Consider the following 144,179-nt stretch of genomic DNA (forward strand, 5'->3'; position numbering starts at 1 on the left):
GTATTTATGTTCTCTCTTGCCAATACCTTCCTGGTACTGACATTTTTGGTACTGACTTCAGACACAAGAACAATATTTCTGAATTGATAGTGCACTAGATTCACATAAAATGGTTCAAACTACTTCCATCTGGAGCTCCATCACGCATAAACCACATATTTCTTGTTCATAACCACCTGTATATCATCACAACACTTTCATACCTACTACTTGCTAATCAGGGTTGCTAACCTCCTCGACATGCATGCATCTGGAGAAATATTGTACACTTGGATGGGTGCTATAAATAAGATTGGTGCGGAGAAGTAGTTACAGAATTCGGCTTGCTCTCCTCCTTTACAGGACATGGAACATAGCGGCCTACTTCTGGTCAACTACAAATTAAATTGGCGACTATGCTAAGAATGCGAGAACGTACCATAACTCCCATTCGCGTAGGGAAAGATGGGCAATCATAGTCGTGAATTATAGTCTATTATCGAGGTGCTAGAAATATGTAGAATGGTCTCTGGTATACTTTGGTGTGTGTGTGTGTGTGTTTTCCAGAATTAACAATTAATGGGTGTACTGCACAATCATCTGTCTACATTAACAATCTAGTATATGGTACTCGCAAAGTAATGGAGGGGTGCTTTAGTGATGATACAGAAACTGGGAAGCATGCCACTGTCTCACTGGTTGGCATTGAAAAACTGGTAACATTGTTAAAATTGATCGCACTATCAACTGTGATGCTTATTACAGTACATTGACAGTGTCATTTCTATCCCACTGGTATGCTGTTGATTACCAGATAATTATTGACTGACATCACTTGTTTGAAATGGAGAAAGAGTCTTGGTGAAGGAGCAAAACCTTCCAGGGATGGCTAGCACTGAAACAGTGATTATGTACATGACTGCAGTTTGAGCAGTCAGTCGAAATAGAACACCCCACAGTGTGTGTTGTGGGAGCAGCAGAAACTTGATTTAGACCATGCAATGTATGGCTGTGTACAGAGCTGTACTAATACAGTGCTTGGATGTGTTACAGCAGAAAAAAAACAGTGTATCAGATAACAAAAACAGGGGTTCTCTCTTGTGACTGATAATCTGTGGGATATGGTCCTCCTGCAGTAAAGGCGATGAAACTTTACACTGGTCTCTGCAAGCGACTTCAACCACTTGCCACCTTCCCCAATGGATCAATACCTGTATATTTAGCAGGAGCACTATGTATGCATGACGACACCACACAGACCGTATTTGTTTTCGATACATAGATACATATATAGTGGAAGATAGGGATGAGGACAAATCTTATGGAGTTCTCTGTCGGATGACATTAGCGGAGCTTTTATAATATGTAGTTTCTCTTGGATGGTAAAAAATAATGATAGAATGTTTGGGTGACAGACATGAATGCACCCTCAGGGATGTAGATCTCCTTTGGATTGCAGTACCTGTACATAGTTTGGAGATGCACAGCAATGCAGCAGCAAAACCCTCATCATTCTTCCAGTTCCCATACTGTCTTTTGTACTACCTTGTGTTGCAGGAGAAAGCTTCATTTTGGCGCTGAGCTTACACATCGTACACCGTTGACAGAGCTATGGCAAAATGTCCCCATTTCCACTGAGTGGTCTGGAAAGGCGGTCCTGTCGCATTAACTCAACTCAATCTATTTCTCCATGGGATGCAGGAGGTGGCAGATAAAGTGTTCTCCGACTTCTGCTCAGTTCTGACTTAAATTGGGACGATCACATTGACTAAGCTGCAGGAAAGGAGGGTCGGAGACTAAGGAGCAGTTACAAGATACAGAGGGATTGTCTAAAGCCACATTGGAGTTTTGCTGTGGCAGATAGATTCGAAAGAGATGACTCATCTTGGGATATGACAGTGACATGAAAATGATTCACCAGTGCTTGTAATCATTAAAAGACATCTCCATAGGATCCAATGCAGCTGTGGTTGAATGGAGCAACTTGATTCCAGATTGCAGACAGCATTTCTACCAGCAAATGTAAAGCTACCAGCGACAATTGTGTATGCCTGTAGAACCAAGACTGCTTTTTATACAGGGTGAGGGTAACTAGTCATCGTGGTCGTGTTTTCAATGTCGTGGTCCTTACATGAAATGCCTGTTGCCAGCGGTAGAATTCTTCTGTGGTCAGTTTGAAATGTCTGTTTTCAATAGACTTTCTGAAAAACAATATCGTCTTCCCTCCAGGGAATCTCATTTCAACTTCCTGGTGAGTGTAATCCTACTACTGAGAAAGAAAAATTTCTCGTCCTGCAAAGTGAACCTCATGACCTACTTAACTAATTAGCCTATCAATTTGATATCGGTGAGATGCCGCCTGGCAGGTGGAGGCGATGGTTAGGGTACCAGAGATATGATTCTTGACTTGGCTTTTTTTTTGGGGGGGGGGGGGGGAGGGGGAGACAATATCTTTTAACGATATTTGAATCTCTTGCCTACACAGACAGACAACCATCATAATGAAATCAGATGTATTACCGAATTTATGAAGTGAAACATAGAATACACCTGGTATTTACAACATCTCTGGGCTGTTATCTTGAGAGAGTATCTGACAGTGAGGAGGCATCGTCTAAAGTGGTAGATCTTAGCACTCCAGCATGAGCCAAAAATGAGTATAATATTCTAGTCCTTTGATGCAGGACGTTACAGATAAGAAAATATATTTATCTACCTGATTAGAGAATACTTAGAGGGAATATAGCCTATGTCACAGTTCTGTACAGGATTTTCACAACAAGTAACGCCACTTTAGCAATGTGAAAATGCATCTGTGGTCCGATTTCTTCTATCTTCGAAAATAACTCGTATAAAAGTGAGAAATCTACATTTCGCATGAGAAATTCGAGTTGTATGGACAACAACATCGCTGCCCCTAATTGGGTAAAGTAGATTTTTTAAACTGGTGGTTGTATGACGGGGTCGAATTGTTTAGAACTACTTTATACATCCATGCTGCAGCTGCTTTTTTCGCAGTGCAGCACAGCTGGCTACAGTGGCGGACACAAGGAGTCAGGAGGCAGAAGTAACAGATTAACTCAGCGTAGTCCAGTTATAAAGAATGCGTCAACCTGTCTGATCTTCCCCATGGCAGTAAGGACTGATGAACTGATCAGTGTGCTGGGTGAGCGCGACAAAGGTGGATGTACGTGTGTTACATGAGAGAAGATTCAAAATGATGAATGTTTGTGCTGGATATATTGATAATAACCAAATTCCTTCCACTCCAATCATCCCCGGATGCCCTCCATGGCCAGGTGTGGTGCACTCTGGCATAAAAGCTCGTCCATGACTGCAGCTGCGGCCGCAGCTGTAGTTTTTCTTCGATCCCTGAACATAGGCGCTGGCAGCGTACAAGTGGGTGGTTGCACTGTGTGTGGATGTCTGGAAGGTGAATCCGTGGGATGTGCAAGTGTTTCTCCGATCTACAGTATCTCCCCATGGCAAAGACTGCTACAAACTGGGTCGTGGTTTAAGTGTATCGTTTTTAGTGCTTCTTAATACATTGGAGTGGACTCTGTATTGCAGTGGTATTTGCTGTTGTCCCTATTCCACCATGCAGTAGAACCTCCCTCCCTCCTTCCAAAAATAGCAGAGAGAACCAATTTTGGAAGTCTATAATACTTTTAAAGACCCAATCGCGATGTCCGGTTCCCGAATGATCAATTTATTGTTTCTAAGAGTTATACTGCATGCATGCATGAGTTCAGTACGGGCGGGCATGGCCGGTGCAGGTGTGGGCCTCTCTCTCTCTCCCCCAGCCAGCGTGGATGGAGCTACCCTGCAGTTGGCGGGTGCAGCGCTTCACGATAGTGACTTTGTGATCATCAAGATTTTTTTTTATCAGCAGATATGTTAAGGGTAACGTCGTGGTGGAGGAGGGTGTTTATGCTCTCAAACGTCAGTGCATCCAAGACCTCAGATATATACAGAGTTGTCCATTGATCGTGACCGGGCCAAATATCTCACGAAATAAGCGTCAAACGAAAAAACTACAAAGAACAAAAACTTGTCTAGCTTGAAGGGGAAAACCAGATGGCGCTATGGTTGGACCGCTAGATGGCGCTGCCATAGGTCAAACGGATGTCAACTGCGTTTCTTTAAATAGGAACCCCCATTTTTTATTACATATTTGTGTAGTACGTAAAGAAATATGAATGTTTTAGTTGGACCACTTTTTTCGCTTTGTGATAGTTGCAGTTATTTTGTTTGATGCTTATTTCATGAGATATTTGGCCCTGTCACTATCAATGGACCACCCTGTATAGCACTACCATCTATTTGTGACCCAAATTTCGCTACTTTATTTCCTTAATGTTTGCATGTGACAGTCAAATGTTGAAAATATGTTTATTATGAAGAAGAATCATCGTAAAATGGAAGTGAGTGTTTTAAGCGACCTATCTGACTCCTGTAAACTGTTAAATAATGAAATTGACAGGGTAGTGCAAAAGATTATTTCACTCTATTTTTGATACCGTAATTGCGTCAGCTTTCGCTTTGTCAGAATTAGCCAATAGGAATACAGTAGTCTAAGGAAAGACAGGGACAGGAAGGAAGTCTGGAATTTTCCGACCAGCAGAATGGCTTTGTCTGGAGGTCATGAGATCAAAGGAGGCCGTTATCTGGTCCATGGTCATTGATCTTTAGTAATGTGTTCTGTAATTAGAACATTGGGTTGTTTTGACCTTCATTATGGTGCCTTTACGATGGACACACATACGGGAGACCCCAAACAGTGACTACTATGCCGCACTCCATTCCATAACCTGGTGATTACAGTTATTATGTCACTAGGAGCAAGGATGGGAGGTGCAGTCTGATGTCCACCCAAGTGGGGGAACCCTGTCTCCCACAAACTGAGTGAATAAAGAATATGAATAAATAGATTATTGACTTTGATTTGAATTTCGTGTCATGGAGTCCTTCCTCTCCAGTACAGAGTGAGTCTTTTCCTACTACCGTTTTCTGGGATGGCTAGGAGGGTGGGACATCCCGTGGTGGTGGCACTGTGTACGAGCTCAGTCAGTCCCTGCATGTCAAGGTGAGTGCACACATAGTATATTCAAATAAGATGACACCTCTAATCTGCAACAGTTAGTTACATAATTAGGACATGTAGTTGTGGATAAATAATGACTCAAAAGTGAGATCCAACCCTAGTGAATTGGATTTTATAAATAAACAGTATATCCTATGCTACAAAGCTGAATTTCCTGTCGTGAGATCCTTCCTCTCCAGCACAGATGGCAGCTTAGCGTCTATGATGGAATCCATTCTCAGCCAGGTATTTACATTGTGAGGAGTTCTCACATCAGTTGGTGCTCTGCAGGGGTTTATCAGGTAAATGCTGCCTTGTTTGCAGCTCAGTCTAATGTGAACGATGGCGCCTCTAGGCCTGGCAGTGGCATGCTACAAGAGCGTAGGGGGAGGGGGGGGGGGCGAGAGAGAGAGAGAGAGAGAGAGAGAGAGAGAGAGAGAGAGAGAGAGAGAGCGAGCGGCATGCGTTCTGAAGGGGAATTTCTGAGGTGGCAAGTATCAAAGGGTTACCACCAAATGAGGCTTTTGTTTGGGGATTAGCGGATTAGTGTGACATTCCATCTGTCAGTCTCAGAGCCCAAGTGGACACACTTGGAACCGGTACAAAGTGAGATATTCCTGGCTGTGGCCGCCAGTATTTTATTTTGTTAGAAGCTCGCCTTGATGCAGCTTGATATGCGTGAAGTAGCATATGGTAGAAAAGTGGCGTGAGGTACAAGGGACAGATGGTACAGTATGTACCAGTCCCTTGGGAGAGTCTACCAATTGTACTGAACTTGCTTCTGATTGGTTGACACATGCGGGTGCTAGGTGCCAAAATGCCTAAGTTCTCTTATTTATTGTTTATATACTGGTCATTGTATTTAATACAGTTCCATTATGACAATCTATCATGGATACCCTACAAGTCTACTGTTGTTGTTTATTAAATTTCACTAGTTTTGAGATACATGAGAGTAACTATATTGCAACCGAAGTGCTTCAGACACCACTGGGTCACTTTGGTGCACCTGGGAGATAAGTACTTCGACTGCACTAGTCAGACTGTTTCGGGCGTTCTGAAGGTCCGGTCATCCAACTCTGTTTCACTCGTTCGGAGGGCCGGACGTGTAAGACTGTTCCGACCATTCTTCAGAGCTGGACATGTATCAGGGTTTCAGGGCGGACATGTCATACTCTACATCGGAACCTGAATGGGAAACTTACCATACAACTAAGAAAGCTACGTCAAGTGTTCTAAAAGACAGTGTAAAAAGTGTGATTATTTAAGTATAACAAAACAGAATATGTAATGAGAAGTGTCGCCTACGATCATTGTCAGTATTACAGATCTTGCCCTCTGTAGATACAGAGTCTAACCCAGGCAAGTGCATTCCATAAAAAAGCACAATCACAGGTTCGAGATGACGGCATAGCAGCCACCACTAAAGAAGATCCCACGACTGACGAGCTGTCTTCTCTGCTGGGGACACAGCTTTATAAGACGACAGGTTGGTGGAAAGAACGGTTAGTGACTCTTATTCAGTCTCCTCAGCTTCCAGATAGGACTTCCAAACAATACGCATAATTTATAATGGTGTGGCCACTGATGTAGACTTTCACTTTGCGAGTCCCTGAGCAATCCTGCAAGTGTAGTATCACGAGCTGGCACTGAATGCGGGATGATGGACAGTTCGTGCTTAGCGATTTTTAAGGGTGTGATGCATGTTTCATGAGGGTATTCCTTGTGCAATAAGAATGAAAAAGCATCGCAATTCTTTAAATATTCCATATATCACCTTCTATCCCCATAAATTGTTTAAATAACCAATATTCCACACATTGTCTAAATTGTTTAAAGAATATTCCATACAGTGCAATAGATTTCCCACCAAATTCTTTAAGAGAATAAATAAAATTTATTGTCTAAATAGTTTAAATAATATTCTATATGCTTCAATCAATTTCCCTGCAAATGAACAATCAACTGAGTCTTTTTCCCGCCAATTTCCAGGTGGAGGAGGGAAGTGTGAGGGCTGGTAGCATTCCCAGAGCAGGAGTGGTTAATTAATTGTTTGATTTAGTTAATTAGTCAATCAAATTGATATCAGTGCTTGTATTGGTGAGGAAAGTTCCAGAGGGATGCGGGAAGTGGGGGAGGGAGAGGAGGAGAGGGATGGGGTGGAACAATAGGTTAAGGACCTGTCAATTGAAAGGAAGGATTATCACTAGTGGATCATAATCTTAGCAGAACAATAGGTTAAGGATCTACCAACCAAAAGAAGACAATAGTTTTGCCCTTGAATGTCTGCTTCCCTCTTGCAATGTGGGGTGATGGAAGATAATGTCAAAAATTTTGCAAAATGAAGGAGCCCATAAGGAGGCAGTATTCCCTATGAATCTTATTAAATCTTCTGGTCAGTTGTTGAAAAGGAATTCATGGAAGTAGCGAGATAGAAACAAGAATACAGACACCTATATACCAAAAAAGAATAAAAATTCTCATACTCATTCCTAAGTAACAGATCCCTCAAAGAATAATGGATTTCAGGCCAATAATGTTGTTGTGCACAGACTCGAAGACAGTTTCTCGTGCTATAGCGGCAAGATTAAAGCAAACCCTTCCAGACAGTACTGGACGAAAACAAACATATAGCATACCTAATGAACGTATTGTAGATAGAATCTACTCCTGAAAAGATATGACCTTCTACTCATGGGAGCATCAGGAACTAACACTATGGCTATTGAACATGGATTTAGAGAAAGCCTTTGATAAAGTCAGTCATCAGAAATGTTTAGCAAGGTGCAAATCAATGGATATTTCATGAAGGCATTCCCAGTCCAATATTCTGTCTGGCACGTTTGTCCCGTATCAGTGACACTGTTTGTCACCATTAACCCATACAATCACCATTTCAATAAAAGGTGCACAGTGATTCACTGTAAATGCCTGCGCTGATGATGTTACCATTATAATTATAGAACCCCAAGACACCACAAAAGTGGGCCAATGATGAATATAGCCGTGAAGCCACACCACACAGTGACACTTTCACCATACAGAGGAACACCGTGCACAGTGACTGGACATAAAGAAGCCCACACTCGGCAATTCTGTGTGCTCACCTCACCCGTCAGAGACAAATGAGCTTTGTCTGTCCATAGGATGGTCCAGGGCCAGCCCTCGTCAACTTCAATCCCTGCGAGAAAGTGGAGAGTGAAATCAACACGTCATTGTGCATATTGTGGTGCAAGCTGCTGTACAATTACGGATCTTGTATAGATACCATTTGAGAATAGTTTTAGACATCTTCCATACAGTGGACCACAGGATGTTCAAATGTCGTAACACAGCATACGCACTGCTTGATGATCGGAAATTGCACGGAGCGTTGTCTGCCATAGCAACAACAATTTAATCAACTGCTTGTGGTGCAACCAGTCGTCGCTTCTTCCCAGAGCAATGCCCTGTTCTCCAGTTGATTCGGACTTCCATAATCCTTTCAGCTGGCGATATTCTCGAAGTGCAGATGCAGCATTACTGTTGTTTTGATAACAGAGCTTCACTGATAATGTCCTGCTCCTTCTGTCCAAGCTCTTGCTGACACATCAACAAGTGCACTGCGACTGTTCAGGTGTATGAGACTACGAATCAACAATAACTGATCACTGCACGTGGTGGCCATAGTTGGAACTGGATGGTGGCACTGTGACACATGGAAATCATTCACCCTGTACTCTGAATATTAATGCTACCACGTTTGGTTCTTGTACAGTAATTATTTTCGATGTTACGACATGTTATAACGTGTTAAATGGGGAAAGTTAAATTATAACCACCCAGTACTATGAAGCCTTCTATAGAGCTCAGAATGGAATTTTATATTCTGGTGAAAAAGTTGCTATAACTTCAGACAGGGAACTGAAAATCTCGACTCAGACACAAACTGAACTATATAGCTCACTGGCCATGTATATAACTTCTAAGAATATACTATGCCTCAAACACATTTAAAACTGTAAAAATATGGCCTGTAACTTGTCAGAATCGAGGCACAGTATTTTAATTGCCTTCATGAAATCATCCTTCAGGACAGCTTAAATAGCTCATGCGTGTTGGTTATGATTTCACTCAATACTTGTTTCGAAACTGCAATAACAAATTCTAGATTCTTGTAGCTCCAGTTGACAGGAATCTTAAGTTAGTTAGTTACGTGTTCCATTGATCAGTCTCATGGAAACCGTTATGATGTGGAACGTGTCAAGTGCATAAGAAATGCACACTTGACTCAAGGGCTTTTTTTTTTTAACTTAATTTTTTTAGTTATGCCATCCTCTTAAATGACACAAAATGCATGTATTATACCTATAGATTTATTTATTCCTATTCAAGAATTCATCTATGGTATAGAAGGACTTGTCAAGGAGACATGATTTCAATTTATTTTTGAAACTATTACTGCTGTCTGTCAGACATTTTATTTCATCTGGTAATTTATCGAAAATCTTTACAGCAGCCCATTTTACCCTATTCTCTGCCAAAGATAGTTAAGCAGAGGATAGTGCAAGTCTTTCTTTCTTCTGGCATTATAATCACGAATGTCATTGTTGTTTTTAAACTGGTCCATGCCTTGTTGAGAACAAATTTCATTAATGAGTGAAGGTACTGTGAGGCTTCTGTAAGAATTCCTAGCCTTTTAAACAGATGCCTACAAGATGTGCAACTATGAGCTCCACACATTATTTTAACCACTTTCTTTTAAGCAGTGAATACTTTTTTCCTAAGTGTTGAGCTACCCCAACATATTATTCCATATGACATCAGAGAATCAAAGTATACAAAGTATGATAGCTTGCTAATTTCTATATCCTCAGAATTAGCAGTTATTCTGATTGCAAAAGTTGTGAACCTAGTCACTTTAGGAGATCTAAAATATGAATTTTCCAATTAAGATTGTCATCTATATGTACACCCAGAAACTTAGTATGCTCAAACACGGCTACTGACTTCTGTTGATGTGTTATATGTAATGAAGGAACTGTACTCCTTGCAGCAGAAAATTGGGTGTACTGTGTTTTTCAAAGTTCAGAGCAAGCCCATTTCCAGAAAACCAATCAATAACTTTCCAAAGACATTTTTTGTATCATTTTCTATTGGAGTGTCTTTTACTGGATTAATAATGAAGCTTGTGTCATGAGCAAACAGTGTCAATTTAGTTTCTTGTTTCCAATAAGAAAGGAGGTGAGAAAGTAGGTCATTCACATATATCAAGATCAGAAGGGGACCCATGATCGAGCTGTGTGGAACACATAATGTAATTTCACCCCAGTTGGATGAAGTAGGAAACTTCCTTAAATCACTTAATCCATATAAAGAAACTTTTTGCTTCCTGTTCTGTAGATATGACTTAAACCACTCATATACTGTTCCATCTATACTCTAGAATTGTAATTTCTGTAACAATGTCTTGGTTCAAACAAATGCTTTGGATAAGTCACAGAAAAATCCTATTGGTGACATTTTACTATTTAAAGACTATTACATGGGCAGTGAAATTGTTTCAGTACAACTGCATTTTTGAAATCCAAACTGTGATTTACTAAGTATCCCATTACTTGAGATTTTTGAAAATGCTGTAAGCAAAGATACTGGCTGGTAATTATTGACACATGGGGTGTCCCCCTTTCTGTAGAGAGGCTTGACAATGATATATTTGAACCTATCCCAGAAAATACCTTGAGTTAGGGCAATGCATTACAGACGTGATTCAGAACATTGGTTGTAACTGCTCCACATTGCTTTAATATCTAAATATCAGAGGTATTAGGAATGCTTTTTTTAGAGTAAATAGTAGCATATACCAACAGCCAAGCACCCCTGAACAAGAAAAAACTGGCTTAACAGCTATGGTCTTATGCAAATTAATTTATGTAATGTAGCTGATACTTCTAGTAGCTTAAGCAATGCATTAGTGTCTAGCACTTATCGGTAGCTGTGAAGAAAAAAAAAAAAAAATATATATATATATATATATATATATATATATATATATATATAAAAAATAACAATACACACACAATTAAATGTCTTACAGTGTTCAACCAAAACATTCAGTGTATCAAAAACAAAGTGCAGCAGCTTGAAATAAAGCTGCAAACCCTAAATAGCTCTGTTATATGCATAACTGAGCACTGGTGCAAGGAAAGTGAAATTACCTATGTAACTTTACCCTCATATACAGGGTGTCGCATTTATTTTGACCACCCTAAATAACTGTTTGTCCAGATGCAAATTACAAAATATCTCAAGCAAATGTTTTTTAGCCGTCAGGTGGACATCCATCAGCATGATTGCCTTTGTTGTAGCTTTGTTTTTTACAAAGATATGAATAGCGGTATGACTTTTTTAAATGGCACCCTGTATTTTTTATTTGGTAGTTCATTTCCTCTCCTAAAGACCTATTCGAAAATGTATCACAGTATACCATTCACTGAAACACAACATTATTAATTACATAACACAACATTGATGTTGACGCTCCCAGCACTTATTGCGGGTACTCGGGGTAATGGAATACATCCACATGCTGACATTGACATAGGACAAATGTAAACATAAGTAGAATGCACACCTGTCATTCCATCAACCATCGTCAGTTGAAGAATTGTGTAAGTAGAATGTACACCAATGAAGAGAAGGTAGAAATGCTGCTCATCTGTGGTGAATGTAAGTTAGTAGAACAGTAATTGCAACACTGTTTTCTTATGTATGGGTACATTTAGCACAGTAGCTTAGTCGTTATTAATATTTTTGTGTAGAGTAGGCATACAGTAAAGGCTGTCCTTCCTACAAACTGCATCGACATAACATTTCTTTTATTGTTGTTGTTGAAGGTAGGCGAAATGCTACACAGGTAGCGGAACTGTACAGAGACCGATATCCTGACAAGAACCACCTTCCTGACAGATGTTTCTTGTCTTGTTGTGATGCTTCAGGAAATGGGAAGTTTCAACCCACAACAATGCAATCGTAATAGCACTCGCACAGATGAAGCTGCCGAAGTTACTGTACTCGCTTCCATTGCTATGAATCCTCATATGAGCACATGACAAAAGCTTGAACACAAGATTGGCATTTCTAAAACCAGTGTACATCATATTCTTACATGTCACCGGTTCCACCCTTACCATGCACACCTACATCAAGAATTGTATGGAAATGATTTCCAGAATCGTGTACAGTTCTGTCAGTGGGCACAGCAGCAAATCCTCGCCAACCCGAATTTCTTCTCCAATGTTCAATTTACCAATGAGTGTTCCTTCTCAAACAAAGGACAGATAGATAACAAGGAACAAGCATTATTGGTCCAGCAACAACCCACGATGGCTTAGACAGGTGGAACATCAACGTCAATGGAGAGTTAACGTCTGGTGTGGGATGCTTGGTACTACAATTATTAGCCCTTATTTCATCAGTGGTAGTCTAAATGGTACAGTGTATACCAACTTCCTGAGATGAATTCTTCCTTCTCTTCTGGATGAAGTGCCGCTAAGAACCAGAATGCTTATGTGGTTTCAACACAATGGATGTCCAGCACATAATGCCTTGTGTGCTCATCGTGTTCTGAACTGAAGGTATCCTGCCAGATGGATTGGTCAAGGAGTTGCAGTTACTTGCCCTGCTAGGTCTCCTGATTTAGATCCTCTGGATTTTTTTATTTGGTGATGCATTAAAGATGTTGTCTATCACAATATTCCAACAACTCCAGAGGACATGCAGGAATGTATCGTGCTTGCTTGTAATTCTCTTCAGCAGGCAACACTGGAAGCAGTAAATAATTTTTTCATTCAACGAGTGCACCAGTGAATCGGTGTCCAGGGTCACCACTTTGCATATATCTACATCTACATCCATACTCCGCAAGCCACCTGACGGTGTGTGGCGGGAGTTGTTCTACTCCTGGGAAATGGTACACGAGAGTCAAAGTCAATTTTTTGTTATGTTTTTACTTGGTTTTCATTTGTTTTCTGACAACTTCAGCAAGTGGATGAGTTTGTGATCCCAGGCCCAAAGTCAATGTTGTGTTATGTAATGTAATTAATAACGTGGTGTTTCAGTGAATGGTACACTGTGATACATGAAATGAATAACCAAACAAAAAATACAGGGTGCTATTTAAAAGAGTCATACTGCTGCTCCTATCTTTGTAAAAACCAAAGCCACAATGAAGGCAATCATACTGATTGATGTCCCCCTGACAGTTAAAAAACATTTGCTTGAAACAATTTGTAATTTGCATCTGGACAAACAGATATTTAGGGTGGTCAAGATAAATGGGAGGCACTGTATACTAGCATCTTCTTACTGTAGAGTTTCAATTAAAGGAGGAGGGTCATGTATTTATATTAAGAATGAACTCCAATATAAGGTAAGAAGTGACGTTGTCCCTCTTGGTAAAGAAAAACACTTTCAAGTGTCATCAATAGAGCTAACATCTCAAAAGGTTTGTCATATTATGTGTATATCATTCTCCTAGTGGTGATTTTGACATATTCTGTGCAAAACTAATACAGAGTCTAGAACAGGCTTCAAACACTGAAAGTAGCATACTGCTATGTGGAGATCTTAACATTAACACAGCAAAAATAGACAGTGTTACTAATGCTTTTCTTAACATTGACAGCCAACTAAAATGGAATGAACATGTCGTGATTATCGCTAAGAGGGTCTCCACAGCATGCTGAGCACTTAGAGTTCTTGCATCAGTAATCAGTGAAATCTGTGTAAGATCAGCTTACTTTGGACATGTGCATACCATCCTTAGCTATGGAGTAATCTTTTGGGGAAATAGTACCCAGAATCTACAAACAGTTTTCAGATTCCAAAGGAGAGATGTAAGAATAATGACAAAATGTAATAAATGGGCTCACTGCAAAAAATTATTTTAAAACCTGGGCATTTTGACAGTTCCTTGTGAGTTTATTTTTCAGACCATTATGTAGATCAGAAAAAATCTGGACAATTATAGCTTGAATAACATTATCCATGATGATAACACAAGGCTGAGTCATTGCCTCCAAATGAAAACCAAAGAATTGTTGGTAACACCTAGCTTAAGTTGCACCTGACATCATTTTTTTTCATTCATGTGTTATGTATTTATGCCTATGTATTTATGTCTGCTAGTTCCATATCAACACACCTAGTATATTTATTTAAACAATATAAATTATGTTTTTTTCATTTATGTAATATGTATGCAGGGCTTTGTATGTATGTATTTTAGTTCTACATCAATATACCTATGCTTATTAAACAATGTAAATGGCATTTGTTAAGAAAATATTTAGACTTCATACCATAATTTGTACATTCACTGATGACATACATACAATGTATATTGTTTAAGGATGGATGAATAAATAAATACATTTATTTTAAAAATAAATCTTGTTAGAGATGTCATCTACTCCAACAGAAAATTTATATTTCAAAGATTTAATGATTTCCCATATTTCATAAGAGGTTGTTAGATGAAAATTAATCTGACAAAGATTTCTCAAAACTGACTCTTTCATGTACTGCTTGGCTTTTTCTTTTGAACTGTTCTCACCAGTTTTTTCACCTACGCTTAAGAAATGGCTGTTAAATACATTAGCTACTTGTATACCGTTTGTTAATATAGTCTCATTCTCTTTAATAGTAACACTACCTACCCCAGTGGTTGCTTTTCCTATTTCTCTTCTAACAACATTCCATATTGATTTGATTTTATTGCCAAGTTGTTAATTTCATCTCTAATATACATAAGCATCATCAGCAACCCTTATGGAGAAATTGCTCTTCTCATACAAGGTTTTTTTTTTCACATTGTGCTAGGAGTTAAGAGTGTCAAAAGATAAATACATGTTTCTAAGTCCAACCTCAAGTAATTACACCCATCATCGAGTTCGCACTACAACTCACAAAGTAAATTTTTGTGCAAAAACTACCTTGGCTTAAGAAGGCAGCACGTAAACCATTTTTATTTGTCTTTCTGTTGCTGATGCTTTGTTTGCTTAGCATTTTTTCCATTTCTGAATAAATAACAAAAGCTTTGAGATTACTGTATGAGAGTGTAGTCACTTGCCACTGAAATTCCTTTTCTGCACTGACAGGGCCAAATGGAATTCCTGTCAGACACTGTACTGAATTTGCAGCTGACTTAGCCCCCCTTCTAACTATAATCTAGCATAGATCCCTTGAACGAAAAACTGTGCCCAATTCTTGGGAAAAAGCCCAAGTCACATCTGACTACAAGAAGCATAGAATAAGTTATCCACAAAACTACCATCCTATAACATTGATTTGTTATATAGAATGTATTCTGAGCTCAAACGTAGTGAGATATCCAGAATGAGTTGGGTTGGGTTGTTTAGGAAGAGACCAAACAGCAAGGTCATCGGTCTCTTCGGATTGGGGATGGATGGGGAAGGAAGTCGGCCATGCTCTTTCAAAGGAACCATCCCAGCATTTGCCTGGAGTGATTTAGGGAAATCACGGAAAACCTAAATCAGGATGGCCGGACATGGGATTGAACCGTCATACTCCTGAATGCGAGTCCAGTGTGCTAACCACTGCGCCACCTCACTCGGTCTATCCAGAATGAAACTTTCATTCTGCAGTGGAGTGTTCGCTGATCTGAAACTTTCCTGACAGATTAAAACTGTGTGCTGGACCAAGATTCGAACTTGGGACCTTTGCTCTACCAACTGAGCTACCCAAGTATGACTCGCGACCCATTCTCAGCTTTAATTCCGCCAATGGCTAACCCATGTCTCCCCAATATCCTTTCTTTCAGAAGTGCTAGTGCTCCAAGGTTCACAGGAGAGCTTCTGTGAAGTATGGAAGCTAGGAAGCAAGGTACTGGTGGAATTAAAGCTGTCAGGATGTGTCGCGAGTCATGTTTGGGTAGCTCAGTTAGTACAGCACTTGCCTGCAGAAGGCAAATGTCCCAAGTTCAAGTCTTGGTCCAGGACACAGTTTTACTCTGCCAGGAAAGTTTCATATCAGCGAACACTCCACATACACCAGTCTGACATCCTCAACTCAATGCCACCAGCACAGATTCCTAAAACATTGATCATGTGAATCCTGCCTCGCACTTTTCTCACATGACATACAGAAAGCTTTGAATCAAGGTAAGCATGTAGATGTAAGTAAGTATTGATTTCCAAAAAGGATTTGACTTAGTACCACACCTATGCTTACTGTCAGAAGTATGATCATATGGGGTATCAAGTGAAATTTCTGACCGAATTACTGTCTTTGTAGATGATATCATAATAACCAAAAAAACATGGGATGGCCATTTTGAATTATTGAGGGAAGTTTTTCTTATATTAAGGAAGAGGAGAATGACACTGAAATTGGTAAAATGCAAATTTGGAGTAAGTAAATTAAAATTTTGGACAAATTATTATGAAAACATAATTTTACCAGATAGAGACCAAATTGAAGCTACTGTAAAATTTCCAGTTCCAAATAATAACACCCAATTAAAATAATGTTTTAGATTAACAGGATTCTATACAAAATTCAACAGTAACCAAGCTTTATATGCCCCTTGTCTTTGTAACTTATAGAAGAAAAATATGTTTGGGATTGGAATCAAGAATGTCAGGATGCATTTGATCAAATAAAAAAGCAACTGCATCAAAGTCAAATCTTATCTATACCAGATATATGTCTTTCTTTTTGTATTATGACAGACAGCGGTGATACTGGGGTAGCTGCACATTTATTTAAGGAAAGCAAAATACAGGGATAAATAGAATATACGTCCATAGTGTCTATAAGCAGGGTATTGCAAAAACATGAAGAATCTTATACAGCAACTGAAAAGGATGTCCTGTCAATACATTGGGCATTTAATAATTTTAAAAAAATAGCTTTTTTGTTATAAAGTAATTGCTTATTCTGATTGCAAAGCATTATGTTACTTACAGAAATATGTTACCACAGTCTAATAGGCCTTATTTCTGCAAAAGTTGACTACGATATTTAATGCATTCAAGGGAAGAATAGTGTTAACGCTGATGCTCTTTCAGGATTACCTGAGAAAGGGGAAGGTGGATAGCAGGGAAGGTGAAAGGGAATTCAAAATTATGTATTTAAAAGAAGCAAAAGACGAAGAAATTTTGGGTATTTTCTATGGTATTAAGAGAAACCAAAATCATTATGAGAAATGGAAATTAGTTAACGAGTTATTTAGGGAAAAAGGGGAAAGAAAAGGTTGAGCAATATTACAAGGTACATAAAGGAATTTTGCTTAGAAGACCTAGATCAGATTTGGATGACTGGAAATTATGCTAGTCTGAATAATTTAATTAAATATGTACATTAAAAATTTGAATGTCATGGTACAACAAAGTGTATCCAAGACATACAAAAAAATATATTTTTATAACATCAGTAGAAGAGTAAAAAAGAAACTTCTTACTTCTGATAGATGCCAAAGAGTAAAATCTAGCAATCTGTCTTGCAGAGGGTTAAAGCAGAATATTTTGCCAAATAAAAAAAAATATATTTTTATAACATCAGTAGAAGAGTAAAAAAGAAACTTCTTACTTCTGATAGATGCCAAAGAGTAAAATCTAGCAATCTGTCTTGCAGAGGGTTAAAGCAGAATATTTTGCCAAATAAAAAAAAAAAAAAAAAAAAAAAAAAAAAAAAAATACATCTTTCAGCAGTCAGGGTTATTACCAAATACAAAGGGTTAATTTTGTCATATCTTTGCGATAGTTGACATATTTTAAGAATTTATAAAACTACTTCCACTTAAGCAAACAGATTGTTTATAAAATTACAGGTAATTATTTCACTAATATTGGTATTCCAGAAGTAATACTTCCTGACAATGGGTCTCAGTTTACATCTGAACTATGTAAAGACTTTATCACCCTTAAAGCAATCCAGCTCAAAAATGTATGGGGACCATGTTAACTGGATAGAGTAAGTTCATAGGGTTCCATAGCCATTATCATTTTGGATAAAATAATTTTGGATGTTGGATCTCATCATTGTAAGTAAGAAAACAGCTAAATTGCTGACATTTTCACAAACTTGCTGTGGTCCTCTTCAGGGCAGTTGACAGTAAACCACCCTGAAGAGGACCACAGCAAATCAGTTGAAATGTCACCTGTTTAGCTGTCTTAGTAGTTACAATGACATAAACATAATATGTCTACTATTTTGAAAATATAATGAACAGCTTACAACATACCTACCTCTACAGGATTTTCACCATTTGAAATTAAGTAAAAAATAGTTACAATTAAACTTTCATAACTTGAGCTGGTACTAGTACAGTGACATAGGTTTGAAACACAAGCAGCACAGTACATTACAGTTACAGACTGTCGGCATGTATCTGGACGAAGTGAACGTGCTTGACCCCTAAAGGTGTTTTATGAAAAGAAAAGTATCTATGCTGCTGTTCTTCATGAATACTGGTGCATAAAGAAATAGAGAAAGGTTCTCTTTCCACACAGGGGTCGAAGAAAATGATTCAGAATTTCAAATTAAATGGAAATTTGGGAACTGCTCCTCAGAGATGCTGGCTGCCAATTGTGCCACAAATTGTAGAAGAAATTACTGTTCCCATGGCTGAGAATGCTGGATGCAATCTGTGATCTTCAAGCACTGCATGAGCTGTGTAATGACAGCTGAACATTCTACCATTCAAAAAGTGTCGCAAATTGGTATCTCCAGTGGAGTTGCAGGCTGTCATGGATGCAGATGATCTTTACATTGAGCAACATTTGTAATCTGGAAAGTAGGCAATGGTATGCAGTTAATAATTATTACCCTCTCATGTGGAAATCAAAATGTGTTTCTTTTAATGACTCATTCATTATTTCTCTTCCACATGTTCTTACAAATGTTTCCACAGTTTCACTGTCCTAAGTTCATTTGTTTTTCATTGGTGCCTTCTCAAGCAGTGAAAGTTTTAAAGACCTGCCAATCTCATTTCTGAAAATACAGAATAGCCAGTTTGCACACAGGAATAAGAGGAAATTGTTAGAAATCATGAAAAACAAGTTGAATAAAGAAAAAAAAGAGTTTGTGAAAAACATAGAATAACACAGTTTAATGTGGGAAATTTAGTCTTAGTTAAGACTCACAAAAAATCTAAATTAATGACTTCTGAAATAAATTTTGTGATATTTACATGGATTCCTTTTAAGTAAAGAAAAATCCGCACCAAAGTGCATACAGGCTGATTTACCCCAAATCTAAAAACTATTTGGATTACATAAAGTTACTGAACTAGAGCTCTGTAAACACAACTCTTGAATTAAATCATTTGCCATTTGTCCAATCTGGATCCTCACCCCCCCACCAGCTTTTCTGAACTGTCCAGTTTTGAGTTATCCTTACAGCACCTTCTCCACTCCCGAAATTATTCCAGTCCCAGGGAATGACAACCTACTGTCCCACATCCTCCACCCAAAAGTTTCCACCCTCTCTGTCCTGTAATCTCCATCCATCACCCTCAATGTCGACCACTCCCTGCCAATGCACGGAACAGTCTTTTCCCCTCCCCCTCCCCCCCCCCCCCCAATTTTCCGCACCGACCCTTCCCCTCCCCACCATGTAGCATTGTCCTCCTACCACCTTCTAGTCCCTGTGCATGCTCCAACAGACAGCACTCTTCTCTTCTCCCACACATACTTTGCTAACCCTCCCCCTTTGCTGCCCCACTTGCAATTGCTGCTTTTGTTCAATGTAAAAGTTGCAGTCTGGTCAGAGATAGTGGTCGTTTGTGTGTGAGATGTATGAAGTAGGCACCGCCTGAAAGCTTAATGTGGACTAGTCCTTTTGTTGTGCTTGTCCGCAACTCAATGTGTTATCTTTACAGTGAGCAGCGATCTGTCCTTTTCATAATTACAAATTAACTTCAGATTGCCGAAGCAGTTTGGAAGACTTGCTCACTGTGAACAAATACTTTTTACTATGGGCAGGTGCTCTTCTCAGTAGTTTAGAATCACATACAAAAGTGCAAACCACTAACTGAGCGTTCAGAACTGTGAGTCTGTTCCTCAGGAGGGAAAGAGGTCTTGATTGGGGAAATTTAGAAAGGGAGAGTAGACTTTCACTCAAATCTAACGGTCCTCACTTCAGATCAGTTTCCCTTCCCCATATATAATCTCTGTTTCATCTCCGTACGTGGAACTAATAGCTCCAAAAGATAGAACAGCCATTCTAATTTCAATGAGTCTGTTGGCAGTACTAATAACTTCATTTCCTGAAGGTAAGTACTGATGAGTCATTCTGTCACATAATGTTATATTTTCCCAAAGTGAATTATCCTTTTTATGTGCCTCATGAATATAAGCTGCAAGGACTCACCTTCCTTCTTCCTTTTATATGAGGTTGTGACTTTTGAAAAGGAAGCCCGAAGACAAGAAAAGAAAGCTTCTCAATGTATAATTCTCTTTTAGGTGCCTCCAAGATGACCCCTTCTGCCTCAAAGCAGTAAACATCAGGACTCAACAGAACATCAAGTTTTCATATTCTGAGAAAGAGAACGGCAAATTAAGCATATCTCTAGATTATATTATATTTAAGAAGGAACATTACATGGCAAGTGGGTGGGTATTAGCATGGGAAAATATGGCATTCCTAAGAAACAACAAAATCTCATAAAGAATTTGATTGATGGTGTAAAGGACTGGAACTGGCCAATCTAAAGTAAGAACATACCTAGGATGGAATTTATCAAAACACAAGAAGAAATAAGACAAAGATGTCCGGTAGATGAATAAAGTACAAATAGTGAGTCACTGAACAGTTCAGTGAAATGATTATCCTCATCAACATCAACATAAAATTGGAACCAACAACAATATTTCATATATACAAGCTGACAACACATGCAGAACATGGAGACTGAGTATATGAAAGCTCTGGAGGGGTAACTCAGTATGTAAAAGGCTATAAATATCTAATAAACATAGGGGACTGGAATGCTATACTAGGAGCAGGAATAAAAGGCACAGTTACAGGAGAATACAGGCTCAGTACTAAGGATCAGAGAAGAGGAACACTCTTAGTTGTACAAGAATATCAGCTAGTCATAGCAAATACATTGTCAAGAATCAGAAGAGGAGGAAATGGCCTAGAACATAACAGCCGGCCGCGGTGGTCTAGCAGTTCTAGGCGTTCAGTCCGGAACCGCGTGACTGCTACGGTCGCAGGTTCGAATCCTGCCTCAGGCATGGATGTGTGTGATGTCCTTAGGTTAGTTAGGTTTAAGTAGTTCTAAGTTCTAGGGGACTGATGACCACAGATGTTAAGTCCCATAGTGTTCAGAGCCATTTGAACCATATTTTTAGAACATAACAATAAACCAGCAGGATTACAGGTGGTGAGAGAGATTCTGAAATCAAATATTGTACTGCAAAGCATAGCCAGGTGCACATTTAGACCAAGATCAAAATTAACAATGAAGAAGGATTGGCTGACGTTTAAGAGAATCATTAGGAAGAATCAATGAGTAAAAAAAGTATGATACTAAAGGGCTGAAAAATGATGATGTGCATTTGAAGTTCTTCAAAGCAGTAAATACTATGATATCTAATACCACAGTAAGCAGTTCGGGTGAAGAGGAATAGATATCCCCTAAAGTCCATTTGCAGTAGTTGGAAAACAAATATGAAGGTAACTGAAGAAACCTTGAATAACAGAAAAAAATAATTCAATTGACTAATGAAAGAAGAAAATACAGAAGTGTTAATGAAAAGAAAGGAAAACAGAAATTAAGCCATGCAGGAATCAAATTTCTAAGAATACAAATCTGGAGCACAGCAGTATATGGAAAAGACTTATGCACAGTACAAAAACCCAAAAAGAAGAGAATCAAAGTATTTCAGATGTGTCATACAAGATTGTGAAATTTAGGTCAACTGATAAGGTAACAGAACATATTATGTGCAGAATCAGTGAGTAATATGTGGAAAACAGTGAGTGGAAGAAGGGACACAATGATAGGACACATGTTAAGACATCAGAGAATCTACATCTATACTCTGCATGGCAGAGGATATGTCCCATTGTACCAGTTATTGTGGTTTCTTCCCATTCCATACACATATGGAGCTCTGGAAGAATGACTGTTTGAATGCCTTTTTGTGCACTGTAATTATTCTAATCTTATTCTCACAATCTTTATGTGAGTGATACGTAGGGGCATTGCAGTATATTCCTAGGCTCATCATTTAAAGCTGGTTCTTGAAGCTTCATTAATAGACTTTCTCAGGATAGTTTACATCTATGTTCAAGAGTCTGCCAGTTCAGTATCTCTGACACTTTCCTAAAGACACAAACCTGTGACCATTTGTGCTGCCCTTCTTTGTATATGTACAATATCCCCTGTAAGTCCTATTTGGTACAGGTCCCAAACACTTGAGCAATATTCTAGACCCAGCCACACAAGTGATTTGTAAGCAACCTCCTTCATAGACTGAGTGCACTTCCCCAGTATTCTACCAATAAAATAATGACAAGTCTCCTTTTTGATCTCAATGCCTCAATTATGAGAAAGAAATAAAGATTTACATACTTCAATGCGTAATTTACAGCCAATACATTGCTGTGACCTGAATTCACCATGTACAGAAGTCGACTGACATTACATACTCCCTCACAATACCCTGAAATGTCATTTTTCATGGCAGCAGAGGGAGCTTTAGAGGGTAAAAAATGAAGGAGAAATCTGTTACTAGAAAATGTCCAACAAATAATCAAGGCTTTTGATTAAGTGCTACTCTATTATGAAGAGGTTAACGCAGAAGACATTATCGTGGTATGCCACAACAAATCAAACACAAGAGGGAGTGGGGAGGTGGGGGGGGGGGGGGGATCACATTGTTGGGGTGAAAATGAGATACCATTGTTGTTGTTGTGGTCTTCAGTGCCGAGACTGGTTTGATGCAGCTCTCCATGCTACACTATCTGGTGCAAGTTTCTTCATCTCGCAGTACCTACTGCAACCTACACCCTTCTGAATCAGCTTAGTGTATTCTCTCCCTCTACGATTTTTACCCTCCATACTGCCCTCTAATACTAAATTGGTGATCCCTTGATGCCTCAGAACATGTCCTTCCAACCAATACCTTTTCTAGTCAAGTAGTGCCACAAATTTCTCTTCTCCCCAATTCTATTCAATACCTCGTCATTAGTTATGTGATCTAATCTTCAGCATTCTTTTGTAGTACCACATCATAAAAGCTTCTATTCTCTTCTTGTCCAAACTACTTATCACCCATGTTTCACTTTCATACATGGCTACAGTTCATACAAATACTTTCAGAAATGACTTCCTGACACTAAAATCTATACTCAATGTTAACAAATTTCTCTTCTTCAGAAACACGTTCCTTGCCATTGCCAGTATACATTTTGTATCCTCTCTACTTTGACCATCATCAGTTATTTTGTTCCCCAAATAGCAAACCTCATCTACTTTAAGTGTCTGATTTCCTAATCTAATTCCCTCAGCATCACTCGACTTAATTCCAACTACATTCCATTATACTCGTTTTGCTTTTGTTGTTGTTCATCTTATATCCTCCTTTCAAGACACTGTCCATTCTGTTCAACTGCTTTCCCAAGTCCTTTGCTGTCTCTGACAGAATTACAATGTCATTGGTGAACCTCAAAGTTTTTATTTCTTCTCCATGGGTTTTAATTCCTACTTCGAATTTTTCTTTTGTTTCCTTTACTGCTTGCCCAATATACAGATTGAATAACATTGGGGATAAGCTACAACCCTGTATCACTCCCTTCCCTTTCATGCCCCTCAACTCTTATAACTGCCATCAGGTTTCTGTACAATTTGTAAATAGCCTTTCGCTCCCTGTATTTTACTCCTGTCACCTTCAGAATTTTAAAGAGAGTGTTCCAGTCAACATTTTCAAAAGCTTCCTCTAAGTCTGCAAATGATAGAAACGTAGGTTCGCCTTTCCTTAATCTATCTTCTAAGAGTCATAGGGTCAGTATTACCTCACATGTTCCAACATTTCTACGGAATCCAAACTGATCTTCTGTGAGGTAGGCTTCTACCAGTTTTTCCATTCGTCTGTAAAGAATTTGCGTTAGTATTTTGCAGCCGTGATTTATTAAACTGATAGTTTTGTAATTTTCACATCTGTCAACACCTGCTTTCTTTGGATTTGAATTATTATACTCTTCTTGAAGTGTATCATATCTCCCATTTCATCCTCATCTGCATCCTCATCTGCATCCTCTTCCATTTCCATAATATTGTCCTCAAGTACATCGCCCTTATATTGCCCCTCTATATACTCCTTCCACCTTTCTGCTTTCCCTTCTTTGCTTAAAACTGGGTTTCCATCTGAGCTCTTGATATTCATACAAGTGGTTCTCTTTTCTCCAAAGGTCTCTTTAATTTTCCTGTAGGCAGTATCTATCTTACCCCTAGCGAGATCATCCTAATTGGAACACTACTTGCCATGCCTGATGTTAGATGCCCATGTCTTCTAGGAGTTCCACCAGTTCTCATCCAGCCAGGCAGCAGCCATGTGGACAACTGCCACCACCTCCCATCTCTCACACAATGTGGTAGCAACGAACTGAAGGACACCAACACTTTGGAGATGTAACACAAGGTAATAAAAATGTGATAAAGCACCTCAGTATTTTGTTCACCTCAAAATAACTAACATCCTGAAACACAACTCAGAGATTAACATTAATACAAGGGGCAGTCAAATGAAAGCAAGACAGATGAAAATGTAAGTAAACTGTTTATTATTTCAAGAGTATCTCCACAACTATCAATACAATTATCCCACTGTGAGACAAGGTGGTCATGCCTTCATGGAAAAATGTTTGCAGTTACCTTTGGAACCATGACAGTACCCACGCATTCACATCTTTATCTGAGCAAATCAGCACCTGCAGATGTCTTTCTTCAAGGCTCCAAAAATACGGAAATCACGTGAGGAGAAATCAGGACTGTATGGAAGGTGTCTAATGGCTTCCCAGCAAAACTTCTTCACCACATCTGAAACTATGCTGACAACATGTGGATGGACACTGCACAAGTTTTGCTCAAAAGTCATTACACATCCTGCATATAGACCCAGCCTCTCCCCAAGCTATTTCCATGTTTTTAGAGTCCTGAACTAAGTAATTCATGGCTGTCGATTTTCTGGGTACAATTGTAACTCCTTATGCGACCAAAAACATTTTTCCATGAAAGCATTGACTGTTTTGTCTCACAGTGCAATAAATGCATTCAGTTGGTTCGTAAATTCATAGCATTTTTGTTTTGTACATTGGTATTCCAATGGCTATGGGTTTATTTATTGATTGTCATTTTTTAAATTTGTAGTTCACTGTTGCCATTTGAGTATACATTCTGTTATTTGGAAATGGTGAATGGAGCTGTGGATGCTTGAAAATTGAATGCCAAGTGGAGAAACAGGAACATTTCTGACATATTCTTCTGTTTGAGTTCAATAGAGGGGTGATAGCAGCAGAGGTAGCCAGAAACATTTGCACCATGTATGGCAATAATACTGTTGAACAGAGCATGGCAATAAATTGGTTCTCTGATTTAAATGAAGCTCCTTTTTACATTAGCAATTCTCCATGTTCGTGAAGACATTCGGTGTTTGATGCAAGATTGTCTAAACACATTAAATCAGAAAGATCCACGTCAATGTAATTGCGAACTGACAAATGTGATGAACTGTGATCGTTCCTCCATTGTGTGACATTTGCATGCAATGGGGAGGGTTCAAAAGTGAGGTGTATGGGTGCCACACACTCTAAGCCAAAGTTACAAAAATCAGCAGGTGGTCATAGGTGCAACTTTGCTTGCTGATTATCAATTGGCTCATGAACAACACTGATGATTCCTATCCTGTATTATTACTGGTGACAGTACATAGTGTATTTATGGTGCCATAAGGAAGCAAGAGGAATGGTTGAGGCCAAACAAAGGAGCAACTCCACATACAAAGATCTGAGCAATGCCACAAAAGATAATGTTATCCACCTGTTGGAACAGCGATGGTGTGGTGTACTACAAATTGCTTCCCCGAGGTGTAACCATCACTGCTGACATTTGCTGTCAACAATTGAGATGTCTTGCAGATGCAAACCAAGAACACCGTCCAGGAAAACTGCTGAATTGATGCTACTCCATGATAATGCTTGCCAGCTTTCTGCTAGTGACAAAAAACTCTATACAAGAGTTGTGTTGGAAAGTCATCCCTCACCCACTTGATTCATCTGATCTTGCACCCCCAGATTTTGACCCTTGCCACTCTTTTCAAATAACCTTCAAGGAACTTCCTCTCTGGATAAAAATGTGCTCCAAGCATGGCTCAACAAGTTCTTCACACAATTTCTGTCATCATGAAATTGAAAAATTATCCCAGCTTTGGCAAACTGTTTTACATAGTGAAGAAGAATACATTATTGATGACTAAAGTCTCTGTTACGCATATCTTTTTGTGCTTATTAAACTTACCAAAAAACGCTACAAATTTATGTACCAACCCAATATTAACAGTTCTGGCAATTTCTTTTGAAATAATAAACAGTTCACTTATTTTTTTTCCCATCTCTCTTGTTTTGATTTGATTCGTCCTTATACAATGAGCACATTACTGATTCTAGAAGTTACTTTTTAGTGGAAAGATGTTACTTTCTTGCTTCATACAGTTCAAAAAGAAGTTTAAGTCATTTTGTAAAGACTAAATCGCTATCATTATACACTGATCAGCCAGAACATTATGACCACCTTCCTAATAGGCAGTGTGTCCACCTTTGGCACAGATAACAGCATCAACACATCATAACATGGAAGCATGGAGCCTTGATGGGTCACTGGAGGGAGATGGTACCACATCTTCACACACAAGTCACCTAATTCCCATAAATTCTGGGGAGGGGGAAGATGAGCTCTGATGCCATGTTTAATCACATCCTAGGTGTGTTCAGTCAGGTTCAGATCTGGCACGCTGGGGGAGAGGGGGGGGGCAGCACATGAATTGGAACTCACAACTGTGTTCCTCAAACCACTCCATCATACTCCTGGCCTTGTGTTATCTTGTTGAAAAATGCCACTGCTATTGGGAAACTTGATTGTCATGAAGGGGTATGTGGAATCTGCAACCAGTGCACAATACTCCTTGCCTTGCACAAGCTCCATTGGACCCATGGTTGCCCATGTGAACATTCCAAAAGCATAATGAAGCTGCCACCAGCTTGTCTCTGTCTTGCAGTACATGAGCCAAGGAGCTGTTCCCCTGGAAGATGACGGACACATCATGTCATTCCTCACCAGGTGACACTGCTATCACCTGGACACTCTTATACTGATAGTAGGTCAGTGGCCATAACATTCTGGCTGATCAGTGCAGTTATGCCCCAAAATGGATACTTTATGTGGCACAAAGCTAGTATGACGTACTTTCACAATGACTCCTTTGAAAAAGATACACGCTGTTTTCTTCCCAACCCAAGTTTGTGCTTCCTTTATACTGAGTACCTTGTTGAACAAGAAACTGAACTTTAATCTTCCTGTTTTATATTTTAATTTTACTGATTGCAAATCCTGCAATTGAAGACATTACTTTAATTAGTCAGTCTGGCTGTAATATGCCAAATTCATATGCACTAGTGTAAGCAACAAATGTAACTAATGCCTGTTAGCTCCCACACTAGATAACATAGTAAAATCTGCCATGTAAAACACATGCTTAATGTGCACTTGATAAAAGGACATTACACAAAACAGCTTGCCTCTGTGGAGCTAAAATACTGGTCACAGAACCTATTTTTTGTCATAAAATTCCTCTCGTGTCAACTTCCTCATCTCAGAGAAGCACTTGCATTCTACATTCTCAATTATTCATAAATGTATTCCAATCTCTATCTTCCCCTTCAGTTTTTACCATCTACAGTTCCATCTAATACCACGGAGGTTATCCTCTCATGCTGTAACCCTTAGTTCCTTCTTCTTGTCAGTGTTTTTCACTTATACCTTTCTTCGCTGATTCTGCAAGGAACATCCTTATTCCTTATCAGTCCAACAAATTTTAGTACCAAATTTCAAACACTTCAGTTCTCTTCTTTTCATTGTACCCACAGTCCATGATTCACTACCATATAATTCTGTGATCCAGATTTACATTCTCAGAAGTTTCTTCCTCCAATCGACCCCTATGTTCTGTATTAATACACTTTTTGGCCATGAATGCCATTGTAGGCTCCCTTATATAATTTTCCTTGTTTTGACTTCCAAGAATTATTTTGCTCTTACAGTAGCAGAATTCCTTATCTTTGCCTACTTCATGGTCATCAATTTTGGTTATTAAACTATTGTTAATCTCATTTCTGTTACTCCACATTACTTTCCTCTTTCTTCCATTTATTCTCAATCCATATTTGGTACTCACTAGAATGTCCATTCCATTCAACAGATCCTATAATAGGTCTTCCCCTTCACTGAAGACAGCAATGTCATGAGCAAATCCTATCAACAATATCCTTTCATCTCAAATTTTTATCCTACTCTTGAACTTTCTTTTTATTTCCTTCATTGCTTCTTTGACATATGGATTGAACAGTAGGGGTGAAAGACTGCATTTCTGTCTTACATCCTTTTCAATGCGGGCACTACATTTGTCTTCCTTCTAATTATTCTGTCTTGGTCCCTGCACACATTGTATTTTACCTGTTTTCCCATAGCTCACTCATGTTTTTCTGAAAATTTCCAACATTTTGCATCATTTAACATTGGCAAATGCTTTCTCTAGACATACAAATCCTATGAACATGTCACAAAATTTTTTTGAAAAAATTGCTAGGACATCCTCTACCAAATACAGAACTTCACAATGGCTGAACGCTGTAATTGTGTGAATCTTTTTGTTATGCCTATCATGACTCAGCATCTCCGCTAAATGGTGAGTAGCAAATTTCCTTCTCTAATATTGTTACATTCCATCCTGGAGTTTCCATTGTTTGAATTTTACAATATTATGAGCAGGAAAGTCACTACTCACCATATAGCGGAGATGATGAGTCTCAGATAGACACAACAAAGAGATTATCACAATTAAATCTTTCAGCCATTAAGACCTTCGTCAACACTAGACACACACACACACACACACACACACACACACACACACACACACACACACACACACACACACACAAAACTCATGGAAATGCAACTCACACACACCACACATGACCGCAGTCTCAGGCAACTGAATCCGCACTGCCTTGACGAAGGCCTTATTAGCAGAAAGCTTTACTTGTGAGAGTCTTTCTGTTGTACCTACCTGTGACTCAGCACCTCCACTATATGGTGAGTAGTAACTTTCCTTCTCATAGTATTGTTACATTCCATCCTGGAATTTCCATTGTCTGAAATACAGAATTCAAACTATTATCATGCTTCCACCCTTCCCACCTGTCGCCTGCCAGTCTTTTCTTGACAAGACATCACTGCTGATTAGCAAATTGTTTTGAAGAGTTTTTATTATTATTATTTTTCTTATTATTTCAATTTGTTATGTAATTATTCTACATATAAAGACCAATGGACTCAGAAATGTCGCAGCTGTCCATGAATAAATTTGTTGTTCATTCCTTCTTATAAGGGTCTCCCTTTCTTCTTCATTATCTTTATGCACCCACCCCCAATTTAATAAGTGCCCTATACCAGATTAAATGATATTTACTAAATACCTGTTATAAATTTTATACTGAAGGAAAAAGTATACAGGGTTTTTCTTTCAATTGACCCTGTGGCGAGAGTGTGGTAGCATACAATATCGCCAATTTAGTTTTCTTCCAATAATTAAATTACTGCGACACCAATGATGCTATATATGCTTTGATGGTTTAGTCAGGAGCCAAATTTCACTTGTCACACTATCACACCCTGGCTGTGATTGATCTGTGAAGTGGACAACTATGCAGATGGCATTGCATACCAAAGAAATGGTAGTATAAGTCAATGTTGCAAGAGGACACACAAATGTATTAGAGCTTTGGGCGTCAAATGGAGCAAGAATGTTTATTATAAGGGCAGCATTTAGCTACATGCTCTTTCTATTCTTGCTCACATTTTATAACAATTCAGCAAGAAAAGAATTACTTGCAATAATCAAACTTGATGTCATCTGCAACCACCACTCTGCATTTTTTAACAACTGCAGAAGTAACTACAGCCCAGAGCACTTTAGAATCACATACAAAAAGCTTGTTCCATTTTGCAGATGTTTTAGTTTCATGCGATACGTACCCAATAAGCCTGTCAAGTACGGCTTGAAGCTGTATGCACTGTCTGATAGTAAGACATTTTACACTTATAATTCTGAAGTGCACTCTGCAAGAGAGAAACCTGGAAAATATCTTGCATCGAACTAGGAAATTGTGAAGGTATTATCTGAATCCATCAAGGGCACTAACAGATATATAAGTACAGGTATCTGTTAAAGTAGTTATTCCTTTAACAAGGCATCTTCTGGGAAACAGGCTAATCTTCATTAGGACACTGGACATAAAAAGACACATGCACAAACAAGAACGAAATATTTGCCGAACAGGTCACAAGAAACTGGAAACTGTCTTTTTGGATTTCATTATGACTTCTGTCTTGTTTCATTCCAAACAAAAGGAAACAATGTTGTGTGTTTCTTACCATCAATGCATGAAACTGATGGAATAAACATGACTATATGTAAGTCTGTTAAAAATTTGGACTACAGTGCAATCAAAGGTGAAGTAGACACTGTTAATTACATGTGTACATCCTACTCCGCACAAAGGACAATAAGAAGATGGCTACTGCCCTTGTTTTTCCATTATCTGGGTATTGCTGGTATAAGTTCCCAAGCATTTTTCTTTGCAAACAATCCGGAAAAAAAACTCAGATGAAGAACATACCTTACAAGCATGGCCTCAGCTCCAATAGAGCGCCTTTTGAAAGAAAAGGCTCAACACACTATTCTACCAAGGGTTATATCAAAGGATTTCTGTCACCTTACAGATCCGCTCCCAAAAGTAATTAAGAGGTTGTTGAAAGGTGCGAGTGGTGCCATCTTTGTGGCGGTAAATAATAATAATAATAATAATAATAATAATAATAATGTAAGTACTACGACCTGCAATGGTTTCAAGAGATTAGTTTGCAAACAACATTGTTACATGTAATGATTTAAAAAAAAGGGGGGGGCTATCTTGTTCTTGATAATGACTATATTGTATTTCTGTTTCAATTGATTATGTATTTTTATAAAACTTGCTTTAATAAAGGCTGATGAGAGCACTATAATCTATGGTTAAAATTTATTTATTATTTGTCATTAGAGTAACATTGAGAAAACTTCCTGGAAATTTCACTGTCAGATCTATGGAAATAATTTTAATTTGTCACTGTACATTTTCATTTATTTCACCATGTGTATTTGTGTTCAGATCCTGTTCAATGCTGACATTACAAACAATCTTTCTTATTGCTTATAACCCTGTCTACTAATTTTACCAGAAAATTACAAAATTTTCTTGGTTCAAATGGCTCTGAGCACTATGCGACTTAACTTCTGAGGTCATGAGTCGCCTATAACTTAGAACTACTTAAACCTAACTAACCTAAGGACATCATACACATCCATGCCCGAGGCAGGATTTGAACCTGCGACCGTAGCAGTCACCCGGTTCCAGACTGTAGCGGCTAGAACCGCATGGCCACTTCGGCCGGCCAAAATTTTCTTGTTAAATGGTATTTAAAGTTAGCAGAACTGAGTGTTGCATGTGCCCACACTCTTAACTGTCTTCAGCAATGTTCAACAACCATTACTTACCTGTTAACTTACACTTTTCAATTCCTTGTGCATTCATACGACACATCTCAAGGATGAGCCAACTGGGATGGACTGGCAACTAGTGGCTACAGTAGCCACGCAGAAATGCTCTGTACATAGGTAGCAGCTGAATTGCGGTTGCAAGTTACAACTGTTTAATTGACAGGTGACAATGCTCAAGGGATATAGTATTCACACTTGACACAAAACATATTTTTTTAGGACATTAACACATGGAAAAATTTCTATTTCAAATTTTCTCTTTGCTTATTTGCTGTGGTCAACTTTTATCACTGGTTTCAACATAAAGATACTAGAAAGAACCATGGTAAACTTTGGAATTAAATCAGTAATGAGTGCTTGAAAATTTATGCATTTATTACATTACAATGTGTTTACACAAAAACTATTTTAATGAAGTTTCTCAGTCATCATAAAATATTTTGGCACAAATTGCCTGAAAAGAAAAATTCCAATATTTATTGCAGCTGTCCAACTTTTAGTAAAAATCAACAGCATCTATTAAAACTTTTTTTTATGTCACCTGAACTGCGACCAAATATTTGCCATTATATTGGAGTAACCCATGGACTCTAAAAAGTTACACATGCAACGCAAGTAATGTAAGTGGAAGAGATTATCACAGCAGTTCTACATACTGTCAAGAGTCTTGTTCATCCAGCATTGGGACCAATAATCATTTAGGAACATTCACAGAGACCATAACAAAACATGTCACATGTCTGCTTCTGATGTCATCTTTTCAAAGTCCCATTTTCTCCCTCAAGCATAGATCATCTCTTCATCCATCCAAATCCCACTGGCCAGCAATGTCTGCAATTCATACACACTAAACAAAAATATCACCCAATAATATAGCAACATTTAGGAACATGTTACCATCAAACAAAATATTTATAAAATTACTAAACTGGTAATGACAAATGTAAAGCTATGCTCACTTTGAAGGTCTTTTACTGCTGTATTATTATATCTTTGTTCTTCCACATTGAAATACGTGTACCATACACGAAAGTACTGGTACCTTCACCAACCGTAAACCAAGAATGCTTATTCATGCTCTGTCTATACATCAGTCACTTTAAATAAATCACAATCAGTTTTTGAACTGGCTTCCTGGATGAAATTTTACATAACCTACTATCAATGCCCCTTCCATTTGTAATACATATGAGCAATGGACATGTGGCACACCAATGAGACCTAACCTCTTCTTAGCTGTGACCAAGCTCTGTGCACTGAATTTTGAAAAGCAGTCAATAAGATGGGCTTTGCCAAGCCATATTATTGTCATACATAAAATTTTGATATATCTGCACAGCTATTGGGAGCCATGTCGCCATCATCACTTCTCAAAGCTGTTGATGTGGGTGTGGGAGAGGAAACTCACACTGGAAACAACCAACATGGCTGCACACACATTCAAGTACACTATGTGATCAATAGTATTCAGACACCCCCAAAAACATATGTTTTTCATATTAGGTGCACTGTGCTGCCATCTACGGCCAGGTACTCCATATCAGTGACCTCAGAAGTCATTATACATTGTGAGAGAGCAGAATGGGGTGCTTCGCCGAACTCACCGACTTCGAACATGGTCAGGTGATTGGGAGCCACTTGTGTCATATGCCTGTAAGCAAAATTTCCACACTCCTAAACATCTCTAGCTCCATTGTTTCTAACGTGATAGTGAAGTGGAAAAGTGAAGAGACACATACAGCACAAAAGCGTAAAGGCTGACCTTGTCTGTTGACTGACAGAGACCACCGACAGTTGTAGAGGGTCATAATGTGTAATAGGCAGACATCTATGCAGACCGGCACACAGGAATTCAAAACTGCATCAGGATCCACTACAAGTACTATGACAGTTAGGCGGGAGGTGAGAAAACTTGAATTTCATGGTCGAGCGGCTGCTCACAAGCCACACATCACACTGGTAAATGCTAAACAATGCCTCACTTGGTTACGGAGCGTAAACATTGGAAGACTGAACAGTGGAAAAATGTTGTGTGGAGTGATGAATCATGGTACACAATGCGGTGATCCGATGGCAGGGTGTGGGCGTGGCAAATGGCCAGTGAACGTCATCTGCCAGCGTGTGTAGTGCCAACAGTAAAATTCAGAGGTGGTGGTGTTACGGTGTGATCGTGTTATTCATGGAGGGGGCTTGCACCCCTTGTTGTTTTGTGTGGCACTATCACAGCACAAGCCTACTTTGATGTTTTAAGCACCTTCTTGCTTCCCATTGTTGAAGAGCAATTCGGGGATGGTGACTGTATTTTTCAACACGATCGAGCAACTGTTCATAATGCATGGCCTGTGGTGGAGTGGCTACATGACAATAACATCCCTGTAATGGACTGGTCTGAACAGAGTCCTAACCGGAATCCTATAGAACTTCTTTGAGATGGTTTGGAGTGCCGACTTCATGCCAGGCCTCACCAACCGACATTGATACCTCTCCTCAGCGCAGTACTCCATCAAGAATGGGCTGCCATTCCCCAAGAAATCTTCCAGCACCTGATTGAACGTATCCCTGCGAGAGTGGAAGCTGTCATCAAGGTTAAGACTCAGCCAACACAATAATGAATTCCAGAATTACCAACGTAGGGCGCCATGAACTTTTAAGTCATTTTCAGCTAGATGTCCTGGTACTTCTGATCACATAGTGTATAATACCTTCCAATACTTGTGTAGTCTCCTACGTAAATTGAAATTTTATGGGATTGATGGCATTGTCAACCAGTGGTACAAACAGAAACAGAAGAAATGATAAACACAGAATTGTTATAAGGGCAGCATTTAACTACTTGCACTTCCTCCTCTTGCTCCGGTCACTGATGTTTGATGATAAATCAATGAGGAAAGAATGACTTGCAATTATCAAACTTGCTACCAACTGTAACCTCCACTCTATATTTTTGAACAACTGAAGAAATAACTGCAGCCCAGGCCAATTTACAACCACAAACATAAAGCTTGTTCCATTTTGCAGATGTTGTAGTTTTGAGCAGTACATTCCCAACAAGTGTACCAAGTATGGTTTGAAGTTGTGTGCATTGTGCAATAGCAAGACATTTTACACTTGTAATTTTGAAGTATACTGTAGGAGAGAGAATCCTGTAATATATCTTGCATCTAACCAGCCAACAGATATTAGGAAGGTATCAGCTGAACCAATCAAGGGCACTCACAGTAATATAACTATTATAGTAGTTATCCTTTAGCAGTGTATCTTCTAGAAAATGGGCTAACCTTCATAGGGACACTGAAAAAGAACATAAAAGAAATTTTTGCTAAATGGATCGCAGGAAAATGGAAACTGTTTTTTCAAATTTCAAGATGACTTCTGTCTTCCCTCATGGCAGATGAAAAGAAACAAGGCTGTGCTTTTCCTGCCATCAGTGCAGGAAACTGATGGTACAGATACAACTAAAAACAAGTCTGTTGTAAATTTGGACTACAATGCACAACCATAGGTGGAATAAATAGATACCGGTGAAAACAGGCATAGTAATAGCACTTAATTTGTGGTTATAATTTATTTATAATTTGTTGCTCAAGTTGTGCTGAGGAAACTTTCTGGAAACTTATCTGTCAGATATTCTGTAACAGTTTAATCAGCTCATGTACATTTTCATTTATTTCATCTTGTATATTTGTATGCAGATTCTATAAAATAATTAAGAATAATCTTCCTTATAGTGCCATCTAATAATTCTACCATATTTCTGTTAAATGATATTTAAAGTTAGGCACCACTGAATGCTGGACAAACCCACTGATGTAACGTCTTCAACGCATTTTTGCAGGGTTAAATGTTCAACGACCATTACTCATCTGTAAAATAAGACTGACATTATATGGATGTGTGGTGTCTGTCCTTTTGGACATGGTCAAAAGAACACGCAGCATGCATTCATATAATTTGACAGATCCAGCTGGGCAGTGGATGCACCATCTTCAGTGCGGGTGCACAAATACATCTGACTTCCTGTGGGAATCTCAGATCGAACATGGAGGAAATAGGCAGGGATTGTGGATAGGAGGTGCTCGATGGGAGTGTGGATCGGGAGTGACATGTGCCGAGACAGTCTATGCAGTTGCGATAACACTGTGTCATGGATGGTGCAGTGGTTACCATACCTGAGTAGTAAGTATGAGATCCCACGTTCCAATCCCGGTCCAGTACACATTTTCACTCATCCCCACTGATTCTGCATAATGTCCCAATGCAGCTGACAGCAGTGATCCTCTCCATTTCCTTTCCTTTTTTCTCCTCTCCACCTTCAATTTACATATAAGATTGACAAACAAGGTGCATCTGAAAAGTTCAGTGAATGGTCTCAGAAAATGAAGCAAACAAGAGTTACAAACAAAATACATTTACTGGCACTTAAAACTACTCACTGCCAGACACAACACACTTCTAACATTGACTGTGAAGCTTTTGAAACTTTTAGCCAATGCTTCTAGTGCAATCACTCAACCCACTGTCATCATGTGCTGTTGGACATCCACATCATTATAGGAGATGAAACATGGTGCAACCAATAGAATCCACGGACCAAGCAATAGTCAGTGGCATCATTTTCATCCTCTTCCCTGCCTCCCTTGGGTTGAAATTAATGGTACAGCAAGTCCTTGCAGTTGAAAAAGTCGATCAACAATGGTTTAATCTTGGATTTTGTCAGCTGACTTTCCTTGGGAAGCAGGTACGATGATGAGCACCATGCCATTGACTGTCATTTGGTCTCTGCATAATATTGGTAGCACCAGGTCTCATCTCCTCTGATGATGATGTCCAACAATGCACAACCATGGTACTTCTAGTGCTACCCCAAAAAGGGTTTGCCGACAGTTTGCAATAGCTTTACAACCGATGTTACAAGTGTGTTGTAGCTGATTGTGATTAATTTGAAGGTGAGTAAAGATGTTTTGTTTGTATCTCTTGTTTCGTTTATTTTCTGAGATCATTCACCAAACTTTTCAGATGCACCTTGTATTTCAATTCCTTTTGCATTTCCACAATTTTTGTATGATGACACATCTCAATGATGAGTCAGCTGGGGTGGACAGACTACTGGTTAAGCCACAGTAGCCATGCAGAAATGTCCTGTTCATAAGTAGTAGCTGAATGGCAATCTACCATGATATGTTACCAATGTTTAGTTGACAGGTGACAATGCTCAATGCATGAAATACCCACAGTTTTGACAAAATGTATCTTTTAAAAGACATTGATAAGGAAAACATTTCTATTTTAAATTTTCTCTTTGCTGATTTCTTGTGGGCAAGCATTATCACTGGTTTCAACATGATGATGCTGTAAAAAACTGGGGAAAACTTTGGAATTAAATTTTATTCACAAGTCCTTGAAAATTAATGCATTTACTACACTAAAAAGTATTTATACAAAAACTGTTTAAATGAAGTTCTTCAGTCACTGTAATAATTTTGGCACAACTTAAGTGAAAAGAAAATTTTTCAGCTCCATGTAATCCTATATTTGTCTCAGTAATTTAACTTTTAATAAAGCTGAACAGCAACTAGTTGAACTTAATTTTTATGCCTCTTGAATTGCAATTAATTTTTTGTCTCTGTGTTCTAGTAAAACATGAAATCTTTACATTACACCGTAAGTGTTTAAGAACATGCAATGTTAGTGGAAAAGAGATTATTATGATACTTCTATATACCATCAAGATCCTTGTTTGTTCAATAGTGGGGCCAACAATTGTTTAGGCTACACTCACATAAACCATGACAAAACACATGTGCTTCTGTTGACATATTTACAAAGTCACATTTCCTCCTCTCAAGCAGAAATCTTCTCCTTGTCCACTTGAATCCCATAGCCCATCCACGTCCTCATTTCCTCCATAGAACTGAAAAAAAAAATAATCACATACCACCCGTTAGAAACATGTTACCATTAAACAACATATTTATAAAAATTACTAAACTGATACTGTGACAGATAAACAGCTACTATCATTTTGAAGGGTTCTCACATCTATATTTTTAACTACATTTTATATGTTCAGCATAATGTCCAGCATGCCTCAAAACTGCTTAGTCCCTGGGCAAGTGTGTATTTTAGTCAGGACACTTCCACTAATTAGTAACCCCTTTAAAGTTTGAAAAAATTGTATCAGAACTCAATTTATTGAATCATTCTTTTATTCTGAAATGTGTGTACCATACAAATAAAACTTTTGTGTGTGAGGCTGGGATCTTAAGCAACTGTGAATCAAGAATGTAGTTATGCTCTGTCTATATGTCAGTCACATTAAATAAATCATTATCAGTTTCTAAACTGGCTTCCTAGGTGCATTTTGACAAGCCTCACACAGATGAGAATATTAAGATCCTAGTGGTTAACTGCCAAATTATTCCAACAGAGTGGCAGAGTCTGAAACGCTCCTGAAAAGCAGTGAATCTTGCACAGTACTAGGTACAGAATGCTGGTTGAAACCATAAATTGATAGTAGTAAATTTTTTTGAAAAAATTTTGAATGTATGTCGAAATAATAGGTTAATGGGAAATGAAGGTGGTGTATTTGTCGCAGTAGACAAGAAACTCAAATCCACTGACACAGAAGTTGAAGCTGCAAGTGAGACTGCTTGGGCAAAACCCAGTATCAGGAGTTGGCATAAAATGATAATTTGATCCTTCTATCATCTGCCACATGCATCTCCTGATGTAACTGAAAACTTCCGTACATTTGTAGGTAAGTTCCCCAGTCATACTGAAATCAACAGCAGAGACTTTAATCATCAAATAGTTAATTGGGAAAATTACAGTTACATCAGTGGTCGGTGTGATAAGACATTCTGTGAAACTTTACTAAATGCCTTCTGTAAAAACTACCCAGAACAGATAGTTATGAACTCCACTGATGACACCGAGCGAGGTGGCGCAGTGGTTAGGACACTGGACTCGCATTCGGGAGGACGACGGTTCAATCCCATCTCCGGCCATCCTGATTTAGGTTTTCCGTGATTTCCCTAAATCGTTTCAGGCGAATGCCGAGATGGTTCCTTTGAAAGGGCACGGCCGATTTCCTTCCCATTCCTTCCCTAACCCGAGCTTGCACTCCGTCTCTAATGACCTCGTTGTCGACGGGACGTTAAACACTAACCACCATCCACTGATGACAAAACTATATTGGATCTAATGGCAACAAATAGACCTGACCTCTTTGACGATGTCCCATCAAACCGGTTTCAGTGACCATGACACAGTTGTTGTAACAATGATTACCAAAGTACAAAAGACAACTAAAGCGAACAGAAAGGTATCTGTGTTCAGTACACTGGATAAAAAAATCAGTAGTGTTGTACCTCAATGAGGAATTTGAAACTTTCTGCACAGGGCAGAACATTGTAGAGGAACTATGGCTCAAGTTTAAAAGAATAGCTGAGCATCCGCTGGATAGATATTTACCCATTATAAGAGTTCATAATGGGAAGGACCTTCCATGGAATACAGTCACTGTAAGGAAACTTCTAAAGAAACAGAGACTACATCATAATAGGTGGTCAAACAAAGCATAGGACTGAAGATAGAGAGAAGCTGAATGAAACATGTTTGGCTGTCAAGAGGGCAATGCGTGAAGCCTTCAGTGACCGTCACAGCATAAGATTGTCAAATGATCTTTCACAAAACCCAAAGAAATTCAGGTCATGTGTTAAGGCTGTTAGTGTCACTGAGGTCCTTACCCAATGGGACAGGAACTGAAATTGATGGTAGCAAAGAAAAAGCTGAAATCCTTAACTCATGTTTCAAATGTCCCTTTTTACAAAGGAAAATTTAGGAGAATTACCCCCATTTTAATCCTCGTACCACTGAAAGATGAATGAAATCAGCATTAGTGTCAGTAATGTTGAGAAACTGAAATTGTTAAAACTGAACAAAGCTTCAGGGCCTGATGGAATCCGTATCAGATTCTATATTGAATTTGTGGCTGAGTTAGCACCTCCTTGAACTATAATCTATTGTAGATCCATTGAAAAAAAAGGACATTCCCAGTAGTTGAAAGAAAGCACAGGCAACAAACATCTATAAGAAGGGTAGTATAAGTGATCCAGAAAACTACTGTCCAATATCATTGACATAGATTTGTTATAGAATCTTAGAACACATTCTGGGCTTATACTGAAAACTTTGGATCAAGGCAGTCAGGTAGACACAGTATTTCTTGATCTCCTAAAAGCATTTGACTCAGTACCAAACCTACTCTTACTGTCAAAATTTTGATCAAATGAGGTATCAAGTGAAATTTGTGACTAGATTGAGGACTTTTTGGTACGTAGGATGCAGCATGTTATCTTGGATGGAGAGTCATAAGAGGTAGAGGTAATTTCAGGTCTGCCCAGGGAAGTGTGTTGGGACACTTGTTGATCATGTTGTACATTAATAACCTTGCAGACAATATCAGTAGTTACCTCAAACTTTTTGCAGATGATGCAGTTATCTATAATCATGTACTGTGTGAAAGAAGCTAAATACTCAGCCATAACCTGATAAGATTTCAAAGTGATACAAAGACTGGCAACTAGTATTACATGTTCATAAACGTAAAATTGTGCACTCAGCAAAACAAAAAAAATATAGTAACCTATGACTTTAACATCAGTGTGTCACAGTTTGATTCAGCCAACTCATACAAACACCTCAGTTTAACAACTGAAAATCAAGGATGGAATGTAACAATATTATGAAAAGGAAAGTTGCTACTCACTATATAGCAGAGATGCTGAGTCGCAGATAGCCACAACAAGACAACTATCACAAATAAGCTTTCACCCAGCAAGGCCTTCATCAAAAATATGGCAAACACACACACACACACACACACACAAGCATCTCACACACACAAGACTGCAATCTCTGCTAACTGAAGCCACACTGCGAGCAGCAGCAGTGCATGATGGGTGATGGGTGATTGGGGTAATGAGGCTCGTGCAAAGAAGGAGAGGGATAGTAGGGCAGGGATGGGGGACAGTGAAGTACTGCTGTGGAGCGTACAAGAACGAGGTGGAGAGAGGCTAGGGCAGCTAGGCTAAGTGCAGTTGGGAGGTTAGACTGAGGGGGGGGGGGGGGGGGGGGCGTAGTGTGGAACAGGAGAAAAGTAAAAGGGTGCCACTTGATTTTGTATCTCATCCTACAAATCCTCCCCACCCGCCACTCTGTCTTCATTATATCCCAGTTCTCACCCACTAATTCCACCTCATCCAGTCACATCTGCCGTCCCCCTTCTTCACACTTATCCACCCTCAGACCTGCTATCCACAGCAATATATTTTTTTTATTATTGATATCTTTTCCTTGAGCTCATTGTGACTTCACACCAATTTTAGTGAGTTTTTGTCTTTCACTATTGTCGACACCCTCAGATTTCTTCTTGTTTCCACCTTTTAAATCCTTTGCATCTGTCTCATGATTTTTTCCATGTATTTGGCTATATTTTTGTGAAGTTTCCCGGATGTAATACTACGTTATTTACATAATTTTTCAAATATGTTCCACCACCATAGATCCTTGCTCCTTCCATCTGCATCAATAGAGAAAAGTTTCCTTATCCCCAGCCAAAACCCAGTCCCACATACTGTTCCTGCATTGTTGCCTGGCTCATGGAATTCCCCCCCCCCAAATGCCCTTGCCATCAAATTACCCATCTCTGGATGCCACCCCTCCTTCCAAAACAACCTCCATCTATTCAGATTCCACCACTACTCAGCCCTCACCAACGTAGTCCCACAAAACCACATCAACCAAGCCCAAAACTCCTTGCAGTAGCTTCTCTCTTATTCGCAAAATTCTCCTGCTATTGTTGTTGTTGTTGTTGTGGCCTTCAGTCCAGGGATTGGTTTGATGCAGCTCCCCGTGCCACTCTATCCTGTGCAAGCTTCATCATCTCCCAGTACATACTGCAACCTACATCTTTCTGAATCTGCTTAGTGTATTCATCTCTTGGTCTCCCTCTACGATTTTTACCCTCCACACTGCATTCCAATACTAAATTGGTGATCACTTGATACCTCAGAACATGTCCTAGCAACCGATCCCTTCTTTTAGTCAAGTTGTTCCACAAATTTTGTCTTCCCCTCAATTCTATTCAATAACTCCTCGTTAGTTAACAACCCATCTAATCTTCAGCATTCTTCTGTAGCACAACATTTTGAAAGCTTCAATTTGCTTCTTGTCTAAACTATTTATCGTCCATGTTTCACTTCCATACATGTCTACACTCCACACAAATACTTTCAGATATGACTTCCTGACATTTAAATCTATACTCAATGTTAACAAATTTCTCTTCTTCAGAAACGCTTTCCTTGCCATTGTCAGTCTACATTTTGTATCCCCTCTACTTCGACCATCATCAGTTATTTTGCTCGCCACATAGCAAAACTCCTTTACTACTTTAAGTGTCTCATTTCCTAATCTAATTCCCTCAGCATCACCCAATTTAATTCAACTACATTCCATTATCCTCATTTTGGTTTTGTTGGTGTTCATCTTATATCCTCCTTTCAAGACACTGTCCATTCCATTCAACTACTCTTCCAGGTCCTTTGCTGTTTCTGACAGAATTACAATGTTATCGGTGAACCTCAAAGTTTTTATTTCTTCTCCATGGGTTTTAATTCCTACTCTGAGTTTTTCTTTTGTTTCCTTTACTGCTTGCTCAGTATACAGATAGAATAACATTGAGGATAGGCTACAACCCTGTCTCACTCCCTTCCCAACCACTGCTTCCCTTTCATGCCCCTCGACTCTTATAACTGCCACCTGGTTTCTGTACAAGTTACAAATAGCCTTTCGCTCCCTGTATTTTACCCCTGCCACCTTCAGAATTTGAAAGAGAGTATTCCAGTCAACATTGTCAAAAGCTTTCTCTAAGTCTACAAATGCTAGAAATGTAGGTTTGCCTTTCATTAATCTATCTTCTAAGATAAGTCATAGGGTCAGCACTGCCACACGTGTTCCAGCATTTCTAAAGAATCAAAACTGATCTTCCCTGAGGTTGGCTTGTACCAGGTTTTCCATTTGTCTGTAAAGAAATTGTGTTAGTATTTTGCAGCTGTGACTTACTGAACTGATAGTTCGGCAATTTTCAAATCTGTCAACACCTGCTTTCTTTGGAGTTGGAATTATTGTATTACTCTTGAAGTCCAAGGGTATTTCGCCTGCCTCATACATCTTGCTCACCAGATGGAAGAGTTTTGTCAGGGCTGGCTGTCCCAAGGCTATCAGTAGTTCTGATGGAATATTGTCTATTCCCGGGGCCCTGTTTCGGCTTAGATCTTTCAGTGCTCTGTCAAACTCTTCATGCAGTATCATATCTCCCATTTCATCTTCATCTACATGCTCTTCCATTTCCATAATACTGTCCTCAAGTACATCATCCTTGTATAGATCCTCCATATACTCCTTCCAACTTTCTGCTTTCCCTTCTTTGCTTAGAACTGGGGTTGTTATTCATACAAGTTGTTCTCTTTTCTCCAAAGGTCTCTTTAATTTTCCTGTAGGCAGTATCTATCTTACCCCTAGTGAGATAAGCCTCTACATCCTTACATTTGTCCTCTAGCCATTGCTGCTTAGCCATTTTGCACTTCCTGGCGATCTCATTTTTTAGATGATTGTATTCCTTTTTGCCTTCTTCATTTACTGCCTTTTTATATTTTCTCCTTTCCTCAGTTAAATTCAATTTTTCTTCTGTTACCCAAGGATTTCTACTAAGTCTTGTCCTTTTACCTACTTCACCCTCTGCTGCCTTCACTATTTCATCTTTCAGAGCTACCCATTCTTCATCTACTGTATTTCTTTCCCCCATTCCTGTCAATTGTTCGCTAATGCTCTCTCTGAAACTCTCTACAACCTCTGGTTCTGTCAATTTATCCAGGTCCCATCTCCATAAATTCCCACCTTCTTGCAGTTTCTTCAGTTTTAATCTACAGTTCATATCCAATAGATTGTGGTCAAAGTCCACATCTACCCCTGGAAATGTCTTACAATTTAAAACCTGGTTCCTAAATCTCTGTCTGACCATTATATAATCTATCTGAAACCTTCCAGTATCTCCAGGCCTCTTCCATGTATACAACCTTCGTTCATGATTCTTGAACCGAGTGTTAGCTATGATTAAGTTATGCTCTGTACAAAATTCTACCAGGTGGCTTCCTCTTTCATTGCTTATTTCCATTCCATATTCACCTACTATGTTTCCTTCTCTTTCTTTTCCTGTTATCAAATTCCAGTCACCCATGACTATTAAATTTCCATCTCCCTTCACTATCTGAATAATTTCTTTTATTGATCATACATTTCACCAATCTCTTCATCATCTGTAGAGCTAGTTGGCATATAAACTTGTACTACTGTGGGGGGTTTGCGCTTTATGTCTTCCTTGTCCACAATAATGCATTCACTATGCTGTTTGTAGTAGCTTACCTGCTCTCCTATTTTTTTGTTCATTATTAAACCTGCTTCTGCATTACCCCTATTTGATTTTGTATTTATAGCCCTGTACTCACCTGACCAAAAGTCTTGTTCCTCCTGCCACCAAACTTCACTAATTCCCACTATATCTAACTTTAACCTATCCATTTCCCTTTTTAAATTTTCTAACCTACCTGCCCAATTAAGGGATCTACCATTCCACGCTCCGATCAGTAGAATGCCAGTTTTCTTTCTCCTGATAATGACGTGCTCCTCAGTAGTCCCCGCCCGGAGATCCGAATGGGGGACTATTTTACCTCCCGAATATTTTACCCAAGAGGACATCATCATCATTTAACCATACAGTAAAGCTGTATGCCCTCAGGAAAAATTACGGCTGTAGTTTCCCCTTGCTTTCAGCCATTTACAGTACCAGCACAGCAAGACCATTTTGATTAGTGTTGCAAGGCCAGATCAGTCAATCATCCAGACTGTTGCCCCTGCAACTACTGAAAAGGCTGCTGCCCCTCTTCAGGAACCACACATTTGTCTGGCCTCTCAACAGATACCCCTCCGTTTTGGTTGCACCTACAGTTTGGCTATCTGTATTGCTGAGGCACGCAAGCCTCCCCACCCACGGCAAGGTCCATGGTTCATGGGGGAGGATTCTCCTGCTATGTAATCCCAAATTCCTGGAACCCATAACACACATTGAAACTCTTGCCCTCCAGGAATTAGAGCAACATGTGGAACACCACCTCAAAAAGCTCTCCACCCTGCTCACTTCCTACTCCAGACTTAGTGTACCACTGTCCACCACCTCTACAACAACCGACAAACCTCCCCCACATCCCCTCATAGCTGACAAATCCTGTCTCGCAAACCTACTACATTTAACCCACCCTCCAAAACTACCCCCCAAAAACACCACACACAATCCAGAACCTAAGCAGACCCGAAACAGTCATAAACCTTTCCTCCAGATGTGTTAGCCCTTGCAGAAATATCAGTCCTTTTCAAATGCATCACCTTTTGCCCCACTTCCAAATTTAATCATGCAGAACTTGTTAAAGATCTTCTCTCTTCCCTACAGTGGAAACACTTTTTGGCCATCAACCCTACCAATCAGACTCAACCCAAGACAAATGTTGAACGCTGCCTGGCTTAGTTCACTCTTCCATCCAACCGTGATATACCCTCACTGACCCTAAATCACCCCCCATTAACTTTCCAGAATTTCTTAACCTTGAACCTTGCCTCACCATTATTCCCCAAATCACTCAACATGCAAACCAACCCTACATCCACAGAAAGAACCACAGTGTACTATCTAAAATCTAATCCTGACCTTACACGCCTACCTGAGAACAAAAGTTCCACCACTGTTGTTTTAAACTCCAACGATTACCTGGCAGAAGGACTCCACCAGCTGTCAGATACATCCACTTACAAACCTTGCCACAATGACCCCATTCCAGAATCCAGCAGGATCTCCTGTCACTCTTCAAATCCTTAGGCCCATCCCGGAATCTCTTCCCATTGTCCATCTCTCTGCTCACCCCTACCACTCCCTGCACTCCTACCTTCTACATGCTTCCTGAAGTCCATGAACCCAACCACCCAGTAGGCCCCATTGTGGCTGGTTACTGTGGCCCCACTGACAGAATCTCTGCTCTCATAGGCTAAAACCTTCAACCTATTATCCAGAACCTACCCTCCTATATGAAAAACGTATCAGAACTTTTACATGTGACAGTAATAAGGATCAGCAAAGCCCATCTTATTGCCTTCTTTTCAAAATGCCCTAATCAGAGCTTTGTCACATTGAGAAGAGATTAGGTCTCATTGGTGTGCCACATGTTGGTTGCTCATATGGATGGGTTATTGAGAATAGGTTTTTACAGCTCTCCACAATTCCTGTCCCTTTACCACACAGTGCCCTGCTCATCACTACTGATGCCACCTCCCTTTACACTAACATCCCTAATGCCCATGGCCTTACCACTATTGAACACTACCTTTCCCAATGCTCGATGAATTCCAAACCAACAACCTCCTTTCTAGTTGCAATGACCAACTATACCCTCACCCACAATTACTTCTCCTTTGAAGGCATTACCTACAAACGAATCTAGAGTACGGCTATGGGCACCTGCATGGCACCATCCTATGCCAACCTATTCATGGGCCATCTAGAGGAATTCTTCCTAAACACACAGAATCCTAAAGCTGGTTCAGATTCATTCATGACATCTTTGTGATCTGGATCAAGGGATCCAGAACCTCAACAGCTTCTCCGCCATTTGCTTCACCTGGTTCTACTGAAACAAATCATCTTCCTTGATATTGACCTCCACCTCAAGGATGGCCACAGCAGTACCTCTGTCCATATCAAACCTACTAACCACCAGCAATACCTCCACTTCGACAGCTGGCACCCATTCCACACCAAGAAGTTCCTTCCATATAGCCTAGCCACTGTTGGTCGTCACATCTGCAGTGATGAGCAGTCCCTTTGAAAATATACCAAGGGTCGCACTGAAGCTTTCACAGACTGTAATTATTCCCCCAACTTTGTACAAAAACAAATCTCCTGCACCTTATCTTTCCAGTCTCCCACCACCTCCCAAAGTCTCACCGTCCAACCATAGAGGAGCATTCCCCTCATAACTCAGTACCACCCAGGACTGGAGCAACTGAATTACATTCTCCGCCATGGTTTCGATTTACCTCTCGTTGTGCCCTGAAATGAGTAATGTCCTGCCCACTACCCTTTCCGCCCCTCTCACGGTGATATTCCGACATCCACAAAACCTACACAATACACTCATCCATCTCCACACAATCCCTGGTCCCAACCCCTTACCTCATGACTCATATCCCTATAACAGACCTAGGTGCAAGATCTATCCCATACACACTCCCACCACCATCACCTACTCCAGTCTGGTTACAAACATCACCTACCCCATCAAAGGCTGAGCTACCTGTGAAACCAGTCATGCGATCTACAAATTAAGCTGCAACCACTGTGCATTTGGTACACCCTGTTGCTGAGCATGCTGCCCAACATAACATCCTTCATTTCAATGAGTGCTTCATAGCCTGTGCCATATGGATCCTTCCCACCAACACCAGATTTTCTGAATTGTACATGTGGGAACTTTCACTGCAATATTTCCTACGTTACTGTAACCCTCCTGGCCTCAATCTTCGTTAGTCATTGTCCTCACCCACCCAGCCCCTTTACTGCTCCCATTCCAGACTACACAGACCTCATTTCAGCATCACACCCAGTCTTTTTACTTCTCTCCTGTTCCACTACCCCCCACTCTCCCACGCCCTTCTAACCTCCCGACTGCACCTAGCTGCCCTCCCTCTCTCCATCCTGCCCCAGCCTCCTCATTACCCCCACCCAGTCGCCACTCCCAACATGCACTGCTGCTGCTGCTTGAAGCGTGGCTTCAGTTGCCAGAGATTGCCATCATGTGTGTGTGTGAGTTGCATTTGCATGAGTGTGTGTGTGTGTGTGTGTGTGTGTGTGTGTGTGTGTGTGTTTTGTCTATTTTTGACGAAGGCCTTGCTGGGCAAAAGCTTATTTGTGACAGTCTTCTTGTTGTGCCTATCTGCGACTCAGCATCTCCGCTATATGGTGAGTAGCAACTTTCCTGTTCATAATATTGTTAAATACCTCGGCCTAACACTTTATAGGGATATGAAATGGAATGAATGCATATGCTCCGTTGTGGGTAAAGCACATGGAAGACTTCAGTTTATTGGTAAAATACTGGGAAGTGCTATCAGTCTACAAAGGAGATTGCTTATAAATAACTTGTGCAACATATTCTAGAAAATTGCTCAAGTGTGTGGGACCCATCCCAAATAGGACTAACAGGGGATATTGAATGCATACAGAGAGCAGCAACACAAGTGGTCATAGGTTTGTCTGAGCTATGGGAGACTTACAATGATGCTGAAAAAACTGAGCTGGCAGACTCCTGAAGACATACGTAAAGTCTACTAACAAAATTTCAAGAAATGTCTTTCAGTGATGACTCTAGGAATACTACAACTTCCTATGTACTGCTCACAAAGGCATCATGAGTACAAGATCAGAATAATTATAGCACACACAGAGGCATTCGAACAATGAATGGAATGGGAAGAAATACTAATAACTGGTACAATAGAACATACCCTCAGCCAAGCACTTCATGATGATTTGCACACTATGGATGTAGATGTAGCTGTAAAAACCTACTCTCAACAACCCTTCCATTTGGTAGATTTATGAGCAACCAACATGTGGCACACCAATGAGACCTAACGTCTTATCAGTGTGACAAAGCTCTGTGTAGGGCATTTTGAAGAGAAGGCAATAAGATGGGCTTTGCTGAGCCTTATTATTGTCACACATAAAAGTTCTGATATATCTTTCATATAGGTATTGGGAGGCATGCTGACATCATAATGGGTGGCAGGAAAACTCTGAGCAATAGACTGAAGGCCACTCATTGCATACGTACACAACAAAACTCTGGCAAGAAAGGACCATTTCATAAAGCAGAGGGCCCAACAGATGGTCAGCAAGTTTGCAGTAAACACCCCACATGTGGCAGGCAAGAGATGGTGTTCCATGCCAACAGAAGACATGAAGGCATATCCCACACGATTGCTAGATTTAGAGCCATCAGTGAAGAAAACAATTGCATCCTGAAACTCCTGTATGAATGGGCACAACAAACAATGGAACACCACTGGAGCAATGTAGGCTTTCAAACTCTGGAAGAGATCCATTGGAATCCGGGGCTGAGGAACTAGCCAATGGGGAGGGGGGATGATAAGAAGAGAATATGGGGAAGAGGACAAAGAGGGGAGTTGGAAATCATGGCAGAGAGAAGCAAGGTAGAGCCCAATTGGCAAACCCACCCAACGGCAGGCAGTGGGCAGGCTACATCCTAGAGCTGCAGAAGGAATAGAATAGGAGTGGTGATCAGGGGAGGAGCAGATAGTGATGGCATAGGAAACCAGGAGCCGGAGCCACTGAAAAAAAGGGGAAGGTTCACAGCGTCAACTAGAAGACTATCAATGTGGCTAGTGCACAAGGCATTGGCTAGAAGGATACCAAAATGGTAAACTGGGTCCAGAGAAGCAGAGTGGAAGGGGCAGCTGATCCATAAACTTGACAACTATAGTCCAGATGAGACAGAACTAATGCCCAATAAACGTGGAGAAGTGTCAAATGATCCGCAGCCCAAGAGGTGGTATGCTTTGATAGCTGGGAGGCCCCACCTGGGAAATTTCGCTGCTGAGCTGCAAGTCTTTTCAGTTGATGCCACTTTGGGCGACATGCATGTTGATGAAGATGAAAAGACAATGAGGAAAATGCATCACTCAGTCTCTGGGCGAAGAAAATCTCTAACCGGCTGGGAATCAAACCTAGGCCCACTTCTTGGCAGTCAGACATGCTGACCACTCAGCTAAGGGGGCAGACACTCCAAGAGGTATGGGGAAAAAAGCAAACGACAATGAGTTTATGAAAAAAGACAACTTTCAGAAGGCCCGTGCTGGACAAAGGAAGTGATCGGTTCAACGACCTTCCTATTGCTTTCAGTTAAAGTGAATATATATCGCGAGGTGGTGCGTTTTGCCTGCGTGAGCGAAACATTTACTCTTTGACATCGTGGTGCTCCATGGCGAGTGAAGGAAAGTAAGAAAATCGGAATGTGACTGGACTTCATTACGAGACATGATAATGAGAGGATGTGTAGGAAGGGTGTACAATGAAGAGGTCATTGTTAGCCACCATATTATATAATTTGTGTTTTTGAGATTCACAAGCAGCATATAATGTTAATGTGGAGTTTAGTAATGGCCAGAATACAGTCTGTTGCATTTCAAAGGTAATTGCATGTATTCAATTTTTATCAAAGGATTCTGTGAGGGACTGTTATGCATTACAAGCTTGTATAGGACTTCGAACATTTGGTGATCGATGTTTGCGGTAGAACCTGCTTCTATCACATGGTCAAAGCATAGAGAAAGTTTTCTCTGATAAAAAGAACTCATTTCACTCACCAACAATCGTCAAATGACCAAATGCGAATGGCAGCATTCCAATTTGAGAAGATCCTATAGAAGTTTTCTTTCTCTTACATTTCAAGAATTTTACAGGCAACCGTCAGAGTCAGCAGCTGCTTCTCCACCACAAAAGTAACTTGTCTACATGTACAAAATTACGTACACTGTGGTGATAATCGATGCTGATAGAGATAGTGTTCTTCACAGACATACAAACTGAGACACTTCACACACCAGTTCAGTAACAGCGAGTTTAATATTACCAGCTTAAAAACATTAACTCTTCTTTTGAGTAGTAAAATGATCAAAAAATGGCTAAACTGTGTCAGGACCTACAAGGAGTGAAACACAGACACTGCCAAGCATTTCATGAACAAAAACAAATTAACAATCATTTAGTTATACGTATTTATTGTATGGATTGTGATTTATTGTGATAAATATGTTTTTTATGTTATGCATATGTACTAATGTTGTGCTTTGTATAATTTCATGTATGACTGGTGGAATCATTCTATGTGAGCTACATCCAACATCAGGCAGCCACGACAACACGGGTCTATCTCATACGAACTTCATACGGCAGTAAAGACAAGCACAAGAATGACATGCTAACCCACTGCACATATTAGTCTGGTCTTGGTAGATAATGACTAGGTTATGAATATCTATAGATTTAGTTATTATATGCTTTAGTATATGCGCAGTGATATCCGTTCATTTTTAGATACTCTGGGGTATAGAACCTGATGTGTATTTTCGTGGGGAAAAATTGAATTGTGTCCAGAGTAAAGTAATTACAAGAATAGTGAACAATTAAATTTTTATGGATAATACCAGATCACAGTTTAAAATGCAGAGGGAACAGGAAGCGAATTTGCAGCCTAATGGTGATGAACGAAACCCAGGGCAAACCGTAGATGCTGGCCAAAGAGAATCTAAAGATCCTATGGCTAATCTTTTAAATCAAATGAAACTGTTGATGAATACTGTGGCTAGTTTAGCTGCAAAACAGTCTCACATGTTTGCTATTCAAGCAAATATTTCGACAGTTGAAAACTTAGCTTCGGAACAGTCTCACATATCTGCTACACAAGTGAATATTTCAACAACAGTTGAAAATTTAGCTTCGGAGCAGTCTCGCATATCTGCTAATCAAGCGGATATGTGAGCTGCACAGATGGCTATTTCTGCAAATGTAGAAACCATAGCTGTGGAACAGGCAAATTTAGTGGTTAAAGTAACAAATCTGACCACCACTCTGAGCAATTTAGTAACAGAACAGGCAGATTTAGATGAGAAGTAAAGGGTATAACAAATAACGTGAACATTCTGCCCACAAAGGAACATTTTGTTAAAGTATTAGCTGATGTGAATACTTTGACAAATGAACAGACAGAAATTAGGAAAGGAATAAATAGTATGAATCAAACCCATGAACAATTTATGATCGAAATAAACAGAGTAAACAGTGAAATGGAAACCGTGTGGGGGAGACAACAAATGGTAGAAGTAGAGGTACGAAACCTGGCCTCAACAGTAAAGGAATTAGCGTCCGGATGTGAAGAGTGGATGGAACAAAAGTTCCAAGACAAAAACCCAGCAGTTTAAGCAACAATTAGACAACTGGGTAGTAGATAAGGAACAGCAGGTAATATTGACTGTTAATAAAGGTATCAAGGAAGCAGTAGAGAAAATAGTGAGTGAAGGCCTACCGTTATTTTGCCAAATAGTTCAAGAGGGGAAGAAAGTTCACGAGCAGATAGGAACCGAGTTCCAATGATGGAAAGGAGAAGTTATCCAGAATTTGCAAATGTGCACTCAAAGGATAGAAGAACTGCTCTGGGGGAGGGGGGGGGGGGGGGGGCTACAGAAGAAACCAAGGAAGAGATCTAAAGGTAAAAATCAGGGCTCTATGTATAATTATGGGCGTCAGAAGTAGTACCCAGATACAAGCCCAAACAAACATTTGTATGGAAATATGTCACCTGTGAGTGATTATACCAGATCTGTCATGGAAGAGAAAATGTTAAAGCATAGGCAATTCCAAATATTTTTTCCAGAAAAGAAGACATTAAATCCTATCGTATTTTATCAGACCATTCAGAGGAGTGTTAGCACGAGCTTGGTCTGATCGACAGAAAATCAAATATGTATCAGGATACATCCAAGGCAATGTATTCTGTGGGTGATTGACGTAATAGACAAGCATCACACCTACAAAGAATCTGAGAAGGCATACCAAAATAGATATTGGTTAAGAGGCATTCAGGAGAGATTGAAGAAGGAAGTACATAAACCGGAACCATTCTCTTACCGAATAGGTAACTTAAGGAGATACTTCGAAAAATATTTGAATCAAGCAAGATATTGGGATCAACCAACAGATCACACAAGTGTGATAATGATCATCACAGCTCAGCTTCCAACAGAGATCAGGGAAAAACTGCTGCATGTTTCAGAAGATAATCTGGAAGAATTCATGTCTGCAGTAGATTCAATAGATTTGCTGCAGGAGGAACGAAGAGGAAGAAATAATTACAATAAAACCTGTCAAATGGAAAATAGGCAGATACATTATAACAGTGATAACGGAAGAATGAATAGAAGACAAATGGATAATTTGCATTGAACCAATATGAATAATGGTTACAACAATGGAGTAAACTCTATGGAACAGCAGAATAATGGAAGAAATTATGAGCCGAACAGAAACTGACAGAGGCGATTTGAAAGGAGGTACAATCCTGCGTATAATGACAGTAGAAATGAAAGAAAGAGTAATCAAACCATATATGAGGTGAGGCCAAGGCCAACAAATAATCAATCAAGCCTGGCGAGAATAACCACCGGTCATAGTTGAAGCAACCAATGACAACAACGGACCAGCTAGACCACAAAATTTAAACTGAATCCAACCAGATTACACCCCAGACGTTTGGTCAATAAAAGAGTAATGTGGGACAAGCAATCACCTGTAAACTGTTTTAGATACAATGATGGAATGAGGATAATTGAGGAGTTAACAGAAGACATAAATATTGGGGAACAAATTTCTAATGAAGTGCCAATATCAACGATCCATGCCAAAATATTAGACATACCTATCAGAGTAATCTTGGGTAACGGAGCCTTGATAAATGCGATCTCCAACAATTTATTTAAATGGTTATCCCAGAAGACAGAGTTACCAATGTTGCCAATCTGAAACTGTAAGATCATTGGAGCCTAAGGTACCTGCTCGCAACCAGTCTGGATACAAACTTTGCTAGATGTAAGAATAGGAAATACAGCAATAAGATGCGTGTTCCTAGTAATTCAAAAATTAATAGACGATTGTATCATCGGATTAGAGACCAAAAGGGGGACTGACTTAAAAATAGACTTCTCGTCTGGTAAAATCAGTTTTTGTGATAATGGGTAAATGGCAAAAGTTGATCTGATCATGGAAGAAAGGAGCATTGTAAATTACTGTCCTGGGAATAGTATTAAGCTCATTAGAAAAGAAGGAGATGTAACGTACAGAACAGATAAAGGAAAGCAAGAAACTTGGGATAGCAGAACAAGTGGAAGAAAAGACAAAGGATGTTGATGGATTGGAAAACGAACAAAATGATCAGTTGGTAGTTCTTATGGAGAAATATATCCAGGTTTTGGAAGAAAGGCCAGGAATTATTAAGGGAGTTATGTGCCATTTGGAGGTGTTTCCTCATGAGATGTATTGTAATAAATCATATCCAATCCCATGGAGATTGAAGAAATCACTAAGTGAAGAACAGGATGATAATCTGGGACCTGATAGAACCATGGGTCAGTCCACATTGCAGTCCACTCTTAGTTGTACCTAAACCAGAGGAATTGATGTTTCAAAAGGAAGAAAGGAATGAGGGGGTGAACAGTCTATCAAAGTTGTCACAGGATAAGCCCACCTGGGAAGAAAAGATTAAATTGGTTTTAGTGAACATGACCGAAATGGCCAGAAAGAGCAAGGTAAAATACGACAACAAGTTAAAGAAAGTACAAACTTTTGCTTTAGGGAATAGTGTGTTGTGAGCTCTTCACAGGCATCTTTATTGAAGAAGAGGAATAAGAAATGGAAATTGTTACTTGTTGGACCATTTGAAACAAAGATTCCGCATCCTAGGGCATATCTGTTGGCCTACCCAGTGATTGGAAAGGTGAAGGTACTATCCTCATCATGATATTAAAAAGTACAATGTGAAGTGAAAATTAGAATTAGTCCAGTCTCTAGTAAAGATTGTACATATTAAGGAGATTTTATTTCATCGAGTTTTTAGGTATGGGTAGGTTTAGTTAGAAAAGTAAGTGTATTGATGCTTCTTTTCAGCAGAACCACAGGAGGAGAGCTGAAGCTGATTGTATACTTTTATGTGATATGAATAATTTTTGTGTTTACTTCCAGAACGAATTTTAATTTTGTACGTGTTCATGTTCTCGATTAAGTTTAAAGAGTAATGTAGTTTATGAGTGATAGTGCCAGTACTTTCTGGAAGCAATTATTTTGACAGGAAATGATTCCAAGTAGCTCTTAGACAGTGAACTTCATGCACTTGTCTGAGAAGTGTGCTAAGGCAGAATAATTTTTCTGGGGATACTAGACAACGAAGTCCAGAAGAACATGGGGTGTGCATGTCATCTTGTGGCTACAATTAGGTGGACGTTTGCTATACAACCAAATTTTCAGTGTCATGTAAAAGGTAAACTAACAGTGGCTGAGCTGAGTTATGCTAGATTCAGATGCTTGTGAGAAATTACCATGTATTAGTGGTTAAATGTTTGTATTACTTGAGAAAATGGATTTCCAGTGAAGCAAGCAAAGTAATGTGACATTGTAAATAAGGGAATATATGATCGATTAAATTAGGTATGAAATTATCGAACTATAAGTGCAGTGTAATTGTGCATGCCCATGGACACCTTTGACTGTTGACAGGGTACAAACAATGCACCATAATTAGGGACATTGTGAGGATTCATATCGTGTTGAGACTGATCCACGGTATAATTTGATGAAAATAGGATATAAATACAGTGACATTTAACAAAAGTGTTCTAAATGTGAGAAATGAACAAAGAAAAACTCGATCCTAATCTATTATGTCAGTGCAGAAACATGTTAGCATGCCAATCTGCTAACAATTTCAGGGCCAAGAAGAAATTCAGAGTAAGGGGTCAGAAGGCTCAGACTGGTCATTCTGTTTCGTGTCTACCACATCCCATTCCTGATCCTGAAGTAAGCCCGTAACCACCTGGTCCACCACGAGAGACAACCGGATCCCGATACATTGACTACACACCGGCAGCAGTCATGGGGGAGAGAGTCATCATTTGAGACCAGCCCGCCCTGCAGAACCCAGCTTCCCTGCGAGATCGACCAACATCACCTAGCTTCTCTGCAATACCTAATTGTGAAAAAACTGAACAAGAAGATTGTATTTTAAATTGAGAAATTTCAGTTAAAACTACTATAATGCAAAATGGGATTCGGAAACCAAACTGGCTGATCCCATTCCTGGTTTTCCATGGTTTCCCATGGAGGCTTTGCCCAGATGTGGAGGTCTGAAATCTAAAAAGGCCATGGCCCTACCAATCATCTATTGTCAACAGTGTTTGGTAAACATAGTCCAACCTGGAGTAAAGATAGTTGCATACAGCCAGCACAGAGTGGGTTCACAAAAAGTTGCAAATACAATTTTGCTCCCACAGGTGCCATGAAATTTGCCTTGGCCCGTGCTGGCTGAAGGAACTGATCGGTTCAGTGACCTTCCTATTGTTTTCGATTAAGGCTAATATATATCACGAGGTGGTGTGTTTTGTCTGCACGAGTGAAACATTTACTATTTCACATCGTGGTGCTCCATGGTGAGCAAAGAAAAGTAAGAAAATCTGAATGTGACTGGACTTTGTTAATAGACACTATAACGAGAGGACATGTAGGAAGTGTGTACAATGAAACAGTCATTGTTAGCTACCATATTATATAATTTGTGTTTTTGAGATTCACAAAAAGGATGTAATGTTAATGTGGAGTTTAGTAATGGTCAGAATACAGTCTGTTGCATTTTAAAGGTAATTGTGTGTATTTCATTTTTATCAAAGGATTCTGTGAGGAACTATTATGCACTATAAGCTTGTACAGGACTTCAAACATTTGGTGGTCAATGTATGCAGTAGAACCTGCTTCTATCACATGGTCAAAGCATAGAGAAAGTTTTCTCTGATAAAAAGAACTCATTTCACTACTCGTCAAATGACCAAACGCAAATGGCAGCATTCCAATTTGAGAAGATCCTATAGAAGTTTTCTTTCTCTTACATTTCAAGAATTTTACAGGTGAGCGTCTGAGTCGGCAGCTGCTTCTCCACCATGAGAGTAACTTGGCAACATGTACAAAATAATGTACACTATCGGGATCATCGACGCTGATAGACATAGTTTTCTTCACAGACATAGCAAACAGAGACACTACACACACTAGTTCAGTAACAAGTTTAATATTACCAGCTTAAAAACATTAACTCTTCTTTTGAGCAGTAAAATGATATAAAACCCTCTTGTTTTGCCATCTGTCTCCTTAAATTCATTTTTTCAATTTTAAGGGTTGGGTTGTTTGGGGGAGGAGACCAGACAGTGAGGTCATTGGTTTCATCGAATTAGGGAAGGATGGGAAGGATGTTGGCCATGGTCTTTCAGAGGAACCATCCCGGCATTTGCCTGGATCAATTTAGGGAAATCACGTAAAACCTAAATCAGGATGGCCAGACGCGGGATTGAACTGTCGTCCTCCTGAATGCAAGTCCAGTGTGCTAACCACTGCGCCACCTCACTCGGTTTCAATTTTAACTAATTACCATTACCATACATGAATATAATCTGCATTTTCATAAAAGGGAATGATTGGCCCTCAGTTTTAAAGAATATAACACCAGATCTAATTTTGTCCTTAGTTTTATGTAGGTAATTGATTTTCTAATTTATTTTGACTATTCCTGGTTAATACTTTCATTATAGGGTGAAATCAGTAATTGTTTTGTAACTTAAATTCTATTGTTGATGTATAGACAAATACAAATTCTGTACTAATTATAAACATTTGGAAGACGAAATGCTAGTAATGTTAAAGTATCTATTTGGCTCTCTTCGAAAACATCTTAGCAAAGCCAGCCCTTAATTAATCCCAAAGTAATTAACAGTTTTGATAAAAGTATTGTTTGCATAACTATATACACTCCTGGAAATTGAAATAAGAACACCGTGAATTCATTGTCCCAGGAAGGGGAAACTTTATTGACACATTCCTGGGGTCAGATACATCACATGATCACACTGACAGAACCACAGGCACATAGACACAGGCAACAGAGCATGCACAATGTCGGCACTAGTACAGTGTATATCCACCTTTCGCAGCAATGCAGGCTGCTATTCTCCCATGGAGACGATCGTAGAGATGCTGGATGTAGTCCTGTGGAACGGCTTGCCATGCCATTTCCACCTGGCGCCTCAGTTGGACCAGCGTTCGTGCTGGACGTGCAGACCGCGTGAGACGACGCTTCATCCAGTCCCAAACATGCTCAATGGGGGACAGATCCGGAGATCTTGCTGGCCAGGGTAGTTGACTTACACCTTCTAGAGCACGTTGGGTGGCACGGGATACATGCGGACGTGCATTGTCCTGTTGGAACAGCAAGTTCCCTTGCCGGTCTAGGAATGGTAGAACGATGGGTTCGATGACGGTTTGGATGTACCGTGCACTATTCAGTGTCCCCTCGACGATCACCAGTGGTGTACAGCCAGTGTAGGAGATCGCTCCCCACACCATGATGCCGGGTGTTGGCCCTGTGTGCCTCGGTCGTATGCAGTCCTGATTGTGGCGCTCACCTGCACGGCGCCAAACACGCATACGACCATCATTGGCACCAAGGCAGAAGCGACTCTCATCGCTGAAGACGACACGTCTCCATTCGTCCCTCCATTCACGCCTGTCGCGACACCACTGGAGGCGGGCTGCACGATGTCGGGGCGTGAGCAGAAGACGGCCTAACGGTGTGCGGGACCGTAGCCCAGCTTCATGGAGACGGTTGCGAATGGTCCTCGCCGATACCCCAGGAGCAACAGTGTCCCTAATTTGCTGGGAAGTGGCGGTGCGGTCCCCTACGGCACTGCGTAGGATCCTACGGTCTTGGCGTGCATCCGTGCGTCGCTGCGGTCCGGTCCCAGGTCGACGGGCACGTGCACCTTCCGCCGACCACTGGCGACGACATCGATGTACTGTGGAGACCTCACGCCCCACGTGTTGAGCAATTCGGCGGTACGTCCACCCGGCCTCCCGCATGCCCACTATACGCCCTCGCTCAAAGTCCGTCAACTGCACATACGGTTCACATCCACGCTGTCGCGGCATGCTACCAGTGTTAAAGACTGCGATGGAGCTCCGTATGCCACGGCAAACTGGCTGACACTGACGGCGGCGGTGCACAAATGCTGCACAGCTAGCGCCATTCGACGGCCAACACCGCGGTTCCTGGTGTGTCCGCTGTGCCGTGCGTATGATCATTGCTTGTACAGCCCTCTCGCAGTGTCCGGAGCAAGTATGGTGGGTCTGAAACACCGGTGTCAATGTGTTCTTTTTTCCATTTCCAGGAGTGTATGTTAATTTCATGACGTAAACAAATAATTTGGTTTAACCCTAGTAGCAGAAGAAACTGTTAAAAAGAACCAATTTTTCGATGTATTCAGTTAATTTAATGAGTTTTAATTGTAATTTCTGTAAATTAAACTTCGAACAATGTTTAGTTTCAGCACCTATTATTGTGAGGATATATAAGGGCCTGATTTTCGGTCAAGAGACAATCAGTCTACAGCCGAGTTTCAGACGAGGAACCTGTGTTGGTTAGAATGACAACAATGCATCAACTTAACAGTGTAATAAGTGCTACACCAATAGGCCATGTGTTAAAGCAATGACAGTGTCTGTGCCATATGTACCTGACCATTCCAAAAGAACTGTGAATTATGTGGTTATGGTTTTACTGCTCATAGATATTCAACAGTTAACCATTGTAGCAATATGTGGATGTTCACCTGCAACCTATTAATGAGGCTTATGGAAAGTTAGAACAATAGTGCACTGGCCATATATAACTGTGTATTATTGGGGGGCAGCAACAAACGTGACCAGTCTTAATGAGAGACTCCACTTCACCAAACTTTTCTTTGATATTTTCCATAACAAATGATGGCTTCATGGTGGTGAAAGTGCCCCCATCAATCTAGTGCAGACCAGGAAGCAGGAGAAGTGTTTAACTCCAAGCAATCAAGCCTGGCCCTCCTTCCAGGGTGTAGTCAGGGAAGGGAAAGCTGCAGGATCATAGGTCATAAGAAGCAGTATTAAATGATCCATTGTCAACTGAAGAGATGGCCGTACAAGGACAGTCAGTTTTTGGAGCTTTATGTGTTTCATACACAAAGCATCCATCCTGACACCGCCCACTCCAATCACAGGCTATCCCCATGGGCACCACCCAGCGATAGCAAGGGCCTTCTGGCAAGATGACCATTGCTAGGAGTTCCGATGCTCCAGAATGATAAGCAATCACTCCTGTGCATGCACAGGGAGGCAACATCTATGTTATCAGAAGTGTGACCCCTGTGTTTTCAAGGGGGCTCAACCAGATGGGTACATAACAGTCCCAGCACATGGACTGGTTACACATGCTGGTGATCCAGCAGGGCACTGGGAGGATTACAGCAGTGAGGGAAGAGGGGAAGGAGGGGGGAAGAGGAATCCACAGCATAGATGCTAGGTGGGGAGTTCATGCCCAAATGGCTCACTTTACGGAGAGAAAACTTGAAGTCAAAACCCAAAGGTGGATGAAACATGCCAAAATGGAAAGGCAAAAAAGAAAAGACAAGATGAACAAAGCCAGAATGAATACAAGAAACCAGATGGATAGCCATGTTGACATATGTAAGAACACAGAGAGGAAGGAGGGGGCAGAGGAGGAGGAGGAGGAGGACAGGGAGGGAGGAGCACATGGAAGGAAATACTGCCCAGGAAGGGAAAATGGGTCGCAATAGCTTGGGGCCCCATATGCGCCATGCATGAACTCATGAAAGGGCCATCAGCCGCCTGCGAGGTGCAATTATATTGATGATGGGTACCTTCCACATTGTTAATGGCCCTATAAAATGTCATGATAACATTTCCTGGTATGATAACATTGCCCTGGTTGCTTTGTGTACCTCCAGCAACGTTTATTAGTTGTATCAGCAGTGTTCCTATTTTCGTTTTGAGGAAAGTGAAGTCCATTTTGTCCCTCTGCCATCATCAGTATGTGTGGAGGGACCACACTTCCACTTCAGAGCCTACATGCAGCAAGATTCTCTGATTTGTTGTTTTGTGGTAGTCATTGGTTTCCTTTCACAGGGCAACATATCACTCCTGCATGACATTTGCCTTCATTGCAACTCAATATCAAACAGTGATGATTAACTATGATGCCATAAAGTCACACTGACTTTGCAAAGATATTTACGTATGTTTCCCAAAACTGAGTTCTCATCCTTCTCTACCACTGGGCTAGACCACATGCTTTTACCCATGCAGAAGGGCATGGAATGCATATAGACAGCCTCTCAGTGCATCCATGTATCAACTTCACAAGTGCACATCACGCAACAAATCATAAGAATGCAATGCAGATCTCACACCTAGCAGGTGGAACAATATAAGTTTAACACTAACTTTCTTCTTCTTGAAGTACCCTTTACTATCATGGCACAAGTCAACAATGGGACTCTAACTTTCTGATTGTTTTATCCTACTTATGAAGTGTTTACTTTCCTGTACATAATTCTTGACCAAAGTCAAGATTTTTTAGAACTTTTATGTACAGTCTTAGACATAAAACCCAGCTGGCCACTGCAGAGACAGTGTTGGAGTCATTCACTTAAGGTGGCCAATATAACTGGCCACCCTCAGAATTCCAAGTCCAGCCATATGCACAATCTGGCAACACTGCAGAATGCAGAATTGAAAAGAGGAAATGCTGTCATTCTTCATGAGCCATTACAGAGCTCTATCCATTCATGATCTGGTGGTAAGCATGATGCAACATAGATAGGAATCACAAGTTCAAGATCCCTCAATGCCTTATTTTTTCAAATCACATTTCTCCTGTCTACTACAGTTCTATCTGCTGGTTCCTCAAATATAATTTCTTCACTGTCTAACACACCAGTAACAGCCTTCTAGAAACAATTCCACTGACGAGCTCATGGCTACATCAAGATCAGAACAGTTAATGTTTGAGAGTTTCTTTGCCCTACAACAACCATAGGCTGTTGGCTATATGCCATCCACCACCTGATGCAAGAAGCTGTCCAACAAGGCAAATACAGCACAGTGCTATATGTGTTTTATCAACCATCATTTTCTTCTTTGCAGCTCTAATATTTATCCTGCAGTTAGATATTGGACTGTTCAAGAGTTGTAAAATAGAATCACAAGTGCAAAAAGATCTACATCAGACACATCCCAGCTAGCACTCAAGCTAATTTCAAGGTGGATATTGAGCTTAGGTTCAGTTGAAAATTCAAGATTGAAAAATCAACCTGTTACACAGCTTATTTCAGGATGGATATTGAGTTTAGGTTCAGTTGAAAATTCAAGATTGAAAAATCAACCTGTTACACAGTTTACATCAAGCTGTAAAAATTTAGCTTGAATTAAAATAATTTTCCCAAGCTTGAAATAAACTGTAATTTCCCTGGAAGGCTGTACAGCAGATGCGCATGCAGCATAGCTTCCATAGATGTCCACGGGAAGCGCCACAAGCGTTTATAAGCCTTGCACTGACTCTGCTAGGTTTACGGCCATTTTACCTTTGTGACACGCGTTAATGATTGTTGACTGTTGTGAAGTTTGTTTTATACTGGAAAATAGTTCAGTAAGTGTGTGACGTCTTGTGCCTTACTGCTACACCAGGTCTGAAGAGGATATATAGTGTATTACAGGTATGTTGGTGCATTTTTCTCTAGTGGTACGTTAATATTACAAATGTTAAATACTATTACATAACATAAAGAAATATCATATTCTTTTACGTAGAAAAATTGAGCCTGGATGAAAGTGAAATGGATTACCAGCTAAGAATACATATTACAAGTTGTTCAGCACAAAGAGATCATTTTAAAATAGCTCTCTAGTACGTGGCACCAATAAATTAAAACTTAATGTTATTTTTAAAATCTCGCCTTTTTATATATATCGCCCTATTACATTTGTTTACTTGTAAGTACTCGCGTGTGTCACACCATGAATGAATAATCGTGAAGTGCGAAAAGTTTCTTTGTGAATACAAATAGTAATGACATGGTGAACGGGAAAAAGTACATCAAGAACCAGTCACTACATAGGTGTCAGTCTTTTATATTTACATAGCTTTGACTGCTCTTCAATTGCGGTAATATGAAATTTCTTCCTGTTAGTATGACACTCTTGCACAAAGTAAACATGCTCAAAAAATTCAAGTCAAAGAAGTCTTAAAGTTGGGGCAACAGTAAAATCAGAGTTGCAGTCTCTTATTACGCCATCAGTCTTGAGAGATTTTGTTGAAGCTGTTAATTCTTTCTGTGGTGATGGACACAAAATTTCTTGTGACTCATGCTTGGCAAAAGTTAAGCATATTCATAATAAGCATAACATTACTTTTCATATTTAAGTTGATCAGTTTCAACTTTTTACATTTGTTATGTTTAGGTGTGGCTAACAGGATCATTATACCAGCAGAAGTCAGCGAAATTTGATCCTGCTCTGGTCTGTGTGCTGGGGCCGGAGGGGCGTCAGAATAATTAAATTTTGAAATAAAACAATTTTAAACACTTTGAAAATAAAAATTTTTAAACATAAATGTCTTGATAATTTTTTCACACCATTTCCATTCTGATATTTATTTAATTAATTAGGTTCAATAAATTCAGATTAATAATTATATAGCTTAAAACAAGCTGTAAATACCAGGCTGTATTCCACGTGTGTAGATACAGCTGGAGCCAAACTTGATAAGTCAAGCTTGAAATATAGCTTGAACTCTGCCAACTTTGATGTTTGTTTCAAGCTTGAATCCAACTAACAGACCTGAATATTCCAGCTTTGATCAAGCTTATATACTTGAACTTTACATCTGGAAACAAGTTTGAAACCGACTTACTGTGCTACCTGGGATATTATTTGTTAAGGATTTAATGGAGGGATGACTGCAACAAGGTAGCTTGGAACCTTTGTGTTGCATGTGGGGTGAATGCATTTGGGAAATATGAAAGCTAAGGGTTTTCTTGTTTCAAGGAAGATCATTCTGGCATGACTGATTTTCCACCTTCAGGCAGTCTCAATAACAGATATATGTGGTGACCTGTGACCATTTAAATGTTATGTGACATTTGCATTTAATAGGCAAGGTTCAGGAGTCTGGAGTAGCAGTACTGGATGCTCTAACTCAAAGCAACATGAGTCAAAGGGATGACTATTGCTGCATTTTTGTTTGAATGTCATCAGTTTGCTCATTGAAAATCCCTATCCAGTATTGTTACTGTTATGATGCCTTGATGTTAGCTTCTGAAGAAGAAAATAATGTCTAAACCCTAACAAAAGATGTATATTCGAGCAAAGGGCATTCTGAACATAATATTTTGCTTCCGGTGGCTCTAAAAGGATGTTGTGCACTAACACACCTTTTGGTCGCAGTATAATAAAATAACCTACAAAACTGCAACACATGTTGTTACTATAAGATAATGCACTCTGTGATTTCACAAACAAAACCATCCACGAGTTTGTTTTAAAAGTCATCTCCCACTTATTCTTCTGATCTTTTACCCTCAGATTTTTACCATTCTTCCTCCTTATCAATAAACCATCAGGAGAACACCTTTCTGGACAAAAATTCATTTCAAACCTGGTGTGACAACATCTTTAACTCAGATCCAGTAGAATTCTACAGTCATGGAATCAGTAAACTATCTGAGCACTGTCAGACTGTTTTAGATAATGTGAGAGAATAGTCTGTTGATGATTAATTTCAGTCTGATTTAAATTAAGGGAAAACACTATTAGATCATGCACTGTACTAATACAAAGGAAATGCTGCTTACCACGAAAACCATACACCAATAGTAATAATATGTAAGGTATCTATAACACAAATGAGCCTACATGAATTAGCAAGGTATTACTCATAATGGACTTCGAAATGGTCTATGTTTACTTGCTGTCCCATGTCATGGAAGAATGGAACCAAAAACTCCTAACATATGAAAGGAAATACCAGTCAATCTGCTTAACCTAATAAAAAAAAGAACCTGTCTCATTGGCACTCTATAGGGAAAGTTGGGCTGCAACAGTGGAGTGTGGGTGGGTGTTATCCTGTTGGTAAACATCCACTGGAATGCTGTTTATGAACGGCAGCACAATAGGTCGATGATGATGATGTATGGTTTGTGGGGCACTCAACTGCGTGGTTATCAGTGCCTGTACAAATTCCCAACCTTTACCCAGTTCAAACTTGCCACTGTCATGAATGATGATGAAATGATGAGGACAACACAAACACCCAGTCATCTCGAGGCAGGTGAAAATCCCTGACCCTGCCGGGAATCGAACCCGGAACACCGTGCTCGGGACAATAGGTTGAATCATGAGACTGATGTACAAATTAGCAGTCAAGGTGCATGGGATAATGAAGAAGAGTGCTCCTGCTGTCATATGAAATTGCATCCCAAACCACAACTCCACGTGTGTCTAGCATGCAGACAGGTTGCTTGCAGGCCCTCATCTGGTGCAGCTATCATCAGTGCTTTATAAATAGTCATGTAGACTGAACATAATTATAACGACACACATTCCACTCTAACACAGGCATGTACAAGTATTAGTCTAAGCATTAGATGATCTTATGACCTTTCTTAACCTCCTTTTTGTCCAGATTACATCACTGTCATGGGGCAAAATCAATCCCATGGAATCAAACATGAGCAAAATATTACATTCAAACTCCCTTTGCTCAAGCATATGTCTTTTGTTACCACTCAGTCATTAATTTCATCTTAAGAAGTTGACATAAAGGCACCACCATAACACTTCACCAATAACAATAATGCAGAGGAATTTTCAATCAGGAAACTGATGATGTTCAAGCAAAATTGCAGCAATACTCATCCCTTTGACTTTTGTTGCTTTGAGTTAGAGCATCCAGTACTTCTATTCCAGACTTCTGAACTTTGTCTATTGAAAGCAAATGCTGCACATTTAAATGGTTGCAGTTCACCACATGCCCCTGTTATTGAGACTGCCTGAATGTAGAAAATCATTCATGCCAGAACAATCTTTTCCAAAGCAAGAAAACCCTTTACAGACATGTTTTCCAAAAGCAGTCACCCCATACACAATACAAAGGTTCTGGGCTGCCTCTGTTGCCTTCATCCCTCTATTAAACCCATATTGAATAATTGTCACAAATGTAGATCTTTTGCACTTGTGACTATTTTATAACTCTTGAACAACTGCAAGATAAATACTCGAACTGCAAATAAGAGAATGATGGTTGATGAAACATTTGTAGTATGTGCCACATTCACCTTATCACCTGGCGTCAAGCAGCAGGTGGCATATGACAATTAGCGTTTGGTGGTTGCTGTAGGGTAACGAAACTCTCGAGTGTGAACTGTTCTGATCTTGATCAGCAATGGGCTATTTGGCGGAACTGTTTCTAGAAGTTTTTACTATTACTGGTGTGCTAGACAGTGAAGCAAATTATCTTTGAGGATTTATCAGGCAGAATTTCAGCAGATACAAGAAATACGATTTAAAAAAATAAGACACTGGAGGGAGTCTCCAACTCGCAACTTTATATCTATACTGTGCAATATTTACTACTAGACAATGAGCATATGGAGCTCTGAAATGCCTTGCAAAGAATGGCAGCACTTCCTCCATACACTTCTGCATCCTGCAGTGTTGTCATATTGGGCATATGGCTGGACTTAGTTTACTGAGAGACAGCTGGTTTTATTGGTCACCTTAAGTGAACAACTCCCACTTAGTCTCTGCAGTGGCCACATTTTATGCCTAAGACTGTACACTTAAGAATATTATGAGAAGGGAAGTTGCTACTCATCATATAGTGGAGACGCTGAGTTGCAGATAGGCATCTACATCTACATCTACATCTACATCTACATCTACATACATACTCCGCAATCAACCATACGGTGCATGGGGAGGGTACCTCGTACCACAACTAGCATCTTCTCTCCCTGTTCCACTCCCAAACAGAATGAGGGAAAAATGACTGCCTATATGCCTCTGTATGAGCCCTAATCTCTCTCATCTTATCTTTGTGGTCTTTCCGCAAAATATAAGTTGGCGGCAGTAAAATTGTACTGCAGTCAGCCTCAAATGCTGGTTCTCTAAATTTCCTCAGTAGCGATTCACGAAAAGAACGCCTCCTTTCCTCTAGAGACTCCCACCCGAGTTCCTGAAGCATTTCCATAACGCTCGTGTGATGATCAAACCTACCAGTAACAAATCTAGCAGCCCACCTCTGAATTGCTTCTATGTCCTCCCTCAATCCGACCTGATAGGGATCCCAAACGCTCGAGCAATACTCAAGACTAGGCCTATTAGTGTTTTATAAATGGTCTCCTTTACAGATGAACCACATCTTCCCAAAATTCTACCAATGAACCAAAGACGACTATCCACCTTCCCCACAACTGCCATTACATGCCTGTCCCACTTCATATCCCCCTGCAATGTTACGCCCAAATATTTAATCGACGTGACAGTGTCAAGCGCTACACTACAAATGGAGTATTCAAATATTACAGGATTCTTTTTCCTATTCATCTGCATTAATTTACATTTATCTATATTTAGAGTTAGCTGCCACTCTTTACACCAATCACAAATCCAGTCCAAGTCATCTTGTATCCTCCTACAGTCACTCAACGACAACACCTTCCCGTGCACCACAGCATCATCAGCAAACAGCCACACATTGCTATCCACCCTATCCAAAAGATCATTTATGTAGATAGAAAACAACAACGGACCTACCGCACTTCCCTGGGGCACTCCAGATGATACCCTCACCTCCGATGAACATTCACCATCGAGGACAACGTACTCAGTTCTATTACTTAAGAAGTCTTCGAGCCACTCACACATTTGGGAACCAATCCCATATGCTCGTACCTTAGTTAGGAGTCTGCAGTGGGGCACCGAGTCAAACGCTTTCTGGAAGTCAAGGAATATGGCATCCGTCTGATACCCTTCATCCATGGTTCGCAAGATATCATGTGAAAAAAGGATGTCAATCACTATGTCCTCCATACGGGAATCTGTACGAGACTCAAACAACGGTATGTTTGTACAATGCTCCCACGTGAAAGATTTCTCAAATGCTAAATTTAAAATTTCAGCTTTCGTTTTGCTGTCTTCCATTGCCAGGCCAGACTGATCAGTGAGTGACTGGATGGAGGCCTTCAAGCCACTTACTGATTTTACGTAAGACCAGAATTTTCTTGGGTTTTCAGTAAGATCTTTTGCTAAGGTATGACGGTGGTAGCGGTTGTATGCTTTGCGCATCGCTCTTTTTACAGCAGCATGAATCTCTACTAACTTTTGGCTGTCCTCATTCTCCCGATCTTTCTTGTACCGCGAGTGCAACTGTCTTTGCTTCTAGAGCATTCTCCGAATTGGTCTGCTAAACCGCAGTGGGTCTTTTACATCCGTAACCTACTTTTTTGTCACATACTTGTCCAATGCCTGATTTACATTGTGTTTAAAATGTGCCCATAATTCTTCCACGTCCATCGTACCAGAAGTAAATGAAGTCGATTCATTTACTAAGTGGGATGCTAACAACTGCTTATCTGCTCTTTCTAGTAAGAATACCCTCCTAGCCTTCTTGACCAACTTTTTAACTTTCATAACCATAGTCGCAATGACAACATCATGATCACTAATCCCTGTCTCAACACTGACAACGTCGGTGAGATCTGTTCTGTTTGTGGCTGCCAGATCTAAAATATTTCCATTACGCGTTGGCTGTCAACTTAGCTGCTCAAGACAGTTTTCGGATAATGTGTTCAAAAGTAATTCACACAATGGCTTGTCTGTACCACCTGTAATGAATCCATAGACATCCCAGTCTATACTAGGTAAGCTGAAGTTGCCCCCGACTAATATAGCATGATCCGGGTACTTCTGCAATACAGAGTGTAGACTCCCTTTGAATGAGTATAGAACTGTCACGGTGGAACCTGTTGGCCGGTAATAACACCCAACAATTAACTTTATTTCCTCTAGCCCTGTTAAATGTGCCCAGATAACTTCACACTCACACCCTACTTCAACCTCAGTAGACACAATATTTTTGTCAACTGCAGTGAAGACACCACCTCCTACGGTGTCTAATCTGTCTTTCTGATACACGTTCCAACCCTCACTAAATATTTCAGAACTTCCCATCTCAGGGTTCAGCCAGGTCTCAGTCCCGAGAGTAATTTGCGGGGCACACGCTTCCTGGAGGGCAGTAAATTCAGGAACTTTGTTCCGAACACTCTGAAAATTTACTGCTAATATCTTGATAGCTGATGTGTCTTTACACTGAGCGTGTCCTGATTGCCCTGCCTGCACATCGACTGGTGAGTGTTCATCGGGACACTTCGCACTACTGCCTACCCTAAAAAAACCCATGTGCACGCCACAAGTACTCTGCTACCCGAGTAGCCACTTCCTTTGTGTAGTGCACCCCTGACCTATCTACGGGCGTCCTACAATTCCCCACCCAATAGCGCAAGTCTAGAAATCTGCAGCCAAGACCGTCACAAAGTCAATGAAGCCTCTGTTTGAGACCCTCCACTCGGCTCCAAACCAAATGACCCTGATCCACTATGGGAACGATGCTGCAAATAGAAAGCTCTGCTTGCACCCCGTGTGCCAGGCCAGCGGTCTTCACCAAAAAAGATTTTCACACTTAAAGCTTTCGGCCAACAATAGACAAAGGCCATTGGCCGAAAGCTTTAAGTTTGAAAATCTTTTTGTTGTGCCTCTCTGCGACACAGCATCTCCACTATATGGTGAGTAGCAACTTTCCTTCTCATAATATTGTTACATTCCATCATGGATTTTCCATTGTTTGACTGTACACTTAAGGATGTTGATGAAAATAAGGAAATTGTCATAATTTACACTAGAGAAAATGTGGATTAAGTTAAATAAAAGTCATACCACTATGTAACGGAGATCAAATAGTCAAACAAAAGGTCATAAAAGAATTATTAAATTCAAAACACTGACTCACAGCAAAACATCAGAAAACTCATAAAATGTAGTTACAAGGCAAGATGTCCTTTTGGAGGCAGTAAACACAACAGTCATGAACATAGCACCCAATGTTCCTCACATCCCACCAGTGGTGCTGGTTGTCAAATGAGAATGTGCACAGTGCACCCTATATATTGCACTAAAATTATGCCATTTCACTTGGAATGTGACACAAATGGCACTAAAATTACAGTTTCTCTTCAAATGCATGCTGATATACAAATAAAATGTGTTTTGCAGCGCCCTCTTTGCAAAAGCTAGAAACCAAAGCTGAATGCTGAAACGGCAGTTAGTCCTGCTATGATCAACTCAGGGAAGCGATACAACTGCCTGTTTCCTACTGCACAGGTTCTGGTGTCACATCATCCCTTCCGGCACTGAGTGTTATGTTGCTCACAATGCCAGCTCAGTATTTTTATTTGAAATTGCATGTAGTGTATTATGCAAGTGTAGAGTATGAGGGGTTTTTAAAGCCCCATTGTAATGAATACACTGTGGTCAAGTGGTTGAAAGTGTGGACTGATAATTAGCAGACCTAGGTCCGATTCCTATCGATAAAAAGCTTCTTTTCCATTTTCATTTTCTTCCTCTCAGTGTTAAATTATTAATTATGAAATTTGAAAATAACAGTTCAGTTTATACATGTAAAAATAATATATTCGATTTAGTTCTGATTACTACCCGTTTCAGTCAAAAGGCTATAGGCTAGAAGCTGGTAAAACAAGTGAGTGCGCAAGGAAACAGTATGAAAGTGTTTTCTGTAAATGATCTGCTAAAGAGGCCCTTCCAGTAGATGTTTGAAGGCGAACATGAGATTAAAAAGAGTTAGGTAAATGTACTTCAAATGTAAATCTAACAACATAGGGGCATTGGTCAAGGCTCACCAATTTGGCTTACATAGCACTAAACATTTCAAAATATTTTCAAAATATTTTGATCAGCTCCTTAATTGTCCAGAACCAATCCATAAGCTCAACTACTCAAACACCCATGAAAACCTAGATGAAGATTTATCCCCAACTATCACCGGAATTGAAGAAGTTTTTAAAATGTTATAAAGCTAATGAAGGAGCCTATTACAGCAGAACTTTTGAAATGATTTCCACCAAAAATAGAAAAATGAGCTAAAACTAAAAAAAGCAAGCTTCCAGGAGAGTAGATATATCAACTACAGAAGAAATGTTAACAACAACACAGGAATTTCTTTGCAACCAGTTGCGTATAACATATTTTCCCAGACTGTGCTAAACAGAAAAGAAACACCACTGGAGAGTAATTTAGTTGAATATCAAGATGGTTTTGGGAAGGGCAGTTCATGTTCTGAACAAACCATAAAAACTGACAATTTTTAGGGGGACCATTCAAGTGGAGGGGGCACCATATACCCAACAAGCAGAAATAGCTCTGTTTCATAATCATACAACTATTATAAGAGATCCCAATGGAAAAAATTAAATGTTTCTCTCTCTCTCTCTCTCTCTCTCTGTCATGCTATTACAGTACCTTGTTTCAAGTACACACAAACTTAAAAGAACTATACATTAGGTGTAACAGACTGAGGCAGTGCATTTGTTAGGACACTGATGTCAGATTTAGGAGAATGGAGGTTTGTGATGTATCCAGAAATCTTCATTTATGTTTTCTGTGGTTTTCCTAAATCACTTCGGGCAAATGTCTATTTACTCCTTCACCGTGACCAATCCCATCCTTGTCCACCCTGTCCTATCCCCTCCTCTGTTAATGCATGTGTATATTCACATGTCTGTATACATAGAGAATCACCTAAAACCTGCACTGCAAATATTGAGGAAATGAAAAGTGATACTGATATGCAGTTTTCACTGAATGGTAGTCAGAGGCTCATATTGTTAGGCAGCTAACAGATTGTAGTAATACTTAAAAGTGTATTTTTTGTGCAAACACACACTTTTTTAAATGGAACAATGCCTACTGATATTAACAGACTAAAAGTAGGGTAAACTAGAATGTCAGTCGTGTTTGTTGATGGATTCTAGTGAGAGTTGTTTATAAGATACGTATTTTGAGAAGTTCTCACACTGACACTGGTATAATACACACTAAAGAACAGTGGAATTACTGCTGCACACATGCCAGCATTTCAGTGGAGATGTCTGAGCAGGATGTAGTAATACGTTGTTGCATATCATTGGGTGTAATTGGTTTGTCCTTGTAGACAGTGTCTTTCAGCTTTCAGGACAGCCAAGGTACAGGTTCTCTGCATCCAATCCAATGATTTGGAAACAATTACCGAAGACAAGCTATAGTACTTCATGCACTATGGGTTAGACAGCCATCATGTTGGTACCACAGGCTCCTCCTAGTCTGCACAGCAATGTCTTCTCGCATCTGTGGAAGGAGGTCTGTTAGGAGGCATCCCACACCATACATTTACACTACATGGATGCTGGTGTTCTGGATGACGTCAATAGGAACTGTCAACAGACTAACAGTGCTTGTTTTGGTGGTTTACCTCTCCTTGATTGTTAAATGTGGCTTCATCAGTAAACAAGATACATGATACATCTGGAGTATCCTGTTGTAATACCCACATACAGGAGTTAATATGATTCCATAATCGTTTCCATGCAGTTCTTGATGGACAGAAATGTGATAGGGATGGAATCTGTGTCGATGGAGAAAGCACAGGGCACTTGCCTGACTCGTGCCACTTCCTCGTGTGATTGCGTGGGTGCTAATGTGCAGATTAACTGCAACAGCAGAAAGAACATTAACCCTTGAGTGTGTGGGCTGTTGTAAAATGTACAACAGCAGCAATTTTTGTGCCTAAACGATGCCTTAATGTTGAGCTATTGCGCCACACTGCCATGTATTCCATTCTCAACATTTTATTGGCAGTGTTAAGGTGGCTTCAGTTCCTTTGGATAGCTTTCTCAGTTTGTTTTCTGAATTGTAAGCAATGAGGTGTTGAATGTTGTAACAAGTACAATATGTGCCTGCTGGCATGACAGCTACTAGGTTTGTTCCAGCAGTCAGTATGCAAAGGTAAGAGTAATAAAAAGTTAACTATAGTTATTCAGTTTTTAAAATTTTGTATAGATGCACATTAAACATTAATTTGGTTATATGAACATCTGAATTGATTTATTCACTTCCCTTATTTTAATGTTTTATTTCAGTTAAAAGAATGTATCAGATAAGGAAATTCGTGAACTACTCGAAGAAAGTGATGATGAATTCTATCCAGACTTTTCAGACCTGGAGAAAAGTGAAGTGGATTTGAAGCATAATGAATACAGCCCTTTATTAGAAAAGACAAAGTTATGTGTTGGTGCAAAAGCAACTGTATTAAAATGTCAAAAACCAAGAGAAAAAAACAAAAACATCAAAGATGAAGAGAAAAAACATTATGGAAATTTTATCAGGTCCAAAGAGAAATGTGATGAATTTGATTGATGAGGTTGTGCTTTTCTGAAAATAACTGACCTTGACATTATTGATGAAATTATAAACTATACAAATACATACATAAATAGACAGCGAGACACACATTAATTCTCACACAAAAGAGATAGTAATGTGACACCAAGACACGAAATAATGGCTGTGTTCGGGATTCTTTTCTTTTGACTGGTACAAGAAAAGACCACCATGCCATGTCTCTGGACGACAGATGGAGCAGGAATGTAACTGATAGGACTGTTATGAGTTACAAAAGGTTTCTGTTTCTTCCTTGCTGTATGTGGTTTGATGACACTGAAAATCTGATAATTTGGCTGCATTCCATACAGTATTGGTTGCTTTTGTTGCTAACTGTCAAAGTTATTACAGTCTGAGTGAATCCACCACGAAAGATGAATTGCTGCATGCTTCTGAGGATGTTGTGGATGGATTCAGTACATACGCAACAAACCAACTAAATATGGGATAAAAATGTTTGCGCTACATGAAGTTTACTGTGGCATGCAACCGGAAGGTCCATATCGATTATCTAGTGCTCCTAAAGACATGCTGAAAAACCTGTGGTGCCCAAACAAAAGTCTAACAGGAACCTGACAACTGACAATTGGTACACAAACTATCTATGTTCTAAATATTTGCTGCAGAAGAAAATCACTTGCATTGATACAACAACGAAGAATAGACATGAAATTCCTGCAGAATTTCTCCCAAACGAAACATAAAAATTGGAAGTGCAATGTTTAGATTTCAGCAGGATAACACCTTAGTTTCATAGGTTCGTCATAAATACCACGCTGTCATACTTTTATCCACTATGCATGACACAGCCACAGTTGATGATGAAACACACAAACGTGAATCATAACTGACTACAATGTGACAAAAGGTGTAGTTGATGTTGTGGATAAAATGTTTGCCTGTTAGTCAGTTTATTTTATTTCTTTATTTTAGTTCTTTCTAATTCTACATGTATAGAATATCTACAAGGATACTGGATACAGTTGAGTCTTTACAACATAAAATACAGTTTGTATTGCTTTCCTATGGACTAGATATTTAAGTAATTTAGCAAAGAATCATATAAACAATAAACACTGGAGACAACATACTAAGTAGAATATTCATAATGCATGTTTATTTTTGTTGTTTGCTTTTTAGATACTCTGTCAGACTGTAAAAGTAATGATCAATTAAATATGCCTTTAGTTCAGCCTTAAAACTATGGAGTCGAATTACTGATTTAATATGGTTACGCAGATTATTGTAAATTTTTATCCCAATATGCAGAGTGCCATTTTGGCACAATGATGTTCTCACCTGCTCCATATGAAGATCAGATTTTTCTCTTGTATTGTATGAATGTATATCTTCATTTTTAATAAGGTATCTGGGTGTCTATCAATATATTGTTTTAAGAAAACTGACATTTCATAAACAAAAATACAAGGAAGAGGAAGAATAGACTTTTTTGAAAATGAGTCTGCATTATTTCCTATTTTTTGCCCCTTCAATAATTATTAATATTCTCTTTTGCATCCTGAAAAGTTTAATACTTCTTCTTGCATTGCCCCAGAAGTTTATGCCATTTTTAATTACAGAATGCACATGGGAGTAGTATACATTTAACACGCTGGCTTTTCTGCAACAACTCTTTAAGATCCTGATCATGTAGCAGGTTTTGCTTAGTTTTCTTTGCAGGTATTCAATGTGTACCTCCCATTTTGTGCTGTTCTGGAGGTAGAGTCCCAGAAATTTTGTGCTGTCAACACTTTCAAGAACTCTATCCCTTAGTTCTATTTGTATATCTTGGTGGTGCCTTCCTTTTAGATTGCAGAAGTTCTGTGATACTGTCTTTTCTTTCTTTATAATTAGGTTGTTATAGCTGAACCACTGTTCTATGCTGTTCATTGTTTGGATAGCAGTCTTTTAGTTTTTCTTCTGTTTTCCCACTAATAAGGAGGCTTTTATGACCTGCAAACTGGAGCATAGTTTGGCAATACTTGTTGCAATACTTTGCAAATACTTGGCAATACTCATTGACATAGAGGAGAAACAGAATGTGTCCTCATACTGATCCTTGAGGGACCCTGTATTTCACATTTTCATATCCTGAATAGCAGTAGCTGATTTTGTTATGGTCAGAATATTGCACTTCAACCACCAGCTTGCATCTACATATGTATGTCCTGAGCCACTAGCTGGGTATACCTCTAATTCCTAATTGGTCCAGCTTCTGTAGTAGGGCATTATGGTCAATGATGTCAAAAGCTTTGGATAAATCAAGACATCTGTCTGACACAGTTTCACCAATTACAAGGAGATAGCCACTATGGCTATGTTTTTCTTTCATTTTTTTGAAATTTCTGGAATTAATTCACAAATACTGTTTTCCTTCACAAAGCCAGAGATAAAATCACAAAGACATTTTTATCTCAAGAAGTTAGCAGGTCTAATGAAAGAACAACTCATATCTAGAACTCAACTCAAATTGTTGCCAGCCCATCTTACCATATTTCATGCTAAAACATCAACTTCTGAAGATCAGTACTGTGAACCTCAATGGGAAACTGCAGGGTGTGTATGTATCTTTTGTGGACATCAAAAAAATTCATGCACATCAATTGAATGTGATAGATGTAATAAGTCCACTTGTAAACAGCACACTAAGAAGCAAACTGTCAGTGAAACCTGTTATGAAAATGAACATTTGTCAGAATAACTGGCTAAATTGTTATTCAAGAAACGAAAAGAGCAAAAGATCTTGTTATTAATGCTGAAGACAGTAAATATGAACTGCTTTCTTCAATAAATATAATAGTTTGTTCAGCACAGGCTTCTTTTTATTGACATATGTCCATGTTGTAAATTTTACAACAGACACCTGCTCATGTGGCAACAATAGGTGTGCCTGCCAGAAGGTTAATTTTAACCCTCTTCTGTTATCACATGTTTCCTTGTGTTATGTTGTCTAAGAGTTGCACTACCACTTTTACATAACTGGCTGAAGAGGTGACGGTTGACATCTGTTGGGGTACTCTTGTACAGTGTATGTGGCTAGATACCCCAATAGATGTCAACCATCACCTCTTCAGCCAGTTATATGAAAGTGGTAGCGCAATTCTTAGACAACATAACACAAGGAAACATGTGATGACAGAAGAGGGTTAAAATTAACACCTATTGTTGTCACATGAGCAGGTGTCTGTTGTAAAATTTACAACATGTACATATGCTTGGACTATCACACACTGACTAACAAGTCATAATTCACTCAAGGAACAAACAAGTACACTGTAAGCAAACATAACAAATTTGTACCTAGGAACTACAAAGGTTTGCAGCAACACTGACGTGCCATAACGTCTCTGGCATGCAAAAAACTCTTTGGGCCAAGGCGGCCATTATGTTCTGTTTATGTGATACTTTCGATGTGTAATGACGTATATCTGACATGTGACAATAAATGTGCTCATTGTTTTAACAAGTGGATCAACGGGTTGTTATTTATAACGATAAGGACCCAAGCTCCTACATTGGTGACCCTGACGACAGTTTGTTAAGCTCTTCCCGTGTTCTACTTGAGTTCAATAACAATAACAATCATGTGTGTACGAGTGAACCGCCTGTATCGTCATGTGGCCTATGCAACAAGGTGTACCGCCATATGATTTCTATGGTCAGAATCCGACCATGCCACCCACCTGCACTACGCGTGGACTCTATACATCGAACATTTCGAGGCCCTACGACCTGCAAGTGGATTGCAGTACCACAACACTCACAGACAACACGTACGTACCACCTTCCATCTTGCCTCATGATCGTTCTTTTGAACATACAGGACAAAGTGTGAAAAGAGATCCGGACTTTCCACCGCTAACGTTGCACGCTCAGGGGTGCACAACCCCCCTCAGAACTTTGCACCAACTTTCGAAGCAGTGCCACTACACGGCTGCTACATCATCCACGCTGCGAATCAGTTCCACACCAGGCTACACACAGCCTCAATTTTCTGATCAAACTGAACTGTGTATAGTGAATGTGACCTCTCCTAGTACCGCACCCACTTTGCTAGACATCAGACAGCAATAACGACCGATCCGAGGGGTTTAACAGTTTACAGTCCCCCGGGCCTCCACCCCCCCCCCCCCCCCCTCCTCCTGCCCCAGCAGATGCCATGCCATATTGACTGCTCCCACACCTGTGGCTCTTACACACCCAGTGGTCGTAGATTCCAAACCAACTAAGTTACCTAAACTGCCGACTTTTGCAAAAACGCAGCCCAACTCATGGTTCGAGTTAATCGACTCTATATTCACTGCCACAGGCATTGACTCAGAAGAATCACACTTCGTGTGTTTGGTGGGACATTTGCATGACCATTTGGATTTGATTAGTGACATTATGATCAACCCGCCACCTTCACCGAAATATACGAATGCGAAAAGACTCATTTGTGAAAGACTTTCTCGAGCTCCGGACAAGATTATTCTTCACATCATTCATGAGGAACACCTGCACGACCTCACCCCATTGGGACTATGGTGACGACTCCACGCCCTCGCACCTGTGGATTTGCTACCCGATACAGCATTATGGTTGATGTGGCTCGTCAAAATGTCGGAAGCAATACAACTACAGCTCCTGCCGCTCACCAACAGCACCTTGGATGAGAAGCTTTCGGTCGCGGATCGAGCTTTCAGGTTTATTAACAGGCGAGCGCAAGCATGAAGAGTGGGGGTAGCAATCTCAACAGCATGTCAACCCTTCTTCCCCCTCCAGGATTCGGGCGAGCTCACTTCCTCAGCACTCATGCTACGACAGTGGCATCACGGGGAACCAGATACAGCCTCCACGACATAAGCCATGGCTGCTGTGTTGGTTCCACGCCAAATTCGGCGACGCGGCCAGGAAATGTTGCAGCCCTTGCATGGCGGGAAATGCAGCTCATGAGGCGCCATAGGCGCAGCATCTCGCGCACAGGAAAAAAGACGCCTTACAGCAGCAACAGCATCTAACACGGTAAGTGCCGACTGTTGTCTATTCGCTCTTAACCTTGTCTCAGGAACTAAATTCTTCATTGACAGTGGTGCTGATATGAGTGTAATACCCCCAGCTCTCACACCTACCATGTTCACTTCTTCGCCCAGACTGTTCTGCGTGGCTAATAACTCTCATATCAAAGTGTTAGGTACAGCGCGCCTTTAACGCTCAAACTGTCAAAAGATTTGAAGTTTTCATGGACTTTTCATATGGCACAGGTGACTTGTCCGGTCTTAGGCATTGACTTTCTGCGACACCACAAATTTTCGCTAGACATTACGCGAAGTACATTAGTCCACCAACCTTCGCTACAGACTATTGCCCTCACAGCCACTGTGTCTGTATCACCCATTCGGTCAACAAACATTGACATTTCACTATTGCAGATTGAATGTGCTCTTCTTGCGGGCAAATTAACTAGTAAACGTTGCAACATGCTACTACAATGACAAGAAATCAGTGAACTCAAGCAAACGCAGGCCAAGCTCACCTCCCTTATCGAACGTACAGAACAGACATTACAGAGCATGAAATCCGAACTCGCCTCACTTCGAGGTATTCGCTCTTCGCACAAATCAGCATGCACTCAAACCATTGACTCATTGCACGAGTGTTCGAATGCTAACGACGCAACCCACGCACGTAGCATGTTACCAATCACGAGCGACGCATGTCACAAACTCAATACGACTGAGGGCCCTTCGGTCAGACAGCGACCACAACGCCTGAATCCACACAAACTCAAAGCGGAGAAAGCAATCATCTTGGACCTATTGAAAGCAGGCATTGTATGCCCATCCTCCAGTGACTGGTCGATGACATTGTAATTCTGTCAGAGACAGCAAAGGACTTGGAAGAGCAGTTGAACGAAATGGACAGTGTCTTGAAAGGAGGGTATCATATGAACATCAACAAAAGCAAAACGAAGATAATGGAATGTAGTTCGAATTAAGTCAGGTGATGCTGAGGGAATTAGATTAGGAAATGAGACACTTAAAATAGTAAAGGAGTTTTGCTATTTGGGGAGCAAAATAACTGATGATGGTCGAAGTAGAGAGGATATAAAATGTAGACTGGCAATAGCAAGGAAAGCATTTCTGAAGAAGAAAAATTTGTTAACATCGAGTATAGATTTAAATGTCAGGAAGTCGTTTCTGAAAGTATTTGTATGGAGTGTAGCCATGCATGGAAGTGAAACGTGGATGATAAATAGTTTAGACAAGAAGAGAATAGAAGCTTTCGAAATGTGGTGCTACAGAAGAATGCTGAAGATTGGTGGGTAGATCACATAACTAATCAGGAGGTATTGAATAGAACTGGGGAGAAGAGGAGCTTATGGCACAACTTGATTAGAAGAAGGGATCGGTTGGTAGGACATGTTCTGAGACATCAAAGGATCACCAATTTAGTATTGGAGGGCAGCATGGAGGGTAAAAATCGTAGAGGGAGACCAAGAGATGAATACACTAAGCAGATTCCAAAGGATGTTGGATGCAGTAAGTACTGGGAGGTGAAGAAGCTTGCACAGGATAGAGTAGCATGGAGAGCTGTATCAAACCAGTCTCAGAACTGAAGACCACAACAACAACAACAGACTGTGACAAAGCATATCACCTAATACCAATGTATGAACAAGATATCCCTAAAACCGCCATCACCACACCCTTCGGCCTCTTCGAATACGTTTACATGCCTTACAGATTGAAAAACTTTGCCCAAACCTGGCAGAGGTTCTTAGATACAGTGTTACGACCACTACCTTTCTGCTACGCGTACCTGGATGACATTTTGATCTTTTCTTCCTCTCCGGAGGAACACGAGCTTCACATCCGGATGCTGTTTGACACATTACAATCCCACGGCGTGATTGTCAACAAAGAAAATGCAAACTGAGACAGGATTCTGTTGGTTTTCTGGGACACACAGTTTCAGCCGATGGTATCCGGCCCACGCAAGAGAAAATAGACATTATCAAACAGCTGCCAATACCAGAAACATACCATGAACTCCACCGATTCTTAGGAATGATCAGTTTTTCCACTGCCACATTCCAAGAGCCGCCGGATTACAGGTCCCCCTCACAGACACACTGTGCGGGCAACAAGCATCAAGCAACAGGCACATGCCGTGGACAGAGGTCATGCATGTGTCTTTCAAAAAACTCAAAACCGCACTCGCGGAAGCCATCACGCTTGCCCATCCACACCCAGATTCCACACTTTTGCTCACCACGGACGCTAGCGAAATATCTTTCTCTCTCTCAGTGCAAAAGGTCCGCTTTCGACAGAGAGCTCTTAGCGTTTACGAAGCCATTAGATATTTCCGCAAAGATGTCGAGGGATGCTCCCTCACGATCTTAAGAGACCACAAACCTCTCGCCCAAGCACTCAAATTCTACAGCCGACCCACCTCCTAGGAGGTTCCGTTATTTCGACCTCATTTCACAATACACAAGTAATGTACAATACGTTCAGGGATCTGACAACATAGCCCCTGATTATTTCTCCCGGATCTCCGGCATATCTTGCTCGAACGCAAACAAATGATGACTCCTTGATGAGCCTATTATCTGACAATAATCACTCTCTGCGCCTGGCGCGCAAGACGATCCCTGGCACATGCTTGGAGCTATGGTGTGACACATCCACTGGCATGCCACGTCCCCTCCTCTTTGTGTCACTCGATGTTTGACGCACTGCACAGTCTCAACCACCCGAGCATTTGTACAACTAAGCACATCATCGCTGAGCGTTTCGTATGGCCTTCACTTTGCAAAGACCGTCGCAACTGGTGTCGCACTTGTATTTCGTGACAGCGGTCCAAAGTCGGACACAACTCCACGCCCTCCTCAGGTGTCTTCCACTCTCCTTCTGTCAGACTCCACTACATTGTCGGCCCCCTTCCCCAGGTGGATGGTTACCAATACTTCAGAACAACTAGATGGGTCAGGGCAACCCCTCTAGCCGATATTTTGGCCGAAACAGTCGCCAACGCTGTCCTCTCCACACGGGTCGCACATTTCGGCTGCCCCGAAACCATTACTACAGACCAAGGCCGTCAGTTTGAGGCTGTCCTCTTCACAAAAATGTGCGAGCTCTTTGGCGTCAGCCGCATTCACACGACAGCCTACCACCCCCAATCAAATGGCTTAGTGGAACGATGGAACTGCACATTAAAGACAGTGCTAATGTGCCCCAGGGAACGGTGGTTACACACCCTCCCGTGGGTACTGCTAGGCCTCCGCTCTGTATATAAAGTTGACCTGCAGTGCTTGGTGGCCGAACTGCTCTATGGCGAGCCATTGACCCTACCAGCTGAGCTTGTCGAGCCTTCACCGCTCCAAGATACTATCAAATACCCCGTGCTAATCGAGAACATACGACAGACAATACGGTTGCAGAGAGCACCCGCTCCAAAAGTACACACTCCGCCTAAAACATTCGTGCACCAGTGGTTAGCCACGTGTGAAGCTGTGATGCTTAGGGATGCCAGCATGGGTCACTGCAGACGACAACACCTCCAGTGACCCGACACCACCAACCACGACGGACGATGACCTCCACACCGCCGGCCCCTCAAGGGATGACACGCTGGCCACGTCCCCTTCCCCAACGCCGGGAACCTCACTGGGCAGAGTCCGGGGTCCACACCTTTCACCCTACCCTCTCCTCCTACGCCCATCACACACTTCTCACCCGACATTCAACAACCCACAACTGTCTCCATCGACGTCTCACTTTTTACCATTCGACATCTGTATAACTACCACAAATGATTCTCTCTTAGTTATCCCCCACTCCGCTGACGACACCTTCCAACTTTCCGTTCTCCACTCCTCACCGATCCCCAAGATCCCCAATTCCTTAGATCCTTCCCTCATTCAATCTTTCATTGATGCCATGGGGACACTGTAACTGTTGTACCTCGTGTCTCCATCTATTCCCCCACCCCCTCTGTCACCTCACGAACCGGTCGCCGCATACTCCCACTGGTGTGGCACCGTGATTACATTTTTCCATCCAAAAGGGCTCGAACCCTGGCCCCGCCCCGCCGAGTTCCCCCTCCGGACGAAGACGGCGCGACACCTGCACCCTCTCCCCACAACAACCAGAGCCTCGTGCTCCGCACTGGGGGGGGGGGGGGGGGAGGGGGGGGGGGGCTCTGTGGCAACACTGATGTGCCATAACATCTCTGGCACGCAAAAAACTCTTTGGACCTAGGCGGCCATTATGTTCTGTCTATGGGATACTTTCAATGTGTAATGACATATATCTGAAGTGTGACAATAAATGTGCTCATTGTTTTAACAAGTGGATCAACGGGTTGTTATTTATAATGGTAAGGACCCAAACTCCCACAGGTTGAATGGTACAAACAAGTGTTGGCATGGAAACTTTTTAAAACACAATCTCTCATAAATGGCTTGCACTAGAATCCAAAAACAAAAACCACTGACATTCTAATTTACCCTACTTTTAGTCGGTTGATTTCAATAAGCATTGCTACACTAACACATAGTTTAAGCCAGCAATCATGGGAATCAGTTATAACTACCATTGGGGTCAACAATAAATGGAACATGTCCACAGAAATTCTGACTGAGCACTTAAATAGAGCAATGCCAACAAAAAAAGTGAGTATCCAGAAAAATCAACCTTCAAAATCAAAGAAATCCTGGACCATTACAACAATGCTGACATATTAACTGGATTCCAGCATGGTTCAGAAGAGGTCGAAGTACCATGTCAGCAGCAGTAAAACTTGTCCATTATGTAATTGAAAAAATAAATGAAAAATCCCAAGCAGCAGGAGTATTCCTGGACCTCTCAAGGGCTTTTGATAGAGTACATCATGACATGCTCTTATCAAAAACTGAGAAGAGTGGTGTCACTGGAAAACTCACACAATTGCTAGAAACATACTTAAAAGGTATACAGCAGTGCATGGAGATGATATACTCTAATGGAGAAATACTGGAGAGGAGAAGGTTAACTATAAGAGATATAAATTTTGGTGTTCCTCAGGGCTCCATTTCAGGTCCAGTCCTATTCATATGCTATGTAAGCGATTTCCCAAGTTCTCTTGACAATAAGAAATTGATCACTATGTATGCAGACAACACATCTGGTGTCTGCTATGCAGACAGTGAGGCCCACCTAGTTAAAGAGATACATAACTTTATTGAAAAGGCAAGAGCTCACTTTGAAAGAGAAAACCTAAAACTAAACACACAAAAACCAATATTATTCATTTTAAACCAAGTGGTCCAAACAGGCAAAATACTGTGGCTGATCAGACTCTATTAAAAACCTGTATAGATTGTAAATTCTTAGGTTTATGCATACATGATCAACTTTCATGGAAGCAGCAAGCCGATTATGTTTGGAAAAAAAAACAAAACAATCCATATGTATTAAGAAGATTATCACCATATTCTGAGACCCCTACAGACTGTATCAGTGTTCCCTTTCTTGCTTAATAACAATGACAACAATCAATTACTGATAAAAATAATTAATTGGATACTCATCAAGTAGCAGCAGAACACACACATAAAAGACTGTTGCGATTGGCAAGCTTTTGGAGCCAGTGGCTCCTTCTTCAGGCAGAAGGGTGGAAGGGGAAGAAACAAGGCTGAAGGAAAATGACTGGAGAGGTCTAGGAAAAGGGGTACATTTTGGGAAAGTCACCCAGAACTGCGGGTCAGGGGAGACTTACCGTAGGGATGAGAAGGAAAGACTGATTGTTGGGGACTGCATCGGTCGAGATTTGAAAACCTGAGAGCTTAAAGGTGTAAGACAGGGTAATATGGAAGACAGAGATTACTACTAAAACATCATGCATGAGTTAATAAGAGTGAAAAGCTAAGTGCATTGTACTGAACAGAGGTGGAAGGGGGGTGATGAAAAATACATGGGAAAGACAATGAGAGATGTAGAAAACTGAAAAGGAGTGAAGCAGTTTTGTCCATTGCATCTGTACGAACAAGCAGCCACTCAAAATACACTAAGGGTCTCACTGAGGCCTTCACAGACCGTAATTGCCCTCCCAACCTTGTACAGAAACTGATCTCCCATGCCTTGTCTCTCTAGTCACCCACCATCTATATAAGTCCCATTGTCCAGCCACAGAGGGGAATTCCTCTCATGACTCATTACCATCCAGGACTGAAGCACATGAATCACATTGTCTGCCAGGGTTTTGACTTATCTCTTGACATGCCTTGAAATGATGTGAAACCAGTCATGTGTGCTGAAACCACTGTGCTTCATTCCATTCAATGTGTGCATGACAGCTCACAAACTGTCTGTCCACAGGAATGTCCAACAACAAACTGCGGCCAAGAAATAGCTGGACCAGCTAGTTGCTGGGCATGCTGACCAATACAACTTTCTTCATTTCAATGACTGCTTCACAGCCTGTGCAATATGGGTCCTTCCTACAAACATCAGATTCTCTGACATGTGCAGGTGGGAACTCTCCATGGAACATATCCTACGTTCCTGTAACCATCCTGGCGTCAGCCTTCCTTAGTCACCCTGTCCTTCACCTACCTATCCCCTTCCCTTTTGCCACTCCACAGCCTTCTATTCCACAAACACACCCACAGTCTTTTTAATTTTCTCCTTTTATGCCCCCCTCACACCCCCCCCCCCCCCTTCCCCACAATCTCCTAACCTCTCTACTGCACCTAGCTGCCCTACCCTCTCTCCAACTCATCCCTGCATACACCACATTATCATATCACACACATACATGCTGTCCCTCCCATTCCCCCTCCCCGCCCCAGCATTCTTACCCACAACCACCCAGATTGCTTCTATCATCATGTGCCACAGCTCAAAGTCTGCCCTCAGCAGACAGAGACTGTGGTCATATGTGTGTGTGTGTGTGTGTGTGTGTGTGTGTGTGTGTGTGTGTGTGTGTGTGTTTAGGGGGTGGCCGTCTGGCAAAAAGCTTGCGTGTTTACTACTGTTTTTGTTGTGCCTGTCTGTGACTCAACATCTCTGCTATATGGTGAGTCCTTTTCATAACATTGTCATAATTCCATCCTAGACTTTCCACTGTTTGACTCTGCACATGGGCAATTGTTAAGTACACAAAATATAATTCAGTAAAATAAGTTCGAGTGTGTCAGTATACAGTCGGACATATCGGGGATATTAGACTTACATGGGACATATACGCAGGCTGTCCCATGAGGAATCTGGGACACAGAATGGTCATTTGCAGCAGATGCGTTCATATGGACAAATGCTGTCTTTTGAATGTTTTTCTCACTTCTATTATTTACTGATCAAGACACATTCACATGGCTTGCAATCAGTAATATAGCCTATGTAACAACGATCATCAAACCGCATGGTGCACTGGAAACAAATTTACAAGTTTCTCTTTCACTGTGTGGTGCTGCATGACTGTTGACACCCTCATAGACCATGTGATTTTGGAGGAACAAATGACAAGTGAGAAGTATTTGCGCTGATTTGGAAAATGTATTGATTTGGTTACAAGGGAACATTTTGTTGGTGGCACAAGATTGCAATGAACATTCTCTATTTATTTCTTTATTTATTTACACATCAAGTTCCCTAGTACCAAACTGAGGAGCAAATCTCCAAGGTCATGGAATGTGTCAGTACATGAAATTACAGCATAAAAGTAATAACAGATAAAAAAATGTTTATGAATCCAAAAAAGTCGATCCATAAGTTTAAGTAAGTGCAATCAACAATATAACAAGAATCAGCTTAATTTTTCAAGGAACTTCTCAACAGATTAGAAGGAGTGACCCATGAGGGAACTCTCCAGTTTCGATTTGAAAGCGCGTGGATTACTGCTAAGATTTTTGAATTCGAGTGGTAGCTTATTGAAAAACAAAGATGATGTGACTTACCAAATGAAAGCACTGGTAGGTCGATAGACACACAAACAAACACAAACATACACACAAAATTCAAGCTTTCGCAACCAACAGTTGCTTCATCAGGAAAGAGGGAAGGAGAGGGAAAGACGAAAGGACGTGGGTTTTAAGGGAGAGGGTAAGGAGTCATTCCAATCCCGGGAGCAGAAAGACTTACCTTAGGGGGAAAAAAGGACAGGTATACACTTGCACACACACACCCATATCTAACCGCACATACACAGACACAAGCAGGCATTTGTAAAGGCAAAGAGTTTGGGCAGAGATGTCAGTCGAGGCAGAAGTACAAATGCAAAGATGTTGTTGAAAGACAGGTGAGGTATGAGTGGTGGCAACTTGAAATTAGCGGAGGTTGAGGCCTGGCGGATAATGAGAAGAGAGGATGTACTGAAGGGCAAGTTCCCATCTCCGGAGTTCTGACAGGTTGGTGTTAGTGGGGAGTATCCAGATAACCCGGACGGTGTAACACTGTGCCAAGATGTGCTGGCCATGCACCAAGGCATAGTAGATTATGGTAAAAAGGAGAAGGTGAATAAAAAGTGAAACTAGTGGCAAAAACAGAGAGAGAAAATAAGACGACAGAAAAGATTTCGAAATGCAACAGTGACAATAACAAACGTAATTGTTGGGTGCATGCCTTGGTGCATGGCCAGCACATCTTGGCACAGTGTTACACCGTCTGGGTTATCTGGATACTTCCCACTAACACCAACCTGTCAGAACTCCGGAGATGGGAACTTGCCCTTCAGTATATCCTCTCTTCTCATTATCCGCCAGGCCTCAACCTCCGCTAATTTCAAGTTGCCGCTGCTCATACCTCACCTGTCTTTCAACAACATCTTTGCATCTGTACTTCTGCCTCAACTGACATCTCTGCCCAAACTCTTTGCCTTTACAAATGTCTGCTTGTGTCTGTGTATGTGCGGTTGGATATGGGTGTGTGTGTGAGGGTATACCTGTCCTTTTTTCCCCCCTAAGGTAAGTCTTTCTGCTCCCGGGATTGGAATGACTCCTTACCCTCTCCCTTAAAACCCACATCCTTTCGTCTTTCCCTCTCCTTCCCTCTTTCCTGATGAAGCAACCGTTGGTTGCAAAAGCTTGAATTTTGTGTGTATGTTTGTGTTTGTTTGTGTGTCTATCGACCTGCCAGCGCTTTCATTTGGTAAGTCACATCATCTTTGTTTTTAGATATATTTTTCCCACGTGGAATGTTTCCCTCTAACCAATCTCAAAATATCCAGACTCATGAACAGGGGTTGACAAGAGTTTCATGAACTTACACCACTTATTGCCCAAACCGCCCATTTGAACCAAAAATATCCTTTTAGAATGGGAAGAGTTACCCCAAAATATAATACCATACAATACAAGCTAATGAAAATAAGCAAAGTAGACTAATTTTCATGCTGAATGATCACTCACTTCAGATACCTTTCGAACAGTAAAAATGGCATAATTAAGTCTCTGAACAAGATCCTGTATGTAGGCTTTCAATGACAGTTTGCTATCTATCTGAACACCTAGGAATCTGAACTGTTCAGTTTCACTAATCATATACCCATTCTGTGAAATTAAAACTTCAGGTTTTGTTGAATTGTGTGTCAGAAACTGTAAAAACAGAGTCTTACTGTGATTTAGTGTTAGTTTATTCTCTACAAGCCATGAACTTAGGTCATGAGCAGCACTTTTTTAAACCAAGCCAATGTTGCACACAACACCCTTTACTACCAAGCTAGTGCCATCAGCAAACAGAAATATTTTAGAGTTACCCATAATACTAGAGGGCATATCCTTTGTATAAATAAGGAAGAGGAGTGGCCCCAACACTGATCCCTGGGGCGCCCCCACTTGACCATACCCCATTTAGACTCCACTCCACAGCCATTCTCAGCATTGTGAATAATGACCTTTTGCTGTCTGTTGCTAAAGTAAGAGGTGAACCAATCGTGAGCTACTCTCCGTATTCCGTAATGGTCCAACTTCTGGAGCAGTATTTTATGATCAACACAATTAAACACCTTAGTTAAATCAAAAAATATGCCTAGTGTTTGAAACCTTTTCTTTAACCCATCTTAGATGACTTCTAAAGCCGAACTGTACATTTGATAGCAAATCGTGCAGTATAAAATGATCAATTATCCTTACGTATTCCGCCTTTCAAATAACTTTAGCAAACAATGATAGCATAGAAATAGGTCTAAAATCGTCTACATTATTCCTTTCTCCATTTTTATAAAGCGGCTTTACTACTGAGTACTTTAATGATTCAGGAAATTGACCATGCCTAAAGGAAAAATTTACAAATATGGCTAAATACAGGGCTAAATGTGCAGCATATTCTGCTATGCCCTCCATCATATCCATGAGAATCCTTAGTCTTCAGTGATTTAATTATTGAGTCACAGAGGAGTATTTCAGAGGTCAATCTCGGAAAGGCATTTGGCAAGGAAGTTATATGATTCCCTGTAGAAACTAATTATGTATTTAATTCAGCAACAATGCTCAGAAAATTATTGTTAAATACTGTACATATATCTGATTTATCAGTTACAGAAATATTTTTACTATGAACTGACTTTATATCTAGTAATGAAGAATGAATAAAAATAATATCTATAGCTGTGCTACTGTTCCCCTGCACCCTACTTTACAAAAACACAGTCTGCCTCAGATCATGCACAATCATATACAAAATTTATATTGAAACCACCACATACAACTAATTTCCAGTACTTCCTACAAAGTCAATAAAGAACCATCTCTAGCTTGAGCAAAATTCTCTGAAGTCAGAGTTAGAGGACCTGTAAACAAGAACAATTAGAAGTTTAGTTTCACTAAATTGAACTGACTCTGCACAACAGTCAAATACCTGTTCAGTGCAGTGCCGTGATATGTCTATGGACGCAAATGTAATACTGTTTTTTACGTACATAGCCACTTCCCCACCATGCAGGGAAATCCTTGAAAAACAGCCAGCTAATCTGTATCCTGCCATATTCTAACATGTATTTCCTTCTCCTTAAAGTACATAAGTGCACTGAGGTTGATGCTTGTTTGCCATTTACAAATTTTACTGGCTCTGAGCACTATGGGACTTAACATCTGTGGTCATCAGTCCCCTAGAACTTAGAACTACTTAAACCTAACTAACCTAAGGACATCACATACATCCATACCCGAGGCAGGATTCGAACCTGTGACCGTAGCGGTCACACGGTTCCAGACTGAAGTGCACAGAACCGCACAGCCACACCGGCCGGCTACAAATTTTACTGTGAGCAGTTTAAAATGGAATGCAAACTGTTGTAAATTTAATGTGGACTGCTGAATATGTTTCTTCCCAATCCTCAGTAAACTGAAATATAACTACACAATTAATAACCTTGCATTTGATGGCAATATGAGAGCTGTTACATAAAAACAAGATAGGACAGTATAGAAACTTCTATTGGGTTTAATGAGTGGATCAGCTGATTCAGGGGTGTGAGACCTACAAAAACTAATCCAAATTAACGGATAGCAGGGGAAGTACAGTGTCTTGCGAGATGAGTCATAAATATACGAAATTACTCTTGCACCTAACTCAAACCTAATGTGTACCTTACAGCTGTTAAAACATGAGCGCAGTTGTTACAATATCTACAATAAAAATGAAGACCAGCAACATTTTTGCTTTGCGCCTCGTATTGAAAAGAAGATTAACATCTGCATCACTCATACAAACTGCAAGTAATTTTCGTGCAGCAGGTTCACAACAGCCTTCAGGGCATTAATTAGAACCAGGCACAAACACAGTGGGCAGAAGCCTAAGTCACACAAACCTGGCTATCGAAACAGCGTGGTTGGCCACTAGGTGGGGTATCTCTGCCAGCAGCTTAGGGTCCTTCCTCAGCTCCTCGATCCATCCCTGTGAGCACACCACTTGATGAGCGTGCCTCGCAAAGTAATCGATGGCTGCACTATGGAGCAGCGGACATGAGTGCCGCCGGGCGAGCACGCAGTACAGTGGCGTGTTCTCCACACGTAAGTTCTCAATCAGATGTTGCTCGCACTTCTCCTTCAGCACTGGCAGCTCGAATCTGTCAGCAAGTGCCAGCAGCTGGGGTGCCACACTCTGCAGCTGTGGCACCTCATCCGTGTACATGAAGGTCAGTAGTTGCCGTACCACATCCACGGGCATGTCGCGGATCGAGACCATCCGCTTCATCCGCCGGAGTAACGCACCGAACACTGGGCTACGAGCCACCAGTATCGAGCTGTGGGCAGCCAGGTGGCCATCCGCAGCCACCACCAAGACGTCAGCACCCAGTCCTGACTCCAACAAAGATCTCAGGTTGTTTGGTAGGCTTCCCTGTGGCTGTTGCATATTAAGCAAGGCTGCTGACCTGAAATTGCCAAAACACAACTTTAAAATTCTTTACTAGTTACTCTTAAAGCTCAGTGCCATGTATTAATCTTCTGCCACAACAGAGTATGAAATGTAAAAACAGCATAAATTATTTTGAGGAGAATATAAAGTTCACAGAATTTCTCACTTCAAGATCCCAAACATTTTTTTTTTTTTTTTTTTTTTTAACGTGTTGTGTCTTCAAGTTTTCAGTCAAGTTGCTGATACAATTTTTGTACCCAATTGGCTTCTTCAAGTGTTGTGACCTGTGTTGTTATGCATACTCACTGCTTAGACCCAAATTAGTTTGAAGTATTATTGGTGTCTCACTGCTATTTCAATCAGAGTTCAAAGATCTGTAAAATGCCAAGGGAATGTGCATTTCACAGAATAACAATGATGACTCCAACATACAAATGAGCATCAAAGAGAGCAAGGGCCAGTATGAGTTGCACTCAGTTATAGATGGCAGCTGAAAGCACTATTAATCAAGCACACCAAGAAAACCTGAAAATTCAAGTTTCTTTTCTTTGCAAATCATGACCTGTGTAGTTGCTGAATGTACACTTGTGTGAAGAGTGAATGGAGAAAGAGGTGTATTGTTTATATCATCAGTAAAAAAAAAAAACACACATTCAAAACTGGAAGGTCCTTGTTCTTCATCTTTTACTTTCATCACCTATCAAAGTGGAAGGATGGGCTCTATTTAAAATCCACCCACTGTACAGCTTAATGTCAAAACAAGCATGTGAATGGTCAGCATGTTCCCTTTTTCAACATACCAAGTATTATGTATGTAAACTGATTTACACTATACAACACAGCAACGGATTATGAGTCACAACCCCTAGAACATGCAAATAGCTAATGAACTCCACAAATCATTCATTCAGGAATCAATAACACCTTTTTTTCCATAGATGCTATACAAGACACAGAGAAAATAATAAAGCAATTCAATAAAATGAACCTTTCCTGATACTCATTAATCATTTTTGTCAGTGATAAACAGCAGCCAAAATTGCAAATACATATACTGACCATTACTATGTCATAAAATGTGTGACAAATCAGTGCATAGTATGACATAATCTAAAAAATATTGGAAGAGTAAATCACATTGGTGAATCACACTTTGTTTCTAGCTGTTATTAACAGTCACATTAATGTCTGTCTGCTGAATGAAATCTTCACTGTGTACTATAGTGGAACTATCTGACACACAAAAACTGTGAGCTGGCCTATGACTGAAAACTGGTCGTCTGTCTTTTGTGGGGACCATTCTTGCTAACTGAACCATTCACGATGGACCCAAGATGAGAGGATCAGTGTTGAACCTCTGTCTGCTACCCGCAACAGACAAACCCAAGTCATCAGAAACAGAGTACTTCAACAGCCTCTAAGCAGTGCCACTTGATGAGCTTAGAAGGCATCCAACACAGTTGCCTTAGGTGTGTCACTTGGGCTTGCCCATTGGTTGAGAGGGGGGTTGGGTTTAAATAACTGGTTGTTTACATGTGCTTCTGTCTGATCTCTTCTAGTACTGAGAGCTAGATATACTTACTGTCTAGACTGTTTGGATTTCTCTTTGAATTTTCTATGTTTTGGTGTTGAAAACTTCATGCAGTGGGCTTGGTTTCATATGGTATGCTAGCAGAAAGGAAAGCCCTGGTTTAGATGGCCTCCTTGTGTGGAGCCCTGCAGGTGTGTTTCTTTAATTTTAACAGTCAGGATGTCTCAAATGGGAAGACTCTATTTAAAAAAAGACAAAGACAAAGCCAAATTCTGTCACGCACAAAGTTTCGTGATGCCTGTATGTCAAACATACATCACTTACTTGGTGTGGAACACTCCTCTGACCTGTTAATTTGGAGCTCTCACTCCCTGAATCAGCTGAACCACTCATAAAACCCAATAGCAGTTTCTGTACTTTCCTTTCTTGTTTGTATGTAACTGCTATATATTCTACAACTCTCCACATTACTTACGTAACGGACTACTGAAGTCTTTCCATTTTTGTCGAGTACAACCAGATAAGAATATCACCTCTCCGGTATTAAGTCTCATCATCCAAGCCCATGCAATCACTATTACACAAACACAAGACATATGTTTCCCACAATGTCATAATGTGTCCTGGCCTCAATAGAAGTGTCAACTTATAGCAGTTCAAAGCAGATCACCAAACAAAGGCAAGAGGAATGGAAGCAGCAACATTGTTTGTCCACAAGCATTACAGGTTTCACAAAATTGTGCCTTGGTGCAACTCTATCCCAAACAAAAAGGTGTCAGAATAATCAAAATTTATTGCAATTCATCGTGACACGATGGTACAACAACCTCATATTGTGATTAATATTGAAAACAGTCCTCAGTTGCACAATGTTCTTTATTGTTTAAGAAATGATGCATTTCACCTGGGTAGGGCATCATGAGGTTATCTCTTGTGATGTGGATCACCAATCATCACTCATAATTAGTAAAGCATTACTGTGTATACATCGTGTGAGTGTGGATTGGCCCATGGCACTTTGATTAGGGGTCAGGCTTACAGTTTATGAGCGTGGTCTTATTCTATGCTGCTACGACTGATGACAGACATCGTGCAAGATAACCTGATGATGACTTACCCAGGTGAAAAGCGTTACATTTGAACTAATAAAGAACATTGTGCAACCTATGGCTGTTTTTAATATTAACCAGAATGGTTATTTCCTTTCCATACTACAGTCTTCCTGCACATTACATTTTGTTCTCTCTTGCTTTGTTTCCTGAGCCAGCATATTCCACTGCTGCCCACCAGATAACACACACAGTTCTCAATAAAGTACACATTTGTCTATCATTCTGATCTTTCCAATCCACTGCTCTCTTTAGTGTGATATTACAGTCCCTTTACACCCATCACTCTTCAGACAGTTCATATGATATATACCGATATACACCTTCATGCAACATTCCATACATGCAGTTTCCTCCTGATGGATGAACAATAAACTTTATAACAAAACTCGTTTCCTATGTTCACTAAACTTTCATTCTTCATTAATTACACAGTGCACAAACTCTCCTAAACAACATACAGCTGGAGTGAAATGTTTAAAAATATCAGTTAGTCTTTGTACAAAAACTAATAACTTCAATTACAAAAATATCGAAGAGTACATGTGACACTAGCAGTGTCAATGCTGTTTTGTTATCCGAGCCACAATTCCAAAGGGGCATATGAGGCACTAATGAACAGCAACTGTCAAGTTTCGAAATTGGATCAGTAGATTGGAAGAGTCCATGGAAAACTGTTCAACAGGGGAGAGTAACAGAAAATAAGAAAGAATAGTGTTTAATATATATCAGTGATGAGTTCAATAATTATTTTTATCACCACAATTGCTATGTTCATTTGACTATGCACAAAAAATATAGTAAGTTTACACAAATGGTACCATAATCTGACAAAATAAAAATACACAGTAATAAGAAAAACCACGTGGCGCTCTGGTGTGAAGCACCATGTCTTTGGACCCGATGATCTGTGACTTGACTTTGTCTATCTCTCTGCGTGCTATGTTCATACAGCCATATTGTATTCACCTCGCTCAGTGTGTAAACAAATGTTCATTTGGCTGCAAAAGTATGTTATTACCGATCTACAAATCGTAATACCCACAGTGTTGACTCCAACATCGTTGTTGTGTGTTCGGGAATGATTTTGTGCTTCTTATTATCATTAACGGACTTCGTGCGCCAGTCCACATTGTCTTCAGAACAATGGATCTACTAGTATCGATTTGTGCCAGTGCCTCGCACACCTAATTAACTGTGCTTGCATTTTTTCTAGTGTTCCTAGTGTACATTTGGTTAAAAGTCATGCCGGCGGCAATTTAACTGTAACCGGCCCAACATATACACCGTCAAATGCTACTAAACAGCAACGGCTGCTACATGGACAGTGCAGGTCACTTAGTGACATTATGAACAATAACCGAGTGAAGGACATTGTGTTTCACCCCTCAGCTAACCAGTCGCCTTCAGTTTGGCCTGATGTGCCAATGACATTCAAGAACTGCAATTCGAATGTCCATGCACACGGGGTTGCACATACTTATATGCCCGACATCATTGCACCCCCTCCCCGCATGCCGTCTCGGTGACTCCGATCACTGCAACCATGCCGGTTTCCACGACCACCGCTAGCAGCTGCCCACCCACGCAGACCTCGAGCAACGCATCGTCCACCACTACTGCACTTCCAGCGTCAGGGGCTTCCTACACTGCTCACGCACATCTTCGCCTCCCAGTGCTGCATCAACATGTGTTACCCGGCATGTGTCCTAAGCTGCCTGTGTTGCAAAAGGACAACCCTAAGACTTGGTTTGCATTGGGGGATTATCTACTGGCTATCCACGGGATTTCAGATGACGACACATGCTTTGTCTGCATGGTGAGTCACCTCCACGTTCATCCAGACCTCATCAGTGATCTGCTCCTCTCACAGCCCACCTCACCCAAGTATTTATCGGCGAAAAAATTGCTCATTGAACGCCTTTCTCGGCCACCAGCAGAGGCTATCCACCACATCATCCATGACTAGCACCTCGACAACCGCACACCTTCGCAGCTCTGGCAGCACCTTCATGCATTAATTGATGATCAAACACTACCAGACGCCACAATTTGGACTATGTGTATGGTCAAACTGCCATCAGACCTACAACTGCACCTGCCATCTCACGTCGCCAACCCTATGCATGGCCAATCGGGCATACACAATCATATGTCACCAACACCGACTGTCACAGACAACATCACCTTCACTTGGCACACCTGCACCTTCGGCTCTGCGCCCTGCCAGTAGGGGCCAGGGCACGCACCTCAGCGGCCTACAAGAGGTACTGCCTGCGGCCTCCCTACAGCAGCCAACCTCACCCAAACAGCAGCCCGAGCAGTCTTGGGCCCACTCCGCACCGCCTTGCCTCTGAGCTTACCTGCTATGCTGCCTGTGTTGGGAACTTCGCTCAGAACTTGTGCATACCCAAACGATTCCAGCGGGCACATTTAAGCACCACTTCCTACCACAATCGTCCATGGCACCTACCTTCTGATGCCGCACCACTTGCTCCAGCAGCGTGACACCTCCATGTCACGGACTTTCTCATCAACACCAGCACTGACGTCAGTGTTACCCCCAGCCAAGCAAGTGGGCAACATGCTTTCTCCTGCTAACCTTGTTTTGATTGACTCAAATCTCTCTGCTATCGCGGTCCTCAGCTCTATAAAGATGTCGCTTCGCCTATCACCGGTCGCGACTTTTCCTTGGACCTTCCACATCGCCGATGTGGATGAACCTGTGATCAGGTTGGACTCTCGACACCATTACGAACTTTCGCCTGACCTGCGGGCCGCAACGCTCCACAACACATCTGATTCTACCATTCTCTGTTCAAACGAGTTTGGCACAACTCCAATATCTACCTCCTTGGCTATGCTTTCCGCATTTTCATCTCTGCTCGAAGGTATTTCTGCAAGTCTCTCTGATTTATCAGACGTCCGCACACAGATCGATGGGCTCCACACACATAACAAGGAGTTTCGTTCCCACATTACTGCTGCCTCTGTCGAATTGGCTCACGCATGAAGTACTGTACACAGCCTGTCTGCAGAGTCGCTTCTTTTGGAACTGTCATCTGCTTCTGCTGTGTCTTCACTCTGCATCACTCGTATGTCAAGCTTCCCTCCCCCTGCTGCCAGTTCCATGCCATTGCAGTTGAATCTGCAGGACGCTCATGTTCTCGCCTCCGTGGGATCCCTCACATTGCACGGCTGCCAAGCCACACCTTCTGTTGTTGTCTGTCGCCGCAGCCCCGCCCACGTCACTCCGGCCCAGCAAGGATGCACATGTTCCCACTTTGCAGGATCCTTCGCATTGCGTGTGGCTGCCACACCACGCCCTCAGTTGTCATCTTCCAGCGATGCACCGCCCATGCCATTCCAGCCCGGCAAGGTCAGTGACATAGCTTTGCCCCACTGTGCTCCCCACTGCTGGGGGGGGGGGGGGGGGGGGGCAGGGGCTCCTTGGCGCCTCTGGCGTGAAGCACCATTTCCTTGGACCTGATGATCTTTGACTTTACTTTTGTCTATCTCTCTGCATGCTATGTTTGTACAGCCATATTGTATTCGTCTTGTTCAGTGTGTAAATAAATGTTCATTTGACTGCAAAAGTGTGTTATTAGCGATCTATGACTCATAATATCTACAACCACATAACATAAACAATAAACACAAGCAATAAAGACAGCATCCAATGAATGCTAGGTAATAACAGAAGTACTAGTACGAAAAACCAAAAAACAAATTTACAGATAACACGTGTCAAAACTTTTAAAAGTACTCTTTTTGGTGTGATCTAGTCAGTAAATGAACTAAAATCTATTCAGTAGCTCAGTGATCATACTAGCACTGAAACTTAAAGGCGAAATACTAATTTCCCTAATTTGTAAACCAATTAACTTAATAGGGCAGTACTTCGGTTCCTCCTTTCAGTTTATGACCATCTCAAGAAATGACAGAAACTGAGAAAAGAAAAACTACCATTGACTAGGTGCACAGGAAGCACTTTAAAAGTTCTGAAAGCTAACAGAAAATTTTATAGTTGTTCACGAATTGAACTACTACTTTCACCTATATTCCAGTTGCTCTAAGTACTGCTGACTGACATTAAAGAACTGCTATTTTGAACTCCAGAAATGAGTAAAATAAATTTTTGATGCTGTCCCATGTTAACCCCCTCCCCCCTCACAGTGAGTATACCTAAGACAGGACGCAACAAATCTCAATTTTGTTGTTCAGTCTTTTAATGTTTCGAGTAAACAAAATGTTCCAAATAAATAACAATATTCGCAATATTTGGGACACAATAATGTACGAGGGCAGTTCAATAAGTAATGCAACACATTTTTTTTCTGAAACAGGGGTTGTTTTATTCAGCATTGAAATACACCAGGTTATTCCCCAATCTTTTAGCTACACAACACTATTTTTCAACGTAATCTCCATTCAATGCTACGGCCTTACGCCACCTTGAAATGAGGGCCTATATGCCTGCACGGTACCATTCCACTGGTCGATGTCGGAGCCAACGTCGTACTGCATCAATAACTTCTTCATCATCCGCGTAGTGCCTCCCACGGATTGCGTCCTTCATTGGGCCAAACATATGGAAATCCGACGGTGCGAGATCGGGGCTGTAGGGTGCATGTGGAAGAACAGTCCACTGAAGTTTTGTGAGCTCCTCTCGGGTGCGAAGACTTGTGTGAGGTCTTGCGTTGTCATGAAGAAGGAGAAGTTCGTTCAGATTTTTGTGCCTACGAACATGCTGAAGTCGTTTCTTCAATTTCTGAAGAGTAGACCAATACACTTCAGAGTTGATCGCTTGACCATGGGGAAGGACGTCGAACAGAATAACCCCTTCAGCGTCCCAGAAGACTGTAACCATGACTTTACCGGCTGAGGGTATGGCTTTAAACTTTTTCTTGGTAGGGGAGTGGGTGTGGCGCCACTCCATTGATTGCCGTTTTGTTTCAGGTTCGAAGTGATGAACCCATGTTTCATCGCCTGTAACAATCTTTGACAAGAAATTGTCACCCTCAGCCACATGACGAGCAAGCAATTCCGCACAGATGGTTCTCCTTTGCTCTTTAAGGCGTTCGGTTAGACAACGAGGGACCCAGCGGGAACAAACCTTTGAATATCCCAACTGGTGAACAATTGTGACAGCACTACCAACAGAGATGTCAAGTTGAGCACTGAGTTGTTTGATGGTGATCCGTCGATCATCTCGAACGAGTGTGTTCGCACGCTTCGCCATTGCAGGAGTCACAGCTGTGCACGGCCGGCCCGCACGCGGGAGATCAGACAGTCTTGCTTCACCTTGCGGCGATGATGACACACGCTTTGCCCAACGACTCACCGTGCTTTTGTCCACTGCCAGATCACCGTAGACATTCTGCAAGCGCCTATGAATATCTGAGATGCCCTGGTTTTCCGCCAAAAGAAACTCGATCACTGCCCGTTGTTTGCAACGCACATCCGTTACAAACGCCATTTTAACAGCTCTGTACAGCACTGCCACCGGTCGGAAGTCAATGAAACTATACGAGACGAAGCGGGAATGTTTGAAAATATTCCACAAGAAATTTCCGGTTTTTTCAACCAAAATTGGCCGAGAAAAAAAATGTGTTGCATTACTTATTGAACTGCCCTCGTATTTTACTGAGTGTTTTGATGGTAATTTTATTAAAATATTTTAAAATAACATCTGGGTCATTCCATGTCAAATCAACCAATTTGAGAAAATGTTCCAGCTGATAGTCTCAGATTTGGCTGAACACTCATGTACAAACTTTAAGTTCCCCAGCCAATTAGTTCCAGAATTATGGCTTGTGAAAGAAGGTGGCGTGACCCGGAAATTGCAACCCGCATCTGGCAATCTATCTTCAGACCCAACTTCAGGTCTTAATAACTTTGGACCTATTCCACACAGTCCAGTGAAATTTTTACAACCCTGTAACATCCACTTAGAGAACACACTCTATGAATCAAAACACCAACAACATATTTCTGAGAGAAAATAAAAAATTCCAAAATGTGATTAAAAAATGTAATATGTTAAAAGGTAAATATTGTAGGTGCCCTCTATGCCAAATGTAATTCACTCAAAAAGGGTATAAATTTTTTATGGTAAGCTTAATGTGGCCTAAACACACACAGAACTTATCTTGCCCATATCACTCACACAAACAGAGTTACATGCACACGAAAATACAAAAATTTGAAAAATTACCTGAAAAACAAGGATTTTCTAAGTGTGGTAGCACAAAAGGGACAAGTAATATCCAAGCCAAATTTCAAACACTGCATAAGTAGGACATAATATAATATATGGAAAAATTTCAACTTGTTATTGAAAGGCATTTTTACACAATAAAAGTTGACAGATGTATTTGGTTACGTTTCTTTTAACACGATTTAGAAAGTAATAGTAATGATGCAGACAGCTTGTTTCAGATAAAGCTGCAGCAATTGTTGGGAACCAATAGGCAACCAAGTTAAACAATGGTAGTTTTCAGGGACAGAATGAGTCATTCTTAGGCAGTAACAACAAAGGAAACAAGCAACAATTACAGGTTATTCATGTTTTTAAGATTCTAGTTCAGACTGGTCAGTACTGTTGTGGAAAAGTCAGTATGGAGGCAGAAGAGTGTACTAGTGGTGCTTTTGTTCACACAAGTTGCAGTATTGGTAGAGCACAAGCATCTGAATGTCATAAAACAACATATGGAACAAAATGTGGCATTTGCTTTGTACTGTATGATCTGGATGAATCAGACCAAGATTTGTTGCTACGGAGATCCGAGATACGCCCTGTGGGCACAAGAAGTACAGTTCTAGGAAACTTTAGTGTTTGTTATCATCATATGAAAGTGTTTCTGGATAAGTATTCTTTCCTACAAAGAAGTTGTTTTGATCCATTTCGGATTCATAAGAAGACAGTAAAGTGTAGCCACAGAGAAACTGATGTAAAATCAGTATTGAAAGTGAATCAGTGAATGGGACTTTACATGAAACCAGGACAAAAGTTATGTTCCAGGTGTGTTACACTGCTAAAAAATGAAGAATATTCTGATAATTTACATGCCAGTGACGAAGAGTATCAGCCACCTACAACCACAGCAGGTGAGCAATTAAATACTTCAGTGACTGCTCTTGGTTTGTGTCCCATGAAGACACACAAAGTTGGGAAAAGAGACAGGCCCAGCTATGGTAGAAGAAAGCTACAAGAAACTCAAATGGAATTAAAACACAAAATAACTGACACACTAATGATGGAATAGGAAGAACTATCTGCTCCAAAGGAACAAAAATCATGCCAGAAATGCTCTGATTTGGACAAAATTGTGCATGATTTGAAAGAAAAACGTGCCATATCCACACGCCAGAAAAAAGTAGCTATTCTTACCCTTGACTACAGCCAAATAATGCCTGGAAAAAAAGACTATGTAACAGTGAAAATGGGAAATGTACGTGTACAGATGCAAAAAAGACTGTTGCTATGCAACATATCAGAACTATATGTAGAATTCAAGGAAAAGTATCTCAATATCAAAGTAGGTTTATTACCTTTTTTCAATATTCAGCCAAAATGGGTTGTGCCTGTAAGTGAAAGGGGCACACACAATGTTTGTGTATGTGAGACCCATCAAAATGCTAAGCTGATGTTTGCTGCTATAAAGGGTTCTGGTCTGGATTACAAAGGTGCAATGAAGCTGCTAGTGTGTGACATCAGTTCCTACCAGTGCGTGATACACAGTTGTGAAAAGTGTCCTGGTAAGGCAAAACTTGCAGAACACATGAATAACAAACTGTATGGTGAACTCCTTGTGGATGACGACGAACTTGTTTCTTATAAACAATGGACACACATGGATCGCACAAGTCTTGAAGCAAAGCAAAGTACAGTGGAAGATTTTGTTGAAATGTGTTGTCAAAAAATGAACAAACTGATCACACACAGCTTGACAGCAACAGCACAATCGGCTTATCTTCAGTTTTGTAAGGATGATTTGAAACAAGATGAAATTATAGTAATACTAGACTTTTCTGAAAATTATGTATTTCTAGTTCAAGATGTCATCCAAGGATATCATTGGGACAACAGTCAAGCAACTCTCCAGCAATTGTGATTTACTATAGAGGTGAATCAGGTGATGTGTCTGTCATGAACCTGTGCGTTTTTAGTGACTGTTTAATTCATGATGCCATTGCAGTTCATGCCCACATTCGCACTGTCATGGCATATGCGAAAAACAAGCTGCCTCACATACATTTTCCAAAATACTTCAGTGATGGGGCAGCTAGTCAGTACAAAAACTGTAAAAATCTCAAAAATTTATACATGCATTACCTGGATTTTCAGATTCATGCAGAATGAAATTTTTTCGCAACAAGTTCATGGTTAAAATGTATGTGATGGTATTGGTGCTACCATTAAGTGCATGGCATCACGAGCTAGTCTGCAGCACACTACAGAAGGTCACATTCTAACACCTCTTCAGTTATTTATCTGGGTAAAGAAAAATATCTCTGGCATGCAATCATTCTATGTTTCGAAAGATGAGGTGAAATCAGTCGAAGAGTTGCTAAAAAGCAGACTAGAACACATTAAAACTGTTGCAGGCACAAGGAGCCATCATCACTTCTCTCCAGCGGACTCTGACAATGTGCAGATGAGCAGACTGTCCGGTTATAACTATAGGTTCATGCACAACATGTGTCTTCACAGTGTGTCTGACTCAGGATTCAGAAGCAAAAGCAGCAACATACAACCAGGTTGCTGTTTATGATGACAAATGGTACTTACTATGTGTTGCAGAGTGCTGTGAAGCAGAAGGTGATGTATTTGTGAACTTCATAGCACCAGCAGGACCAGCAAGATCATTTCATTGGCCACATTTGGCAGACAGGTGTCGGATTCCTTATGAACATATTCTTATGGCAGTTCCAGTTCCTACCACAGTGTCAGGAAGACAGTACAATTTGCCACTCAATGTACAGAGTACAGTAGCTGAATTGTGGGAGAACTTTTGTTCGAAGCACAATCAACTGGTTTTTAGCAGTTAAGGTGCAGTAAACATTAATTATAGGTTGTGTTAATCTGTCTATATGTTGTTGCTTAGTGATTAAACAGTTGTGGGAGAGGATAAGAAGAGGCAGAATAGTTTACGATATGTTTTTACAAAATTGTGTTGTGGAACAATGACCACATCACCAAATACATATCTGTCAACTTCCACTGTACGCAAATGTCTTGCAATAACATGCTGAAATTTTGAGATATATATCATTATGGTCTACTTATGCAGTGTGTGAAATTTGACTTGGATACCACTTGTCCCTTTTGTGCTACCACACTTTGAAAATGCATGTTTTTGAGGTAATTTTTCGAATTTTTGTATTTTCGTGTGCATGTAACTCTGTTTTTGTGACTAATATGGGCATGATGAGTTATGTGTGTGTTTAGGCCACATTAAGCTTAACACAAAAAAATTATTCCCTTTTTGAGTAAATTATATTTGGCATACAGGGCATCTACAATATGTACCTTTTAACGTATTAAATCTTTTTAATCAAATTTTGAAATTTTTTATTTTCCCTCAGAAATATGTTGCTGGTGTTTGGATTCAAGGAGTGTGTTCCCTAAATGGATGTTACTGAGTTGTAAAAATTTCACTGGACTGTGTGGAATAGTTCCTAAGTTATTAAGACCTGAAGTTGGGTCTGATGCGGGTTGCAATTTCCGGGTCACGACACCTTCTTTCACAAGTCATAATTCTGGAACTAATTTGCAGGGGAAACTAATACTTTGTACACGGGTGTTCCACACATGGTAGAATTACTGTACTGAATTTCAGTCAAATCTGAGGCTATGAGCTGGAGCCCGTGGTTGAACTGATATGGAATGACCCATCCGTATGCCACATGTAGAATTAGGTTTGAAGGAGGCCACATTTTGCCGCTGCTTGGTTTTCCACAAAACAATGTTCCTCTGTAGAGCTCAGAGCAGGTCGGCCATAATTGCCATCTTTGTTAGTATTTTCTGGAGCTCTATATCTTTCTACAGTTTTCCAAAGTTGCTTATTTCTAACCTTCAAGTGCAAGTGCAATTAGTATTTTCTGGAGCTCCATATCTTTCTACAGTTTTTCAAAGTTGCTTATTTCTAACTGTCAAGTGCAATTTTACCCCCGAAAAATCATGGTATTTCTTTGGTCCCTGATCTTTTTCATGTCTCCTTCTCATATTTCGATGCTCATCCCGAAGTATCACCTATGGCGAGCACCATGCTTGACAAGCACGCTTGCGCAAGAAAGCTTGCCCAAGTTTGCTCGAGAGTGTGAAGCATAAATCTGTGCACGATTCAGGACAGTGCAAGCACATTGATGCTTGATCCGATTTCGATTACACATGCTTGTGCAACCTTTCAAGCGTGTGTATGCTTGACCGTGTGTACTGGGAATAGAGAGGCTTGTGCGAGCACGTGTCAGTGATCTGGTTTGATTGAATTTTTATTAGATCTTGTTAAATTACATTCTGTACAAACGCTGTACTGCATTGTAGATCAACTCAAAGAATACAGTATTACATGGAGAAAAAAGAGAAGAAAAGCAACAATACTATGAGGCAGTTTCCATAGTGTGTGTACAACGAATAGTTAATATGGAAATAATATTTTCGTTTCTTTAGCCACTCTTTGCTTCACATTCACGTTTTAGCTTTTGTAGTTTTCCTAACACAAGCAGAAAAGGTTGCCAAGGCAAGAGCATCCTCGTCTGAATGACATTTTTTGATAAAATAATGAGTGTACAAGCTTGCGCATGTATCCCTAGAAGCTAAGTGCGTAGCCGCCTTCGAGTTGGGCGGGATAGTACTGCAGTGCTACATTTCCATTTTATACAGTTTCTTCCGTTCAGGATCATCTAAATATGGGATGGAGACATGCAAACGAACATGAAGCAAGGAAATACCACGATTTTTCAAAGGAAAAGTTGCACTTGACGGTAGGAAATAAGTAACTTCGGAAAGCTGTAAAAAGGTAATACTAACAAGGGAACCTCCCCATCGCACCCCCCTCAGATTTAGTTATAAGTTGGCACAGTGGATAGGCCTTGAAAAACTGAACACAGATCAATTGAGAAAACAGGAAGAAGTTGTGTAGAACTGTGAAAAAATAAGCAAAATATACAGACTGAGTAGTTCAAGCGAAGATAAGCAACAATATGGACAATAGGAATGCAGGAGCGCCGTGGTCTCGTGGTAATGTGAGCAGCTGCGGAACGAAAGGTCCTAGGTTCAAATCTTTCATCGAGTGCAAATTTTAATTTTTTATTTTCCGTTTATGTGACAAACTCTTATGTTTTCATCACTTTTTTGGGAGTGATTATCACATCCACAAGAAAACCTAAATCGGGCAAGGTAGAAGAATCCTTTTACCCATTCGCCAAGTATACAAGTTAGGTGGGTCGACAACATATTCCTGTCATGTGACGCACATGCCGTCACCAGTGTCGTATAGAATATATCAGATGTGTTTTCCTGTGGAGGAATCGATTGACCTATGACCTTACGATCAAATGTTTTCTGTTCCCATTGGAGAGGCACGTCTTTTCGTCTACTAATCGCACGGTTTTGCAGTGCGGTCGCAAAACACAGACACTAAACTTATTACAGTGAACAGAGATGTCAACGAACGAACGGACAGATAATAACTATGCAAAAATAAAGAAAGTAAAATTTTCAGTCGAGGGAAGACTTGAACGGATCTGTCGTACAGCAGCTGCTCACGCTACCACGGGACCACGGCGCTTCTAAGCACACTTTTTCCATGATGTTGCTTATGTGGCCCATGGACTACTCAGTTTGTATATTTTGCTTATTTTTTCACAGTTCCACACAACTTCTTCCTGTTTTCTCAATTGATCTGTGTTCAGTTTATCAAGGCCTATCCACTGTGCCAACTTATAACTAAATCTGAGGGGGGTGCGATGGGGAGGTTCCCTTGTAAGTGGCCTTATTGAACTTGACTGTAGCTATATATCACAAATGAGTTTAGAATAGGATATGGACACTAAACTTCTAACTCTAATAATGCACTAGTGAGAATTATGATTACCTATTTCACGTACTTTATGCAAAAACACTGACCTTTAAATACTGTTGAATTAATACTTCGCAGTTACCACAATCGAAATATGTAGCAAACACTATTTTCGTTTACAAAACACTTTAATAAAATCAGAGATACAACGACGTTTTCGAACTCCTTTTCCCAGAGTTGCCAATATTGACTTGGGCCCGGGATTAGAAAATCTTGGTGCCGATCGGTTGCACTCGGCTGGCTTCGTGTCTGCAACTCGTGGCGCTTGTTGGCGGCAGACGGTGAAAGCACATATCGATTACATTCGCCCTTAGGACAAGGAGCTGATTGATTTAGTCCGCGCAAAATTTAAAATTGTTTGTAAACTACCTTGACCGCTTTTGCTGTTTTGGGATCTACAGTTGACGGTAATGAAAGAATTTACAAAACAAATTCCTCCAAAATATATCCCACAACTCCTAAAAATATAGGTAACTTCTCCCGAAACTGCGAGTAATTTTTCACAGTTAAAGTGTTACAATTCTTATTATCTTAAATGCCTAACACTACACGTTTCTGACTGCAGGGAACTATGCAGGCAGATTGGTCAGAATCCAGTGTTTATTGCGGATGGCTGCGCAAACTTAGTGGCCACCAGTTTTCTTCATTACCCTAGAGTTGAATTTTAACTTGTAGCACAACTTCATATAATTCTCTCGAGACATTCCTATCCAACTACAGAAGCTTACGTGTAGCTCTATATTTTTATGTAATATTCATTTCAACGGACTGACTCTGCAAATAACACAAAGACTGTCGTAATTATATTTCACAACCTGGAGGTGCAGAGGCATTTACTAATGTATTGCAGTGGAGTGGAGAATCATAAACAGCTGACAGACTTTGTGATATAATCTAATTAGCTTCATGAGCCTATTATTAGAGCAAGTTCTACACTACATCAGTGTTTATGTAGTTTTTGTCTGAGTATGAAATATTTTGTATGCTTGCATGTCTGAAAGGACATGTAATGTGCAGATACAGACGCTGTATAAACACAGACATTGTAACTAGTATCAATGGTGTGTTCATGCCCCTACGACATAAAATGACAGTCATAAGGGATGGGGACCCTTTGACACGTGGAAATGTGGTCCTGGAGACATGCACGGATAAAAAAAGTTGTTGAGGTGACTGCTCGCGGTAAGCGGGAAACTGACATCAATCCGGATTCGTAAAACGCGAATCAATTTTACTTTCAAAATCGGGCACACTGTTTTAGTGACCTACGAAACTTCCTTTCTAAAGCTGCCTCGGATAAGAAATCGCCAGTAAGGTTTAAACTGTGTTGTAGGAATTCAGGATTATTAAGACTACCTTAGTACCGCACAACAATGTGAGTTTAGAATAAAAACTGCATGTGCTGTCTGATTGTCATTAGTCTCTTTACTGATAAAAATGCAAATGAAAATTGTCGCTGTTAATGGCAGGCGTTGACAAAAGCCAGCAAATTGTCAAAGCACTTTTTTATGGTGAGAATCATAACATAGTAGGTGACTACGTTTCTTTGATACGCTTTTTAAAGTTACAAGTTTCTCAGAAATGAGATAGATACTTGAATTGCACATACGCGCGGTGCGTGGCAGCCGCTACTATCGATGCCAATGGTGGCGGAACCGGTTTATAGTATTTCGTGACTTTAATTACTTATAAAAGATATTTCAGGTAAATCGAAAACAATATCAGTCCAGTTACCTATTGTCAGCGTAACAATTCGTTTGCTCTGAAAAATGATTATCCCGGCTAATTGTCACTCTGCTAAAGTAATCTGCACTTGACGTTGTGTAGAAATGTTGTCTGTAAAGTCGTGTGAGTGGCATTAAATTGCATATCATTTATCAGATTTTACACAACTGTTACTTAAGATAGAAGCACTTTTCTCTAGCAAAAGGAACAATTAGTCACAAAATCAGTGGTGGCTCGTGACCAAGGAAGATGGTGGTGCACTTTGCTCACGAAGGAAAACAGCAACAAAACAGAGAAAATCAGCACACTGCCCATGTTTTTGTACGTCTGATATAAACAGACCGCTCGCTCGTGTCACTCCTGCATCTACTCATAATAAAACCAAAAGGTGTACAAAGGAAAAAGTATTACTTTCGCAGAATAAAATGAATTAAAATCAACTGCAGCTCTGTGCACTCAAAAAGTGGTAGGCATGCCTTACTAACCTTTTTCAGCAGGACTGATTTTATCTCTGAATTTGGATGTGGTGGTGATCACTTGTACAGGAACTCTATTCTTCTTTCCTTCATTTGCAAATCGTTCAATTACTCTTTGAGTAAAGTCTACAATTCCTAAAACGAGGCCTCGCTCAATAGAGAGCATCGCGAGTGCTGATTGTCTTTCTTGGTCCATAGTATTCCGCAAGAAGGTTTTGATGCGTTTCAGCGAAGAAAAACAATGTTCTGCTTCTGATGTGGTCATTGGAATTGGAATTATCGCTTTCAGGAGCTTCACAGATTCGCTCGGGGTATCACAAAGATTATTGTCTGTTATGTAATCCAGAAAGCTCAAGGTTCCACACATGCTCTTGAATTCCTCTCTTCCATAAATAACAGAGTTCTGTTCGAAGTTTCTTTGCTTCCAAAAAAGAGTAGAATTCAATAGCAGCTGTGAAAGAAGTTTCTGGAAAACTGGAAGAGTAAGTAGCGAATTTCTCTGGTAGAAAGAGAGAGGCTGCAACTAGGTGTCCAGTGAACCTGAATCTTTCTTTTTGCCTCGTAACTTACGACATCACATACTTCTTTTGCCGCCCGCAGGAGATTACACATCACTTCGCCATGTTCAGTTCTCCCTCTTTTATGGTATTCGTGTAAACCTGTTGAATTTTCACTCACTCCTTCCCTAATGATCGCAATTTCACGCTCAAAAGCTGTCAGCTGATTTAGTGCGTATGTTGGGTCAATATCTCTTTTTTGTAGCTGGTTATACAAAATATCCATATGGATCATGATTTTATGAAAAAATGAAAGCCAAAAAATGAACTTTTCATCCTTCAAAATTGTTACTAAGCCACAGGCTTGCAGGATCATGTTCTCATTACACAGTTTTTACCCCTGGCTCATATTATTCATGCAAGTGATAATATCTTCCCCATATTAGAAAACATTGACACTCCTTGACTGAAAATTCCAACGGTTAGGCACTGAACGTGGCAGTCGTTTTCGTACTATTTCGTCGAGAACTGCTGTTCTTTGAAGAAATGCTGAAAGGAAGCTGCAAAGTCCCTGAAGTTTAGTGAAGAATATTCGCACATTTTTATTAATACTTTAAGCATAATGAGATTCAACTGGTGGGCATAACAATGATGTATGAAGCATTGGGAAACTTTTCGTTAACAAGAGTCTGCACGCCACGTGACGAACCACTCATGACTGCTGCACCATCATATGTTTGCGCTATTAGCTTATGTGGACAATTCCCCAAATGATTATTTATCTGTTCGATGACGGACGATGCCAAAGACTGGGCATCATGCTTTTCTGGTGCTATGAAGTCCCAAAATCTTTCAGCTGGTTTTCCGTTAATGATTTACCTATATATTGTAACCATCTGGAAAACACAGGTTACGTCACTACGTCAGATATTACGGCCAAATCTCAGCACCCTTAATTTCCTTTCTAATTTCCTCTTGGCAGACTTTAAGCATGCACTGGAGGAGTTCATTCTGGTTGGTTTTTGAGGTTCCTTTGAAAACTGTAGCTTTCTCTAAATGCGATTTTAATACAGAGTCTAATTCTGCACTAAAATTAATCAAGGAACGAAAAACACCAGGATTGGAAGATGACTCAGTCTTATCATGTCCTCTAAGGGCAAGTTCCAACGCACCACAGAAACGAATACAGTTAATAATTAGATTAAATATGTACCTATTATCGGTAACTTTTTGGTTGTGTACTGCCACGGACCTTCTGTACCCACTGTCTAATTGGTTAGCTATATTTACATTGCCCAGACTTGCCATATTCAAAACGTTATTTACATGGACTGAAGAAAGTTCGTGTTTTCTAATTTTGTCATAGAGGTGTTGAATGTCACAGACTCCGTATTTAGACCATGAAAGATCTCATCCAAATAATAAACAACGAAAACAAAATAAGGCATTTTTCGTGTCACAGCCACACAGCCATTCATGCTTGTTGTACAATTCAGACTTTTCGTTTTAACGGTTTGCGGAATTGTTAAAGCAGGAGTCGGCCTAACTAGCCTCTTGATTTCTAATTTTTCTTCAAACTTCTGTGAACTGGAGGGTTCAGAGAGCAATGAAATTACCCGATTCATTATTTCATGTATTCACTTGTCACTTGAGCCTCAAAATTTACTGTAGCACGCGCTAAAATAACCAAAACAACGCACAGGAAATAGTTCGCTCGCGAACTGGTAAGGTGGCGCGAGAATCCCTCTTTGTTCGAAGATCCGATACTTCCGTTTCCCTTCGAAAGAGTTCGGGCCCTCTTCCTGTATCTGGCAAGATGGCCCGGGTGAGGTGTTTATACACACAAGGCCCGCATACGAGTACAGTTTTGCCAAGCGTTGCCCCCACACCACGCACCCTCTCTGAGACACCTAAGTCCACGTTTGCAGTCACAGAGCAACCCCCTGTCGCCGTCGACACATTCCGTCCAACTCCACTGCGTTCGGCGTTTGGAGCCCAGGCATTTCAAAAGAGATAAACGGAGCGCTACTTCTCCACCAGTATAGAACGCTCAGAAGGCAAAGCCAGTTGAAAAAAATTATTCCTTGGGGGTAGCGCAAACCTGCAAACCTATACAGGAGCCGCCCCTGCACAAAATACTACCCACACGCAACACTGACTATGTCTCCTATTAAAATATTTCATGTAAATCGTCCGAAATAATTAGGCTTCGTGCATCAGCAAATAAGAAATTTATACACTCCTGGAAATTGAAATAAGAACACCGTGAATTCATTGTCCCAGGAAGGGGAAACTTTATTGACACATTCCTGGGGTCAGATACATCACATGATCACACTGACAGAACCACAGGCACATAGACACAGGCAACAGAGCATGCACAATGTCGGCACTAGTACAGTGTATACCCACCTTTCGCAGCAATGCAGGCTGCTATTCTCCCATGGAGATTATCGTAGAGATGCTGGATGTAGTCCTGTGGAACGGCTTGCCATGCCATTTCCACCTGGCGCCTCAGTTGGACCAGCGTTCGTGCTGGACGTGCAGACCGCGTGAGACGACGCTTCATCCAGTCCCAAACATGCTCAATGGGGGACAGATCCGGAGATCTTGCTGGCCAGGGTAGTTGACTTACACCTTCTAGAGCACGTTGGGTGGCACGGGATACATGCAGACGTGCATTGTCCTGTTGGAACAGCAAGTTCCCTTGCCGGTCTAGGAATGGTAGAACGATGGGTTCGATGACGGCTTGGATGTACCGTGCACTATGCAGTGTCCCCTCGACGATCACCAGTGGTGTACGGCCAGTGTAGGAGATCGCTCCCCACACCATGATGCCGGGTGTTGGCCCTGTGTGCCTCGGTCGTATGCAGTCCTGATTGTGGCGCTCACCTGCACGGCGCCAAACACGCATACGACCATCATTGGCACCAAGGCAGAAGCGACTCTCATCGCTGAAGACGACACGTCTCCATTCGTCCCTCCATTCGCGCCTGTCGCGACACCACTGGAGGCGGGCTGCACGATGTTGGGGCGTGAGCGGAAGACGGCGTAACGGTGTGCGGGACCGTAGCCCAGCTTCATGGAGACGGTTGCGAATGGTCCTCGCCGATACCCCAGGAGCAACAGTGTCCCTAATTTGCTGGGAAGTGGCGGTGCGGTCCCCTACGGCACTGCGTAGGATCCTACGGTCTTGGCGTGCATCCGTGCGTCGCTGCGGTCCGGTCCCAGGTCGACGGGCACGTGCACCTCCCGCCGACCACTGGCGACAACATCGATGTACTGTGGAGACCTCACGCTCCACGTGTTGAGCAATTCGGCGGTACGTCCACCCGGCCTCCCGCATGCCCACTATACCCCCTCGCTCAAAGTCCGTCAACTGCACATACGGTTCACGTCCACGCTGTCGCGGCATGCTACCAGTGTTAAAGACTGCGATGGAGCTCCGTATGCCACGGCAAACTGGCTGACACTGACGGCGGCGGTGCACAAATGCTGCGCAGCTAGCGCCATTCGACGGCCAACACCGCGGTTCCTGGTGTGTCCGCTGTGTCGTGCGTGTGATCATTGCTTGTACAGCCCTCTCGCAGTGTCCGGAGCAAGTATGGTGGGTCTGACACACCGGTGTCAATGTGTTCTTTTTTCCATTTCCAGGAGTGTATTACGTAATGTGCTGTGAGCACTATTTTTGAAGATTCAATCTGAGTTGAATTCTGTCTTTTAAAGTAGATTCGGGACCACTAGTGCACATTTACTTCCATTCATTTATGTCCAACAACATTTTTGTTTGTTAAAATTCTCGATTCAAAACTGCCACGGAGATATTTTTGCTAAGATGGCGGCAGACAGACGATAGTCAATTTGTCTATTGTTATTCTCGATTCCTTTTATATCAAGTTAATATATTTAGATAAAAGTCTTTAAGCCTTTTGCTTTCTATTCTTTAGCATTTAAAATTATTCTTAATGAAAAATACTTCATATTTTTTTATATCAGCTACTAGTAAACTCCGCTGTAAGTTACTAGCTCTATTGGCTGCGCTCCTAATTGCAGAGCAGAAAATTAACACTTAAAAACATTAATTAGATTGGATTACAACTGAAATAAATACAAATCCACATATAGACAATAGCAACTGTTTTACAAATAATAATTAACAATATATAAATGGTTCAAATGGCTCTGAGCACTATGGGACTTAACTGCTGAGGTCATCAGTCCCCTAGAACTTAGATCTACTGAAACCTAACTAACCTAAGGACATCACACACATCCATGCCCAAGGCAGGATTCGAACCTGCGACTGCAGCAGTCGTGCGGTTCCAGACTGTAGCGCCTAGAACCGCTCAGCATCAATATATAGTTACAGGTTTTCTCTTTACAGACCTCACACGTTTGACGTCCGAACAGTTCATTGGTTAGCACAGGAAGAACAACAGAACCACAATTACCACAGATAACAAAAAAGATTATGATTGTCATTGTCTATGAAAGTAGTTCTCTGTTAATAGTTTTAATTCATACAGAAATTCAATTATTACAGAAATAATGAAATAATTATCGTCATTTGTACACGATACAGTCTTTTTTATATGTAGTATAGATAATATTTGTTGAAGGTTGTACACTTAGTTCATTTTAACATCTTGTGGCTATAACATAGTGTCGTGGATATTAGACAGTGGAGTGCACCGCCACCGCGCCGACCGAACCCGAGTTGCATCTTTGCCTACAGAACAGTATCAGAGTATTCAAATAAATAAATTTATAATTACATGTGTTTCGATTTTGATGAAATGTGGCATAAACTCCAGGCGTATGTTAGTAGAAGATCGTTTTGGCATTATCGTTCTTTCCATTTCGAGCAGCAGACTGGAACTTAACGTCGTGTGAACACAATCATATTTGCAAGGACTTATTGCACGCACAAACATCTGTACAGATATATTGCACTGACAGATTTTGGCGTGGATGGGCCTTAAGCCTCTCGTTGCGCATTCTGATATTTCTGAAGGATAAAAAGTTTCACTCACACCAAAAAGAATGTTTACGAAATTTTTGGTGCAGAATCCGGGAGTGATTTAGATAAGGAAGTCAACAATAAAAATGTGCAAAAAGTATTTCCTGCGATACTGCGTGGTATTTCGTTGTCAATCATGGATAAGAGATTAAACCGCTGTTTTCTGCCTCCCAAATGTTATTACATTGAGTGATCTACAGACTAGTATGTCGTCCTAATGAAACTCCACAAACGGCTTATCAGAGTAGAGCAAAGAACTATTCTTTGCCGTCGTGGCCTACATGAAAATAAGCTAGATGAATACTGCTGAACGTTTTTCCTACGCTCCTCAATGAAAGAAAGGAAATAATTAAAGTACCTCTACAACAGATTTTAAAGTGTGTTTGCTATAATATGAGGACAAATCAGAAAGTCTTAGCCCCTACTCTTTTTTAGGCAAATTACAGCTGTAAATGCGAAGTCAATATATCCATTCTCGGTGTTGGACCTTTCCCGGTTCGTGCCGGCGTTATCTGCTGGTAGCTCCGCCGCATGGCACTGCTGTCAGTTGTTAAAGATGGCGGTTATGCTGTACACGTCCACAGCGCTAAAGCAATGAAGTGTGATTCGTTTCCTATGAAGCGGGTTGAAGGTATATCGAGATCTACAGGTAGATGGACCCCACATATGAGGAAAACTGTCTTGCTTTGAGAACTGTGAGATGGTGGTGTTGTGAGTTCGACAAAGGCTGTTAAGTCTTGCACGACAATGAGCAGTCGGGGAGGCCACGTTCGTCGCTGACTGATGACAACATTTCTCGTGTAATGCACATAATGTCCATTTTCCAGGAGCTTGGCAGATCGTATGGGAGTACTTTACGACATTGTTCACGGGTCTTTAGGGTACCGGAAGGTTTCATGTAGTGGGTGCCTAAGCAGTTGGATGACATGATGAAAGGCAAGCGTATGATGTCTTCACAGAATCATATGGAACGAGACTCCTAGGAAGGTGAAGGTTTCTTGAACTGCATTGTTGCTGACAACGAAACATGAATACTGCATTTCTCGACAGAATACAAGCAGCAGAGCATGGTGTGAAAACATCTGGGTGCAGCTGCGACAAAAAATTCCATTCAGCACCGTCTGTTGGGAAAGTGATAACAGTCTTCTAGGATAGCTGTGGACTGCTCCTGCTGGATTTCGTGCCACAAGGTGCAACCATCAATGCAGACAGTTATTGTTCCACACTGTCACGCCTGAGGGCTGCCATCAGGCGAAGGCACCGAGGGATTATCGATGTGAACAACGTGACTCTGCTTCGCGACAATGCGAGACTACATGTGGCAATCAGAACTGTCGGAAAGATCTGGGCATTTCGCTGGGAGATTCTGGACCACCTGCCATACGGTCCAGGTCTCGCTCCTAGTGATTTCCACGTTTTCGGACTGCTGAAGAAGTTCCTGGCAGGACAACGATTCACAAGTAACGATGAAGCCAAGATAAGCAGTCCGATGGTGGTTCCATAGTCAGCCAGACGAATTCTATTGAAGGCGCATCTCGAATTTAGTGCTGCGATGGGACAAATATGTGAATCTGTGTGTGAACAATGTGGAAAAACAGTAAGATACGTAGAATAGGATACATATTTGTTCAAATGGCTATGAGCACTATGGGACTTAACATCTGAGGTCATCAGTCCCTTAGAACTTAGAACTACTTAAACCTAACCAACCTAAGGACATCACACACATCCATGCCCGAGGCAGGATTCGAACCTGCGACCGTAGCGATCGCGCGGTTCCAGACTGAAGCGCCTAGAACCGCTCGGCCACACCGTCCGGCTATATATTTGTCATTACCTGTATGTATCTTACTTTTGCTAGTAAAAAATAGGGGCAAACACATATTGATTCGCCTTCATATTTGGACTGAATGAATGGTTAAAGTTACCTACATGTGTTGTCTGGTTACGATATATCAGGTGTGTGCGCCAAGGAATTGGCGTCTGTTTTTGGCGGTACGAAGTATTTCTCTACAGTATATTTAACTGTTACGATATGTTAGTTTGCTATATACTTCCCGATTGCACACAAGAGGCAAAACTACGCGTGCCTGCACTCCAATAGGTACCATCGGTTATCTTACCACAGCAACAAATTCGCTGACACTCAACGTTATTAAACTTACACTCTGTGGGGAATGTGGACTGTAGCGAATCATATGTGTAGAGATTGGTCAATTCGAGTTACCAAACCGGCTCAACTCGGTTGGAGGGGATTTCAAGTCTGCCCGATTTAGGTCGTTACTAATGCGAGTTGTGTTCGCGCGGTGCGTGGCGGCTGCAGCTGTCGATGCCAGTGGAGTGTGACGCCACCACGACGACCGAACCCGAGTTCATCTATGCCTAAGAACAGGACACCATTCACTGTGATCTAAAAAGTCCTTATAGCTTATTATGGTTTACTTTGCTTCATCGAAATTCGTGAAGCGTTTCATACGTTCTATTTACAAGTGGGTTTATACAGAATGTCAACGTCAAGGCGACTCGGAAATACTGTATATGTGTATTACAATGTTGAATACAAAGTAACCGAAGGAAACAATGACGAAATGGTAGCGTTACACCATTCATGCCGGAGCCGCGGTGTTTGGCTACCTTAAGATAGTCTGATCGTCGGCTAAATCCATACAGTAAACTCCATGTGTCTCATGAGAGTATTTTCGAATTGAGGCCTATAGCAACCATTCATACACATGACGAGGCATTTGGCTACCTTGAGATCGTATAACCACCGTCCAAATCTTACAGCAATTTCAAAGTGTATCACACGTGTAGTTTCAAATTTCAACCTGCGGTGTGGTACGCATTAATGCTCGTGACAAGGCAATCGTCTACCTTAAGATGGTCAGATCGCCGACACACCATTGCAGTAAATTCTGGTGTATTACCTACTTCAAAATGTCATGTGAAAAGACTCGAAATTGGGCCCTATAGCGCTGTAGCCATTCTTGCTCGTCGAGAGGCTTTTGGTTACTAGATCGCAGATTATGAACCGCCCTCAAGAAAAAAATTGACTGACATGTTGGAAGGTTTTGTACAATATTGAGTACATAACCAGAAAGGCAAAAAATTGCAGTAGGTGTAACATTTTGGTTTGAGATCAGTTATTGGATGAAGATAGTAAAAAAGATTTTTGTTCAGTTTGTGTGCCCATTCAATATCAGAAACAAAATCGTGATTTTTCGTGTGTACGAAAAATCATAAGCATGTCTGGAGTGTGCGGCGTCGTCCGTAAATTAGCCGAGACACACGCTCCCCAGCGAATCTGCTATCGTTGCACCTCTTGTGTGGCGCCAGCAAAATTCAATCATAACTATTATTCTTAAAATTTTTAATTAATCAGTAGAACTGGCGTCCTTTCCTTCCCTGGACGGTGCCAAACAAATTAGACAGGTGCAATCATTAAATGATATAAAACATTTTGTTTAACATTCCATCGTATTAATTTTTTTATTTACTTTGTTTCATACAGAAACAACACTGCCAACAGAAAACCAAGTGCAAACACCGCGTGGTATGCATAAATTACAAATGGTTAACCGGAGGAATTGTACCAACAACATTTAAGAAGATCATCTATAAGATAGGATGGAACTCCAACTTACAGCTCGCATTACTGTGCATGGTAACGCCTCGATCAAGTGTAGTATCAGTACCTCACGCTATCCAGTCATAAATATGAAGCATTTTGTTTAAAGCAAGAGACATTTGACTTAACATTATTTTAATGTTTTGGAACGTGGATACATAAACTGCAAATGCAAGGTGCAATACTGACGTGGATTACATCATGTACTGATCGGGAAAATCCTCACAGTCAGTTTTAAAATTAAAATTCAACTTTATTTTATATTTATAACTTTAAAAAAGATTCACAAAATGGATCCAGAGTAAAAAGTTTGTGCCAGCTACTGAAAATAGTGTAGAGATACAAAATCTCTCCGCAATGGGTACAACGACAAATGATAGTGACACCGAAAATGTCGATTATATCGACGAGAGACGGGAATAAGAAGTGTGATTGGGAAGTTTTAAGAGTGGATCCGCTACTGCTTACTGCTTTGGTGGGCAGGTGCACGGAGGGTGGGGAGTGAGTCATTGTCTTGTCCTTGAACGCCCTCTGCCAGGATACTGAGTTTCCTTTATTACGTTCATTATGACAGCTGGTTGACTGCGGGTCTGTTAGGGCATGTTGCCGGATTCTGTCTGCGTAAAACGGATGTAACAACGGATCAACAAGTTTGTGTGAAATTTTGTTTTAAAACCGGAAAATCAGCTTCTGAGACTTATGAACTATTAAAAACAGCTTTTGGAGATACTTGTATGAGCCAGTCAAATGTTCTTGTCTGGTTCAACAGATTTAAAAAATGACCGCAAATCATTTGAAGATGGACCACGGTCTGGCCGCCCTTCCACCTCAAAAACGAATGAAAATGTTGTGAAAGTTTGCGACTTAGTGCGCTCTGATCGTAGACATACAATTAGGGAGATGGCTGATGAGTTTCTATGCAGTTCAGTCAATTTTAACTGAAGATCTGAACATGCGTCGAGTGTCGCTAAGTTCATTCCAAAATTGTTGTCAAGTGCCCAGAGACAATATCGACTTGAAGTGTGCCAAGAACTGATTAATTGGACTAAAAGTGACCCAGATTTGTTACATAGGGTAATTATAGGTGAAGAATCATGGGTATATGGATATGATCCTGAAATCAAAGTGCAGTTTCGCAGTGGAAGACTCCAGGTTCACCATGACCGAAAAAAGCACGGCAAAGTCTGTCGAGGGTGAAGACAATGTTAGTGATTATTTTCGATTCTACTGGTATTGTGCATCAAGAATTTACCCCTTGAGGACAGACAATTGACCAGGAATACTATAAATATGTCCTTGAGTGTTTGCGCGAAAAGGTGCACAAGAAAACGCCTACATTGTGGAAAGACAGGAGTTGGATGCTACACCATGACAATGCTCCAGCTAATCGTACCTTCTCTATCGTTGAATTTTTTACCAAATACAAAATTCCTGTGCTTCTACAACCGTCATAATCCCCTGATTTGGCCCCTGCGACCTGTTTCCTAAATTGAAATTTTCACTGAAAGAGAAGTGATTTGACTCGATTGAAGACATCCAGGCAAATACTGATAACGTCCTTAACACACTACAGGAAAAAAATTTCCAGAAATATTTCCAAAAGTAGAAACACCGTTGGAGCTGGTGTGTTCAGTGAGAAGGGGACTATTTTGAAGGAGATGCATCACAGTAGCATGTAAGTGCCAGTATTGAACAGTTACAAGCCCATTCTTAAAACTTTCCAATCACACCTTGTGTCACACACATTCAGTTAATGGTGCTGACAATGATATCTTACCTCATGACAATGCCATGCTGACGGTAGATGTGACTAATTCCTAAATCTCACCGAGAAATACACTACTGGCCATTAAAATTGCTACACCACGAAGATGACGTGCTACAGACGCGAAATTTAACTGACGGGACGAAGATGCGGTGATATGCAAATGATTAGCTTTTCAGAGCATTCACACCAGGTTGGCGCCGGTGGCGACACCTACAACGTGCCGATATGAGGAAAGTTTCCAACCGATTTCTCATACACAAACAGCAGTTGACCGGCGTTGCCTGGTGAAACGTTGTTGTGATGCCTCGTGTAAGGAGAAATGCGTACGATCACGTTTCCGACTTTGATAAGGGTTGGATTGTAGCCTATCGCGATTGCGGTTTATCGTATCGCGACATTGCTGCTCGTGTTGGTCGAGATCCAATGACAGTTAGCAGAATATGGAATCGGTGGGTTCAGGAGGGTAATATGGAACGCCGTGCTGGATCCCAACGGCCTCGTATCACTAGCAGTCGAGATGACAGCCGTCTTACCCACATGGCTGTAACGGATCGTGCAGCCACGTCTCGATCCCTGAGTCAACAGATGGGGACGTTTGCAAGACAACAACCATCTGCCCGAACAGTTCGACGACGTTTGCAGCAGCAGCATGGACTATCACTTCGGAGACCATGGCTGCAATTACCCTTGACGCTGCATCACAAACAGGAGCGCCTGCGATGGTGTACTCAACAACGAACCTGGTTGCACGAATGGCAAAACGTCATTTTTTTCGGAGGCATCCAGGTTCTGTTTACAGCATCATGATGGTCGCATCCATGTTTGGCGACATCGCGGTGAACGCACTGAACTTTGGAAGCATGTATTCGTCATCGCCATACTGGCGTATCACCCAGCGTGATGGTATGGGGTGCCATTGGTTACACGTCTCGGTCACCTCTTGTTCGCATTGACCGCACTTTGAACAGTGGACGTTACATTTCAGATGTGTTACGACCCGTGGCTCTACCCTTCATTCGATCCATGCGAAACCCTGCATTTCAGCAGGATAATGCACGACCGCACGTTGCAGGTCCTGTTCGGATCTTTCTGGATACAGAAAATGTTCGACTGCTGCCCTGGCCAGCACATTCTCCAGATCTCTCACCAATTGAAAACGTCTGGTCAATGGTGGCCGAGCAACTGGCTCGTCACATTACGCCAGTCACTACTCTTTATGAACTGTGGTATCATGTTGAAGCTGCATGGGTAGCTGTACATGAACACACCAAGTTCTGTTTGACTCAATGCCCAGGCGTACCAAGGCCGTTATTACGGCCAGAGGTGGTTGTTCTGGGTACTGATTTCTCAAGATCTATGCACCCAAATTGCGTGAAAATGTAATCACATGTCATAATATATTTGTCCAATGAATACCCGTTTATCATCTGCATTTCTTCTTGGTGTAGCAATTTTAATGGCCAGTAGTGTAATAATTCCAATTCCAAAGAAAGCGGGTGTTGACAGGTGTGAAAATTACCGAATTATCAGTTTAATAAGTCACGGCTGCAAAATACTGACACAAATTTTGTTTACAGACGAATGGAGACCTGGTAGAAACTGACCTCGGGGAAGATCAATTTGGATTCCATAGAAATGCTGGAACACGTGAGGCAATACTGACCCTACGACTTATCTTAGAAGATAGGTTAAGGAAAGGCAAACCTACGTTTCTAGCATTTGTAGACTTAGAGAAAGCTTTTGACAATGTTGACTGGAATACTCTCTTTCACATTCTGAAGGTGGCAGGGGTAAAATAAGAGCGAAAGGCTATTTACAATTTGGACAGAAAATGAAGGCAGTTATAAGAGTCGAGGGCCATGAAAGGGAAGCAGTCGTTGGGAAGGGAGTGAGACAGGGTTGTAGCCTATCCCTGATGTTATTCAATCTGTATATTGAGCAAGCAGCAAAGGAAAGAAAAGAAAAATTTGGAGCAGAAATAAAAACCAAGGGGAAGAAATAAAAACTGCGATTTGCCGACGACATTGTAATTTTGTCAGGGACAGCAAAGGACCTTGAAGAGCAGCTGAACGGTATGGACAGTCTCTTAAAAGGAGGATATGAAATGAACATCAACAAAACCGAAACGACGATAATGCAATGTAGTCGAATTAAATCAGGTGATGCTGAGGGAATTAGATTAGGAAATGAGACACACAAAGTAGTAGATGAGTTCTGCTATTTGGATAGCAAAATGACTGATGTTGGTTATGGCTATGGCGAGGAATGCGCTTCTGATGAAGAGAAATTTGTTAATATCGAGTATAAATTCATCTGTCAGGAAGTCCTTTCTGAAAGTATTTGTGTGGAATGTAGCCATATATGGAAGTGAAACAGACGATAAACAGTTTAGACAAGAAGAAAAGAGATGCTTTTGAAATGCGATGCAACAGAAGAATGCTAGGGATTAGATAGGCCGATCACATAATTACTGAGGGGGTACTAAACAGAATTGGAAAGAAGAGGAATTTGTGGCACTACTTGACTAGAAGAAGGGATCAGTTGGTAGGACACATGGTGAGGCATCAAGGGATCACCAATATAGTATTGTAGGGAAGCATGGGGAATAAAAATTGTAGAGGGAGACCAAGAGATGAATGTACTGAGCAGATTCAGAAGGATGTAGGTTGCAGTAGTTATTCAGAGATGAAGAGGCTTGCGCAGGATAGAGTATCATGGAGAGCTGCATCAAACCAGTCTCTGGACCGAAGACAACAACAACAACAACAACAACAACAACAACAACGACAACAACAACAACAACATTATACAGGGTGTTTATAAACGAATTAGAGGTTTAACGCTTCATAATATTTATTATATTAAACTTACAGTTATAAATGATATGTCAAATTAAAGAGAAGCTCGAACAGTTTTACCAAGAACCTTATTAATGTTCAATGTGACCACCATTTGTCACATGGCACACATCAAGCCTATAGCAGAGTTCTTCCAAAATGTTGGTAAGTGTGTCTTCAGTGATTGTAGCAACAGCTGCTTCAGTCCAATTTCTTAATTCAGGGAGATCTGCTGGTAGTGGAGGCACGTACACACGATTCTTGATGAAGCCCCAAAGGAAAAAATCGCATGGCGTTAGTTTGGGTGAACGTGGAGCCCATGCAAAGCAAGCCCTGCCGTTGGACCCCGTGAGGCCGATCCAGCGCTTGGGTACAGTGAAGTTCAACCAATCACATACTTCGCTATGCCAGTGAGGTGGCGCACCATCTTGCTGGAAAATGAAGTTCTCTGATTCATCTTCTTCCAACTGAGGGAAGAGCCATTGCTCTAGTTTATCAAGGTAAGAAGTGCCAGTTACAGTAGGTTCACCAAAAAAGAAAGGCCCATAAACTTTCCGCCAGGATACAGCACAAAAAACAGTCACATGGAACATTTATAAGGTTCATGGTAAAACTGTTTCAGTTGCTCTTTCATTTGTTATAACTGTAAGTTTAATGTAATAAATATTATTAAGTGTTAAAACCCCAATATTCATTTCTAAACACCCTATATAGTGAGAGTGCGTGCGTGCGTACGTGTTTTCTGTTTTCCCATTAACATATAAGTTTGGCTTAGTATACTTTTCTATTATAGAATAATTCTACTTCATTAACACATTTGTCGATTAGGAAGTTCTCTACATATGACACAAAGGAAATGTGAAATAGGTCTCTTACTGTTGGGGTAGTTTATTACACAGCTCTCTGTCAGAAAGTTTGAAAATATTTTAGAAGTTACTTAATCTAATACAGTCTTAGTCTGTATTATTTCTGTTCCTTGTACCAAATAGAACTTCTGTTAAACTGAAGTCTCTGCCCTTTTTTTGAGGGGGGGGGGGGGGAGAGTGGCTTTAATACAGACGGAAGGTACAGTTAATTTTTTTAATTCTTTTAAATGTGCTCGTCACAACTCTCCGCTTGAGGTGCCTGGAATTCTTTCCATTTTTTTTAACCACCTGGACACTGGCTTCACCCCAGAAGACATGTCCCATAGGATACTCCCATACTCAAGTGAGATAGGAAGAAAGCGTAATATGAAGACTGAAGCTGTTCCTTACTAAGACAGGATTTTCGTATTCATAGTAAGTAAATCACAATTGGTCTGTGTGTGTATCCCATTTCAGTTGTTGGTCCAAATGAATTCCTAGTAGTCTGACAGATTCTCACTGTCTTACTTTTTCACTCATTTTGTGGAGATACAAGTATATATTCCAATTTTGTTTTCATTTAGCATTTGTTGATTTTTGGTAGCATGTATAGACATCAACCATTGTCAGGGTTTTCCTTTTTACATCATGTATATTAGGGTCAGACTTTATGATGTTTGTAACATCAGCATATATTGCTGTTTTTAGGGCAAAGAACCAGGCAGATCATTCATATATACAAGGAAAAGAAAAGGCCCAGGACAGAAACTTGTGGCACTCTTGTAGTAACAGGTAGGGCATTTTACTTACAATTATTTACAGGGAGAACTTGGTTCCTGTCTAAGAGATGATTTGGTTGATGATAGTTCATAATGTTCTGTAACAAACCAAGATGATGGGATTCCTAAGTCACCAACAGTTTCTGATACCATGTCTGCCACTATAGCCGAGTGGTCAGAGTAACGGACTGCCGTCCTATGGGCCTCGGTTCGATTCCCAGCTGGGTCGGGGATTTTCTCCATTCAGGGACTGGGTGTTGTGCTGTCTTCATCATTTCATCCCCATCTGGCATGCAGGTCGCCCAATGTGGTGTCAAATGTAATAAGACCTGCACCATGGCGGCCGGACCTACCTTGCAATGGGCCTCCCAGCCAGACGCCAAACGTTCATTTCCATTTTCTGATACGATCCTTTAACGAAAACTGTGACCTTATCTCTTTTTTTCAGCAATGTTATTTTCTCTGATTACAATTATAAAGTGCAGGATTCATGTCTATTCGATTAAACAATTATACTGAAGTGTATACAAATATTCTATAATTTTCCGAAAAACTACACAACATATTGAAATTTGTTTTTATAATTCAGTATAAAGGTTTTTGTTTATACAACATAATTATCCTACAGATTTCAACACATATGAACCATAATAAATGGCACTTATATATGATTATTTTTCAGATTTAATTTATGTAATGCCTTGCAAAATGTTATTGCTTGCTAAACAAAGACTTATTTTTGTATTAATTGTGTAAGCACATTTTGTTTCTATTGTATTTCTGAGAATTTTGCAGTAAAAAAATGAAATTACACTTAAGCTTGTAGCTGTTCCACAAAGCAAAATTTGTGTAACTTACTAACTTAACACATTGATGTTTCTATATGCTTTTGAAAGTAACACTTTTCTTTACATACCATGAGATACACACCAAAATGCACACTTTATTTTCGTACTTCAGTTCAAAAACTTCTTTATGCACTCAGTGTGTATTGTACATATAGGCCGCATTCTCTTACTATGGAAAATTCTGCACATAAATTTTTTTGGTCCGTGTTAAAATTGTTTCTTTTGTGATGTGACCTATGATGCTTCGTGACAAACTTGAGATGAGAAAACAAAAATAAAATATGTTAAAATCAAAAGTAAATATTGTGTTTAAGTCTTAATCAACTAAAAAAGCTAAATGATATGCAACCTAATTGAGATTTTTTATTCGAAACAAACCACTAGATGTTGATGCCATAAACAAGTTAAATGCTTGTCTAACCTGTCATCTTGGAGCATTAAAATGCATGTTGCAAAAATGATGATGTTCACTAGAAATGCATGATTGAAATCTTAATAGTACATCCAAGGGTATATTCTAAGTGTGATTTCTAGCTGGGAAACAAGGAACAATAGATTGGACTACTTATGTTGCCTACGTTCTTCAGAAGTAAATTATCCTGTAAAAATAATTTATTTGAGGGCCATGGAAGAAAATAAGGTATTGGACATAATTTTGGAGGAGAATATACTTTGTGGATTGAATTGTCTGAGAAATACTGCTGGTAAATGAAAGTGAAAAAACAACATCAAGCACAAGTCTGCTACGAAAACAGAAAAGGACAATAACTATAAAATCCCTTTATTTTGCAGTCATTGGGTAACCAAATCAGTAAAAATGACGAAAATTGAATGTTCATTTAGTGAAGCAGACAATATATATATAAGATGAAGTGAAGAATCCAAACTGGGAAAGTTTATTGGAAAAGATTTCATTCAAACAGGTAAACAGCTGAAAGCTAGTAATGATGTCTCTGAACTGATGTCTCTGAACTGAAATCAAATAAAAAAGAATAGTGAACTGGTAGAAATTAAATTAGCGATAAACAGTAATCAACTAAAAATTTTTAAAGATGAAATTAGTCAGCAACTTAACAGATACCTGTCAGAAATAAAAATTCAGTTTTAGGCTGGCTTAAACGGTGTGGATTTCAGATAGAAGTATTGTCTTTGAGAATGAATTTATTAAAGAAAGTTGTAAGCAAGGGAAAAATTTTGATAAATTGCCGAATGTAAAAAAAGTGCAGAAGAAAAAGTGTAATACAAGTACCGAAACAGGGGGAAAAGTTATTCAATTAAATATAAAACTGAAGGTGGTAGAAAGGACTGTAGCTAATGATAATGTGTTAGATAAAAAATTTAACAAATTCAGGAAAACATTGTGTCTAAAAATTCATGTGTGAACAGTGGTACTATGTGGTTCAAGTTACCAGTTAAAAGTTTTCCCTGTTATAACTTACATACTGTTGATTTTTTGCAACATTGTAAAGATTTGTCGAAAAGTTTCTTGAAGTAGAAGCACTGCCATAGACAAACCTAAACTTTGGCCAATGGGTAACATTTGATCACTATGAGAAAGGTTTTCTGAATGATTCCACAGATCAGTTTTTGAAGTATGTTCTACCACACAGGGTTTTGGAAGAGCAAATAGTCAACATTTCAGTGGGGGAAGTTTTCAGCATTGGAAATGGAATTCAGGTTTTAATAAGGTAAATTCTGGGAGAAGATAATATAGAAATCGTGGAAATGATTATCAGAATGGTGAAATAAGAAGATATTTCAATGGAAATGGAAGATAAAGATATTAGGAAAGAGGTATTGATAATAGATATAGAGGATGGAATGAGAAAATAAGACGGCAATAAATGAAAGACAGGATAATAGGGGAAACCAGTTGGGGACTTCAGTGAGCTCCACTGAGGGTCCACACATCTGGGGCACATAAATTAAATAACGAAAGGGCCAATGCCTTTTCATAGAATATAGAAAGGAGTTACAACCATAGGTATCAGGTACAAAACAGCATATGAAAAGATTGAATTGTGGTGAAATGTTTTGTAATGCAATGATGGCTAGTGATATATTAAATATAATAACAAAAGATTGTAGAAATTCTGATTTGGCTATTGATGGTATTCAAAATTTTTGTAATTGGGATGAGAGTGAAGTATAAAATAACAAAAACGAAAATAAACAATATCTTAGTTCTGAAATGGGGGAAGGGGACTGTTTGATGAAATAAGATTCAATTTAGCGGTTGGAAATAATGAAATACATGATCCTGAACATCAGATATAAAGGGAGGAACGAAATAAAAGTAATGAGGAACCTGATATATATAATTAAGCTTTTGTTGAGATAAATGAAGATGAATTAATGAAGTTAACTATTTATGATTGTAGTGATGAGGTTAGGGAAATGAAGATTATTGGGGAAATCATATCTGAAAATCAGTTATGTACCAGTGTTGGCCAATCACTACTTAATAAAGGAAATTGAAATGAGAATTATGCAGATTTGAGAGAAGTCAAAGTGTATGTAGATATGGGATGCATGAGCTACAAATATTGAGTTGTGTTTCCCCATTTATCCTTTATACTTTATTTTAATGTTTTTGACAGTTTTCTGTTTATATATTAAGTGGGTATTTTCAAGCGATCAATAAAATAAACAATTACAAAGGGCATTCAAACAGTTTTGCACAGTCATCTCTAATTTTTTTATTTTTGGCAGGAGGAGAATGAAATTTTATATGAACATACTTTGAACATTTAGCTGTACATTGAGCCTACTCAATGTAGCCTCCATCAGCTGTGACACATCTGGACCAACGTTCTTTCCATGATGTAACTGCACTTTGGTAAAATTCTGGCGATTGACTTTTACACCATAGCTTGACACAGGAAATAAGGCCTTTCTCACTATCAAATGGTGTACCACACCCGTGGGCCTTCAGACGACTTTAGAGGTAAAAATCAGACAAATCCAAGTCCGGACTGTAGGATGGATGAGGAACAATTTTCCAACCCATTTTCCTGATTTTCTCCTGCATCATAAGGGCTGTATGGGGTTTTGCATTGTCATGGTGTAGTCTGATGAGCTGACCCTGAAGCAGTGGTCTGTGGGCCTTGATGGCATGTCGCAGCTTGTCCAATGACAAATAGTAACGGTCCCAATTAATTGTGGAGCAAGGTTCCAAAAAGTCAATGGAAATGACACCACATTGATCCCAGAAGGTGGATGCCATCAGCTTTAGGCCTGCTGTTCATGAAAGTCTTAGTTTCTTCTTCCAAGGGGAACCTAGATGACGCCATTCCATGGATTGGGTTTGCCCTCAAGTTCAGAAAAAAAACAACTATGTTTCATCCTGGGTAATGACGCTGTCAAAACACTGTATCCACTCTTCAGTAAAGTCTTCATGAGACCCTCGCACACATTCTTCCTCATCGTCTTCATTTCTCTTGTCAATAATCTAGGCACCCAAAGTACACAAGTTTTTCTGCACCCTAGTTGCTGTACCAGTGATACTACACTACCCAATGACAAACGAGTCATTTCAGCAAGCTGTCGTGTCGTCACACATCTGTCATTTTGAATGATTTGATCAGTGGTCTCCTTATTGACATCACCCACTGCCGTCGGTGGTCTACTGCATCGTGGACTGTGCAGTAGCGAGAAATCGCCTTCTTTAAACATCTGCAAGCACCGCTGGATACGGCTGCGATCCACCGTGGCCTTCCCATAAACAGGGAGCGAATCCTGTGAATCGATGTGCAGAATGATCGCCGGCCTTGAAGAAGAACTCCATCAACGACCGTTGTCGCAACCTGACATCTGTTATTGCTCACCTGTAAATCAAATACTTTTATATACAAACTAACAGTTAAATGTTCCAAGTGTGTTCACAAAAAATTTCATTCTTCTCCTGCAAAAAATAAAAAAGTTAGAGACGACTATGCAAAACTTTTTGAATGCCTTTTGTATTACCCGGTATTCAGAGTTTCTTTATCTGTAGACTACATTATGAGCAGTGCCCATATAGGCTTAGAAGCCACAGGACACAGATTTTTACAGAGTATTGTAGATTTGCTATGGGAATGATGTTTGGGAAGAGTTCTGAAAAAACTTGGAAGAATCAGTAAAGCATTATGTCTAAACCGACAGGGAAAAATTAGAAATGGACTAAACAAAAATGTGTAACTAATTGTTTTTAACCAACATATGTTAAAGGTCTGGAATGTGTATTAATTTGTTAAAAACTGAGAAAGAAAAAATAGGAGAAAAAGACAAAAGAAATGAATTTCAAGGAAATCAAAAATGATTTCTTGCATGAAGATTCTGAAGAAAAAGAAGAACGTAATGAGCTAAATCACCCATACGTTACAGTTAAAACTAATGTGTGGGAGGGGAAAAGTAAGTGATATGGGAAACTCAATTTCAGGAACAACTGAAAAACTTAGAGACAAAATTGTGAATGGAGAAGATTCTGCTGAACGCCAGTAATAGGGGTGAAAGTAAAGGTTGCTATAGGAAGACCCAATAAGGTGGCAAAAAATCACGCATTATTAACTTCAGGAGATTCACTGACCGTCTCCCGTCGACGACAAGGACAAAGAGACCACACCAGGAAACTACCTTCCCAGTGAGAAAAATGCATAGCTTTCCTCCTAGAGAATGTGCCCAGTACACTAAGTAAAATTAGCCCCAAAATGGTGACAAAAATTAATCAATATCGCGTAGCGACATGCGACAGCAACGTCATAACATATACAGTGGGAAAATATTTGTTGGGTACTGTTTCATTGTCAATACTGGACGTAATAGAATACGGTACGAAACTGATTTTGTTGTGTCAGGCACAGTCATAATAATACACAAGTAAACACATTTGCACTAGATGAACACAAAAAAACAAGTAATAAAAACAAAACCTTACAAAACGTTCCACTGCAAAGTTTTATTTCACCACCATTTTGCATAAGACATTTTTGTTGAACCAATTGGCCACCCTCATAATTGGAGACACTTTTAAATGTGGTTATGCATACTCCTTATCAAATCGTACAGCTAAGCCTTTTAATATTTTCACATTCTTCCACAGTGGTGTCTATGATGTCCTGTAAGGTCTCACTGTGACAGGGTAATTGCAAACCGCTCAATGCAGTTGAGGTCTGGAGATATTATACCTCTTAAAAAAATAATGTAACTATTTATTTAGAAGAAACACTCTCCTAGTAAATTTGTTTGTCCTTTGATTTATTGTGATCTGTTACTGATTTTTAGTGGAGTTAGTTTTTACTTTTAGCTTTCAAAAAAATACAAAAGAGATATAATAAGCAAAATAGTTAATTTCGTAGGTTGCCAGTTACGTATTATATCTGGTTTTATCGAGCGCTAGGCTCCCTACAAATTACTGTAAATGCAATAGCGTAGTATTACTCAGCTCCAGTTCACTATCATAGAATATAGACAAGTTTTAATAAAATTATTTCACTGGATTACTTCAATTAATCTCACTGAATATTTTTACATAATTTCTTCCGCTCCGGCTATCAGACATTGTGCTGTGAAAAAATATTTTTAAATGTACCGCGCAATGGCGGCTAATTGTTAACAATCAGAGATCACTGTTACTCGCTCCGCAGCAGCTGGAAACATGCTAAATAATTTTCATTAAATATTCTTTTCATAAGATAAATGTGGCGTAGGTTCTTGAAATAACACACGGAGATCACTTTATACTAATATATTCTTACTAGGACACAGTTTACACCACTAAATATTTCCAATTACGTTACGACAGAAACAAATGCTAGCGCAGCACAATAGCTTGCGTGCCTTATTCCAGCTAACACCAGAACGAACAGAACAAAACAGACTAGACAGAAGAATGAGCATTGCATTGTATTTTGTACTCTTACAAAGGTAATCACATTATAATCTCATACAATACAAACGTCTTTTCTGCATTTATCGATCTATATTGTATATTTTTACAGTTAGTCTTATTAGCTTTCGCAGATAAATCAATGTTTGTAAATCATTTTGAGTCACATACAGTCATTTTATTTATGTTTCACCTCGATAATGGTGAATATTGCAAAAGGGACACTACAGAGAATGTGGATGCCACTCCATCCAGTTCATTCTATGCTCCATTAGGAAGGTGTACACAAGACTGTGGCAGTGGAGGCGTGCACTGTCATCCATCAGCACGAATCTCACTTTGGTGTGTGGTGTAGGGTGTACATCCTTGCACGCATTATGGTTCCATTTAGTGAACACATTGGTTATCGTACCACTTTATGCCACAAGGGGTGTCCTGCGGTCACATATGATTCCACCCCAAAACATGACAGAACCACCTTGATAAGGGTAGCAGTCTATGGCATAGTCCGGTTGTAAACCTTGTCCTTGTTGCCTCCACAGACGAAATCGGTATTGTCAGAGTGAAGATGGATACGAATCATCAGAAGAGCGTATAACCCTACCACAGCTATTGTAATTTAGCATACTTTTACCTAAAAAACAAGAAACCCTGTCTACGTTGCCATGTATGACCCTCTTACTAAATTAAATTTAGTTTAGTTTACATATAAAGTACACTATGGGAGGATAGTCCTGTTAACAGAAAAAGCTAATCAATAGAGTTACCCTTTTTACAGGATCTGACCATGTGTTCTGTCTAATGGATAAGTAAATCAGACTATGAAATTCATTTCCTAAGATTTTACCCAGTGGTTAGAAAGAAATGCAGTATTGACAACTCAGTTCCAAGTTCATTCAGTGGTTTAAAATATTTACTAGCGGTCGCCACCTTATCCAGGCGATGAAACAGTGAGGTATCGGAAAAACTTGAGTATGAATTTTGCCTATTTTCTTGCTACTGTAAGTTGCTTCTTCAAATAAATATTACTCCCCATAAACAATGTTGGACTACACCCTTATATATTACGTTTTTAAAAAAGAAAAAGCCCAGTAAGTAACTTCAAGGAAGCTAAAAAAAGAATTTGGCCAGGGGGACCTTTAGAAATGCACTTTCCATAATCAACAAACTAAAATACTTAGATACTAAAGCACACACTTTTTATACTGAACATTTCACTTCAAGAAAACCTCTTTCTTACTAGAGTTTACTTTCAAAAGCTATTACTCTTTGAACTAACTCTGTATAGTCATTTAACAGATTCTAGTAACTTGGTTTCACTCTTATTGAATTTTGCATAAGCAAACTTTTATTATAACACTTTGCAGTCGTTAAGAAATTTTTCTCATTATTTACACAACAACAATTTAAATGGTGCCTCTTTATATTAACTTAACATTTCATAAGGCTTTAAAACAGGATACTCGGATTAAAGAAGCACCAGGGAGGAACCCTGTATAAGTGGATGATTAAGATGAAATAACAGGGTGAACCAGTGCCTTTAAAGTTCAGGAATGACTATTAAAACATAGTTTAAATTAATGGTTCACCCTGTACAAAAGTAAAATACGAAAAAAATCTTATCTGGTGGCTGTAGTCTTCGGTGTGGCGAACAGTTACCATGGCGACACTACACACACTACAGCCTGCAAGTATCTTGCTGTATGGGCTCAATTTTTTTTCTTGGCGTCTTTCAGTTTTACATACAGTAGCCCAACAACTCATAGGTATGCCGTAAGCCGTTTACAGTCTTCATCTGAAGCAATTTTGTGCAAATTTACAGGCAAAGCTTCTCCTGCTCCACAAGGGTGCTGCCTCAATCACTGCTGCCTACAGACTGTGTGACTTACTTCCCACGCTTGCTCTAGGTAGCGCGCCAATTCGCCTTTGCCATCTTTTCCACTCCCCAGAGCCACTTCTGGTTTCAAACAAAAGCACACTGGCTTTTACGCAACACCTATATCTTACATTGTTCCTATGCATGACCATTTCTTACAACTATCAAATTTATATCAACGTGAATAGTTTATACATACAAATATTTTTAAATACAAACTGTCATCAGAAAATTGTTTAACGTAATAAACAATTTACGTAGTATTTTACATGCATTACTCACATATAATGCAAAGATCTTCAACGCCCAGTATAGCACACTTTACATGTACAGAAAATATAGCACCAATATGCGAAAATTTTAAAGCAAGAAATTATAAAAATTTAAATGAGCCATTAAAAAATAGTGTTATAAGCGTTGTGTCCCTCTGCCACCTAGTCCACAAAGAGTGGACTCATGTCCGTGTAACATGAGCCCCATTCTAAACACAGTTTAGAGAAGGAGTCTTGGGAGGTCTTCTGGCACGCAATCCCTGCTTATGGAGCCTATTTCGTATCATTTGTGTTGACACCTGCTCAGTGGTGTATTAGTGATGAGTGTACTTAATTACCACAAAGCTTACCACCAAATTTCCAAGTTCAAGGGCGATATTCCCAAGATTGCTCTAACTACCCCTTTTGCAGTTTTTGAGTACTGTTTCATGCCATACGGCCTCAAAAATGCCGCCCAGACTTGGTAGGGTCTATTATTTATTGGTCAACCTCCGATTCGCATATGCCTATCTGGATGACAGCCTGATCTTTTCCTCCACCGTCGAGGAACACAGATCGGTGCAACAAAAATTGGGGGCAATACAAATCGAGGACATAGATGATTTGGCCCACCAGCAAACCGACGACACAGCATGTAGACATGCTAAAGGACAAAATGTTCGCCGACTCTCGAGCTGTACCTACCACCAGGCTCATCCACTCCCATCATGGGCGACACCTCGTCAGGTACACTGATCAGTTGCAATTGCCCCTCCAGTGAGCGGTGTTCGCATCTGTGCACGATTTTCTCGCCCATGCATGAAAGCCACTACGAAACTGGTTACCCAACGATTGATCTGGCCAAGAATTAAGAAAGACTGTTGCAATTGGAAGCATGCCTGTATCCCCTGATAGGAGGATACAATCCGACATCGTGCATAGCCGCCTCAGTGGCAATTTAGCACCCCAACGAGCGTGTACATAATGTGCATATTGACATTTCGGTGCACAGGGTGTTTATGATTAAACTTTCAACCCGCTGTAGAAACACCACCACTCGTCAGAATTACGTCAAATAGCAATGAAATATTATCGGACAAGGGGGGAAAACATATGGCAGAAGAAAAATATACAGCTACAAAACGTAGCAGTAGGTGGTGTTGTAAGCATCATAGTTTAATAGTTATCGACTACAAATGACAAATGAATCATACAACAATATCTAATGTGTATGTTTGACGTTAAACAAACTGTACTACTCAGTGTGCACGGATGTACAGGTGTGATACTGTTAGTTACATAAGCCCTTCCACCACGGAAAGGTCATATGTCATCGGATGGGAAAATTGTTTGTAATTGCCCAGAGGCCAAAAAACCGCATAAAAAGCATCACTCAAAATTAAATCGGATCCGTGTGACTGGCGCTAAACATATTCAGTATGCTGTCCACCGTTTTCTGCAACAAGCTGAAATCGAGAAACAGCATGTCCCACAGCTGATCGAAGTGTGCGGGGTCACGTTCAGAATGTGTTGCGCAATGCGTGCCTTCAATGCAGCTTAGTTTGCGATGGGAACACTGAACACAACATCTTTCAGATAGCCCCACAGCCAGAAGTCACACGGATTAAGATAAGGTGATCGGGACGGCCAGATTGTAGGGAAATGGCGGCTGATAATTCTAGCATTTCCGAAATGGCGTTTCAGCATCCGCTTAACTGGATTTGCAATGTGCGGAGGTGCACCATCTTGCATAAAAATTATCCCATCCACACATCCACGCTGTTGGAGAGCTGGAATGACGTGGTTGCGCAAAAGACACCCCTAGCGCTTATCAGTAACAGTACCGGTAACACGCCTGGAAGCACCTGTCAATTAGAAAAAATATGGCCCTATGATCAATGATGCTGTAAACCCTCACCACATAGTGACCTTTTCCGGATGAAGTCGTACTGGTTGATTCGCGTGTGGATTTTCCGTTGCCCATAATCGACAATTCTACGTATTGAAATATCCAGTCAGATGGAAGTGGGCTTCGTCTGCCCACAACATCTTCTACGGCAAATCATTGTCAACTTCTATGCGAGCAAAAAGTTCTAAAGCAAAAGCCTCTCTTGCTGGCAGGTCAACAGGGACCAATTCTGCACATGGGTAGGGGTTGGGTTGTTTTGGGAAGGAGACCAGACAGCGAGGTCATCGGTCTCATCGGATTAGGGAGGGATGGGGAAGGAAGTCGGCCGTGCCCTTTCAAAGGAACCATCCCGGCATTTGCCTGGAGCGATTTAGGGAAATCACGGAAAACCTAAATCAGGATGGCCGGACGCGGGATTGAACCGTCGTCCTCCCGAATGCGAGTCCAGTGTGCTAACCACTGCGCTGCACATGGGTAATTTGAATGGATAGCAAAGAAGGATGTTTCATAGGATTTTATGCACCGTACTCAGGGGCACGTCAAATGTTCGGGCAATCCTCCATACACTATGCGTTTGCACACCACCACTCGTCTCTTCCCGCATTGCTGTGGCCACAGCTTCCACTGACGCCGAATCAAGTCGTTTCCTCCCTATACCAGGTTCTCCAGACTCTCAGCAGTCATCGGACCAACGCCTTTTTTTCAAACAGTTCAGTGTACGTAACATTTGCAGAGCGACGTGTGCAGCCTTCATTCTTTTAGTACAGTTTTACAAGCAGAGCGCTATCCTGCATTGAGACAGTCATGGCGAACGTCGCAGACGCGAAAGGAGCAAAAGTCGTATACCCGGCTTGTTTATACCAACTTCAAAGGTTTGTGCGCATGACAGGTGTTTTCATTTACGTATTCTGACACACACCACCACCACCACCACCACCACCACCACCACCACCACCACCTATTGATCAATTTTCACACTTTTTTTCTTCTGCTGCTATACGTTTTCTTCCTTCTCCGATAATATTCCGTTTTGACGTCATTCTGACCAGTGGTGTTATTTCTAAAGCATTTTGAAGTTTAATTATAATCGCCCTGTATACTCTCAATCAGTGACCAAGTCTATATATTATTATGGCTAATTTGGTCACCTATACCTTTGTCAACTCCTGAATTTCTCACTTCAGTTGCCCCTCATCTTTAACCACGGATCAGGAGCACCAGTTTGAATCCTCTGTTTGCCAAACTATGTAAGCTGTGGGGTGTTGATAAGTTCCACACCACTGCCTACAATGCACAGAGCAACGGCCTCATGGAACACTGACACCTAACCCTTAAGATGGGACTCGTGCCATGGCAGTTCCTGGACAGAGGCGCTATCATGGATTCTTCTGGGAACATATGCTAGACACAAAGAGATCTACAAGTGTTGCTTTCCAACATCCTCCATCCGAGTGACGACGAGCTGTCTACTCTAGTTGATGGAGTACATGAACATATTCGCACTCCTCAGTCGAAACGGTTTGGTTTAGTTTTGCTTTACGGCGCAAAAACAGCTGAGGTCACATGCTCCCAAGTCAAAACTATGGAACACGAAGACAGAGAGGAGTAAAAAAACTACTATACGTCAGTCCCAATGGACAGAAGACAGCTAAAAACTGGCACGTGGAGAAAGGGCTAAAAAAGACACCTTACATGAACTGAGGTTCGAAACTAAAAATTAAATGGGCTTCGCCATATTGCTTTGGCGGATAAAAACTAAAACGCGGTCGACAGCCAACACGTCATTTTATAAAACAGCCGATACCTCAGACGGTAAACCCTAGCGGGAACGAGAACGGTTAAAAAATATGCATTCCTTCAGGAAGTGGCAGACAGTTAAAACTTGAGTGCAATGTGGGGTAGCGCCACTTATCAAATGACAATAGCTAAAAAGGCAGCGCACAATACGCAGCCTAGTTAAAATGATCTCCTCCTGGCAGGAGGGCAGAGAGAAGGTCGTCGAAGTCGCTGGGTGAGGCTTAATAAGCTGGAGCTTACTCCCGTGAATCGAGGACAATTGGCGATTCCAAAGGGACACCACCTCCTGATAGACAGCAACACAGATCATTGAGTGGAATATAGGAACTAGCACGCTGAGATACAAGGACTCCAGCCTTGGCAGCAGCGTCAGCAGCCTCGTTTCCTAGGAGACCGACATGGCCAGAAACCCACAGAAACACCACACTGGCTCCACCAAGAGTGGGCAAGTGACAGTTTTCCTGGACCCACTGCTCTAAGGGATGGGTGGTGTGCTGCGCACATAGACTTTGAAGGGTGGTGAGCGAGTCTGAGACGAGGATACAATTGAAAAATCTGTGTCGCCGGATGTACTCTGTGGACTGATAACGGGTGAAGAACTTGTCTGAGTAATGAGCAGCTGATATCAAAAGACAGGGGAGCCAATGACGAAGGCAAGGTTAGTCGGAGAGGCATCAGTGTATACGAAAGTACTATCGTGAAGTCCCACATGCAGGTCATAAAACTGAAGACGATAGAGCAAAGCTGGAGTAGTGTCCTTGGGAAGCGCATGGAGGCCAAGATTAAAATGCACTGCTTTAGGAAGCCAAGGCAGTGAAGGGTTCACACCCAATAGGAAAGTTGCAGGTGGTGTCAAGTTAACCCACTGGACCAAGTGCTGAAAGTGTGTAACCTCCCCACAAAATTATTTGTAATATTATTTGGTTAATGATTCTAATTTCAGTGTAAGCCCAGAACAAAATTGGTTCCCATTTAATGTACCCACAAAATTCTTTCCTCATTTAATATAAGCTCTAAACAGAAAAATTCCTAAACCTCGTAATAAAAAAATAAATTCAGTAACCTGGTAAAATTTGGACGACAGCAGTGCTGTGTCATGGCCCTGTAAGATCATTCTGAATAAAAAGCAAAAATTCTCACCTCGATAAAGTCTGCAACTATCTGCTCTTACAATAGCTGTTTTCCGGCACAGCTCTGTGCAATGCTGGCCTATACATTTGTTATTTATGAAAGGAAGCAAATGATTTTTCTTTTGCAACAATCGGCATGATCATGCATTAAAAAAATTACACTCTTTAAATTGAAATGAATGCTTGTTAGAAATTAGACAAAGATTATTAGGACATTTTTAAAAGATTTACATGTGAGTTTACATAATATTACTAGATATGCGCGAGGCTGCTTTTTTTTACCTTATACAATAATACTCAGGCTCCGGCATCGCTGCACCGCGACCGGCCCAGCCAACATGATACACCAGACAAGACTGACAAGCGCAGACAGGTGACTGCTCGCTAGCAACAACTTACTGCTACAGCTACACAGTTCGTACTGCAGTCAACACTGCTCTTTGGTCTCAGATTCTCTTATAGCTTGCATTTCGCAGGCAGCACATACCTCTTACATAACCCTCCACTGGCGGGCGGGGGGGGGGGGGGGGGGGGGCAAAAATTTGGCAGCGATGGTGAGTCAATTGGACGGACTTTCCATGAGCAACAAATTTTTCTAAAATCTACTTAATTAACTAAGTTGACAGTCACAGAGTATATACATATATATAAGTACAGGACATAAAATGAAATAGTGCACATGCACTGAGTACAGAACACATCAAGCAATGACAAAATGCACACGCAATGAGTACAAAACATATTAACAAATGACAAAGTGCATGCGCACTGTAGTATTTTTTTGTTACCATTTTACTAGAACTAGGATAGGAAAGGGAAGGATTGCATCATGGTTGTAGCACATTAGGTTGCACGTAGCTGCACTGAAAGTCCATATCTTTCTACAGAAGCACAACACCAAGTGAGACAATCTGAAGTTCTCCTCCCTGAAGTATTAATCAGTGTAGCCAAGACACTGAAATGTCGTATTAATATCCCATGTTGTTATTTTGGTAGTACATTAGGTACACCAAACAGTGGAACCATAGTAACATCTCCGTTGTTCAAGGTGGTGGACACTATGATGTGTCAACACCACACTCATTCACCTACATAGAATTAGTGTAGAAACCAAATATAGTGCTCCATGATCATAAGGATACACAGGACAAACGTATATTGCAGTAATTTCTGGTAATTAGGTCACAAGGTGAAGGACATTAAGTCTCATGCTAGTCATCATTGAGAATTACACTAGTCTATCAGCCGATTTGACTAATTGTTGGCACTCATCGCCTAGTTACTGAACACTTCTGTACTATGTACGTTGATTACAGTGAACACTGGCACTCATTGGCCAGTTACAAACCATTTTTATACATTATTTAAAAGTGATCATTCAAAGCAAGAGTTAATTAATGGCATACCATTTACATAATTCATCTAGTTATAGTAATCATTGGCACTCATGGGCCAGTTACAAACTATTCTTATATTTTTATAAAACCTTATTCAGTATTATTCAGAAATTATCATTCAAAATGAGAGCTAATTATTGGCATAGCATTTATAGAGTATAACAAAAATATTTACAGAAATTATTGGCATAGTATTTATGCATTATTACAAAGCATCATTCAGTATTACTTAGAACTCATCATTCCAGTGACATAGGACATATTGAAACTGTAACATACTGTAACTATTATTCAAGGTCTGTGACTAGAAAACATAATTCAGTATTACTCAGAACTCTCTTAAACTGGCAGCATTATTTGGGACTGGTAATACTTTTTTTCTCTCTCTTTTGCTAGCAATGCATTGCGTTGGGATCGATAATTAATTGCTGGGGCATGAAAATATTTGCTTTTGACTTATTGCTGCAAATGAGGATAGGTAATGTCATTCGTCATGAGTCAGCTGTAGCAAGGTTATGAAACAAGTGAGTATGTGTGATCACATTCATGAATGACACACACACAAATGGGTAAAAAAATGCAAGTACTAGAACAGATTTAATGATTAACTGCTTATAGCATATTAATTTCGTGAATATGCTTCTCCTAGAAAAAAATACAAAATGGATTATTAAGCTGAAAGAAGAAACGCATATTATGCTGAAAAGTAGTGAACTTCATATTAACAGGTAATGAAATGTGTACTCAATATATATGTACCCTAGCTGTCCTTTCCAAAACCTTCAGTCATTATACCACGTGACATAAGACATACTGTCAAAACGAACTGCAACAAATACTTAAATAACTACATAGCATTTCTTAACTAACAGTAAATATATAAACTTCATCATTATTCTCATCTGCAAAGAAAAACTTGAAAGTGGTGCGTTTAGTGGCCATATAAAATTTATCACTATCACCACCTGTAAACAAAAACTTCATTATTCATATCACCATAACTTCATTATCATCATCACCTGCAAAGAAAAACTTCATTATTCATATTACCATATTCTTCATCACTATTCATCATCATTCATTATTATCTGCAAAAAGACGCTTCATTATTCATTATTCATATTACCATTTACATCATATAACTATTCATAGTATAGAGTTTCTTATTTCTAGCATATTTCATCACTAGAACTAGGATGTGTATTCTGTCTGACAGCCTGCATCAATCGCTTCGTATTCTGAAGGAAAAATTAGTTAAGACTGCTATCATACGATGTGTATAGTATATTCTTGTTAATGTTTGTTAATTCTGATCCATTTACTCTTCGTGACGAGGTATTGCGTCTTCTTTCGTTCAATCCGAAGGTGAAGTTCCCATTTCATAGTAATCCACTGTGGTTTGTTTCATTCATTTCTTTTACACGTTATTGCTTTCTGAAAATGATGAACAATGATTAATGTCTTGCATTTAAATCATATACCCATTAAATAAAAACTGGTTTCTAGTGATATAATTAAGCATACAGCATAGCATGACGGAAAACGTAATATGTCAAAATCACATACAGTGTGCAGGTGCAAAAATGTACACAGAGTATCATAATGTAGTAGCAAAAAAAATCTAAAATAGTCACGATGTTGAGATATCATTAGGCAAAAATGTCAAAGTCAACTGGTGTTTGTTATATCAAACATTCCATAGTGCATACAAAGAAACAGGAAAACAATCACACATACATAAGAAATGGAAAATGTGCACGGTCTGATATATAACGACAAGAAATGACTTTCTTTGTGTTCAGCTTGTATGTTGTGTAGTTGATAGAGGCGAGAGTTGAAAGATTTTAATGGAGAGAGAATTTGATGAAATTAATGTCACTAGTTAGAATTGCATAATTGTTCATAAAATATGTAAGTTTATCTGGAAAAATGTGCAGGGTCTTATGTGTAACGACAAGAAAAGCGACCCACTAACATTACCTTGCCGGGCACTTGCCAAGAAAAAATATAATAATCAACAGTAAGTAGTCACATTAATATAATTGCATAAGTGGTCATACAAAAATTAGGAAATGGCATTACAGTGTGATAAATCATAACGTATGTTCATTCACTAAAGGGTTTAATATTGGAGACATGGTGATTGCCTTTACTTTTTATGGTTCTCAAAGTTTCGACGTGTACTATATTTGGGTGAAGAATGCTGCGAATTCTATATGGACCTGCGTATAGAAGCTCAGATTTACTGCATCTACTCTTTCCTTTGTTGGATAAATAGTGTGTACGTACTAATACCTTCTGTCCAATGTGAAAGTCACGGCGCGTACAAACCTGTTTCTGCTGTCTTCTCCGGCGCTCTGCGGCACGTTTGATGTTGTTCAGCGCGATGTCAATTATTTCATGGTGTCCTAGTCGACGAGATGTAGGAAAGGATACTAATTCTTTAATTTTGTTAGGTGGTTCAACATTTTTCAGTGTAACAGTCGGAGATAGCATAGTAGATTCATTTGGTATGGAATTAATTACATCCTGGAATGAGAGTATTTGTGTGTCCCAATCAATATGTCTTTTTATGGCAGTATATTCTACACAGTTTACCAATTTCTTTCATTAATCGTTCACAAGGGTTCCAAGAAGCATGATACTTGGATATATAGATCGGAGAAATGTTTCTTGTTCGTAACATACGTGTCCATATAGCAGATCGAAATTGTGGTCCATTGTCGGAAATTACTTTCAATACATGCCCTACATGAAATAAAAATGTTTTACAAATGCTTTCGAAACAGATTTACCAGTAGCTTTGCCTAACGGAGTGAAGGTAACAAATTTTGAAGTGAGTTCAACAGCGACAAAGATGTAGCAAAAACCTCTATTAGTTCTGGGAATCGGACCAAAACTGTCTACAGCGGCCATGTCTCTCAATTTAACAGGTACAATGGGATGTAACGGAGGAATATGTGAAGTCGTGTCCGACTTAGCTTTCTGGCAGATTTTACATGACGCTAAAACTCATCGAATACGTTTCTCCATGTTGGTAAAATAACAGTTCTGTCTCAGTATTAGAAAACATTTTGTGGCTCCATAATGTGCGTAACTTAAATGAGTATACCAAATTAATTTGTTAACAAGCTCGTCAGGAATGCATAGTAACCAGTTGTTGCTGTCGGGGTGAGAGCGGCGATACAGAATATTATTGCGTACAGTGTAATGGTTTCTAATGGTAACATTATTCCTATCTTGCCAAAGGTGTTTTATTTCTTTCCATACGTTGTCTTTACTCTGCTCTTGTGCTATGTCTCGTAATGACGACGAAATGAAATTTTCAAATGCAACTTGTTGAATGTACATGACGCTGGTTGTGATGTCTTGCTGATTGTTGCTGAGAGAACGGGATAGTGGGTCTGCTACAATATTTTGTGTACCGGGAATGTGAACAATTGTAAAATTAAATTCCTGTAAATAAAGTTTCCATCTGCTTAACCTGTCGTGTGTAAATTTTGCGGAAAGTAAAAACTGTATAGCTCTATGATCTGTGTAAACGGTAGTGTGTCTTCCATAAAGAAAATGCCTAAATCTCGTAAATGCCCATACAACACACAATGTTTCAAGTACTGTAACAGAATAATTGCGTTCAGCAGGTGACAGAATGCGACTCACAAAGGCGATGTTTTTAATTACTGTAGTACCATCTTCTTCAATTTCCTGAAAAATGTGTACGCCTAAAGCGGTGTTAGAACTGTCGGTAGCAATGGAAAAATTTTAGTAAGATCTGGGTGTGATAAAAGTGGTGCATTCAACAAAGTTTGTTTCAGATTAGCAAATTCAGACTATTGGTATCTCATGTAAAAGTGTGTCTCGGATGTCGTCAAAAGTATTAACATTTTCGTGAACATGATTCTCTGTGTCAAAAGTATTGCTTGCATTGCTGGAAGATGCAACCTGTACTGTATCTAGTCAAATTCTTTCTGACGTGCTATTATTTGCGGGAGGATGCTGTGGCATTTCGACTATTTGTACTGTTCTGTTATTTCGTCCTGACGTATTACGTTCGGGATGATATCTACTGTCTGCTTCATTCATGATATGTTGTTGCGGATGATTTTGCTGCTGATAAGACCGACTGTTATTAAACGTACGCAGAAAATTGTGCTCATTACCTTTACGTCTGTCACGATAATCATTGATATACGGCGCATTGCGATATGAGTTGAAATGATGTCTCTTCTGTATGTAGTGATTTCCTTATTGCTGTGCGTTGCTATTTGGTGTGGCCGATGCTATACTTGTAGGCGGCGAAACATTAAAGCTTGGTTGACCTTGCAAACCAAATTGTTGGTTAGGTATGCTAACCGGCTGGTTTTGTTGTTGTTGTGGGGAAAAACCTCTATTGCTACCAAAATGTGTTTCCTGTTGATGATGATTTTGCACATACTGATGATTAAAATTTTGTCTGTTATTACAACTATGCTGGTAGTTCTCGGGAGTGTCAAATGAAAACTGTCACTTTCAGGTAAAACTTGTCATATAAGGTTTTCTTTACTCATCCTTAATCCTAGATAGATCGATAGTTGAAGAGCTGTTTGATAGATATAAAGGATAGTAGAAGAGAAGGCAGCAGTGCAGAAAACTAAAGATGAAATAGCACTACTACGGCTCGGGGCCCTGTGCACGCTACGGCACATATTCATCGAAATGTAATGAATCCCCTGAGGCCAATTACGCGCTACAAATAAATTTTAATTTCTGCATTACAGGAAATGTCGGTGAAAATTCAAAAGCAAACTGTTGTATTCAGTCCAATTCTAGTTTCTGCATTACAGGTCAAGCTGATGAAAATATAAAAGCAAATTGCTGTATCCAGTCCAAAGCGTGAATCTGTGTTCTGTCATTTTTAAATACTTTAAAATTTCTCACGGATAGAAAATGCTTGTAATCAAAATTTTCGTCTCTGCATGTCTGAACAGGTTCAGGATTGTATGAGAATCTGTTTGTCTGTGACTGTTCGGAATCTAACTCACGTACTCTCTGTAAATTACCTAAATTATACTGGCTGTGTGAGTCTGACAAATGTTCGGAGAGTGGCGTATGCTGTGGCGTATTAAAGCCTGAAACATTTTTCATCTCTGTCACTTCTTGCTGTAAAGATGACAATTTTCTACGTAATGTATTATTGGACGAACCTATCTCACTGTTTGTCTGCTGTAAATTTTGGAATTCGGGTGTTTGGTTAAACGAAACAGGTGACGTATCGTTTGATTTGCTGTCATTATTACTTCCGATAACGTCAATACGACTGGCCATTTCATATTTTTCAGTCAGTGCTTTTACCTGATCATCGTTTTTATTATCAAAAGCATTAATTTGTTTTTGTATTTTACGTGGGGTTTCGTTCAATTTTTTAAAGTCTGCTTTGATGGCATCGGGATCCTGTATTAGTTCCAACTTTTCAAGTCTGTTGGTCACTGTCTGAAAGTCTAATGTATGCGTGTCTGTTTTTGTTTTAAGATCGGAGATTTCATCATGCAATTCGGTGTTCAACTGTTTGATTTCGTCCGATACTGTAGCAATATTGTTGTTTACGTATGTTTTTGCTTTTGTAAACAATTTACGCATATCTTCCTGCCTCTGTGCAGTAATTGTTTCCATGACTTGTCGCTTTACTTTATTCTGTTCCTGTATAAATTTACGGTAACGCGTTTCACTATTTTGTAGGTGGTGATTAAAACGTTCGTCAATTTGGCTGTTCTGTTGGTCAAATTTCGCATCTACTTTCGCGTCCAGTGTGTAAGTTCTGCTGACATTAATTTAAACTCGTCGCGTAACTGTGTTGCGTTTTCAGAGCATTGTTTAGCGACTGCACTAATTTCGTCTCTAAGTATTTTAGTTGTGGCTGCATGTGTATTACTTAATTCTTGTGCCACAGATCTAATTTCTTCACTACTGTTCCTAGCACAAGCCTTAATTTCCTCACGTAATTGTTCCTTAGCATCATGACATTGCATGGCAACGGCTGTAATCTGTTCACTAAGCTGTTTGGAATTGTTATCTAGTTTTTCATTAAGGTTTTTTGTAATTGTTGTCTTGCTTTTTATTCAACTGTTTGAAATT

At 40.4% G+C, this 144,179-nt stretch overlaps 1 protein-coding gene across 1 annotated transcript; it reads right to left on the minus strand.

The window, feature by feature from the left end:
- Positions 1–37,421: 37,421 nt before the first annotated feature.
- LOC124595773 (speckle-type POZ protein B-like) lies at positions 37,422–105,655 on the minus strand. Its single transcript, XM_047134659.1, has 3 exons — positions 105,467–105,655; positions 90,146–90,709; positions 37,422–37,861 (listed from the first exon to the last, which is right to left on the minus strand). The coding sequence occupies exons 2-3, from the start codon at positions 90,688–90,690 to the stop codon at positions 37,792–37,794; spliced, it is 615 nt and encodes a 204-aa protein (XP_046990615.1). The 5' UTR covers positions 90,691–90,709; positions 105,467–105,655; the 3' UTR covers positions 37,422–37,791.
- Between the last annotated feature and the right edge of the window lie 38,524 nt (positions 105,656–144,179).

Source organism: Schistocerca americana, chromosome 2 (genome assembly GCF_021461395.2).
Source record: "Schistocerca americana isolate TAMUIC-IGC-003095 chromosome 2, iqSchAmer2.1, whole genome shotgun sequence".
Classification (NCBI taxonomy): Eukaryota; Metazoa; Arthropoda; class Insecta; order Orthoptera; family Acrididae; genus Schistocerca; species Schistocerca americana.

Bases quoted from the DNA above. Each gene is read 5' to 3' on its own strand.
- LOC124595773 (XM_047134659.1), bottom strand. From the start codon at position 90,690: ATGCAACAGCCACAGGGAAGCCTACCAAACAACCTGAGATCTTTGTTG. The intron at 37,862-90,145 runs GTTTGTGTGACT...TTTTTTTTTCAG, and splicing joins CACGCTGTTTCGATAGCCAG to TTCTATGGAGGAAATGAGGA.